This window comes from Salmo trutta, chromosome 3 (genome assembly GCF_901001165.1).
Source record: "Salmo trutta chromosome 3, fSalTru1.1, whole genome shotgun sequence".
NCBI lineage: Eukaryota > Metazoa > Chordata > Actinopteri > Salmoniformes > Salmonidae > Salmo > Salmo trutta.
The window spans coordinates 62,798,521-62,942,699 of NC_042959.1; the positions used below are offsets into that span (position 1 = coordinate 62,798,521).

At 43.3% G+C, this 144,179-nt stretch overlaps 2 protein-coding genes and 2 long non-coding RNA genes across 6 annotated transcripts; 2 read left to right on the forward strand and 2 right to left on the reverse strand.

Moving 5' to 3' along the window:
• Positions 1–10,109: 10,109 nt before the first annotated feature.
• Positions 10,110–49,264, reverse strand: LOC115164224 (suppressor of tumorigenicity 14 protein homolog). Of its 2 annotated transcripts, none has more exons than XM_029716490.1 (19): positions 48,940–49,264; positions 28,292–28,433; positions 27,381–27,541; positions 25,577–25,647; positions 25,102–25,271; positions 24,000–24,035; positions 23,167–23,398; positions 21,159–21,298; positions 20,932–21,035; positions 20,325–20,434; positions 20,025–20,155; positions 19,279–19,383; positions 18,071–18,178; positions 17,621–17,734; positions 17,093–17,212; positions 16,358–16,538; positions 13,845–14,113; positions 11,332–11,468; positions 10,110–11,155 (listed from the first exon to the last, which is right to left on the reverse strand). In XM_029716490.1, exons 1-19 carry the CDS (start codon positions 48,964–48,966, stop codon positions 10,994–10,996), a joined length of 2,520 nt encoding a protein of 839 aa, XP_029572350.1. In that variant the 5' UTR covers positions 48,967–49,264; the 3' UTR covers positions 10,110–10,993. The 2 variants fall into 2 exon arrangements, with proteins under 2 accessions (XP_029572350.1, XP_029572360.1); XM_029716500.1 differs by lacking the exon at positions 48,940–49,264 and adding an exon at positions 28,686–28,973.
• Positions 49,265–50,390: 1,126 nt separating this feature from the next.
• LOC115164235 (amyloid-like protein 1) lies at positions 50,391–101,658 on the forward strand. 2 transcript variants are annotated; one of them, XM_029716509.1, is made up of 17 exons: positions 50,391–50,654; positions 82,798–82,977; positions 86,100–86,229; positions 90,771–90,883; positions 92,013–92,203; positions 92,284–92,642; positions 93,438–93,565; positions 94,096–94,170; positions 94,299–94,457; positions 94,896–95,024; positions 95,348–95,447; positions 95,798–95,965; positions 96,153–96,176; positions 96,283–96,347; positions 96,730–96,795; positions 96,957–97,100; positions 98,170–101,658. In XM_029716509.1, the coding sequence occupies exons 1-17, from the start codon at positions 50,589–50,591 to the stop codon at positions 98,269–98,271; spliced, it is 2,199 nt and encodes a 732-aa protein (XP_029572369.1). In that variant the 5' UTR covers positions 50,391–50,588; the 3' UTR covers positions 98,272–101,658. The 2 variants fall into 2 exon arrangements, with proteins under 2 accessions (XP_029572369.1, XP_029572377.1); XM_029716517.1 differs by having other exon boundaries at positions 98,173–101,658.
• On the forward strand, positions 87,709–88,860 carry LOC115164614 (uncharacterized). Its single transcript, XR_003869957.1, has 2 exons — positions 87,709–88,571; positions 88,613–88,860. It is a non-coding gene; the product is annotated as an uncharacterized LOC115164614 (long non-coding RNA).
• A 4,973-nt stretch (positions 101,659–106,631) lies between the features above and the next one.
• LOC115164594 (uncharacterized) lies at positions 106,632–109,526 on the reverse strand. The gene is made up of 4 exons (XR_003869951.1): positions 109,351–109,526; positions 108,771–109,136; positions 108,598–108,633; positions 106,632–108,107 (listed from the first exon to the last, which is right to left on the reverse strand). It is a non-coding gene; the product is annotated as an uncharacterized LOC115164594 (long non-coding RNA).
• Positions 109,527–144,179: the final 34,653 nt, after the last annotated feature.

A 144,179-nucleotide genomic window follows, 5' to 3' on the forward strand; every position in this document is an offset into this window, starting at 1 on the left:
GTCCAAGGTGTCAAATTTGGTCAACAAACATTTTCTTATTGCTAATTTGCTATGTGCCGCTTATTTGATCAAATATAAGTTTTGTAATAGTTTGGTTATTACGAATGCACTGATATAAGTGGAAGCATGTGGCCTTTCTGCAACTTACCCAAAACAACTTTATATCAGAGTTGTGCCTATTGTCACAGAGGACTCATCATAGATATAACCCATTTATCATGGGCATTGCCATTGAGGTCTTCCACCATTTTAAATTAGTCAACTGGGTGGGGATTCTAGAGTTCATCCAATGAAGAAAATTGACTACTTTAAAATGGAGATAGCTAGGGTTGAGCAGTATACCGTATCCCGGGGTATTTAGAAATACGCTCGGTATGATATTCCAATACAGTTGTTTTTGAATATTTGTACTTCTTAAATAAATATCTGCATTCAACTTATGCACTAGGTAATAGATAAAGCAGATCGTATTCATCATTTCCCCTGTTACATTATTTTTCACTATGACGCTTACATGTACTAGTTTCACAAAACAGCTGTTTGAGCCAGTTACAAACAAGCACAACAAACAAAACAGGAACTTTGTGAGATGATTCACTCCTGCTTCACCATTTCCTGGTCGCTAAAACTAAATGTTTTCCTAATTTCAGTTTATGTGACAAAATAAGCTAGTATGGTGATTCTCTACACTATCTAAACCGCTGTGAAATATACAGCATTTTCCATAACCAAGAATATTGTTACAAAGTCGGAGACGCAAAAACAAAACTTAATAACGAGAAGCATAAAAATAGCCCACATAGAACAGATCTACCGCTTCTTAGACTTGCTTTCAAGCAGAATGATAGATCTATAACTCACATTTATGTGAATTTGATCAGGTACCCCCAAAAAAGTAAATATTTCCATTTTAAGTGAGGTGATCAATTTACAGGAAATATACTGCTTGCCAGCTAGATATCTTATTACTATTAAGTTAAAGACGTGCCAAATACATTATTTCCAGGTTTTGCTAACTTGATAATGTTAGCTAAGTGGCTAACATTAGCTTAACATATCAAGCTTATTGGTAGCAGCAGCAGAGACAATCCCCTCCTGGACTAAGATCCCTGCAGTCTAAAATTAGTTTTGTGGGTGCTGCAAACTGCACTTTGAGATACAGTTGAAGTCAGAAGATTATATACACCTTAGCCAAATACATTTAAAGATTTTTCACAATTCCTGTCATTTAACCCTAGGTCAGTTAGGATCACCACTTTATTTAAAAAAAAATGTGAAATGTAATTTTCTGATTTATTTCAGCTTGTATTTCTTTCATCACATTCCCAGTGGGTCAGAGGCTTACATACACTCAATTAGTATTTGGTAGCATTGCCTTTAAATTGTTGAACTTGGGTCAAACGTTTCAGGTGGCCTTCCACAAGCTTCCCACAATAAGTTGGGTTAATTTTGGCACATTCCTCCTGACAATGCTGGTGAAACTGAGTCAGGTTTGTAGGCCTCCTTGCTCACACACAAATGTTCTAAAGGATTGAGGTCAAGGCTTTGTGATGGCCACTCCAATATCTTGACTTTGTTGTCATTAAGCCATTTTGCCACAACTTTGGAAGTATGCTTGGGGTCATTGTCCAATTGGAAGACTCAGACTTCTCTGGTCTCTGCTCCTCCCGTTGTGGGGTCTGAGACGCCGACGGCTCCCACCATTAGCTCTGACAAATTGAAAACCCTAGTCATTGGCGACTCCATTACCCGCAGTATTAGACTTAAAACTAATCATCCAGCGATCATACACTGTTTACCAGGGGGCAGGGCTACCGACGTTAAGGCTAATCTAAAGACGGTGCTGGCTAAAGCTAAAACTGGCGAGTGTAGAGAGTATAGAGATATTGTTATCCACGTCGGCACCAACGATGTTAGGATGAAACAGTCAGAGGTCACCAAGCGCAATATAGCTTCAGCGTGTAAATCAGCTAGAAAGATGTGTCGGCATCGAGTAATTGTCTCTGGCCCCCTCCCAGTTAGGGGGAGTGATGAGCTCTACAGCAGAGTCTCACAACTCAATCGCTGGATGAAAACTGTTTTCTGCCCCTCCCAAAAGATAGAATTTGTAGATAACTGGCCCTCTTTCTGGGATTCACCCACAAACAGGACCAAGCCTGGCCTGCTGAGGAGTGACGGACTCCATCCTAGCTGGAGGGGTGCTCTCATCTTATCTACAAACATAGACAGGGCTCTAACTCCTCTAGCTCCACAATGAAATAGGGTGCAGGCCAGGCAACAGGCTGTTAGCCAGCCTGCCAGCTTAGTGGAGTCTGCCACTAGCACAGTTAGCGTAGTCAGCTCAGCTTTCCCCATTGAGACCGTGTCTGTGCCTCGATCTTGGTTGGGCAAAATTAAAATGGCGGTGTTCGCTTCAGTAATCTTACTAGTATAAAGACCTCCTCCATTCCTGCCATTATTGAAAGAGATTGTGATACTTCACATCTCAAAATTGGGTTACTTAATGTTAGATCCCTCACTTCCAAGGCAGTTATAGTCAATGAACTAATCACTGATCATAATCTTGATGTGATTGGCCTGACTGAAACATGGCTTAAGCCTGATGAATTTACTGTGTTAAATGAGGCCTCACCCCCTGGTTACACTAGTGACCAAACCCCCCGTGCATCCGGCAAAGGCGGAGGTGTTGCTAACATTTACGATAGCAAATTTCAATTTACAAAAAAAAAACAATGACGTTTTCGTCTTTTGAGCTTCTAGTCATGAAATCTATGCAGCCTACTCAATCACTTTTTATAGCTACTGTTTACAGGCCTCCTGGGCCATATGCAGTGTTCCTTACTGAGTTCCCTGAATTCCTATCGGATCTTGTAGTCATAGCAGATAATATTCTAATTTTTGGTGACTTTAACATTCACATGGAAAAGTCCACAGACCCACTCCAAAAGGCTTTCGGAGCCATCATCGACTCAGTGGGTTTTGTCCAACATGTCTCTGGACCTACTCACTGCCACAGTCATACTCTGGACCTAGTTTTGTCCCATGGAATAAATGTTGTGGATCTTAATGTTTTTCCTCATAATCCTGGATTATCGGACCACCATTTTATTGCATTTACAATTGCAACAAATAATCTGCTCAGACCCCAACCAAGGAAGATTAAAAGTCGTGCTATAAATTCTCAGACAACCCAAAGATTCCTTGATGCCCTTCCAGACTCCCTCTGCCTACCCAAGGACGTCAGAGGACAAGAATCAGTTAACCACCTAACCGAGGAACTCAATTCAACCTTGCGCAATACCCTAGATGCAGTTGCACCCCTAAAAATTAAAAACATCTGTCATAAGAAACTAGCTCCCTGGTATACAGAAAATACACGAGCTCTGAAGCAAGCTTCCAGAAAATTGGAACGGAAATGGCGCCACACTAAACTGGAAGTCTTCCGACTAGCTTGGAAAGACAGTACCGTGCAGTATCGAAGAGCCCTCACTGCTGCACGATCATCCTATTTTTCCAACTTAATTGAGGAAAATAAGAACAATCCGAAATTTCTTTTTGACACTGTCGCAAAGCTAACTAAAAAGCAGCATTCGCAAATGGAGGATGGCTTTCACTTCAGCAGTAATAAATTTATGAACTTTTTTGAGGAAAAGATCATGATCATTAGAAAGCAAATTACGGACTCATCTTTAAATCTGGGTATTCCTCCAGGGCTTCATTGTCCAGAGTCTGCACAACTCTGCCAGGACCCTGGCTCAAGGGAGATACTAAAGTGTTTTAGTACTATATCTCTTGACACAATGATGAAAATAATCATGGCCTCCAAACCCTCAAGCTGCATACTGGACCCTATTCCAACTAAACTACTGAAAGAGCTGCTTCCTGTGCTTGGCCCTCCTATGTTGAACATAATAAACGGCTCTCTATCCACCGGATGTGTACCAAGCTCACTAAAAATGGCAGTAATAAAGCCTCTCTTGAAAAAGCCGAATCTTGACCCAGAAATTATAAAAAACTATCGGCCTATATCGAATCTTCCATTCCTCTCAAAAATTTTAGAAAAAGTTGTTGCGCAGCAACTCACTGCCTTCCTGAAGACAAACAATGTATACGAAACGCTTCAGTCTGGTTTTAGACCCCATCATAGCACTGAGACTGCACTTGTGAAGGTGGTAAATGACCTTTTAATGACGTCAGACCGAGGCTCTGCATCTGTCCTCGTGCTCCTAGATCTTAGTGCCGCTTTTGATACCATCGATCACCACATTCTTTTGGAGAGATTGGAAACCCAAATTGGTCTACATGGACAAGTTCTGGCCTGGTTTAGATCTTATCTGTCGGAAAGATATCAGTTTGTCTCTGTGAATGGTTCGTCCTCTGACAAATCAATTGTAAATTTCGGTGTTCCTCAAGGTTCCGTTCTAGGACCACTATTGTTTTCACTATATATTTTACCTCTTGGGGATGTCATTCGAAAACATAATGTTAAATTTCACTGCTATGCGGACGACACACAGCTGTACATTTCAATGAAACATGGTGAAGCCCCAAAATTGCCCTCGCTAGAAGCCTGTGTTTCAGACATAAGGAAGTGGATGGCTGCAAATTTTCTACTTTTAAACTCAGACAAAACAGAGATGCTTGTCCTAGGTCCCAAGAAACAAAGAGATCTTCTGTTGAATCTGACAATTAATCTGGATGGTTGTACAGTCGTCTCAAATAAAACTGTGAAGGACCTCGGCGTAACTCTGGACCCTGATCTCTCTTTTGAAGAACATATCAAGACTGCTTCAAGGACAGCTTTTTTCCATCTACGTAACATTGCAAAAATCAGAAACTTTCTGTCCAAAAATGACGCAGAAAAATTAATCCATGCTTTTGTTACTTCTAGGCTCGACTACTGCAATGCTCTACTTTCCGGCTACCCGGATAAAGCACTAAACAAACTTCAGTTAGTGCTAAATACGGCTGCTAGAATCCTGACTAGAACCAAAAAATTTGATCATATTACTCCAGTGCTAGCTTCCCTACACTGGCTTCCTGTTAAGGCAAGGGCTGATTTCAAGGTTTTACTGCTAACCTACAAAGCATTACATGGGCTTGCTCCTACCTATCTTTCCGATTTGGTCCTGCCGTACATACCTACACGTACGCTACGGTCACAAGACGCAGGCCTCCTAATTGTCCCTAGAATTTCTAAGCAAACGGCTGGAGGTAGGGCTTTCTCCTATAGAGCTCCATTTTTATGGAATGGTCTGCCTACCCATGTGAGAGACGCAGACTCAGTCTCAACCTTTAAGTCTTTACTGAAGACTTATCTCTTCAGTAGGTCCTATGATTAAGTATAGTCTGGCCCAGGAGTGTGAAGGTGAACGGAAAGGCTGGAGCAACGAACCGCCCTTGCTGTCTCTGCCTTGTCGGTTCCCCTCTTCCCACTGGGATTCTCTGCCTCTAACCCTTTTACAGGGGCTGAGTCACTGACTTACTGGTGTTCTTCCATGCCGTCCATGGGAGGGGTGCGTCACTTGAGTAGGTTGAGCCACTGACGTGGTCTTCCTGTCTGGGTTGGCGCCCCCCCCTTGGGTTGTGCCGTGGCAGACATCTTTGTGGGCTATACTCGGCCTTGTCTTCGGACGGTAAGTTGGTGGTTGTAGATATCCCTCTAGTGGTGTGGGGGCTGTGCTTTGGCAAAGTGGGTGGGGTTATATCCTGCCTGTTTGGCCCTGTCCGGGGGTATCATCGGATGGGGCCACAGTGTCTTCTGATCCCTCCTGTCTCAGCCTCCAGTATTTATGCTGCAGTAGTTTATGTGTCGGGGGGCTAGGGTCAGTCTGTTACATCTGGAGTATTCTCTTGTCTTATCCAGTGTCCTGTGTGAATGTAAATATGCTCTCTCTAATTCTCTCTTTCTTTCTTTCTTTCTCTCGGAGGACCTGAGCCCTAGGACTACCTGGCATGATGACTCCTTGCTGTCCCCAGTCCACCTGGCCATGCTGCTGCTCCAGTTTCAACTGTTCTGCCTGCGGCTACGGAACCCTGACCTGTTCACCGGACGTGCTTGTTGCACCCTCGACAATTACTATGATTATTATTATTTGACCATGCTGGTCATTTACGAACATTTTAACATCTTGACCATGTTCTGTTATAATATCCACCCGGCACAGCCAGAAGAGGACTGGCCACCCCTCATAGCCTGGTTCCTCTCTAGGTTTCTTCCTAGGTTTTTGGCCTTTCTCAGGAGTTTTTCCTAGGGAGTTTTTCCCAGCCACCGTGCTTCTTTCACATGCATTGCTTGCTGTTTGGGGTTTTAGGCTGGGTTTCTGTACAGCACTTTGAGATTTCAGCTGATGTACGAAGGGCTATATAAATAAATTTGATTTGATTTGATTTGTGACCAAGCTTTAACTTCCTGACTGATGTCTTGAGATGTTGCTTCAATATATCTACATAATTTTTTGTGAAGTGCACCAGTCCTTCCTGCAGCAAAGCACCCCCACAACATGATGCTGCCACCCCCGTGCTTCACGGTTGGGATGGTGTTATTCGGCTTGCAAGCCTCCCCCTTTGTCCTCCAAACATAATGATGGTCATTATGGCCAAACAGTATTATTTTTGTTTCATCAGACCAGAGGACATTTCTCCAAAAAGTACAATCTTTGTCCCCATGTGCAGTTGCAAACCATAGTCTGGCTTCTTTATGGTGGTTTTGGAGCAGTGGCTTCTTCCTTGCTGAGCGACCTTTCAGGTTAAGTCACTATAGGACTCGTTTTACTGTGGATATAGATACCTTTGTAACGGTTTCGTCCAGCATCTTCACAAGGTCCTTTGCTGTTGTTCGGAGATTGATTTGGACTTTTCACACCAAAGTACATTCATCTCTAGGAGAGAACGTGTCTCCTTCCTGAGCGGTATAATGGCTGTGTGGTCCCATGGTGTTTATACTTGCGTACTATTGTACGTGGTAACTTCAGGCATTTCGAAATTGCTCCCAAGGATGAACCAGACTTGTGGTCTACAATTGTTTTTCTGAGGTCTTGGCTGATTTCTTTTGATTTTCCCATGGTGTCAAGCAAAGAGTCACTGAGTTTGAAGGTAGGCCTTGAAATACATCCACAGGTACACCTCCAATTGATTCAAATGATGTCAATTAGTCTCTCAGAAGCTTCTAAAGCCATGACATCATTTTATGGAATGTTCCAAGCTGTTTAAAGGCACAGTCAACTTAGTGTATGTAAACTTCTGACCCACTGGAATTATGATACAGTTAATTATAAGTGAAATAATCTGTCTGTAAACAATTTTTGAAAAATGACTTGTCATGCACAAAGTAGATCATAACCAACTTGCCAAAACTATAGTTTGTTAACAAGAAATTTGTGGAGTGGTTGAAAAACCAGTTTTAATGACTATGAGCTGGGTTGTCTGACTTGGTAGTAAATGTTTGCATGCAGTCGTTAGCATTTACCTTGCATTCACTATGGTGTATTCCTTAGTACATGTTAGCATTTTGTCAGCATTCTGGTAAGTTCTGTTTTTTTTTTTTTGGGGGGGGGGGGGGGTTTAACGAAGAAAAATAAAATAAAACGCACCCCTTGTGTGCACTGCTGGTAATACTGTATATCCTGGGATGGCACAGTATGAAGGTACGGAAATCTGGATACCGCCCAACCTTAGAGATAGCATGGGAAGCACCATTGATACGTGTGTGAACAGACACTAGTGGCACAGATACCAAGACGAGTCATACATATATCTCTATGGCCTTTTGTGCTCTCTCACACACGTATCGGCCCTCTCATTGGCTAGAATGGTCCCACCTGATCTCACCTCCTCCTGCCTGCCTTCCATCTTTGCGGACATGTATTTCCATTGTTAGAGCGGTCACTCAAAAATCTTGTCAGTTCCTCCTGAAAGTATTCATAACCCTTGACCTTTTCCACATTTTGTTGTGTTACAATCTCAATTTTAAATTCAGAATGTGTCACTGGCCTAGGCACAATATCCCATAATAAAGTGGAATTATGTTTTTAGAAATGAAAAGGTGAAATGTCTAGAGTCAATAAGTATTCAAACCCTTTGTTATGGTAAACCTCAAAGTTCAGGAATAAATACAAGTTACAAATTGCATGGATTCACTCTGTGTGCAATAATAGTGTTTAACATGATTTTTGAATGACTACCTCATCTGTATAACCCACACATACAGATAATTGTAAGGTCCCGAGCAGTGAATTTCAAACACAAATTCAACCACAAAGACCAGGGAGGATTTCCAATGCCTCGCAGAGGGGCACCTATTGGTAGATGGGTTAAAAAAAAAATTTAAAAGCAGACATTGAATATCCCTTTGGGCATGGTGAAGTTAATAACTACACTTTGGATGGTGTATCAATACACCCAGTCACTACAATGATACAGGCGTCCTTCCAAACTCAGTTGGAAACGGCTCAGGAATTTCACCATGAGGCCAATGGTGACTTTAAAACAGTTACAGAGTTTAATGGCTGTGATAGGAGAAAACTGAGGATGGATCACCAACACTGTAGTTACTCCACAATACTAACCTAAATGACAGACTGAAAAGAAGAAAGCCTGTACAGAATACAAATATTGGAAAACATGCACCCTGTTTGCAATAAGCCACTAAAGTAAAACTGCAAAAAAATATGTCAAAGAAATAAAATGTACACTACCGTTCAAAAGTTTTGGGTCACGAGGAAATGTCCTTGTTTTTGAAAGAAAAGCAATTTTTTTTGTTCATTAAAGTAACATCAAATTGATCCAAAATACAGTGTAGACATCGTTAATGTTGTAAATGACTATGGTAGCTGGAAACAGCAGATTTTTTATGGAATATCTACATAGGCGTACAGAGGCCCATTATCAGCAACCATCACTCCTGTGTTCCAATGGCACGTTGTGTTAGCTAATCCAAGTTGATCATTTTCTAGAAGCTAATTGATCATTATAAAGCCCCTTTGCAATTATGTTAGCACAGCTGAAAACTGTTGTGTTCGTAAAAAAAATAAAATAAAACTGCCGTTCTTCAGACTAGTTGAGTATCTGGAGCATCAACATTTGTGGGTTCGATTACAGGCTCAAAATGGCCAGAAATAACTTTCTTCTGAAACGCAGCAGTCGATTCTCATTCTGGGAAATGAAGGCTATTCCATGCGAGAAATTGACAAGACTCTGAAGATCTCGTACAACTCTGTGTACTACTCACTTCACAGAACAGCACAAACTCGCTCTAACCAGAATAGAAAGAGTGGGAGGCCCCGGTGCACAGATGAGCAAGAGGACAAGTACATTAGAGTCTAGTTTGAGAAACAGACGCCTCACAAGTCCTCAACTGGCAGCTTCATTAAATAGTACCCGCAAAACACCAGTCTAAACGTTAACAGTGAAGAGGCGACTCCGGGATGCTGGCCATAAAAAATCTGCAATTTCCAGCTACAATAGTCATTTACAATATTAACAATGTCTACACTGTATTTCTGATCAATTTGATGCTATTTTAAAATGGACAAAACAAAAATGCTTTTCTTTCAAAAACAAGGACATTTCTAAGTGACCCCAAACTTTAGAACGGTAGTGTATATCCTGAATACAAAAGGTTATGTTTGGGGCAAATCCAACGACACAGAGTAACACTTCATATTTTCAAGCATCGTGGTGGCTGCATCATAGGTATGCTTGTCATTGGCTAGAGCTTGGGAGGTTTTTTGGGGGGGGGACAAAATGGAAGAGAGCTAAGCACAGTCAAAATCCTAGAAGATAACCTGCTTCCGTCTGCTTTCCAACAGACACTGGGAGACAAATTCACCTTTCAGCAGGACAATAACCTGAAACACAAGACCAAATATACACTGGAGTTGCTTACCAAGACGACATTGAATATTCCTGAGTGGCTTCGTGACAGTTTTGAATTAAAATCAACTTCAAACCTATGGCAAGACTTGAAAATGGCTGTCTAGTAATGATCAACAACCAACTTGACAGAGCTTGATGAATTTTGAAAAGAATAATGTGCAAATATTGTACAATCCAGGTGTGGAAAGCTCATAGGGACTTACCAAGAAAGACTCGCAGCTGTAATCTCTGCCGAAGGTGATTATAACATGAATTTACTCAGGGGTGTGAATACATATGTAAATTAGATATTTCTGTACAAACATTTCTAAAAATAGGTTTTCACTTTGTCATTATGGGATATTGTATATAGATGGGTGATTTTAGTTCATATTTAATCCATTTTTAATTCAGGCTAACAAAATGTGGAATAAATCAAGGGGTATGAATAGATTCTGATGGCACTTCAATAGACAATCTTTGTTAGAACTCAAGATTCTATGCATCACGGCATTACTAATATCACTAGTATCACACTGACTTATAAAACATTCCATGTTCTTGTCAAGGCACTAAGTGAAAATTGGCAGGTGAAAACAGCTGGTAAAGAAATGCATTGTAAAAATACAACCAACTATTCTACTTCTGTTCCATTCCTAATTCCCTCAGTTCATTTGGTCTGTCTGTCTGTCTAACAGAAAATATGATCTCACATCATAGCAATGGGGAGATTTGGCAAATACTGTACCACTAAAAACAAAGTGCGTCTTCAAAATATACATCTTCCATTATTTACACTGGGAGAATATTAATCAAACCAGTGGAACATGACATGATTGATGGAGGTGCAGGAGTCTTGCTGCTTCTCAGAGCCTTTGAGAACCAGGGTTGCATCAGTACAGCATAAAAACATTGAAAAATATAATCCCAAACCCATTTGAAATCATTCCTCTGAGCAGTAGCTAGCCCCATGCAGGCCCTCAGTGGGTGTCGGAGGCTGGTTGAGGTTGGCTAGCTCTGGTCATCATGGGGGGGACTCGTCCTCAATCAGACTCAATGTTCCATATTCCTTATTTTTTGTCTTGTCCTGTCAGAGCCCCAAACTGTCTACCCGCTGTCCCTCCCCCATGTCCCCTCATCAAACCCCCGTGTTCTTGCGGATCCAGTCTCTCAGCTTGGTGACGCGCGAGTAGACGCCGGGCTTGTTCCGACGAGCGCAGCCCTCGCCCCAGCTCACGATGCCTGCCTGGAACCACATCCCACTTTCCTCGAAGCACACCAGAGGTCCCCCCGAGTCTCCCTAGTGATGAGAGCAACAGAGGACAGAGACATTACATTGGGCACAAAGGAAACGTGTTTAGGAGTATTTTAAGATGCAGGTGTATGACATATGTTTCTGTTTATAATTGCATGTGTTTGTATTGTGTGTGTAGTATGTAGAGTGATAATGTAGCCTGCCGTGCGTATCCCTCCCACCTGACAGGCGTCGACTCCTCCGGACAGGAAGCCGGAGCAGAGCATCCTGGATGTGACCTGACCCTCGGTGACCACGTTACACACCGTGTCGTTAATGATCTTCACCTCTGCCTTCTGCAGCAGCCGTGATATGGAACCTGACCGCCACGAGAAAGAGAGGACACGTGGTTATAACTAGCAGAAGACAACCTTCATGTCCACCAGCTACTGCCTACAACCCTGGTGCTAATGAGTTGGCTAATGGACAGTTAAGAGACCCTCAAGAGAAAGAGGGAGAGAGAAGGAGGAGGTCTGATATGAAATATGGATGTGGAGGAAGGTGTAATGGAAGAGGGATGATAGAAAAAAGATGTGGGAGAGATGAAGGGAACAAGAGGAGTGACATGATGAGAGAGATGAGGAAAATATTAGGATGAAAGATGAGGGAGAAGGAATGGGAAAGGGGTGACAGAAGACGTCATGAGAGATGAAGGGAGACAGAGCGGGATGTCACCAACGGGAGAGATGAGGGTTGAGAATGAAAATGGGGAGGAGGTGAGGGAAGACGGACGTCAGGAGAGAGGGATGAAGGGAAGAGAAGGATGCCATGGCGATGAAGGGAAAGACGCCATGATGGCAGACAGATGAGAGGGATGAAGAGGGAGAGATGGAGAGAGCGGAGGGAAGAGCAGCACGCCAAGAAGAAAGAGATGTAAAAGATGTGTGTGTGTAATATATATATATATATATATATATATATATATATATATATATATATATATATATATATTGATATATATATATATATATATATCATAGAGGAGTTATATAAACACACCTGACTGAGTCAAATACTATGCCAAATGGTTAGTATGTGTGGTGCGCTGATTCAGCACTTTCTTGGACTATTCCACTGTCTCTTGGCTCCATACCTTTCAAACGAAATCAAGTGCAGCTCGAGCATACGGAAATACTTGACCTAATGCACAGTATTTGACCCAAGTCTGCCATATGAGAACAGTAGTGCTGGTCTAAATGAGAACCTTAATACTAAATCAAGCACAGCTCAACATGTATGACCTAGGGATGGGCATGAGTAATTGAGTACCGAGTACTCGAATGGATGTCAAAAATCAATCTGTAACCAGAGATTGGCGGTAGTGTGCAGCTCTCTCCATGTACACTCTCCCGCCAATTCGCGCTCAATCATTGTTTTCATGGTGTGAATTGTTTGTGAAAGTTTATGAATTCCACGCTATATCTCAAAAGTATCACCAGCAGTAAATGTAGGCTACCGTTCATCATTGCAATTTCCCCATTAATCTAGAATGTTTGGTTACGGTCATTTCTGTTAATTCAATGAATTAATCCGGCATACCATTCTCATTCTTGTAGTGGAGACGTTGTTTTGAGAGCTCACAAACTATGCGGTGATGATGAAGTTGTGGTTTATTAATCATATTTACCAGTTTTATGTCAACATGTCTGGTTTCTCAATCTTGTCAGTATTGCTTGAGTGCGCACAGATGTGGACGACCTAGGCCGAAGGCCGGGATAGGTGGTCGAGTTTAAACCCTTTCACCTGCGTTTTGTGTTGGAAGTCGTGTTTTTTTCTTCAATAGAGTGATCAGGGTTGCGCAACTAAATCCTTCACAGAAAACACATAAGCGCAACACATTCATCAGGAAATAGCTTCATTTTCATCAGATGACATCCGAAGTGCAACGCTATTTGGCTAGCAGCCACACAATTAAATGAGCTTCCAATGAGTAAGGTCATTTTTTGCAAAAGTGATGCATTGCCATCATATATATTTCTGGTGTTGTTTACCAGCTCCATTTCTTAATGTAATGTTTTATTTGAAGTTAATCTTGCATTTTACCAGAGAAAAGGAAGCTACTGAGAAAAGTAGCTACAAATCAGTCAGAGTGCTGTCTGCTGATAGAATGCCAGTTGGTGAATTCTCATCAGAGTGAAGAAGCGCAACTGAAGCAGTCTGATGCCGAGCAGAAATTACTATAAGAATAATTTTAGACAACGCAGTAAGAGTATTTCCTTATGCGTTTTATCTTTTGCCACTGCTAGGCGAAGCCAGAGCCAAGCAGGTAATACAGCTCATTATGGTGTCAATGAATGATTCTAAAATGGCACTTGGTTTTTTATTGACTGAATATACTAGGTTATATAGAACATGTTATCTGTGAAGGTTATGATAAATTAGGCATTTTTGCGCGCTGTTGGCATATAGATAAACGTGCACATATTTTCCTCTAGTGTGTTCTAATATACTTTTTTTTACTTGAGTACTCTAGTACAAAAAAAAAGAATAATGTGAGTACTCTAACAGTAAAAACATTTCAAATGACCATCCCTAGTATGACCCAGTTCCGTAGCATAAAATAGAAGTAAATGTATGTTAACTTTGAACCCATGCACTAAATCAATTGCAACATCAGCATTTCAAATTATTCAACATATGTATTGTATATGACCTAGGTCAATAAGAACAACAGTGTAACTATATGACCCCCCACCTCCTTCGCGGAGCGTGCCCCAGCCTGTAACCCAACAGGACATGCCAGCAGGGAAGAGGTGGGAGCGTGCGGGTAGGCAGATGGGGTGGATGGTGTTGGTGAACTCCAGCGGCTGGCTCAGCTCCAGCAGGGCGATGTCGTAGTCATAGGTCATCGGGTTGTAGTCTGGGTGGGTGATAATGGTCTTCACCGAGCTTCTCTGAACAGTATCCTGCTTATACTGGTCCTGCATGCCACTGTACGTCTGCCAGTTGGAGGCCACGTGGTTTCTAGAGAAGGAGAGAGAGAGAGAGAGAGAGAGGCAGCGAGAGAGAGAGGCACAGACAGAGAGAGAGAGAGAGGCACAGAGAGAGAGAGAGAGAGAGGCACAGAGAGAGAGAGGCAGCGAGAGAGAGAGGCACGACAGAGAGAGAGAGAGGCACAGAGAGAGAGAGAGAGAGAGGCACAGAGAGAGAGAGAGAGAGAGAGAGAGAGGCACAGAGAGAGAGGCACAGAGAGAGAGAGAGGCACAAGGAGAGAGAGAGGAGAGAGCACAGGAGAGAGAGAGAGAGAGAGAGAGAAGAAGGCAAACAGAGAGAGAGGCACATAGAGAGAGAGAGGCAACAGAGAGAGGAGAGGAGAGAGAGAGAGAGAGAGAAGAGAGAGAGAGAGAGAGAGAAGGCCCATAGGAGAGAGAATAGTGCAAACATAGAAGAGAGAGAGGCAACATAGAGAGAGAGAGGCAAACAGAGAGAGGAGAGAGGAGGCATACAGAGAGAGAGAGAGAGGCACAGAGAGAGAGGAGAAGGCCACAGAGAGAGAGAAGGAGAGGCACACGAGAGAGAGAAGAGAGTAGAGAGAGAGAGAGGAGAGGACACACAAGAGAGAGATGAGAGAGAGGCATATCAGAGAGAGAGTAGCAGGAGAGAGAGGCGACAGAGAGAGAGAGAGAGAGAGGCACAGAGAGAGAGAGAGAGACAGAGAGAGAGAGAGAGAGAGAGGCACAGAGAGAGAGAGAGGCACAGAGAGAGAGAGAGGCACAGAGAGAGGCACAGAGAGAGAGGCAGAGAATGGATGTTAACATTATTCAGTTATTCTGCTGGCCTCTCTGCCTTTGAAATTTCACTTGAAAGTGTTTTTTTTACAAAGTACAGGAGTGGAAAGAATTGATTGTGGGCATGTTAACCAGCCTACAGGGCCAAGGGCTGGCAGTCTTATCTGAAAGGGGCCAGTGTGGGGGCAGGCTTTTCCTCCGGCCAAAGCAGCAACACACCTGATTCAAATAATGAACTAATTAGTCTTTAATAAAGACTCAATTGATTGAATCGGCCATGTAAGATAGAGTCTAAGATTGCCTACTGCTGCTGTAGGATATAAGCTTGAGCTACTCCTATAGAGCCTCTCCACAGAATAAGAGAATGCTGTCTGTAAACAGAAAGGAAGCCGTTTCTCTTCCAAGCTGACTGTGTGATTGTGAGAGGAACCAATGCTAGCAGCAGAGCTCTGTAAATCTCTGTACTGTTCATGAAACTGCCGCAGTGCACAGCTACATCATCCCCTACAGTGGCTGGCTCTAAATGGAAAAGACCACATCCATCCCAACACAGCAGTGCTGGATCACATTCTAGTGCAGGGCTAGTGCTCCACCTACTGGCAGCCCAGACAATTACACACAGTATATACACTATAAAGCTGCTTTGATGTAAATGTGGCCCTGAAGCATCTCTTCTAAACAGCATAATCAGGGGGTAATTTCTCAGTCCTTGTGCTGTGGATCAAAACTCCTGTGTTGTGTAAAGCACTGTTTACCCATCATACTCATCTCTCTTAGGGCTCTGTTCAATCCGCATCGAGGAAATTCAGCTTTACAGCGTGATTGAAATGTAAAGGCAATGTTCCCACTTTAGTGGAGAACGCATTCATGGTAAACACTGCACATGTTGGCTCAATACGTTTACATTTCTATTGTGGAACCTGGAACTCTTCAGCTTTACAGATTGAAGAGCCCTTAGTATTAAATGAACGAACAGGATCCCTAAAACGATGTCCTCTGGAATAATGAATAATAATAATAATGAGAATGGGGCGCCAACAAACTAAGTTAACTCAGTGAAGTAGATGAAAGACTACCATAAACTACCCCGGGCATGGGAAAGGTCAAAAAAAGATGTTTGAAAACTGAGTAGAGGGAGGTGGGAGATATCAGTGGCTTCAGAAGCAGAGACGGGACGATCTGTCTGTGAATCAGAAACCAGAAGAGGTGTGAGGGGTGCCATGTACACATGCAGGGCTGGAGATCTTGAAAGAAGAAGTCAAGGAGAGAAGCTTCAGTAGAGTAAAGAAGCCATAAACTACCCACAGGCATGACGGGATAGACAGACCCAAAAAGAGGCATAGAGAACAAAAGCAAAGCAGAGGGAGGACATTTGAAACAATAGAAAGGACAACCAGCAGAGAGGCAGGAGGAGCAGAGAGGAAGGAAGGAGGAGCAGGGAGGAAGGAAGGAGGAGCAGTGTTGTGTATGTGGAACTCACTCAGGGCTGATGGTCTTGAAGCAGTGGGCGGCAGACAGGAGCCAGCGATTGGAGATGATTGACGCGCCACACACATGCCCACGGGTCTGGAAGTGCAGGCTCACCTGCCAGGGCCACTCCCCCAGCTGCGCATTCTCCCCGCCCACAATACGGTTAAGCTTGTATGGCCGGATGCCACAGTCTGTTGGAAGGTATGGCGGAGAGGAAGAGTGAGATGAGCGTTAATGAACAGAGAAAAGAGAAGGAGAAAATAACTTCAACTTGACACCGCAGCCTTGCCGCTGAACCGCACCGCTCGTTGAAATTATAATAAGGTACCGACATTAGCTTATCAAAAAAAACACTGCCAGACCCCGAGGCTTGTAGGAAAGGAAAAACACAAAAATATTCACACAGATGTCAATAGTTCTCCAAAGAACAATCAAATAAATAAAAGTGCTGGATGGAGGCCCTCCGGCTTGTTTGGTGCTGTGTAGACAAGCAGCCAGTCGTACGTTATCTCAACCCCACTACTCTGCTGTCCTGTAGCTCACTGTTAGGAGTGACAATGACGAATTTACATCTGGTTTCATGTGCTAGTCAAGGTTTTTGCATCAAACAGGAGTTCTAAAACTACATGCCAACTCATGGATGTTTTTACAAAGACAGAGAGAGATGCCCAGAGAATAGGAAGCGAGTGAAGACGTAAATGAGAGGACGAATGAGAGAGCTTGCTGCTGGGTTGTCTTGTCTTACCGCAGCCCTCCTCGTCTGATTCGTCGGTGCAGTCTTTGACCCGGTCACACTCAGCGTTCACCTTGTTCACACACGCCTCATTCTTACACTTAAAGCTGAAGTCAGAGCAGATACCAGGAGCTGCACAGAGAGAGAGAGTTGGATAAAAAATAAAAGTCAAAAATAAAAGTCAAAACCTATCAAGAGATCATAAGAAAACACATTTCTGATATTAAAAAACAAACCCATTTTTCATAAACCTATTTCAGTGTTAGGCCAGGTTTGATGAAGGAGACACTCCAATCAGTCAGGCATTAGAATGCAGTGCACCATACACAGTGATGGTGCTGTGGTTTACATTGATTGGCTGTATTGATTGAGACTGTCTAGTCTAACATCCCACTTTATCCACAAAACTGAGATTGAAAAGGAGTGACAACGTTTTCATGTGAGGAGAAGTGTGTGCAGTAGCATAAACATAGCTAATGTATGTCAAAAGAGAGGTGTGTTCTGTCATGTAATGAGTGAGTCTGGTGTGTGTTGACTTACAGAGGGTACAGGAAGCCTCGTCACTCCCGTCTACACAGTCTGTCTTAGTGTCACACACCACATCCTGAGGCAAACAGGTCCCGTCGCCACACCTCCACTCATTCTTAGCACAGCCTGGGAAGGGGGGAGGAGAGAGGAAGAGACATTTTTACTGATGTGGCCAGACTGGATGCTTGTTCTCCCTCCATCTCTCCCCTGCTCTGTGCTTTAAATGGCTGAATGCATTATACATGATTAAGAGTCTAGACGGAGGCTGAGCAAATTGGGCAAGGCTTCCAACAAGCCACATTACTGATAAAGTAATGACCACACACAGCCGAGCTAGGAGCCAGTGTCCACCGATTAGCGCCTTTAATGTTAGCACAATTAGCATGGCATTAGCGGCCCGTTTAGCCCGCAGACTGCCATTACATAGATAGAGAGGGTCTGGCCAACTAGGCGGCTACTCACTGCAGTGCTTCTCATCACTCTCGTCACCGCAGTCGTTGACACGGTCGCACACCCAGTACTTGGGCTTGCACATCCCGTTGTCACAGGCAAACTGGTCCTTTTCACATTCTGAAAATAGCAAGAGGAAATGTCCAGTGTGTCAGAGGCTTCTATCACACAGACATGCACACACACAGGAATGTGAGGGGAGTGGGAAGTATGTGAAGGGAGGGTAAGGGGCGGCGAGGGAGGGAAAGCGAGGAAGGGAGGGAGGGAGGAAGCGAGGGAGGGAGGGGTGAAGGGGAAGCGAGGGAGGAAGCGAGGGAGGGAGGGAGGGGTGAAGGGGAAGCGAGGGAGGAAGCGAGGGAGGGAGGGAGGGAGGGGTGAAGGGGAAGCGAGGGAGGAAGCGAGGGAGGGAGGGAGGGAGGGGTGAAGGGGAAGCGAGGGAGGAGGCGAGGGAGGGAGGGAGTGTTGAAGGGGAAGCGAGGGAGGAAGCGAGGGTTGAAGGGGAAGCGAGGGAGGAAGCGAGGGAGGGAGGGAGGGGTGAAGGGGAAGCGAGGGAGGGAGGGAGGGGTGAAGGGAAGCGAGGGAGGGGTGAAGGGGAAGCGAGGGGAAAAGAGGGAGGGATGAAGGGGAAGCGAAGAGAAAAGAGGGAGGGATGAAGGGGAAGCGAGGGGAAAAGAGGGAGGGATGAAGGGGAAGCGAGGGGAAAAGAGGGAGGGGTGAAGGGGAAGCGAGGGAGGGGTGAAGGGGAAGCGAGGGAGGGATGAAGGGGAAGCGAAGAGAAAAGAGGGAGGGATGAAGGGGAAGCGAGGGGAAAAGAGGGAGGGATGAAGGGGAAGCGAGGGGAAAGAGGGAGGGATGAAGGGGAAGCGAGGGGAAAAGAGGGAGGGATGAAGGGGAAGCGAGGGGAAAAGAGGGAGGGATGAAGGGGAAGCGAAGGGAAAAGAGGGAGGGATGAAGGGGAAGCGAGGGAAAAGAGGGAGGGATGAAGGGGAAGCGAGGGGAAAAGAGGGAGGGATGAAGGGGAAGCGAAGGGAAAAGAGGGAGGGATGAAGGGGAAGCGAGGGGAAAAGAGGGAGGGATGAAGGGGAAGCGAGGGGAAAAGAGGGAGGGATGAAGGGGAAGCGAGGGGAAAAGAGGGAGGGATGAAGGGGAAGCGAGGGGAAAAGAGGGAGGGGAGTGAGGTAGGGGTGAGGTGAGGCCAAGCAAGGCCAGAATCTACTTACTGCAGTTAATTTCATCACTCATGTCCCCACAGTCGTTCCAGCCATCACAATGCAGCTCCTTCTTGATACAGAACCCAGAGCCACAGGCAAACTGGTTGGGGCAAGCTGCACACAGTAACAGAATGGAGGGAATGAGGAAAGAAAGAGGGAGAGAGGGAGATGGGGGGGGAAGAGGTGAATGAGAGTGAGCGATGAGAGAGAGAAAGATGGAGAGAGAGCAAGATGGAGAGAGAGCGAGTGACAGAAGGAGTGTGAGGGAATGACAGTGTATATCCGGCCCATCCGTCTTGTTGCAATCTGCTCGTCCCTATTGATCAAAGCAATTAGAAATCCATTATGGCCCAAACTCTGAAAGAGCAGCAACTACAGAGGGTAGAGGGGACGAGGGGAGTGGAGGGGACTGAGACAGAGACTAGAAGGGCTCCTGACTGATAAAACAGAAAATAAAACACACTCATGGTGATTGGTGGACCTGTAATGTCAGAGCTGCAGTCTGTAAACCTCCATCATTGAACCGTCTCTGGCTGAGTGTCAGTCAGCGTGCCACTTGGTTTGGGGCACTAGTTCAGTTGTTATAGTGACGATTACTCTGTCATATAGCAACTTTCACTTGAATAGCACCACCACTCCCATATCAGTTGCCATGGAGATTAAGAGGGGTTTGAAAACAGTACCATAAAATGGTAACACCTTCATAGGACGTTTCATACAATCCAGAGTCATAACACCAGAGAGAAACCACTCACGGTTGGAAGGATCGTATGCGTTGTACTGAGCCTGGAAGCCTTTGTCTGTGAAGGACTCGTCAGAGTGGAACATCACAACCAGAGAGCTGGTGGTACTGGTAAGGGCCAGAGAAGACAGTTCCCCACAGTACCTGACACAAAGCACACAAAGTTTATTTGAGTGGAAATACTGACATTGTATGTCAATGGAATGTGATGGTTTAAAGCAGAGGACAGTTCCTTTATCCTGTGATAATCAATAAAGTCATTTTTTGTTTCTTTTGTTTCTATAGAGCTCCAGTAAGTAGAGGCAATTCTTACTTGGTGCCCATGACCTCTATGTAGTCTTTGTGACACACCCTGACGTCCACTCTCGGCTCCTTCATACGGAACATGGTGAACTTGACGCGTACCTGCTTCCCTGCAGGGACCTGAGAGACAGGGTTGTGTTCATGTGAGTGTTAAGAGTTGGAAAATGCCACCACTTTTCCCCTCTGCCCTGCTCCTTAGAGGTACGCACTTGTTCCTTCCTCCTCATAGATTCTAAATAAATGGTGTAGGAAATATAGTGGTCCCTCAAGCCTGCTTACACCAATTCAATGATTTGAAATCCACAAGGGGAACGGGACCAAGTGGGAGGTGTAGGGAATTGGAACTCAAGCTACAGTAACTGTGGGAGAACACCTAACCCACCTCCTCCCCCCAGACACAAAACCTTAAGGGCTGCTGCTACAATAGGACAGATGAAGATGGAAGAGGTACTGAACAGCCTGGCTGACATTCTGCAGCCTCAGCATTCACCTCATACAGAGCTATGGATGGTGCAGGAAAGAGGGGACTAGAGAGAGGGACCAGAGAGCGAGGGGGTAAATAGAGAGTTAGCAGAGAGAGGGGGTAACAGAAGGGGCTATGATGCAGGATCACCAACCTCGATGGTCCACTTGCAGTCCAGGGCTGGGGGATAGAAGCTGGGGTAATGGGGAGAGCTGAAGTTCCCCTGAGCATCACTCAGGACTCCTCCACAACTTTTGGCTAAAATGGCAAAAGTGGGGTCATTAGAGTGTTCATCATGTTAATGTAGTGAAATATGGACTGTTTGACTGGCATTGTCGTTGTACATCTTGGTAAGGGGATGACTGTGTGATGTTGGCTTACATGTTGTTAGGGGGATGATTGAGTACTCTGCACTGAAGCCGGGCCTCTGGACAGCGCTGTCGGTGATGAGGTTGATGAGCATGATGTTACTGGACGACACCACCTCCAGGGGATTGCTGGGAGGCCTCTGACCACACTTGCTATAGGAGGAGATTCATATAGGAAATGGAGAGGTCAACCAATGACAGGGCTGGGCAACACTGATCAAGGTGTGGGACTTCAATTCATTCACTGACAGAATGTGGTGCAGGCATGAAAGGCATAAACCATCAGTATACCATCTACACTGTTGTTAGAGTGACATAGTACACTTTTAATAAAACACATGAATCAGAAACCTAAAGAAGCACATGAAATACATTTGAAATGTCTAAATAACCGATGAGCACCCCACACATCAAAAGCATTAAATCAACTATTAAAGGGAAGAAAAATAGCCCTGCCCGCTCAGACACACACGGCATTTCAAAGTCAAACAGGTATTTTAGCGAAACGCTCCTGCATTGTGGGCCGGCAGCCGGAGCCACAGAAGTGTGAATGACGCTGCAAGAGCAGCACTACATCTACCTGCAGCAGGGTAATGCCATTAGAAACTATTGTATTAAGGCTATCATAAACCTGGTGTCACCTTGGACAAAGCTGAAAGGCTGAGCAGCAAAAAAAAAATCTTATGCAGCGCCTGGCTACCCGCATTTGTTTGGTGAAGGGTTTGGAACTTGAAACTGCCTGCAGTGTAGCCCCCACTGATTTGCACTCAGGTTGCCACAGTGGGGGAGAGAGAGACAGACGCCCACAGAGTCCACAGACAACCAACTGCAGTAACACACAGCAGCATGGCTGCTGGGTGGCACCCCTGGTAGATTGGAAAAGAGAGGTCCTTCTGAGCCAACTCAATCTCACTGAAGGTCCCCAATGTTAACAATGAAAGACGACGTGCTGGGCTAAATGCACCAGGATCCCAACAAGTGACTAAAATCACCAATGACGTGACAGGAATGAAGTCCACAGCATTCGCTACACTTCAAAACAACCGTTTTCTCCCATGTTTCACTATTCCCACTGGGGACCTTAGCCAAATACAAAGTGATGTTCCGGTCCCTCTTGGGAATTCTGGAAAACTACGTGACACACTTTTACTTTCTTTCCTCATTAAGTAGGCATATGTTGGTACTGGTAGTATGCATGTCTTGGTTGGACCCTACATTAATAAAAAGGTTGTAAACAAGTGGGATACACTGAGTTTACAAATATTATGAACACTGTCCTAATATTGAGTTGTACCGCCCACTTTTGCCCACAGATGTTGGCCCATGTTGACTGGATGTTCTCTGGGTGGTGGGCCATTCTTGATACACACAAGAAACTGTTGAACGTGAAAAACCCAGCAGCGTTGCCGTTCTTGACACAGTCAAACCCGGTGCGCCTGGCACCAACTACCATACCCCGTTCAAAGGCACTTAAATCTTTTGTCTTGTCCATTCACCCTCAATGGCACACACACAATCCATATTTCACTTGGCTTAAAAATCATTCTTTAACCCGTCTATGTATCTTGGTAGGATGAAGAATATATTTATTGTGCTGAAAGAAAGCAAGTTTGAAGTTGACTTCCTGCTTCCTTTTTCCCCACTGTTAACATAACCTTATCGATTGGAAACAAACCCGCATTCTCGCAGCACAACAACCTATCAATTACACTTAGCCTAGACACCAGGTAACCACCTTCGATTGAACAAAGCCAATATGTCTCACACAAATGTGCAATCTTACAATTGGAATTCACTTGTCTGTGTATCACTGCTGATATTAAGATGGAGTTTGTCACGGATTTCCTTGGGCTGTGGAGAATAGTGGCATTATGACAAACACTGGCCTGATTCAGCCTCTCTCATCACCATCCCTGTACTAGAGTCTTTGGGTCCATGAAATGCACTAATAAAAAAAAATCAATACATTATTCATATTATTTATTTATCATCATCATAGTAGTGGTTGTGAGAGCACTCACTGAGTGATGGCCTGGGACTCATCCGGGCTGAGGGAGTCGTAGATGGACACAAAGTCATCAGAGCAGTCGTCCTCTATGTGAAAGTGGGTGAAGCGGACTGAGATGGCGTTCTGTTCCGGGGCTCTGATCTGCCACTGGCAGCGGGACTGGGCCGGGTACTGATCTGGAAAGCCTGGAGACTGGAAGCTCTGAACTGAAGTGTTAGCCTCCAACCGGAAGAAACACTCGTAATCTGACGGGCAGGAAATGAACAGCATAACAGATTACATTAGTAGATGTACAGACATACAGGTACAGTAGCCCAACAAGGCTGTGGGTTTCCCTGGTCAGCTCACATGCTAAGGAAGAACTTTAGACTCGCTACTCCCAAAAGCGCAAACGCCAAGGCAGATAACATAGTGGAAAAAAGAGCTATGTTGAGCTGTATTGTATGGCATCAATCAAAATGTCATATCATGGTGTGGAAAAATGTACGCATCTTATACCATATCTACTACACTGTTTATCATCCAGTATCATCTGTTGATGCAATGTCAACTATCAACTCTCATCTGAAATTAAATGTAACATGCGCAAAATCGTTTGAGGATTACGCATCAACACAGACGGTAAAAAAAGACGAGTGAAATAGGCCAACATCCATTTTTATTCAGTAGTCCACTCATGTACTATATAGCCAGGGCTCTCAATCTCTTCATGAATGGAGCAGCAGCAGTATTATGTATCAAGCGGGGCAGGCATTCTCACAGACTGGCAGCAGCAGGGTGAACATCTAGCGGGCTGGAAAATTACAGCGGCGTGTGATTGAAACGGGAGACAGTGGGTTTACTCACCGGCTCTGGGGTTCCTGGCCATCCTGGGGTCTGTGCCTGGAGATAAGGGGGGTGGAATGAGAAGGGGGGCGAGGGAGAGAGACAGAAAAGTGGTGGAGAAGAGAGAAAAGGAGAGATGGAGAAGGAGGAGAGAGAATTGAGGAGGAGAGGGAAAGGGGAAATGAGAGATGAGGAGGGAGGGTTAAGAGAGTGCTACCAAACTGAGAGGCTGATCGAGTTTGATGCACGGGCGTTTAATATTTGGGTTGCACTTTTTCTGTTCCAATTCGCCGTACGCACTGCTGTTGAGAGAGTTGCCGATGGACTGTTTTTTTTTAACATCCACCCCCTCAAGGAGCCCAGGGATACATCTCTGTCTAACCGACTGACAGCCACATCAAATCATATAAACAGAAATCATTTTAAAGAGAGCAAAACCACTAAGTCATATAGGGTGACCTTTTTGCAATGCAATGTGAAGTAGACAGAAGCTAGAATAATGATAAATGGCTAGAGCCAGGCAGCTAGAGGGCAGCCTAGGGGCCAACTTCTGTAACGTCATTAAAGGACCCAAACTACATAAAGTGTCCAATCACTGATACAATACAAACAGAGTGGCGTCCCTTATACCGCCACGTTATCTTATTAGGGCATGTCAGAGACATCTAGCTGGCATAGAACAGCCATTAATGGCAGAAATCAGATCAGATATGAATGCTTATGGAAGATGACAGAGAGGGGGCTTGCTTCAGACAATACATTTCTCTTCATTAAACATGACCCTTTAGTTGAGGGGAGGCCAACCCTGCATCTGGAGAGCTACTGGGTGTGCAGGCTTTTGATCCAACTCTGTTACCCCTCATTCAGCTGATCAAGGTCCTGGTAACCAACTCTGTTACCCCTCATTCAGCTGATCAAGGTCCTGGTGAGCAGCCAATTAGTAGAATGATAGATTGTGGATTTGGGTTGATGTGGAAGCTTGCAGGACTCAGGGTAACTCTCCAGGAGGAGGGTTGGTCACTGCTTGCTTAGTTTAAACCCTAAGCCGCTAGATAAACCCCCTGCCCCAGAGACTACACCCCCTGGTTTGGTCTTGACTGGGTTGTACTAACTACTAACTCACGTGAAGCAGTGACTTGGCTGATGTGGAGGCTCTGGCCGGAGCGTTTGCCCTGCTCCCTGATGCCGTTCCACAGCACCTCCAGGACCCGCTCCTCAGAGAACTCTGGCAGCATCTCCAGGTCCGTTGCCGGGATGTCAAACTGGGTCCAGTGGTAGGCCAGCACCCCCTCACTGGAGAGAGAGAGGGACTTGAAGGAAGGAGTAGAAGACCAAACTATGCTGACTGAGGCCTTCATTGATCACACAGTCATGCACTTCAACATTTCTATAGTGCAGGTTTTACCAAACCTCTCCTCAGGTACAGCTGGCGTTTTGAGTTGCTGCAATGGACGTCCCATTGTCCAAATCACACTTATTCAATAAGCATTTTCAAAGATTCATATTATGTAGTAAACAAAGTGATCACATGACTAGCTTTATGGCCAACTGTACATTACCAACATGCAGAAACTCCACATCCCAGAATGCTCTCCTACCTGAAGGCGGTCACCACAGACGTGGTGTAGTACTTGGAGAGGAACTCAACTTGTTTGTAGTTGATCTTAAGCTGGTGAAAAAAGCCAAACATAAAAATGATCATTCACTAGGTTACCTGACAACCCATTTGCTGTTACCATGGCGAAGATAGGGAGCCATGACCTCAGAGTTCAGCCGAATCCTCCATATAAGGTTTAATTGATCAAGGTTACCATGGTGTTGGGAGTGCTCCAGGTATTGGCCAGTTCGATACCAAGAAAGGTTTGTCTGCGAGTCTGCAATAAGGCAGTGTGTATGCTTGCATTCAAACTGCCTGCATGCCATGAATAACTGTGTTTCCATTGGAGATTACATGGAGGACGAGTGCCTTCAGCTACAGTTATGTGAAAGAAATGTAGAAAGAAACTAGATATCGAATCCTAGCATGTGTTGTTACTAATCATGCTGTCTATTCATAGTGTGTGTGTGTGTTAAACTCCAGTTCAGACTGTGAATAAGAACGCATGTAGCGGACATGCAATTATCAGGCTGGTAAATGTTAAATCCAAAAGGCACATTATAAAGACACTGTAGCTAAACTCACCTCAGCTCCCTGAAACAGACTGAAGAGAGTAGTGAACGATCTTCATCTGTATCAACTCTGATAAGACCACATTGAGAACCGAGAAATGGGCTGGAGACTAATGGACCACAATGGAGAAAGCCCATAAACAATTTCAGAGGAGAGCAAAATGAGTGATCCACTGAAGTTGAACCCAGAAGTGTAGAATGTGATCCCATTGCCGTTTGCAGAGCTCAGACGAGAGACACTGTCTCTTAAGTGTGGATTTCCTTATTCAAAGCTGTTTCTAAGCACAAATACCATATTCTACAGCAGGTAACAGCAGACTACCAAGTCAACCACACAGCACCTCCAACATACAGAGAGGTGCATTGTTCCCTCAACAACAACAAAAAGAACTCTGTGTATTCTTTAGTGTTGCCAGTGGAGCCAATAGTGTAGTGTGTTGGTTGCTGATTGAACTAACAAAGCCAGTTGTATATACTGTAGACCCAATCACCAACATATAATGACACTTTGCTCTACTGCATCTGCAATACATGACCAGAGGATGAACTGAATGTACCGAGCAGAGAGAATAATGGTGGGGGTGTGTTCTGTTGTCACATTAATGCTCATTGAACAGTCATCTAGAATTCCATTCAGATCACCTCGGTATTCACACATACCTTACATTGTCACTCATGCAGCCATACATACTAAAGCAATGCCACACTGACTGGGGGTTTAGCAATAGCAGTTTATCATTTCCATGTTCCCAAGTGGCGATACACACATCGCCTTTACTCCAATGAAAGGAAATGTTGTTGGAGGAAATAACAGACTAACTAAATGATGTTCTCTCTTCCAGTCCACCCACACAAATATGCCTTTAGCAATCTCCTTCCACCAGGAGAAAAACATGCTGTGGGAGATAGCTACAACAAACAAGAGAGAGAAACTGAATCTCAGTCAGTTCTGAACTCTGACACCTGACTTAATACCGTACCTGGCCTAAAGGGTATTGTGGGTGGAGGTTAACTTGGTAGAAGGGTATTGGTCCAGTCATCAATCTATCCATCAAAAGTTCAACTAATTTGAACTTTTGACGCAGGCAAGAAAATGATGGGAAATGACGGATGTCTGTCTGTCATCTCATCACTTTTGTCTGTCACCATAGGAAAACAATAAGCTCAATCGTTTTTTTTTAACAGAACATCACCAGGACATGACATCTGAGCCTAAACCTGGGTCAAACTCACTATCTCTTCCAGGTCGTCTGCCAGCTTTTGGAACTCTGTGCTGGTGGGGTCCTCCAGATTCTGGTTGTAGGGCACATTGTCCAGCTTCATGTGCCCGCTATACACCCGCTGAGCTGGGACACGCTTCATACTTATGGTGGCCGCCGACTCCCTGCCTTTGACTGAGGAAAAGGGAGTGGGAGAAAGAGGAAGTCATTTAGAAACATTCTACATGCAACACCAATGACCTCCTCAAACTTCCAGAGATGGTTAATATACGATTCTCTGCTGGAGCAAATAAAAAGAGAACAGGGATTTAGGAGAATTAGGAGTTTGTTTATCTTTTGATTATCTCTGTAAAAGCCTCTTTGATCAGGCTGTAGAGTGAGCGTGTGTGAGACTGTCAGGATGTTCTGTCTACTCTGCACCGCACCACTTCACTCCCCTGAATTATTAACACCAACCAAATTAAGGCCTGTCAAACAGGTTATCAATGGCAAATGAAAACTTCCAAACTTCACACTTATTTCAGATATTTGTATCAAACGTCTAGGCCATCAAAGCAGCAGTCAGGCAGCGCCTGTGAATGTGAAATCTCCCGGGTGTGCCCTGTAGATGGCAGGTTTAGATTGGCCAATTGCAGTTGGCTAGGGCTGCCAACTCAAACCCAAGTCTTTCCGGGTAGATTATAAAAAAGCTGTTTGCCATTATTTACATTTCACGTATCAATTTTATATTCAGACATAAGAAGAAACAAACCTCCCAGAATACTCCAGGCCAAACAGAGGGTTGAAATTAGCAACATTAGTACAGTTGGAGTTATTGAGCGACTTTGGGGCATCCTTTGCATTTTCACTTAGACTGAGTGATAGTACCTAGTCTATGATTATTACATGCATTAATCTCAGACTACATAGTAAAGTTGTACTCACTAACAAAGAGCCAGATGAGGATTCCTGCCACGGCTGCCAAGACAAGCAGAGCGATGAGGACTCCCACTATCACTCCAGTCTTCTTCTTCGATGCCATCTTCTCTTTGTTATCCAGGAAGGTGACCTGCTCATGCCGCCCATTCTGCCCCGAGGTAGACAGAGGCAGACAGAGATAAAGAGGGAGATAAGTTAACTTCTTACCTACATTTATATGATGAGATTACTAATACTCAAGACGTTAGGAGTACAATAACATATCCAGTGTAGTGTGTGAGTCACTTAACTTGCAGGAGGACATGGAGATTGTTAGGAGATCATAGTGTTCAGTCTCTTCCTAAAATCATCCTGAAACTAAGTACAAGTAGGTATAGCAACCTCCAGACTCTCGTCTTACCATTCGAGGTGAAAGTAATGACAGTGGACTTGTAAAAAGCAACAAAAGGAAAAGCCTGTGACATCACTGAAGGCACTAGAAACAAAGTGCCAATTCTACTGATGCTGGCATCAGAAAGTTCCCATCGTCAACATTCGAACAGTAACAAAAAACTAAACGAAAGCTAACATTCTGTGGCTCGGCAACTAAAATCAAGAAGCAACCGCATTATCCCGAAGAGGAACTGATCCAACTCACTGTTCAGGAAGAGTTATGTATCGTTAGTATAACCTATGCCATACTTCTCATTTCACATTGGAGGCTAAAACCTTATTTAAAAAGAGATGAGCGCAGAGAGAGAGGGGAGATGTCCTTGAGGTGTTGCCATGGAAAGTTCAGTGTGTGTGTGTCTATCGGTGTAGTAGTCAGATGTGTGGTGTGTGTAGGTCAGCAGGGGAAAGAGAGACAATTACATTGTTTATGAAACTGACTACCATCTGGATCGTCACCCTGGATTAGACTGACAGTGAATTGCAGAGACAGTTAACGCTGATTCACACCATAACAACGACGTGTCTGTTTTACATTACTTTTCATGTTTTTGTTTAGGGAGAATCACTGACAAGTTTTAACAGGCTCAGAACAAATACTGACGTCAAAACAGGCCCAACCAGTTTAGTGACCTGAGAGCACACACACGTTGCACTGCAGAGAAGACTTCCATGGCGCTCTGTATATGCTTCACCTTCTCTAAGGAACAGCCAACTGTGAGCAAGTACTTGGTGACAACAATACTCCCTAGCCACTGCCTCACCATGTCACTAAACGTCAACAAAACAAAGGAGCTGATTGTGGACATCAGGAAACAGCAGAGGGAGCACGTCCCTATCCACATCGAAGGGACAGCAGGGGAGAAGGTGAAAAGCTTTAAGTTTCTCGGTGTACACATCACTGACAATCTGAAATGGTCCACCCACACAGACACTGTTGCGCCTTCACCACACTAAGACCCAAAGTTTTACAGATGCACAATTGAGAGAATCTTATCAGGCGGAAATTCCTTACTTAAGTATTCAGACCCTTTGCTATGAGACTAAAAATTTTGTTCATGTACATCCTGTTTCCATTGCTCATCCTTGAGATGTTTCTACAACTTGATTAGAGTCCAGCTGTGGTAAATTCTATTGATTAGACAAAATTCGGAAAGACACACACCTGTCTATATAACATCCCAGTTGACAGTGCATGTCAGAGCAAAAACCAAGCCATGAAAAACATTTCTGCAGCATTGAAGGTCCCTAAGAACACAGTGGCCTCCATCATTCTTAAATGGAAGAAGTTAGAAACCACCAAGCCAACAACCAACCACCTTCCTAGAGATGCCCGCCCAGCTAAACTGAGCAATTGGGGGAGAAGGGCTTTGGTCAGGGAGGTGACCAAGAACCCAATGGTCACTGACAGAGCTCCAGAGTGGAGATGGGAGAACATTCCAGAAGGACAACCATCTCTGCAGCACTCCACCAAATCAGGCCTTTATGGTAGAGTGGTCAGAAGGAAGCAACTCCTCAGTAAAAGGCACATGACAGCCCGCTTGGTGTTTGCCAAAAGGCACCTAAAGACTCAACCATGAAAAACAAGATTCTCTGGTCTGATGAAACCAAGATTGAACTCTTTGGCCTGAATGCCAAGCATCACGTCTGCAGGAAACCTAGCACCATCCCTTTGGTGAAGCAAGGTGGTGGCAGCATCATGCTGTGGGGATGTTTAACAGCAGCAGGGACAGAGACTAGTCAGGATCGAGGCAAATATGAAAATGAGCAAAGTACAGAGAGATACTTAATGAAAACCTGTGTATACACTTTATTCTATTCTACTGTATTTTAGTCAATGCCACACCGACATTGCTCGTCCTAATATTTAATGTTTATATATTTGTTAAAATTCCATTATTTTACTTTTAGATTTCTTTGCATTGTTGTGAATTGTTATATATTACTGCACTGTTGGAGTTAGGAACACAAGCATTAACATCTGTTAAATATGTGTATGTGACCATTAAAATTTGAATTGATGTCATATTGACTTATGTGCGTACAGTGACTCCATATCAGCCCTTTCTCTCTCCCTACAGTACTTCAGTATGATGGGTAAGTTCAGGGCAACCTGAGGCATAGGCTAAGATCTATGTGCCCTGCCCTGGGTCCAGGGTGTGTCCGAGTCCTCTTGCGCACACAGACGACAGAGAGCGATTACAGAGCAGATAGTAATCACCGCACACAATTGCCTCTGCGCCTGTGGCCCAGCGTGGAGAAGGACCCGATCCACCATTAGGGACAGGAGAATCGCTTCGGTATTAAATCAATTTGTCAGAAGTGCCGCCCCTTAAGATGGGGGCTCAATTACACTGGTCTTGATGATAACTCATCGCAATTAAAGGCCATTCTTACCACGCTCCGGCTCTCACACATGCCTCCTAATTGGAATTTCTAACAGCAATCATGGTCTGGAATTAAGGGAATCATTAGGGGTGGGGTCAGTGAGCGCTCGGGGGTCGCTCTCTCCATCAGTCACCCTGATCACAGCCTAATAAAACCATTACATGCTTTTTGTCATATCCCGTCTCCATCTCTCTGCCCTCAAACAAAAATACTACTCCCGCCAGTTAGATCCATTTGTGAACTGTGCTGGATGTCTTTCCAACTACAGGCCTCAGTAGTGTCCTATGATTACACAGCAAATGGTGTTGAACGCAGTGGAAACACAAAACAACTTTCACTGACAGTATAAACAGAACAGAAGAAAACAAATCAAAAACACTGCAAAAGCCTATCACAGTATTATGCCTGTAAAAAAAGTGGCTTCAGAAAGTATTCACACCCCCTGACTTATTCCACATTGTTGTATTACAGCCTGAATTTAACATTGATTACATACATTTGTCTCACTCATCTACACACAAGACCCCATAATGACAAAATGTTTTTCAAAATTGTAGCAAATTTATGAAAACGAAAAACAAATTTACATAAGTATTCGAACCCCTGAGTCAATACATATTAGAATCCCCTTTGGCAGCAGTTACAGCTGTGAGTCTTTTTCAAAATTGCTTGTTGAACATTGCTAGACAACCATTTAAGTCTTGCCATAGATTTAAGTTAAAACTAACTCGGCCACTCCCCCATAACACGACGCAACCACCACTATGTTTGAAAATCTGGCGAGTGGTACTCAGTAATGTGTTGTATTGGATTTGCCCCAAACATAGCACTTTGTATTCAGTACAAAAAGTGAATTGCTATGCAAAAAAATGTGCATTCTTACTTTAGTGCTTTGTTGCAAACAGGATGCATGTTTAGGAATTATTTTATTTTGTACAGGCTTCATTCTTTTCACTGTCATTTAGGTTAGTATTGTAGAGTAACTACAATGTTGATCCATCCCCAGTTGTTTCCCATCACAGCAATTAAACTCTGTAACTGTTTTAAAGTCACCATTGGCCTCATGGTGAAATCCCTGAGCGGTTTCCTCCCTCTCTGGCAACTGAGTTAGGAAGGACGCCTGTATATTTGTAGGGAATGGGTGTTTATACACCATTCAAAGTGTAATTAATAACTTCACCATGGTCAAAGGGATATTCAATGTATGCTTTTCTCCCCCCCCCCTGTTTTTTTACACCCATCTACCAATAGGTGCCCTTCTTTGCGAGGCATTGGAAAGCCTTCCTGGTCTTTGTGGTTGAATTTCAAATACACTGCTCGACCTTACAATTATCTGTATGTGTGAGGTACAGAAATTAGGTAGTCATTCAAAAATCATGTAAAACACTATTGCACAGAGCGAATCCATGCAATTTGTGACTTGTTTAGCACACTTGAATTCAAATCAAATGTTATTGGTCACATACACACGGTTAGCAGATGTTATTGCGAGTGTAGTGAAATGCGTGTACTTCTAGTTCTGACAGTGCAGCAATATCTAACAAGTAATATCTAACAATTCCACAACAGATACCTAATACACACAAATCTAAGTAAAGGAATGGAATAATAATATATAAATATAAATATATGGGTGAGCAATGACAGAGCAGCATAGGCTAAGATGCAATAGATAGTATAGAATACAGTATATACATATGAGATGAGTAATGCAAGATATGAAAACATTAAAGTGGCATTATTAAAGTGATTAGTGTTCTATTTATTAAAGTAACTAGTGATTTCAAGTCTGTATGTAGGCAGCAGCCTCTCTGTGCTAGTGATGGCTGTTTAACAGTCTGATGGCCTTGAGATAGAAGCTGTTTTTCAGGATCTCGGTCCCAGCTTTGATGCACCTGTACTGACCTCGCCTTCTGGATGGTAGCGGGGTAAACAGGCAGTGGCTCGGGTGGTTGTTGTCCTTGATGATCTTTTTGGCCTTCCTGTGACATCGGGTTCAGTAGGTGTCATGGAGGGCAGGTAGTTTGCCCCCGGTGATGCGTTGTGCAGACCGCACCACACTCTGGAGAGCCCTGCGGTTGTGGGCGGTGCAGTTGCCGTACCAGGCAGTGATACAGCCCGACAGGATGCTCACAATTGTGCATCTAAAAAATTGTGAGGGTTTTAGGTGGCAAGCCAAATTTCTTCAGCCTCCTGGAGGTTGAAGAGGCTGTTGCGCCTTCTTCACCACACTGTCTGTGTGGGTGGATCATTTCAGTTTGTCCGTGATGTGTACGCGGAGGAACTTAAAACTTTCCACCTTCTCCACTGCTGTCCCGTCGATGTGGTTGGGGGGTGCTCCCTCTGCTGTTTCTTGAAGTCCACGATCATCTCCTTTGTTTTGTTGACGTTGAGTGAGAGGTTATTTTCCTGACACCACAATCCGAGAGCCCTCACCTCCTCCCTGTAGGCTGTCTCGTTGTTGTTGGTAATCAAGTCTACTGTTGTGTCATCTGCAAACTTGATGGAGTTGGAGGCGTGCATAGTCACGCAGTCATGGGTGAACAGGGAGTACAGGAGGGGGCTGAGCACACACCCTTGTGGGACCCAGTGTTGAGGATCAGCAAAGTGGAGATGTTTCCTACCTTCACCACCTGGGGACGGCCCGTCAAAGTCCAGGACCCAATTGCACAGGGCAGGGTTGAGACCCAGGGCCACAAGCTTAATGATGAGCTTGGATGGTACTATGGTGTTGAATGCTGAGCTGTAGTCAATGAACAGAATTCTTACATAGGTATTCCTCTTGCCCTGATGGGATAAGGCAGTGTGCAGTGTGATGGCGATTGCATCGTCTGTGGATCTATTGGGGCGGTAAGAAAATTGAACTGTGTCTAGGGTGACAGGTAAGGTGGAAGTCATATTCCTAAACTTTAGGTTTGCATCAACAAAGGGGTTGAATACTTATTAACTCAGGACACTTCAGCTTTTCATTTCTTATTCATTAGTAAACATTTCTAAAAACATAATTCTACTTATTGTGTATAGGCCAGTGACAAAAACATCTGAGTGTAATCCATTTAAATTGAGACTGTAAAACTATTTTTCTTTTTGAAAAAGTCAAAGGGTGTGAATACTTTCTGAAGGCACGGTATGTGACCACTACAAGCACGAGGGGACATCTGGAGAGCTAATGGTATGAACTAAACAATAAGGCATAGTAGGACTGCTAGGCATACAGTAGGGTAGCAGCATATTAGTCAAACCAGTTAGACTGATGGGTAATGAGGTGTTCTGTACTGAGAGGTGTGGTCCAGAGAAATAGCTAACTGACGAGCTTCTTTTCACACACAACCATTTGATGTTTGTAATGTAAACATACATATGTGCATCCTCTGTGTTTTTCATATTGTACAGAACACATTTCAAGATGTGGCTTTAGAGAGTGGGAATGAAAGTTAAACCAAATCAATGAGTAGTCTGATTCGGCCTACACAATATAACTGAGCAGAGCAACTGCGCTCTAAATAGACAGGCATTCCATCTGTTTAAACATTAACCAGGACTCTCAATGGTTGTTATTTAAACCCTCAATCATTATCTATGTAGCACCTTTCCAATGTCAGCTCCACCAGAACTTTAGAAACCTGCTGGTTGAAATATCTCAGCCTAAAACTACATGACAAATACATTGTGAGAAAGTGAGGAGCGCGAGATCTGAAATGTCTTCAAATTCACAAATTAAGTGATCCATTTATGAAAGTGTAATGCATTTGTGAAAGCATATTTAATATAAATTTCACATCAAACATGACTACACTAACCTTCTCAGGCTAGTAACATTAACTTAATTATAACACTACATTTTCAATTTAAGTCATGATTTGTTTATGACAATGAGCATTCTAATAGTCCATGTTATGTTATGGAACTTTGACCATATAATAACCCATAACATTAGATACAGATAAGTGGTAGAAAATGGTCATGACAAGTGTCACTACCATGGACATTTTAGAGGTTATTTTGTTCCAGTAAAATAGCATCACCCCATTGTGCTGAGTTGGTGTCCAGGGAGAGAGAATTCACACTATGTGGAACTGACCTGATGACGTTACTAGGTGACTGGGTTCATTTAATAACCAACCTGCTCTCCTGGTCATGTGTGAGAGACTGCAGTAGGCAGGGTTAACGGGCTGTTCCAGCAGACTGTCGGAAACTCCCTTGTTGAATTCCTACCTAGGTGTCCCCGTACTGCTCACATCCACTCTGAACCACACCTTTCACTCACTACCAGATAGAGAGCGAGGGAAAGAGGACATTGTGCGCTCTGATCTGACCGAAACAGCCACATTCTTCCATAATCACACTCCACTGCTGACACTGATCCTGTCTGGGAAAGGACCGGTCACAGTGACCTCACCCTCAGCTCAATCTTGGGATCTCTGGAATTCTAAGATCAGAATATTGCTGTTGTGCCCTTACATTTGGGGATCCACCTTGTTTATATATGTAACGCATCGCCACATGTACAAATAGATCTTCTGTGAACAATTACGCCAGTCGGTAGGGGAATATGCATTATTGGCCAGAACAGAGTTGGTGGTGGTTATAATAGTGGAATCACTCATGTTCTCTTGCTTCGTTTCTAGAAAACCTTTCTTGAAGTGCAATTTAAAACGGCCAATCTGCAGTTCAAACAATAACAAAGTGGGTACCCCGCCACTGTTTTTGTAAAAAGCTGAGGTATGAGGCTGGAGAAAAATAACCACTCTCAAATTCATAGAAAGAGCAATGAATGCAAGGACTGACCATCCATTATATCAACATTTTAGATTTAACCATGTAGAGACTATATGTTGAGACTAAAACAAGCTTATATTTGGGGTTCTGATGGGTACGACAGTTGAGCTCATAAGGCATTTTTTATAATATATTCTTCCAGAATCAATGGGTATACACTGAGTACACCTTCCACCACCACCACCCCCCCTGCAATTTAGCTAGCCAAAATAAACAACATCTTTATACAAACTCTGAGTGAAGGAATTTCTCTATTATAAATATTCACTCACTGTTATATGTCACCCATGCATACACCACAAGACATGCCAGAGGTCTCTTCACAGTCCTGAACAGACTATGGAAGGCACACAGTACTACATAGAGCCATGACTACACGGAACTCTATTCCAAATCAAGTAACTAAAGCAAGCTGTAAAATCAGACTTAAAAAAACAGATCAAAATGCACCTTAAGGAACAACGGGGACTGTGAAGACACACGATAACATTCGCACTATACACACACACACACACACACACACACACACACACACACACGTATACACATGGATCTTGTGTTGTAGATATGTGGTAGTAGAGTAGTGGCCTGAGGGCACACACTTAATGTGTATCTGTTGTGAAATGTTATGTCATGTTTTTTAATTGTATAAAACTGCCTTAATTTGGATGGACCCCAGTAAAAGAAGCTGCTAGCATAATAAATACTCAAGAGGATTCACACAGGAAATTCTAAATTGGTAACTGAGGAAATGACAAAGCACAAATCAGGACTATGACATCATTCCCCGATACCAAGGTGGAAAACGTACAGTGCCTTCAGAAAGTATTCATAACCCTTGACTTATTCCAAATTGTGTTGTGTTACAGCCTGAATTCAAAACGGATTACATTTATTCAAAAATGAACTCAACACCCCAGAATGACAAAGTGAGTGTGGTGTCAGGAAAATAACCTCTCACTCAACGTCAACAAAACAATGGCGATGATAGTGGTCTTCAGGAAACAGCAAAGGGAGCACCCCCCCAACCACAGACGGGACAGCAGTGGAGAAAGTGGAAAGTTAAAGTTCCTTGGCGTACACATCACTGACAAACTGAAATGGTCCACCCACACAGACAGCATGGTGAAGGCGGCGCAACAGCTCCTCTTCAACCTCAGGAGGCTGAAGGAATTTGGCTTGTCACCTAAAAACACTCAAACTTTTACAGATGCACAATCAAGAGCATCCTGTCGGGCTGTATCACTGCCTGGTACGGCAACTGCTCCGAGCAGAACCGCGAGGCTCTCCAGAGGGTAGTGAGGTCTGCACAACGCATCACCAGGGGAAAACTACCTGCCCTCCAGGACACCTACAGCACCCGATGTCATAGGAAGGCCAAAAAGATCATCAAGGACAACAACCACCCAAGCCACTGCCTGTTCACCCCGCTATCATCCAGAAGGCAAAGTCAGTACAGGTGCATCAAAGCTGGGACAGAGAGACTGAAAAACAGCTTCCATCTCAAGGCCATCAGACTGTTAAACAGCCATCACCAACATAGAGTGGCTGCTGCCAACAGACTCAAATCTCTGGACACTAATAAATGTAATAAAAAGGTATCACACGTCAGTCACTTAAATAACGCCACTTTAATAATGTCTACATATCCTACATTACTCATCTCATATGTATATACTGTATTCTATACCATCTACTGCATATGCCGGCCATCGCTCATCCATATATTTACAGTAGAAGTGGGAAGTTTACATACACCTTAGCCAAATACATTTAAACTCGGTTTTTCACAATTCCTAACATTTAATCCTAGTAAAGATTCCCTGTCTTAGGTCAGTTAGTATCACCACTTTATTTTAAGAATGTGAAATGTCAGAATAATAGTAGAGAGAAAGATTTATTTCAGCTTTTATTTCTTTCATCATATTCCCAGTGGGTCAGAAGTTTACATATACTCAATTAGTATTTGGTAGTATTGCCTTTCAATTGTGTAACTTGGGTCAAACGTTCCAGGTAGCTTTCCACAAGCTTCCCACAATAAGTATACTGAGTCAGGTTTGTAGGCCTCCTTGCTCACACAAGCTTTTTCCAGGTATGCCCACAAATTTTCTATAGGATTGAGGTCAGGGCTTTGTGATGGCCACTCCAATACCTTGACTTTGTTGTCCTTAAACCAGTTTGCCACACCTTTGGAATTGTGCTTGGGGTCATTGTCATTTGGAAGACCCATTTGCGACCAAGCTTTAACTTCCTCAAGACATCAGTCAGACGTTGCTTCAATAAATCCACATAATTTCTCTCTCATGATGCCATCTATTTTGTGAAGTGCACCAGTCCCTCCTGCAGCAAAGCACCCTTACAACATGATGCTGCCACCCCCGTGCTTCACGGTTGGTATGGTGATCTTCTGCTTGCAAGCCTTCCCCTTTTGTCCTCCAAACATAACAATGGTCATTATGGTCAAACAGTTCTATTTTTGTTTCATCAGACCAGAGGACATTTCTCCAAAAAGTACGATCTTTGTCCCCATGTGCAGTTGCAAACCGTAGTCTGGCTTTTTTATGGCGGTTTTGGAGCAGTAGCTTCTTCCTTGCTGAGTGGCCTTTCAGGTTAAGTCAATATAAGACTCGTTTTACTGTGGATATAGATACCTTTGTACATGTTTCCTCCAGCATCTTCACAAGGTCCTTTCCTGTTGTTCTGGGATTGATTTGCGCATTTCGCACCAAAGTACATTCATCTCTTGGAGACAGAACACGTCTCCTTCCTGAGCGGTATGACAGCTGCGTGGTCCCATGGTGTTTATACTTGCGTACTATTGTTTGTACTGATGAACGTGGTACCTTCAGGCGTTTGGAAATTGCTCCCAAGGATGAACCACACTTGTGGAGGTCTACAAAAAATTATCTGAGATCTTGGTTGATTTCTTTTGATTTCCCCATGATGTCAAGCAAAGAGGCACCGAGTTTGAAGGTAGGCCTTGAAATACATCCACAGGTACACTTCCAATTGACTCAAAGTATGTCAATTAGCTTATTAGAAGCTTCTAAAGCCATGACATAATTTCTGGAATGCACCAAGCTGTTTAAAAGGCACAGTCAACTTAGTGTATGGAAACTTCTGACCCACTGGAATTGTGATACAGTGAATTATAAGTGAAATAATCTGTCTAAACAATTGCACAAAGTGGATGTCCTAACCAACTTGCCAAAACTATAGTTTGTTAACAAGACATTTGTGGAGTGTTTGAAAAAGGAGTTACTGACTCCAACGTAAGTGTATGTAAACTTCCGACTTCAACTGTGTATGTACATATTCTTATTCACCTCTTTACGTGTGTGTATATAAGGTAGTTGAGGTGAATGTTAGATATTACTGCACTGTCGGAACTAGATGCACAAGCATTTCGTTACTCACATTAACATCTGCTAACCATGTGTATGTGACCAATACAACTTGATTTGAAAACATGTTTTTGGATACTTTGCAAATGAATGTCAAATGAAATACAGAAATCTCTCATGTACATAAGTATTCACAACCCTGAGTTAATACATGTTTCAATCACCTTTGGCAGTGATTACAGCTGTGAGTCTTTCTCGGTAAGTCTGTAATGCTGTGTTTATATGATACGAGAGACAGCAAACCGGATGTCATTGTTTTCAATGAGAGCACAACAGTGAATGCCGTTGAGGTTGGCTGTGAAAGCCGTTCGCTGCCACAGTAGACTGAACTTGCCACCAGAGTTCAAATATTTCAACTTTCGCTGTAGCGTTGTTCTGCACTGTTTTTTACCCATCTACCGATAGGTGCCCTTCTTTGCGAGGCATTGGAAAACCTCCCTGGTCTTTGTGGTTGAATCTGTGTTTCAAATTCACTGCTTGACTGAGGGACCTTACACATATTGTGTGTGTGAAGTAGAGATGAGGTAGTCATTAAAAAAAAATCATGATAACCATGCAACTTATTATGCGATTTGTTAAGCAAATTTAGGCTTGTCATAACAGGGTTTGAATAGTTATTGACTCAATATTTATCTTTAATTCATTTGTAAAATGTCTAAAAACGTAATTCCACTTTGACATTATGGGGTATTGTGAGTGGGCCAGTGACAGAAAATCTCAATTTAATAAATTTTAAATTCAGGCTGTAACACAACAAAATGTGGAAAAGTCAAGGGGTGTGAATACTTTCTGAAAGCACTGTATATCCGATTCAGGGGTTAGCTACGGTTATCTATGGTTGACAAACAACAATTCTACAAAGAAAACTTGAGGCTGAGAAAATAGAACACGATAGTGAGGAAACTTTATACAGCTGACAAGTGACAGCACCAGGTGTCTGAGCTTTCACATGATGAGGAACAAAGTAAAAAGAAATATACAGTACCAGTCAAAAGTTGACACACCTACTCATTCAAGGGTTTTTCTTAATTTTTTTGTACTATATTCTACATTTGTAGAATAATAGTGAAGACATATGAAATAGCAACTATAGAATCATGTAAGAACTCAAAAAAAAAAAAAAAAAAGTGTTAAACAAATCAAAATATATTTTATATTTGAGATTCTTCAAAGTAGCCACACTTTGCCTTGATGACAGCTTGGCACACTATTGGCATTCTCTCAACAAGCTGCATGAGGTAGACACCTGGAATGCATTTCAATTAACAGGTGTACCTTGTTAAATTTAATTTGTGGAATTTCTTTCCTTCTTAATGCGTTTGAGCCAATCAGTTGTGCTGTGACATGGTAGAGTTGGTATACAGAAGATAGCCCAATTTGGTAAAACACCAAGTCCATATTATGGCAAGAACAGCTCAAATAAGCAAAGAGAATTAACAGTCATTAATTACTTGAAGGTCAGTCAATACGGAAAATGCCAAGAACTTTGAAAGTTTCTTCAAGTGCAGTGTCAAAAACCATGATGAAACTGGCTCTTATGAGGCACGCCACAGGAAAGGAAGACCCAGAGTAACCTCTGCTGCAGACAATAAGTTCATTAGAGTTTCCAGCCTCAAAAATTGCTGCCCAAATAAATGATTCACAGAGTTCAAGTAACAGACACATCTCAACATCAACTATTCAGATGAGGGTGTATGAATCAGGCCTTTATGGTTGAATTGCTGCAAAGAAACCACTACTAAAAGGACACAAATAAGAAGAGACGTGCTTGGGCCAAGAAACACGAGCAATGGACATTAGACTGGTGGAAATCTGTCCTTTTGGTCTGATGAGTCCAAATTTGAGATATTCTGTTCCAACTGCGTGTCTTTGTGAGACGCAGCGTAAGTGAACGGATGATCTCCACATGTGTGGTTCCCACCGTAAAGCATGGAGGTGGTGGTGTGATGGTACTTTGCTGGTGACACTGTCTGTGATTTATTTAGAATTCAAGGCACACTTAACCAGCATGGCTACCACAGAATTCTACAGCAATACGCCATCCCAACAGGTTTGGGCCTAGTTCGACTATCATTTATTTTTCAACAGGACAATGACCCAACACACCTCCAGGCTGTGTAAAGGCTATTTGTCCAAGAAGGAAAGTGATAGAGTGCTGCATCAGATGACCTGGCCTCCACAATCACCCGACCTCAAACCAATTGAGATGGTTTGGGATGAGTTGGACCGCAGAGTGAAGGAAAAGCAGACAACAAGTGCTCAGCATGTGGGAACTCCTTCAAGCCTGTTGGAAAAGCATTCCAGGTGAAGCTGGTTGAGAGAATGCCAAGAGTGTGCAAAGCTGTCATCAAGGCAAATGGTGACTATTTTGAAGAATCTCAAATATAAAATGATTTTGATTTGTTTAACACTTTTTTGTTACTACATGATTCAATAGTTGTAATTTCATATTTCTGATGCCTTCACTATTATTAGAAAATAGTAAAAATAAAGAAAACTCCTGGAATGAGTAGGCGTGTGCAAACTTTTGACATACATACATACATACAAAAAAAAATAATACAAATACAGGATGTGGCCTTGTATTGCGATTCGATGTTCGGAACATATTGCTCAAACTGTCTGCTGCAGATGGAAAACAGAGTTATGAGAACAAGTCTTGTTCAGTAGAGGAAATAAAAGTTCTGAAAGCAAAATTGGCTATGAAGCTATGAAGGAAAAATACTGGAGTTTTGGAGCACGTAAAGCCAACAAGCGCAAAAGTAATATTGCAATATATATATCGTCAAAAATAACATCCCAATAGGTAACTGTATGGATTTCTTCCCCCATCACTACAGAAAAGGGGATCTGCTTTCCAGCAATCCTGACCAATACAAATGATTACCTACACAAATAAGTTAATTTGTTTGCACAAGCATCAATTTCTTCAACATCTTTCCACAAGTGACACTTTTCTTGAAAATAAAGTACACTGCTCAGAAAAAAAGGGAACACTAAAATAACATCCTAGATCTGAATGAATGAAATAATCGTATTAAATACTTTTTTCTTTACATAGTTGAATGTGCTGACAACAAAACCACACAAAAATAATCAATGGAAATCCAATTTATCAACCCATAGAGGTCTGGATTTGGAGTCGCACCAAAATTAAAGTGGAAAACCACACTACAGGCTGATCCAACTTTGATGTAATGTCCTTAAAACAAGTCAAAATGAGGCTCAGTAGTGTGTGTGGCCTCCATGTGCCTGTATGACCTCCCTACAACGCCTGGGCATGCTCCTGATGAGGTGGCGGATGGTCTCCTGAGGGATCTCCTCCCAGACCTGGACTAAAGCATCCACCAACTCCTGGACAGTCTGTGGTGCAACGTGGCGTTGGTGGATGGAGCGAGACATGATGTCCCAGATGTGCTCAATTGGATTCAGGTCTGGGGAACGGGCGGGCCAGTCCATAGCATTACTGAAGAGCTCAGTGACTTTCAACATGGCACTGTCACAGGATGCCACCTTTCTAACAAGCCAGTTGGTCAAATTTCTGCCTGCTAGAGCTGCCCCGTTCAACTGTAAGTCCTGTTATTGTGAAGTGGAAATGTCTAGGAGCAGAACCGGCTCAGCCGCAAAGTGGTATGACACAAAGTGGTATTCCACGTTCTCTGGAATTTTTTTACATTTTATTTCCCCTTTATTTAACCAGGTAGGCAAGTTGAGAACAATTTCTCATTTACAATTGCGACCTGGCCAAGATAAAGCAAAGCAGTTCGACACATACAACACAGAGTTACACATGGAGTAAAACAAACATACAGTCAATAATCTAGTAGTAAAATAAGTCTATATACAATGTGAGCAAATGAGGTGAGATAAGGGAGGTAAAGGTAAAAAAGGCCATGGTGGCAAAGACACCTAGGTATTTGTAATTGTCCACATATTCTAAGTCAGAACCGTCCAGAGTAGTGATGCTGGACGGGCAGGCAGGTGCGGGCAGCGATCGATTGAAGAGCATGCATTTAGTTTTGCTTGCATTTAAGAGCAGTTGGAGGCCATGGAAGGAGAGTTGTATGGCATTGAAGCTCATCTGGAGGGTTGTTAACAGTGTCCAAAGAAGGGCCAGAAGTATACAGAATGGTATCGTCTGCGTAGAGGTGGATCAGAGACTCACCAGCAGCAAGAGCGACATCATTGATGTATACAGAAAAGAGTTGGCCCAAGAATTGAACCCTGTGGCACCCCCATAGAGACTGCCAGAGGCCCGGACAACTGGCCATCCGATTTGACACATTGAACTCTATCAGAGTAGTAGTTGGAGAACCAGGCGAGGCAATCATTTGAGAAACCAAGGCTACTGAGTCTGCCGATGAGGATGTGGTGATTGACAGAGTCGAAAGCCTTGGCCAGGTCAATGAACACGGCAGCACAGTATTGTTTCTTATCGATGGCGGTTACAATATCGTTTAGGACCTTGAGTGTGACTGAGGTGCACCCATGACCAGCTCTGAAACTAGATTGCATAGCGGAGAAGGTGCGTGGGATTCGAAATGGTCAGTAATCTGTTTGTTGACTTGGCTTTCGAAGACCTTAGAAAGGCAGGGTAGGATAGATATAGGTCTTTAGCAGTTTGGGTCAAGAGTGTCCCCCCCTTTGAAGAGGGGGATGACCGCAGCTGCTTTCCAATCTTTGGGAATCTCAGACGACACAAAAGAGAGGTTGAACAGGCTAGTAATAGGGGTTGCAACAATTTCAGCAGATAATCTTAGAAAGAAAGGGTCCAGATTGTCTAGCCCGGCTGATTTGTAGGGGTCCAGATTTTGCAGCTCTTTCAGAACATCAGCTGACTGGATTTGGGAGAAGGAGAAATGGGGAAGGCTTGGGCGAGTAGCTGTGGGGGGGTGCAGGGCTGTTGACCGCGGTAGGGGTAGCCTGGTGGAAAGCATGGCCAGCCGTAGAAAAATGCTTATTGAAATTCTCAATTATAGTGGATTTATCGGTGGTGAGAGAGTTTCCTATCCTCAGTGCAGTGGGCAGCTGGGAGAAGGTGTTCTTATTCTCCATGGACTTTACAGTGTCCCAGAACTTTTTGAGTTTGTGTTGCAGGAAGCAAATTTCTGCTTGAAAAAGCTAGCCTTGGCTTTTCTAACTGCCTGTGTATATTGATTTCTAACTTCCCTGAAAGGTTGCATATCACAGGGGCTGTTCGATGATAATGCAGAACGCCACAGGATGTTTTTGTGTTGGTTAAGGGCAGTCAGGTCTGGAGAGAACCAAGGGCTATATCTGTTCCTGGTTCTAAATTTCTTGAATGGGGCATGCTTATTTAAGATGAAGACATTTTTTCTTTTAAATAACCAGGCATCCTCTACTGACGGGATGAGGTCAATATCCTTCCAGGATACCCGGGCCAGGTTGATTAGAAAGGCTTGCTCGCTGAAGTGTTTCAGGGAGCGTTTGACAGTGATGAGTGGAGGTCGTTTGACCGCTGACCCATTACGGATGCAGGCAATGATCGCTGAGATCTTGGCTGAAAACAGCCGAGGTGTATTTAGAGGGCAAGTTGGTTAGGATGATATCTATGAGGGTGCCCGTGTTTACGGCTTTGGCGTGGTACCTGATAGGTTCATTGATAATTTGTGTGAGATTGAGGGCATCAAGCTTAGATTGTAGGATGGCTGGGGTGTTAAGCATGTTCCAGTTTAGGTCACCTAGCAACACAAGCTCTGAAGATGGATGGGGGGGCAATCAGTTCACATATGGTGTCCAGAGCACAGCTGGGGGCAGAGGGTGGTCTATAGCAGGTGGCAACGGTGAGAGACTTGTTTTTAGAGAGGTGGATTTTTAAAAGTAGAAGTTCAAAATGTTTGGGTACAGACCTGGATAGTAGTACAGAACTCTGCAGGCTATCTCTGCAGTTGATTGCAACACCGCCCCCTTTGGCCATTCTATCTTGTCTGAAAAGGTTGTAGTTAGGGATGAAGATTTCAGAGTTTTTGGTGGTCTTCCTAAGACAGGATTCAGACACGGCTAGGACATCCGGGTTGGCAGAGTGTGCTAAAGGAGTGAATAAAACAAACTTAGGGAGGAGGCTTCTAATGTTAACATGCATGAAACCAAGGCTATTACGGTTAAAGAAGTCATCAAAAGAGAGCGCTTGGGGAATAGGAGTGGAGCTAGGCACTGCAGGGCCTGGATTCACATCTACATCACCAGAGGAGGTGTAGGATAAGGGTATGGCTAAAAGCTATGAGAATTGGTTGTCTATGACGTCCGGAATGGAGAGTAAAAGGAGCATGTTTCTGGGGGTGATAAAATAGCTTCAAGGTATAATGTACAGACAAAGGTATGATAGGATGTGAATACAGTGGAGGTAAACCTAGGCATTGAGTGATGATGAGAGATATTGTCTCTAGAAACATCATTGAAACCAGGTAATGTCATAGCATGTGTGGGTGGCGTAACTGAAAGGTAGGATTAGGTATAATGAGAATAATGTCCGATAGACCTATTCAGATAGCTGTCTTATCGGCTGCTAACGATTAGCGGGCCGCAGATGGGCGTTCAGGTTACGTCGCGACGGAGGGGCCAGTTGGATAACTCCCTCAGGCAGATAACGTCGGTAGTCCAGTCGTGAAGGCCTGGTGGGGCTCCGCATCGGCAGTAAAATGGGTCCGGATAGGTGATTGTAGCCCAGGAGTGGCTGATGGAACTCTTCAGCTGGCTAGCGCCAAAATAATTGAGGTTTGCTCTGGGACCGACATTAGCCAATAGTCACTCGGATAGCAGCTAGCTAGCTGCAAGATCCAGGTGTAAATGTCCAGAGCTTGCGATAGAAATCCGGGGATATGGGGAGAAAAATAGGTTCGGTATGCTCTGATCTGCTTCGCGTTGTTCAAAACTGCCGATAGCTATTCGAGCTAAGGGATAGCTGATGACCGCCAACCGTGGTTAGCTGAATACTAACACTAGCTTCTGGCTAGCTTCTGTTGTGGATTTCAGATTTGAGGTGAATAATACTTCTTTTTTTTTTTTTCTTTTTTTTAAATTGGTGAGGCGAGTTGCAGGAGAGTGCTTTGAAGTTGAGTTTTTAGGGAAAAAAAATATAAAAGATATGCGAAAGAAAAGAAAAAAAACACACACACACACACACACCCACACACACACACACACGACAAGACGAGGACAAAAGACGTCTGACTGCTATGCCATCTTGGAGAGGACAGGAATGATGAATCACGCTTCACCATCTGGCAGTCCAACAAATTAATCTGGGTTTGGTGGATGCCAGGAAAACACTACCCGCCCCAATTTATAGTGACAACTGTAAAGTTTGGTGGAGGAGGAATAATGGTCTGGGGCTGTTTTTCATGGTTCGGGCTAGGCCCCTTAGTTCCAGTGAAGGGAAATCGTAACGCTACAGCACACAATGACATTCTTGATGATTCTGTGCTTCCAACTTTGTGGCAACAGTTTGGAGAAGGCCCATTCCTGTTTCAGCATAACAATGCCACTGTGCACAAAGCAAGGTCCATACAAAAATGGTTTGTTGAGATCGGTGTGGAAGAACTTGACTGGCCTGCACAGAGCCCTGACCTCAACGAACACTTTTGGGATGAATTGGAACACCGACTGTGAGCCAGGCCTAATGGCCCAACATCCATTCCCAACCTCACTAATGCTCGTGGCTGAATGGAAGCAAGTCCCCGCAGCAATGTTCCAACATCTAGTGGAAAGTCTTCTCAGAAGAGTGGAGGCTGTTATAGCAGCCTCCATATTAATGCCCATGATTTTAGAATGAGATGTTCGACAAGCAGGTGTCCACATACTTTTGGTCATGTAGTGTACGTGTTCATCAGGGAACTTCTCTTAACGACACTTGTGGAAGCAAAGGACAATTTTCCCTTAGACACAACTAATGAAAAGCTACTGCATGTACTAACTTACTGTGTAACCTGGAAACATATCAATGACAACCAGGATATCTGTGTGGTCATCTCCGTGACCCAATTCTACAGACTATACTTAATCCAGCTCTTCTATGTGTAGCTAATATTTAACTAAAGACCTCTGGTGACAGAATTTTTACTATCATTTCTGTATTTGTTACAGGAAACCTAGAGCCAGTCAAAGAACTATGACAATGCATACTCTACAAACCAGGAAAACTATGACTACATTCCTGAGCATGAATGAACTGCACAAGCGCCCATCTCATCAGGACACTCAGGGAAAACGGACCATATTATTCAGTATACCAGCAAGTATTAAGAATTGTTGTTCCTTTCCCTTACAAATATGATATCCATTTCTGGTCCCTAAAAAGTTAATGTTCTTTCAGGATTCCAACCTCCTGTTTGCTTTACTTTTTTGACTGAGCTCAAAACTATGTAGCATTTCACAACCCTGACTTTTTAAATCAACATGACTATGTACGTGTATAAACATCAAAACCAACATTTAGAATAATATCAAAATGTATAGTGTGTGAAAGTGGTATACCATAGAGAAACCTACCCCCCCCCCCTCTCTAAACTCCTCTGTGCAGCGACTAACTTTCTTCTCAGTTGTCTTCCTCTGTGGGTGAGCAGCAGCGAGGCTGGAGGGGGATCAAGTCAGGACAAGTCTGGGATCCATAGGGTATCAGAATACCTGGAAGTTGGGGCAGGGCAGCACAGTCTGGGCTGGGCGCGGGGACTCAATACTATGTACTGTTACCTGGGGGCTGGTGCCTGCCCTTAGTACAGCAGGGACATGTAATTAGTTTGTGATCACTTAACACTGCAGGTATATGAAATCAATATGGCCGCCCTGACCAGTGAGGGAGAGATCGGGTACACAGTGCTGACATATTAATTTGAGTGATGTGACTTATACCATGAATGATTGGTTGATACCTTTACACTTGTCATGTGTGTCTCTTATCAAAGTGTTTACGGTCTTTAAATTAACATGAGGGTGGAGAAATATCCAGACAGTCAAGATGGGGAGGGTCCCTGCTAACAGCTAGGCTACAGGTGTTTCATTCATGCTATCCTGGGCTCATCTGGAAAACAGATGTAATTCTCAATGTGACTTCCCTGGTTAAATAAAGGATATTTTAAAATAACAACCTATCCTGTGTTCCTTCCTTCAACACAATTTTTGCTTAAGTCATCAAAAGACAATCGCATTCAAAACAAATCAAATTTTTATTAAAACATTTATTTAACCTTTATTTAAAATGTAATTATTCCCATCCATCTTCAAATTATATTCCCAGGGTCGTTACAATATGATAATGAATAATTACCCTACATAAAAGTTAACTATACAAGTTTAAAATGAACTGGGATGTCATAAAGGCTAGTGAGAAAGCATCGTACTTCCTTGAAGTGTTTACTTGTGGTATGTTGTCACTGAAAGTCAATTGGAGTAGGTTTGCCTATATGGCTGAGTTTGACAGGTGGGCCTTATAGAAACAATATGGTGACTGGAATTAAACGTTATGCATTTGTCTGTGAAATAGAATTTCAAATGAAGTTTCTAACAACAATACAACTGTGAAAATGCTAACGTGACAGACACGGCGCATGCGCGACTTGGTTACATCGTTGTTCCTACATTTCTAATGTGTTTGGTTTACACGTTTCCTAAAAAAAAAAAAGTTTTTTTTAAACTTACCTCGTATTCAAACCTTGCGGAATTCATTTTCTTCAATTACTTCAGCGTTAAATCCAGTTGGTAGACAATTATATCAAACAAAACGATTTAGACACTTTAAATGCACGGGGTCCAAGAAGTTTCAAATCAACGCGTGAGGGAGATTAATTAAATGTTGATCAAAAGTTGCAACTGTCCTTTTGGTAAATTCCTTCAATGACTCAAATCCTGTGGTTAAAAGGTGTGAAACCTTTGTGGTTGTCGTGGCTGAGGTGTTTGTTTCAGTCAACAATTTTACACCTTGAAACTGACCCTTTCCATCACACCCACGACATTTAGCCACGCCCACACCTGGTGCAGCCTTTGTAAATGGCCAGAACGCCAGGTGAGATCAGGAAGTTGCGATTTTACAGAACATTTAAATTAGAAAGAGTTTGTGTAAACAGATGCGGTTCTGTTTTATCAGCTCTACATGTACTTAGGCTAAATACATATCTTCTCGATAGCAACGTTTTATAACAAATATCCATATCACATCTTCATAACGCTGAGAAAAATATTGTGTCAAGTAGAAAAATCGCCAATACAGTATTGAAGTGATTGAATACACTGATAGCCCTCACGTCGAGAACGAGAGCATTATCTTACCTTGTGTGCCCCCTAGTGACCAAATACAGCATTTGGATTGGCATATTTGCATCGTTCGTATGATGAATGACTTGGTCCATTGCTGAATGCTTGGGCCAGGAAATAGTTTTTTGACTCGACCATACTTACAACGTAAAACACACTGAAATTCAATCAAACACGCACCACGGAGAAAAAACACCAACGTTTCGTGCGTTTTTTAAGTCGGCCTGTGATCAATTACATCATTGTGAATTGGAAGGCCATTGTGTTTTCAGGGTGTGGTCTTCTTATTATTAATATTCTTCTTCTTTGATGACGTTTAACGGCGGTTGCATTCCAATATATATTGCATTACCGCCACCTACTAAACTGGAGTATAACTCCCTTATACGTTGCTAAAAAAATAATAAAATAAAAACAATACCCTACCTAAAAATAAAAGAAATACCATACTCCACTATTTATATCTATTTAGTCCTACTTCAGGCCAACAGCCTGAAAGGATGGGACACCCCCACTTAACACACCATGTAACTCTTCCGACGTCAAATCTCCCAATCCCAAATCGGACATTTCAAAGTTGCCTAGTTCCGACTAGCACATGAACGCAGCCTCTTTCAGCACTGCTGTCACTGAATTCGTGACGCATATTAGGAAAACGCTCAGGCGTTTTCATAGATAGACCAGTTTCTATCCACTGCCTGCACTTCCCATTCATATCCATTGGGTGTCTCCCTCTACCAAATCAAACCGCAGTTAATCTAAAAATGTTGGCGCTTTGAGGAAGTCCACGGTACAATACAAGCTCGTAGATGGGCGTTGAGAAAAAAAAGCTTTTTTTCTGGCCAGGCTGCAGCCACATAATAGTCTGGGCTGCGATTGGAGAGAGCAAGTGCGCACGGACGCAGACGCAGGAGATATCGGAGGCAGGCACCGACCAGAACAGAGCTCATCATAGTATCTGATTTAACTGTATTTGGGAATCACTTCAGATTATAAAGAGAAAACGTTCCAATTGAGAAACGGAAGAAGGAGTGAAAATGGGACATACAGTGTTACCCATTTTGATGGCCGTATTGTCCCATTGCATGTGGGGAAATGTCGAGGTAAGCCCCAATAGTATTATCTTTCATTTCTATGATAAACACATTGTTGCTTTATATTTGTTGTATAAACATGCGTTTTGCTCGAAGTGGTGTTGTAAATGTTCATATCGATATCACTCATGTCATGAATATCAATTCGTATCCTTTTTGCTGACGCGCACCGTTATCTTGGACAGATTTAATTAGCAAATGAATGCGCACACAGACTGTCAGATGATAAATGACATGTCAACAAGAAGGAACGCTCAGTAACCTACCTACGCAGACTAAATGCTATTGTCCAATTAGCAAATTTGTATTATTGAAATGCAGAAAATATCTGTAGACATTTGGTCATGCCAACCAAGTATTCAAGCCAGTACATTTATTTTGTATTAGGCTATTGTATGTCAGCCTCTCCCCCATTGCTTTAGTGAGCAGGAGAGAGAGACCATCTGGGATCTACCCTTGATAAAACAAAGAGATAAATGTACTGAACGTCTTCATAGCCTGGGGTGGGGTCATTGTTTTTTGTTGGTTTTTCTTCTGGTCTAATTGAAAAAAATGAAGAATGCAACGCAACATCTAATTTGTTAGTATCATATCTGTAGGCCATAGACTGGTATATGCTATTATAGCCCTGCAAGTCTATCGAAAGAATGCACAATCAAGTGCTGTTTGAACATCACAGAGCCATGAATGTAATGGTGGCCTTATACCATCAGTATAGAAGGTAGAGGAGCCCCACTGGCTGCCTGCATGCTTTGTCATGATGCCCATGCTAGGAATGCTGAATGAGAGAACACAGTAGGCCTTCCGGCTGCCTACAGAGAGAGAGTAGCATCACACCTGCTATTTTAATGAAAATGTACAGTCTTCTCCAGGCTATGTCTTGAATCTGGGACTTGCATCGGATGCATAAGATTTATCTGCAGTGAAGGCCTGTGCTTGAACCTTTATTGCGCCACTGTGAATCCAGGGGAAAGAGAGAGCAATTCTGTATTGATTGTGAAATGTGGTGCTTTTCGTCTTACATCCTTGTTTCTTTTTTTAATGAGTGCAAATGATCTTTCTGTAAGCCTACACCTTAGCCTCCTGCTTTGATATGGGGTCATCTTTGATCTAAGTTTGATCCGACTACATGTTGTATAGCAGGATGTAGAATGAACTAAGGCTGAGGCCTGAGCCACTACTAAGCTCCATCTTGTCACTGCACTGAATGAAATAAAAAAAAAATGCAAATGGCTGTTCTCAGGTCAGCTCAGCAGGCTCTATCTCATGCTTCATGTGTTGTAGATAAGAGTCTCTGACAGACAGACTGTTCTGGGGCCAGATCAATGTAATGACCAGGCAGCCATCACTCACTCTGCCCTCCCACCATACTGCTATCACTGACAGCAGACTTTAATGAGCTCTACCACAGCATAGCACTGCACTCTCCAGACTATGACTCTTCCATTTCACCCATGGATCACTAGAATAGACCCAATTATTTTAGTTTCCCAACTCAAAATCATGGCATTTGAATTGTTAGTACCTTGCTGTGTTACTTGAATGGGGTAATTTCTTTTTTCTTCTACCGTTTTACCTTTTTATAATAACGGCTCGTGTATCTCAAAGTGCTAACACTTAGACATAACATTTAACCTTGTCCACAGAAGATCAAATCAATCCCTAGGCTAATTGGGAAACCATAGCACATGTGCAGAATTCTCACATCTGGCTATTCTATATAGAACACCTGTGAAGGTCTAGACTCCAGACTGATATGTGCCATCATAGGCCATTTCAGCCTGTGCCACCCACCACCGACCTGTGCCAATGCATCAAGAGGTGACTTCCAGGGACCACTAGACCCAGACGCCTCCCTCACCCAGCCCCCAGAGGCCTTCAGCCCCACAGCTAATGAGGGAGGCCAGGCTCCCTGTGGGGGCTCTGGAGTGGAGGGGAGGTATAAAATGGCAGAGGGGCGTGCTGGGTGGAAAGCAGGGGAGAGTGGGGTGTGAGCAGTGACTCATGGAGCCTCAGCTGGAGTTACAGTGCAGGTCAAGCTCACTTTCCACCTGGAAATAGAAGTGTGAGCTGTTCCCTCTCTTTGTTACTGTTGCATTGTAAGGGCGTAGGTAGACTAGAGGAGAAGCTCTATGTTCCTCTGTAAGAACTAGCTCACATGCATAATCTGTCACTCTATCTATCTACACATCGATCTTTCTGTCTATTTATTGTATTTATTCATATACTGTCGACCAACTGTACATTATGCCCTTGGAAGGTATTAGAAATCCCAATCTCCAGTCAGTAGAAAGCATGTAATCATCATAGTGTGGTGTGTAAGGATTCATTCTGAAGATGTTAAGAGGATTAGCATGTGTATTTATTAACCATCGGCGCTGGTTGCTCACAGTGCATTTTATTAGCCATAAACCTGTTCCTTTCATTGTGGAATTATTCCACTGCTGTAAGAGCATTATTGGGATTAATGCTGTATGCTGAGGAACCATGCTTAGGTTTACACAAGGAGACCTGCAGATGTGTGAAGGTTTACAGTCCAGATTACACTTTGAAGAGGGCTGGCTTGCTGGTTTAACACCCTGGTATTAGCTGTGTTAAAGTTGGTTCTTGAATTTTGTCACCATTTCCTTGGTAAAGGTTGAAATTGGGCAATATTGCGTTGCTACGGCCTGATCTTTTCCACTTAATGCGTTGTTGGTAGATGGCACTAGTCTGTATTTTTATAGTCTAATAATGCCTTTGTAAAGGAGATGGAGGCAAACTGTTGTCTGTATCATGTAATGGCTTTAGGGTGAAGTACAAATGGTGTTTGTTTACAGAGAACGAAATGTAAGAGAACAAAGGCATTAAAGAGTTTCAAAGCACAAGGGCAAAGTCAACATTTACCTATCTGAAACACAACCATTATGCAATGTGTACTTCTGCTCTCTGTCCTTTTTTTCCATTTTGATTGCTATTTACATACTGTGTGTGATGTTCTTAATGTGTATTGTGTTAAAAGCAGGGACCAGTGTGCATTGTAGAATACATTTTTTTACTGTTTGCTTCACATCGGTGTCCATGAAGCTAACACAGTAGCGTGACACTCCTAGCATGATACTTCGACAGTTTATCTATACTGTCCTATGTGTCTTAACCTCAGCCACTTGCAGTGCTGAGATTGTTTAGTTGATTGACAACTTGGCATAGGTCTTGCCTGACGACTCAAACTGAATTCATCATTCGCTAAATACTTCAGTCTGAGACTGCAATCTCAAGTCGTTTGTGATGACATCAAAATGAGGGGTGTTGTACAAAACAAAGCCATCAGTGATTGGATCATCTCTAACCAATCAGAGTATCAAAGACAATGATGAATTTTCAAAACGTTGCCTTACCCACGTGTGTTTTGGCTCTGTCCCAACGCTGGATTGCTGATGCTATGTATTGGCCATTGAAAGGCTTTGAAGTCACCTGTCTACCATATTGGCACTCCCCAGTAGGAGCAGTCCTCCATAAGAATGAATGGAATTCTCCAGTATTTCAATACAATTTTTCAAGGACAAAATTACATGGATTTCAGTATTTTATGTTGTTGTAGTGGGGACAGTAACATAATAAAAAATGTTTTTTAAATACATTTTCATTTGAAATGTTTTATGTTTAGCTCACAATCTAATTTAAAAGTATGCATTAGGGTGTCTGCATCAAGGTGTCTGTAGACATTAATAAATGCATTTCTATATTGTTATAATGGTGGGGGAGTGTCATGATGGAGGCACGGTGGTGTCAACACAGCACCCCCTATCAGTCATATAGTGTGTATATAAATCCTTGGGCCCAACCCATTGGTTTCTGTGACCAATCAGACTGTCTAGAATGACCAATCAGACGGTCTAGAACATGTTTGCATTCTAGAAATCGTAGGGGAGGTACTCAAATCCAGACTCATTGCAGAGAAGAAACTAGTGGGCGTGGCGTAGCGTTTGGCCGGAGCAAGGAGTTTTAGTAGTCAGCCAAGCAGAGGTCACCTTCCCTACAATAACACAGCATGTGTCATGACTCTGAAAGAAAAGAACTGCTATAAAAAGATTGTTGATGATCTTAAACATTGACAGATTCTGTTTATAACAGCACTTCAGCCTCATGCTACTTCCACCTGCCTGAAAATGGAAAGATGATGATGATGATGATGATGATGAAGATGAACCTTTCCTCAAAGACATGTTTTATTTCTAGCTGAAGTGTCAGAGTCAAGTGATGTATTAATGATGAGGAATGAGCAGGTTTTGTTATCTGCCAGTGCATATATTTGAGTACAGCACAGGCCTCCCGAGTGGCGCAGTGGTTTAAGGCACTGAATCGCAGTTGCTAGCTGTGCCACTAGAGATCCTGGTTTGAGTCCAGGCTCTGTCGCAGCCGTCCACGACCAGGAGACCCATGGGGCGGCACACAATTGTCCCAGCGCCATCCGGGTTAGGGGAGGGTTTGGCCGGCAGGGATGTTCTTCTCCCATCGCGCTCTAGCAACACAGTCGCCAGGTGTACAGTGTTTCCTCCGACACATTGGTGTGGCTGGCTTCCGGGTTAAGCGGGCATTGTATCAAGAAGCCGTGCGGCTTGGTTGGGTCGTGTTTCGGAGGACGCATGGCTCTCGACCTTCGCCTCTCCCGATTCCGTATGGGAGTTGCAGCGATGAGACAAGACTGTAACTACCAATTGGATACCACGATATTGGGGAGAAAAAGGGGTAAAAGTAAAAAGTACAGTAATCCACAAGCTTTGGGGGAAATGCACAGCATGTTTATCAAGATAAATTACTGCAGAGAAGGCCACTGGAACCCAGGGAGGCCGGAGAAGCTACCGGCCATTGGTAGAGCCATGAAACGCAGCTTTCCGGGTCTCACATACACTCCAATTTATGAGGGGGGAAGGGGGAGAAAGATAGTGGGGTATGTTTAGAAGAGGAGGAAGAAGATTAAACGGATACAGGGAGTTGCTAAATTGCTGCACATGTTCCCCCCTCAGCATTTTCAGGCCTTGTGTTGGAATACAGAAGCTCACCCCTCCACTCCCCCTGCCTGGGACTGCAGTGCTATGGATATGTAGAAACAGTTACAGGATACTAGCAGCTCTGTCTCTGTCTTTCTCCTTTAATTAATTTCCGTGCCAGGAGATAATCAGGTTTCCTTAATGGTTTCCCTTGTGCTTGCTCTGTCATGTGCTTGTGCCAGAGGACATGTACCATTTTATTGGATCCCATCTTTCCTCTCCTCTCTTTATGGTGCTCTTTCCAAGCGTTTTGAAGGGGAAAGCACATAACAAGGACCTGATCCAAAATCTTGCACAGTCATTGTGAAATTAAACCTGGGTACAATGAAAGGAAAGGCATGAGATAAAATAATTGCTGGAAATGTGCCTCAGCAATCAAGCCATTACCAGAGGTGACAGCTAAATGAAAAGATGTTACGTGTGCCATTTAACAAGCGGCCTGGGTTATTCGTGCCATGACAGACATTCAAGGAAGTGCATGGTATCACGAAGTACAAATGGCCATCGGGAGTCTCATGCAAATCCAACAGCTAGGGAGATTGGGAGGGTGCAGCACAAATGGGAACTAAGATTCTGTCACGTCCTGGCCAGTATAAGGGTTAATTAGTATTGTAGTTTGGTCAGGACGTGACAGAGGGTATTTGTTTTATGTGGTTCAGGGTGGTGTGTTTGGTTAAAGGGTGTTTGATTTAGTATTTCCGGGGTTTTGGTTTATAGTCTATGTTTATGTATTTCTATGTCTAGTCTGGTGAGTGTGTTTCTATGTTGTGTTGATTGGGGTTGGGACTCTCAGTTGAAGGCAGGTGTTGTCTATCTGCCTTTGATTGAGAGTCCCATATATTAGGGTGTGTTTGTGGTTGTTATTTGTGGGTGATTGTTCTGTGTTGCGCCTTAGGCTTTGCCAGACTGTTTTGTTGTTCGTGGTTTCGTTTGTTTGTTATTTTTGTACGTTCATTTGTGGAAGTAAATAAATCTCAAAATGAGCATACACGTACCTGCTGCGTTTTGGTCCTCCTTCACCGACGACAACCGTGACAGATTCCCTAAAACTGTGTGCATGTTTAGGAGTTAGGGGAACGTGTGGAGAGAGAGAGGGAGTGTGAGGCATACAGTACATCCATAGCCACTTCGATCACATCTGGCTCCTGTGCCTGCCTGCATGTCAGAACTTCTGGCACGCTGGAGATATTACTCCAATCCAAGGACCCCCATCCCAAACGCGAGGCATGGTAAGCCTAATTGGCAAAATTTCTGCTGTAAAAAGTTGAAGCGAAAGAGAGCTGTGGGTCTGGCTGGTCCCTGCTGAAGGCAGCAGGAGGTTTCAGTAGAGCCGCCCGCGAGACATCTGCGGCGTAGTGATAACATTTGTCCTCCGTGTTTGGGAGGAGAGAGAGAGAGACAGCGTGTCCTCCATTAGTCAGGGAGAGAGTGGGGGAGGCTAGAGAGAGTAGACAGAGAGGAGACAGATTACTGAGAGAGGGAAAGGAGACAGTTTACTGAGAGAGAGAGAGAGAGGCGATATAGGCTTGGTGGGTAGGAGGGGAGTAGAAGGCACATAGTTGGTGCTAAGAGAAACTCTAAACCCACAGGCTCTCTGGCCCTGGTGTCTTGAAAGGCAGAGATTAATCTCTGTCATGTACTGTATATGTATTCACAGCTGGCCCAGGGAAAGTGGGGGAAGGACACTGCCTGCAAGCCATAGCACTGAGCCTAGTCATTACCCATTCACACACATGTGCTCACACACATGTGCGCACACACACACGCAGAGAGCCAGTGAAGAGGAGGATGAGGCGGGGCTGGACTGCAACAGGACGTTTCCATAATGGCACTGGGACACATGGATAGGTTTGTGGAGGCTGGCCTGGCTGACAGGGAGTGGTGGGGAGGAGGCTGGCCTGGCTGACAGGGAGTGGTGGGGAGGAGGCTGGCCTGGCTGACAGGGAGTGGTGGGGAGGAGGCTGGCCTGGCTGACAGGGAGTGGTGGGGAGGAGGCTGGCCTGGCTGACAGGGAGTGGTGGGGAGGAGGCTGGCCTGACTGACAGGGAGTGGTGGGGAGGAGGCTGGCCTGGCTGACAGGGAGTGGTGGGGAGGAGGCTGGCCTGGCTGACAGGGAGTGGTGGGGAGGAGGCTGGACTGGCTGACAGGGAGTGGTGGGGAGGAGGCTGGACTGGCTGACAGGGAGTGGTGGGGAGGAGGCTGGCCTGGCTGACAGGGAGTGGTGGGGAGGAGGCTGGCCTGGCTGACAGGGAGTGGTGGGGAGGAGGCTGGCCTGGCTGACAGGGAGTGGTGGGGAGGAGGCTGGCCTGGCTGACAGGGAGTGGTGGGGAGGAGGCTGGCCTGGCTGACAGGGAGTGGTGGGGAGGAGGCTGGCCTGGCTGACAGGGAGTGGTGGGGAGGATTTCAGAGGGTCTGGTGAGGCTGATCAGCAGTGCATTAACATTCCACACACCGTTGGATGGGTGGAGTGGATTGACATAGAGGGAGATGTCTGGATCAGTGTCAGTGCCCTGCTCTCTGCCATCTCTAGCAGCAGAGGGATGCAGCATGGCACAGCGGTAGCGAGGGCAAACCCAGCAGCTGGTGGCAGGAAGTGAGGTGGTGTGGTGTGAAGCGGGTGAGCTAGCGACTCATTTCCTCCTTCCTATGCTCACATGAATACTAAAGGGATAGTGGGTACACAATGCACCTCAATGGCACACTCACCTCCATACGCGCTGACAGACAAACAGCCCAGACACACGCAGGGTACTCCAACACACACACATGCACACACACTCACTGCTTTAGAAAGATGGCACGCTGCGGCACCTGCATCAATTATTGACGGCCTTGGAAAGGTTTGGGCTCTTGCTTGTTGGATTGAGCTCTGGAACTCTTGTCACGCACTCACTCCTCCCCAGAACCCAGAACCCAGCCCCATCCCTCCCTCTGTCCTCCCCTCCCAGCCTCAGAGTGGATCCTGACTGTACACCAGCTCTTCTCTAGGTTTTTTTCTACACTTACAATATGTTTGCTCTTGAAATATTCATCCTCCACGCCCACTCTCCGTTCTCTCTCTACCTCTCTCACACACTCTCTCTCCTGTCCTCTCTTTTTCTCTCTCCTCTATGTTCTCTCTCTCAACACACAGACACTCTGTCTCCATCTTCCTTGTCGTCCATCCTCACCCAACCTCATCAGATCTCACTGCTGCTCGTCTGAGTGTACATTTTTCATACCTCCAACGAGACAATATCCTCCACATACAGTAAGTTCTCACAGCAGATATCTCTAACTGCACTCAATTGCCATAGCACATATTTTTACAAAATAGTGAGTTGACAAATAGATATCCTCTTACTGTATTGCCATAAAGTAATGTATGTACCGAGGATACCATGGTTGTAAACATGTTGTAGTGACACATAGCAACCTTGTCAAGAGGTTCAGACCTCTTGGGGTATTGGCTAAGGTGACAGACGTAGGTACCTGTGTTCGATATGGAAGGGAACAGCTAATGAAAAGTCTCAGGTATTTCATCTGTGACAATAGGACTCTGACAGAGACTGAGACGGCTCAATATTTCATTCATCCCCCAGCTCACCATGATAGAGGCCAAGCTCTCAACTGCACACACCAGCCAATATTCATGCTAGCTCCACTGACAAATTGGATATTTTTTGGTCTAGTGTCTGCAAAAAAAATAAGTTCACAAACGACAAGAAGCTCAAATGGAGGTTTCCAGGCCTGGACAAGGAGGGTTCATTTTACAGATCGTCTGAATGAGTAAACCATTATTCTCCCCCATCTGGCAGTCTATAGGGATATGATGGCCTGAGGAAATGAGATAATACTAATGTTTAATCTACTGAGGGACTGGAGCACAGACAGACCAGCAGACTGCACCCTGCAACACATTATCTCACCAGAGTGGCACAGGCTGAAATAACACACACAGAGACAGACCAGCAGACTGCACCCTGCAACACATTATCTCACCAGAGTGGCACAGGGTGAAATAACACACAGAGACAGGACATGCAGTTACACACACAGACCGGGGCAGTACAAGACAGGACATGTCATTTTGGCATTGTTTCATAACACTATTCCTTGCCTGTTATCCGCAGTGCCTATTTTTCCATCTTGCGTCACGACAAGATGCCAGCCCTCAACCCATTTCTTAAACTGTGATTTAAAGAGGGGGAATAGCAGGAAAGCAATAACACAATGCAGTGTTCATATAAAGAGGCCCTGAGCTGTGTCTGGGAGTGACAGGCTCCAGACAGATGACAGATTGAGTGGAGAGATGGTGTCAAGCCTCTCACAGTGATCGTTGTAGCCCTACAGCATGTAACATGGTGATATGTAGCCGTGTCTAAATTGCATAGCCTACTATTTAAGGACTAGTGCATGTAGGGTTGTATGTAGCCTTACCTGAATTGTATAGTGTACTAGATTTTGTATGGTTGACCTTTATGTAAAAAAGTGAAGTGACTGATATTATTGTGCTATTATCGTGTGGTGAAGTGACTGATATTATTGTGCTATTATCGTGTGGTGGAGTGACTGATATTATTGAGCTATTATCGTGTGGTGAAGTGACTGATATTATTGTGTTATTATCGTGTGGTGAAGTGACTGATATTATTGTGCTATTATCGTGTGGTGGAGTGACTGATATTATTGAGCTATTATCGTGTGGTGGAGTGACTGATATTATTGAGCTATTATCGTGTGGTGAAGTGACTGATATTATTGAGCTATTATCGTGTGGTGAAGTGACTGATATTATTTAGCTATTATCGTGTGGTGAAGTGACTGATATTATTGTGTTATTATCGTGTGGTGAAGTGACTGATATTATTGTGTTATTATTGTGTGGTGGAGTGTTACCTCCACTACAGGGTGAGTCACCTGCAGTCAGTTCATACATGGTGATAGGGGTGGCAGTGTGGATTCCATGATAATGACTGTGTCAAGGAAATGTACAGGTGTTGAGTCATACAAGACAAGGTAGGTGTGTGTGTGTGTGTGTGTGTGTGTGTGTGTGTGTGTGTGTGTGTGTGTGTGTGTGGCATATCACAGCAGCTGTCAGTAGAACAGATTCAGACTTGAAGATCGAAGGCGAGGATGATTAAAAAAGAAGGAAAGAGAGGCACAGTCTGCTCTGAAGCAAGATGTGTTGTCATTCCACAGTGCCCTGAGGCAGGGGGAACAGAAGGGATGTTGCCACAAGATAAGGGATTGGGTAATCTAATGGTTCATCAGGAGTGGCTCTGACCAGTGGCTCATGTCTGGGAAGAGCAGGGTGATTAGACCGGGGAGAAGAAATATCTGATTTGAGGCTCAGCAAATCAGACTGTTATGAGTTTGTTTGTTTATCAGTCGTGTTGGTAAAACAGGAGCTCTAAACAGATCTATCCTCCACTCTGTTAGTCTCCTCTAAACAGATCTATCCTCCACTCTGTTAGTCTCCTCTACTACTCATTAGTCTGGACCTGAGGCCTGAATCATTGATGTGATTCCTATTAACATGACTCTCAGGCATGCAGAACTCTGATAGGCTGTTTGGATGGGATTTTTCTGTTTAGAGATTGGTGATACATTTTAGTTAGTCAATTACATTTAATTATTACAATTATTTTGATGTGTCAGGTGTTTCTAGGAATTTGTAAAGGAGGCACTCTTAAGATGGAGGTTGCAGAGAGGAGGCAGACAAGTTGTAGCAGTGCAATGTCCAGGGGGAGGACTTTTATTTAATGTGCAGGAGAGTGGGTGGCAAACTCTACACTGTATATATGAATACAACAAAAAGGACGATGACTAAGACGGGTACCATAAACTGTGGATAACAATGTAAATCAAATAATACATTAAACTCAAATAACTCAGGCCTCAATCATGCCTGAACCAGCAGTATGCCAGCCTTACCCATGTCTGCCAGTTACAGAAATGACAAGGCTTAAATAGTACCTGGGATATCCTCCCACCTGGAACTTATCAATATTGACCAATCAAATATCACTGGCATTAAATAAAGACAGGAAATTACCAAAAAGCATGTGCTGGCCTTTACATGGACATTTTATAAATGCACACTCTCCATTAACAGGTTAGCAAGAAACATAAAGCATACCATAATATATAAAGCAGTCATAATATCATGCACGGACTGACACCAGCTCCGTGACAGTATTCTTGAAAACATTTTGTCCGATGTTGTCTTTCCCAACAAATGCATACTTCCACGTTGACGGGCAATTGAATGGATGTGTAAACTAAACAACAACCAGCTGGCAATGCTAAACATGCCGAACCAACCATTCCTCCAGCCATCAGTGACCTACTGAGCCCATATCACTGAGCAAACATGGAGACACAATTATCAGATACAGTGAGAACAAGCGAAGGAGAGAGACCAAGTGGCGTGTTTTAAAATTCTGCAGGGAGCCAGTTGCTACGGTAACAGGGAATGTAGCCAGATCCGATGGGAGGTGTTTCCACGGCAACGGGTCTCAGTGGCCAAGTGATGCTGCTGAGAGGGAGAGAGTGAGAGGAGAGAAGGGGGGGGGTGGAAAATGTATGCGTAAGTGTGTGATGTGAGCAACAATGTGAGCAAGCGAGTGAAAGAGGGGATGTTAAATGAGATGAGAGGAGGAGAGGAAGCTGATGAAAAACGTGTGAGTGTGTCATTGAGGTGTGCCGTAATGCGTGTTTCATTAATTTGTCCATTTAGCGGAGCCTCCGCTCCTCATGGAAGTTTCTTACAGAAAGAGAGGGTTAAAATAGAGACGGAAAGGGTGAGAGGGACTGTGTGAGAGCTAGGATACCCAGGGGCCTCATTTATAAACCGTGTGTACGTACAAAATATACCTCACAAAGTATGTGCGCCAGTTTTCACACAAAGGTTTGTATATAAATTTACATGAGAATGTGCTCATCTCCCCGCAATCTTTTGACCAGGTCTCTCCAACCCTGTTCCTGGAGAGCTACTGTCATGTAGGTTTTCAGTCCAACCCTAATCTACCACACCTGATTGTAATAATTAGCTGGTTGATAAACTGAGTCGGGTTAGTTATAACTGGGTTTGGAGTGAAAACCTATAGGAGGGTAGCTCTCCAGGAACAGGGTTGGAGGGCCCAGCTTTAGACCATGTGTATGCACATTGGCTAGTGGTTGAAATGTTGTACTGAAAGCTGACAAATATGTATTTTGTGCTAATCGGGGATATGATGAAAAGCTTATTCATAAAAAAACTAACTAAAAACAGGAAAACATATTAACAAGAATTCAACCATTTGCCATTAGTGAAGTTAAAATCTGTTTTATTTTTAGAATCTGAAATAATTAGATATAGGAATCTTATAATTAGACATATGAATCTTTTTCCTATTTATTTTATTTATTTTTTAATAGCAATTGCAGAATATACTGTAATCCTCACCTTTTCTGGCTGTAATGGGTTCATATTCCTGAAGGAGCCATACAACAAATTACCGCGCACATCTCTCATTTAATTGGACCTAGTAGCCTAGTAAATAGATAGAATATATGTATTTAAACTTTGCAATATCGTAGGCAGTGCTGTTTATATTACCAGTATACAGTCGAATTTAACAGCTGATCTTTTACGTTGGAGTAGTAGACCTATGTATCAAGTTCCATGTTTTTATTGTCACGTTGTCACGCTCTGACTTAGGAGAGCTGTGTTTTCTCTGTTTAGTTAGGTCAGGGTGTGATAGGTGGGTGGGCATTCTATGTTTTTGTTTTCTATGTTTTGGCCGGGAAAAACTGTGGAACGAGTAAGTGTCCAAACTTTTGGTACTGTATTTTTTATTTTTGTATTCAAACGTTCTGCTGAGAGGTCCATGACAATTTGCCATTGTTTTCTCATTCAGAAACTGACACAATCCTTTTCCAGATACAGCATAAATTCTGCCAACACCATAAATAGACCAGTAGCTTATGTAAAATCGTTGACAGTATGATAGGCTACAGTATTGCTGTGCAATAGGAGCACAATATCATTGCCTATTCAATCTCAGCGTCTATACCAAGGCAGGGTAAAGAAACCCAATAATCTATTGATAAACTAAATATTGAACAACAATTTGTCTTTTCTATGCCGTGGCCTAATGACAATAGTTCCAAATTATACAGCAAATAAAGGGCGTTATTGTCACCATGAAAGGTGAATGGAGGCGTTTTCCAGGCGTTTTAATGCTCGTTCATGTGCACACAGTTTTACAAACAGTCTGATTTATAACAGGAAACATGCGTATGTATGGCGTGTACCAAGTTTATAAATCTCAATATTTTGTGTGAAATTTACACAACGGTTATAAATGAGTCCCCTAGTCACCTCAGTGGAGCACAGCAGAGACCCCAGCCCCTCCACAGCTCTCTCCACAGCTCTCTCCACAGCTCTCTCCCAGGCAGCCCCAGCTGCTCTGCCTCCTGTCCATTAAAAGCACATTAGCAGCTCCTTTATTATCATGAACAATGTGCCAAACGTGCTGGTGTGGCGGGGACAGGAGAGACATGGGGATAGGGGGACATCCTGTGCACTCACTCACTAGGTGTTGGGGCCAGACCCCACACCTCCCTTCACACTAATGTGTGAGCGTTCAAATGATACAACTCAATGTCAGAATGGACTGGGACAATAGGTCAAACCTGTGAGGTGTGTGGGCTTCACAGCGTGTAATTCCTGTGGGCTTCATGGTGTGTGCATTGACCTTGTGTGTGTCTGTGAGAGAGTGTGGCTGTGCGTGTGTGTTCGTGTGTGTCTTTTTGGAGTGATCTCAGCTTTGTATCTTGTGTTGTCAGCCACAATGGTCGAATAAGCTCTCATTTTAACCGCCTCCGCCATCCCTCAGCCCCCCCCCCCCACACACACACACAAACACTGTCTGAAATATCTAATTTCAAAGTCTTATTTCAATATCATGCATCTGCCATACAGGCACCCTGGAGAACTACAGGGGCATGAATTTGTGTGAGGGAGAGGGGGGGATAAAGGGGGGGGGGGGGGGGAGAAGTGAAGGAGAGCGGGATGAGTCCCACAGGTAAAAATGTGTAGTTGTAGTCTTCAGCTGAATCTCATATAGGATCAAATAATTTGGGTGCATGCACTGCTCATGTTACTACGCTTTCTCCTCCCCCTCTCTCTCCCGCTCTCCTCCCTCTCTGAGACACTCCTCCAATCTTAACTACCTGTGGTGTTGGAGTCAGTCTGTGTGTTTGTGGCAGGGCTGAGAGATCAAGCGGAGGAATATTCCAAAGCCACCGCCATCTATTAAATATGCACACGTACCACGGGACCCCTGTGCCAAATAGCTCTGCTGAGGAAAACCTGCATACAGAGGAGGATGTAGAGAACTACTCAGAAAGCCATTTACAGAGAAAGTATGAGGGTAGTCAAGTAGTGAAGGGGAGAAAATGACACGCATATCCATTTTAAGAGAGACGGAGCAGAACAGAAGACATCTCCTGGGAGAGGGGGGAAGGACTTCAATAAAGATGTCAGCATAGATGGAGAGATGCAGGGACCAACGCCTAGAGCAGGAAAGGAGAGCTGATAGATCGGAGATGCTGCCTGACAGGATACACACATGAATGAGTGCATCAAATGTTTATCCGGATGTTCTAAATCTATTATGACATTGTTTTAATACCTCTTCAAATCTGGCCCCTGTACAGTAGTCTACAATGGCTCTGCCACTCATGCACCTCCTTTTATTTTAAAGAAAGACCAAAAGAAATGAAAGAAAAAGCTTAGGATCGTCTTTACCCCCCCCCCCCCCACAAAAAAAAAAATCAAATCTCACGCATATTCCCTAATCTCCAATAACCTGGGATGAAAAGTGGCTGGTTCCAAAGGAGGATTAACAATTTCACACTGGTAACATACCCAGTTCAAAGCACCGGCTGTCTGTCAGCCAGTTAAACGTAGGGCGGCTGATTCACCACGCTCAAATCGAGGAGGGAAGGAGATGCAGCTGCCGTCCTGTCTTGTACTGGCTGTCCTGTCCTGACTGCTGTCCTTTCCAGCTAGAAAGTTCGCCTGCTTAGCTGAAGCCTACACTGTATTGGTTCACCATGTGACTATTTGGGATTTATATTTTTTATGTTTCATTTCAATAGTGACAGAACATTTAGATTTGATTGTATTAGGCCTATGCTTTATTCATCCCTGTAGGGATATTATTTTGTCACCTTGGCCATGGCATAAAACACACATGCAATAAAATGACAGACAAACCACTGGGCACACACTGGTTAATCAACATTGTTTCCACGTCTTTTCAATGAAATTACGTTGAATTTACGTCTCTGGACAGCTGGAAGCATCTTACATGGTATCATATAACAATGGTTTCATAAGTTAATCGAGCAATTTAAACCATTGATATATTGAGTCAACATATACTCTCTGTTGCAGACCAGCTTTTTAGATGAGCTTTTACAAAGGATAATATTGTCTTTTGAGGCCTGTTGAGGCTGCTTTCCATACTGCCCTTCTTTATCTGAGGCAATCAGCCAGGTGCTGAGTGAAGTCTAGTGCTCAATCTCTGATTGGGTGGCAGTTGAGTTGACAGTTGGGTGTTGCAGTCATAGAGATCTGCAGTGGAGCTCCAACTAGAGCTAAGCCTTTGATTCCTTAAACCCCTGAGGGTACAGATGTAGGATCTTCATTTGACCAGTATTATTATATACAGTCGTGGCCAAAGGTTTTAAGAATGACACAAATATTAATTTTCACAAAGTCTGCTGCCTCAGTTTGTATGATAGCAATTTGCATATACTCCAGAATGTTATGACGAGTGATCAGATGAATTGCAATTAATTGAAAAGTCCCTCTTTGCCATGCAAATTAACTGAATCCCCCCCAAAAAAACATTTCCACTGCATTTCAGCCCTGCCACAAAAGGACCAGCTGACATCATGTCAGTGATTCTCTCGTTATCACAGGTGTGAGTGTTGACGAGGACAAGGCTGGAGATCACTCTGTCATGCTGATTGAGTTCAAATAACAGACTGGAAGCTTCAAAAGGAGATTGGTGCTTGGAATCATTGTTCTTCCTCTGTCAAACATGGTTACCTTCAAGGAAACACATGCTGTCATCATTGCTTTGCACAAAAAAGGCTTCACAGGCAAGGATATTGCTGCCAGTAAGATTGCCCCTAAATCAACCATTTCTCGGATCATCAAGAACTTCAAGGAGAGTGGTTCAATTGTTGTGAAGAAGGCTTTGCCTGCGCCCAAGAAAGTCCAGCAAGAGCCAGGACCGTCTCCTAAAGTTGATTCAGCTGCGGGATTGGGGCACCACCAGTAAAGAGCTTGCTCAGGAATGGCAGGAATGGAAGCTTGTCCGGAGAGTGAGTGCATCTGCATGCACAGTGAGGTGAAGACTTTTGGAGGATGGCCTGGTGTCAAGAAGGGCAGCAAAGAAGCCACTTCTCTCCAGAAAAAACATCAGGGACAGACTGATATTCTGCAAAAGGTACAGGGATTGGACTGCTGAGGATTGGGGTAAAGTCATTTTCTTTGAATCCCCTTTCTGATTGTTTGGGGCATCTGGAAAAAAGCTTGTCTGGAGAAGACAAGATGAGCGCTTGCCAACAGTAAAGCATCCTGAGACCATTCATGTGTGGGTTTGCTTCTCAGCCAAGGGAGTGGGCTCACTCACAATTTTGCCTAAGAACACAGCCATGAATAAAGAATGGTACCAACACATCCTCGTTGAGCAACTTCTCCCAACCATCTAGGAACAGTTTGGTGATGAACAATGCCTTTTCCAGTATGATGGAGCACCTTGCCATAAGGCAAAAGTGATAACTAAGTGGCTCGGGGAACAAAACATCGATATTTTGGGTCCATGGCCAGGTAACTCCCCAGACCTTAATCCCATTGAGAACTTCAAATCAAATTTATTTGTCACATACGCATGGTTAGCAGGTGTTAATGCAAGTGCAGTGAAATGCTTGTGCTTCTAGTTCCGACCATGCAGTAATATCTAACAAGTAATCTACCAATTCCACAACAACTACCTTGTACACACAAGTGTAAAGGAATGAATACGAATATGTACATACAAATATATAAACGAGTGATGGCCGAACGGCATAGGCAAGATGTAGTAGATGGTATGGAGTACAGTTTAAACATATGAGATGAGTATTGTAGGGTATGAAAACATATAAAGCAGCATTGTTTAAGGTGGCTAGTGATACATTACATCAGGATGGCAAGATGCAGTAGATGGTATAGAGTACAGTATATACATATGAGATGAGTAATGAAGGTTATGTAAACATTATCTAATATAAAGTGGCAAGTGATAAATTGATTACATCAATTACATCTTGTGGTCAATCCTCAAGAGGCGGGTGGACAAACAAAACTCCACAAATTCTGACAAACTCCAAGCATTGATTATACAAGAATGGGCTGCCATCAGTCAGGATGTGGCCCAGAAGTTAATTGACAGCATGCCAGGGTGGATTGCAGAGGTCTTGAAAAAGAAGGGTCAACACTGCAAATATTGACTCTTTGCATCAACTTCATGTAATTGTCAATAAAAGCCTTTGACACTTATGAAATGCTTGTAATTATACTTCAGTATTCCATACTAACATCTGACAAAAATATCTAAAGACACTGAAGCAGCGAACTTTGTGGAAATTAATATTTGGGTCATTCTCAACTTTTGGCCACGACCGTATAGTATGTTATACAATTCTCAGCAACAAAAGAGTTAAGATCCTACATCTGTAGTACTTTAGCTGGGAGGCCTTCATCACGTCTGGAAGAGTTACACAACACTTGGCATTAACATGATGACTTTACCAGTGTGATGTTCACTGTCATGGACGACCAGTATGTTACATGGAAATTGCATTTCATGGTTTGTGTCGTTGTACCAGGTTATCTAATGTTAATTTCAGTGGACTTGATGTTGAGCTTCTGATGGGTATTGACTCACTGCTGGACTTGCATGTTCGGAAGTTTCCTTTTGAAGCACAGGAACAGTTTACAGCCTACTAATGCAAAGTTAGACAAGTTCAGTTTTCAAAGTCCAAGGTCCTCCGTGGTGTCAGTGGAGACGTTGGCACAGCAGGACATTCTGGGCAGACCTCCTTATGTTGTTTGAAGATCAGAACAGTTACTGTACGCATGTAGGTTCCCACTTCTAGTGTGACGAAGGTCCATGACTCAGAGATAGAACGCATCTGTCAAGACGTGGGAGTCAGAGAGGGGGAGAGAGTTAGGAGGTGGGGTGGCCTCTCTTTAACCAAACACTACATTTTCTAAAGATAAATCCTGACTACAACAGAACCGTCAATATAACAAGTCTGGGAATGAGTGCCTCTCAATAAGAATCCTTCCAGAGCAGATGAATCATTTTAGTGTCAATGGGAGTTATTGTGTTGATTGAATTGTAAGGGTTTCATTGACTGTTAGGATGACTCTTGCTGTGTCTTCAGTCTCTGTTCTATTGTTTAGTAAATGGAGAGAAAGTATTAGGTAAACAAATGGATAACAACAAAAGCGGTGCACTAGTGCTTGTTAAGTCCATATTTGAAATGACTAAAGCCTTGCCTCTAATGGAAGAAAACAGCTAGATAAAACCCTTAGTGTATGAATGCATAAACAAACCACTGATAAAGGAGTGGAGAGACAGAATATGGACAGAAGATGGATACATTGAATGGAATGATTAAAATGTGCTCCTACACTATAGCATTGATACAAAGTGTGTGTGTGTGTGTGTGTGTGTGTGTGTGTGTGTGTGTGTGTGTGTGTGTGTGTGTTGAGTCACGGCTGTGAACCCATCTGTGTGAATGTGGGAGTTTTGTGGAGGAGATGCCTACAAGTCTGTTGGGTGATATGCCCCTGGACCTGGACTGGTCTGTGGGAGACGGGACTCTGCCAGCCAACCACAGCCTCATGACTTCAGGAGAAGTTTGGGACCTTTGCAGAGGAGAGATGCCTACTGTAAGCCACGACTTACTGTGCTGCTTATTCTCCAAGCCACAGCCTGATAGGTCAGAATGATAAGCAGGCTCTCAGAGAATGGAGCTGTAGGCTAGTAAGGTTTTTTTCTACTAAGTATCTATGATTCTGTGTATGTAGAGACCAGTGCAAATATGACTGAAAAGTTATACACACTGTAGGTTTACTTCTAAGAGATATTGCCACCATAGCAATGGAATCCCCAAAATATGACGATCACCATCATGAACTGGTTTATATAACTGCTGACCAATCTCTCCATCTCTGGACTCTCTGATGTTTGTCAGCTGATAGCCTACGCCCCTTATTTTAAGCCACATCTGAAATTAAATGAAATGTTGCTCTGTGGGTTTTGGCTGGTTTCTGGCAGGTGCTGTGGCCCTATGTGACCTGTGGGATGCCGGGGTGATTATAGACCATCTGCTCCCAGTGGGCCCAGCTGGACGGGGCACTGCTGTAATCTGGTTGGATGAAGTCTGGGTCGCTGAGGGACAATGATGTCACAGCATAACCATAAATAAGACCCTCTACCAGGATGATCTATAGCCATGTTTTATTTGATTTGTTTGTGTAAGGTATCCACTAATTTTTGGGTTGAAGGAAAGACAACAATCCTCCATTACAGGGAGATAATGTGTTTGACTTGATCTCCAGTTAGTTTTGTTTTGTTTTATATACACTATCAGTCAAAAGTTTTAGAACACCTACTCATTCAAGGGATTTTCTTTATTTGTACTATTTTCTTCATTGTAGAATAGTAAAGACATCAAAACTATGAAATAACACATATGGAATCATGTAGTAACCAATTTCTTTTTTTTAACAAATCAAAATATTTTTTATATTTGAGATTCTTCAAATAGCCACCTTTTGCCTTGATGACAGCTTTGCTCTTGGCATTCTCTCAACCAGCTTCACCTGGAATGCTTTTCCGACAGTCTTGAAGGAGTTCCCACAAATGCTGAGCACTTGTTGGCTGCTTTTCCTTCACTCTGCGGTCCGACTCATCCCAAACCATCTCAATTGGTTGAGGTCGGGGGATTGTGGAGGCCAGGTCATCTGATGCAGCAATCCATCACTCTCCTTGCTCAAATAGCCCTTACACAGCCTGGAGGTGTGTTGGGTCATTGTCCTGTTGAAAAACAAATGATAGTCGAACTAAGTCCAAACCAGTTGGGATGGCGTATCGCTGCAGAATTCTGAGGTAGCCATGCTGGTTAAGTGTGCCTTGAATTCTAAATAAATCACAGACAGTGTCACCAGTAAAGCACCCCCACACCATCACACCACCTCCTCCATGCTTCACGGTTGGAAATGCACATGCGGAGATCATCTGTTCACCCACACCGCGTCTCACAAAGACACAGCGGTTGGAACCAAGAATCTCCAATTTAGACTCCAGACAAAAGGACAAATTTCCACCGGTCTAATGTCCATTGCTCGTGTTTCTTGGCCCAAGCAAGTCTCTTCTTATTATTGGTGTCCTTTAGTAGTGGTTTATTACCAGCAATTCGACTTTGACCATGAAGGCCTGATTCACGCAGTCTCCTCTGAACAGTTGATGTGGAGATGTGTCTGTTACTTGAACTCTGTGAAGCATTTATTTGGGTTGCAATTTCTGAGGCTGGTAACTCTAATGAACTTATCCTTAGCTAATGAACTTAGCTAACTCTGGGTCTTCCTTTCCTGTGGCAGTCCTCATGAGAGCCAGTTTTATCATAGCGCTTGATGATTTTTGCGATTGCACTTGACGAAACTTTCAAAGTTCTTGAAATTTTCCGTATTGTCTGACCTTCATGTCTTTAAGTAATGATGGACTGTCTTTTCTCTTTGCTTATTTGAGCTGTTCTTGCCATAATATGAACTCGGTCTTTTACCAAGTAGGGCTATCTTCTGTAGGTAGTCCTGAGGCGTGGTCCTTGGGCTCAGGTTCTCCGGAGGGGAGAGAAAGATGGGCGAATTAGATGGAGCATACTTAAGATCACACAGTACTAGAGTTCGACCCGTTCCGAAATAGACCTTAGGCTTTCCCAACCGGACCTGATATGCATACATGTATTAGTTTAATATAGATTCCGGTTCCGAACGGACCCAAGGACAACTAGAACCATTCTGTATAGACTTGGTCAGACCCAGACCTGATCTGAATGAGGGAAGCAGCAGAAAAGTCATTTTTTAAGCTATTTTATTAACCGGAGCTGATAAAGCGCGAGAGGGAGAAAGTGATGCCGCTCTAGCAGTCTCGGGAGGGGCTGTACTGTGACCAAGTGATACGGGGAAGAGGGAGGGAGAGACCGCTACCTACCAAGCCGACTCGCGCTATAGTAGACTTAAATAACCTAGCTATGGCAACTTTATCATCAATATGATTACGTAGTATCTTTCTTGAATGCATCAAACCGGGAGAAGATCGTTAAGCTAACATTAGCTAGCTAGGCTAATTGAGGCTGCATGCACTTTCTCATCCTACAGTTACAAACAACATCTCATTTCAGAATATTAAGTAGCAGCCTACCTGTTGGTTATTGGTAGCAGCCTACCTGTTGGTTATTGGTAGCAGCCTACCTGTTGGTTATTGGTAGCAGCCTACCTGTTGGTTCTTGGTAGCAGCCTACCTGTTGGCTATTGGTAGCAGCCTACCTGTTGGTTATTGGTAGCAGCCTACCTGTTGGCTATTGGTAGCAGACTACCTGTTGGTTATTGGTAGCAGCCTACCTGTTGGCTATTGGTAGCAGCCTACCTGTTGGTTATTGGTAGCAGACTACCTGTTGGTTATTGGTAGCAGCCTACCTGTTGGTTATTGGTAGCAGCCTACCTGTTGGCTATTGGTAGCAGCCTACCTGTTGGTTATTGGTAGCAGCCTACCTGTTGGTTATTGGTAGAAGCCTACCTGTTGGTTATTGGTAGCAGACTACCTGTTGGTTATTGGTAGCAGCCTACCTGTTGGTTGTAGCCTATCCTTCTCCTTTAACTTTTAATTTAGTAAATGTAATTACATCTTCCATTGATTAAATATCTCCTAACGTTTGCCACAAACTGAGGCTCTATGACTGTAGCTTATTGCAGCTTTGATGACTTATGATTGGCCAACAACAAGCTACACGTGCCACGCTCCACTCTCTTGAAAAGCAAGAGTAGCAGCATAAATTATCTCACTACTGCAGCAGTCACATTCGGATCTGTACGGGCCCTTCCGGACAAGTCAGTTAAAATTACACATACATGAGACAATCATATCAGATCCAACCCAGATCCGTGACATTTAGAATTCTGGATCCACACGCTCCTGGATCGTGTCTCGTGTATTCAGGCACAAGTAGATCTGTGAAGACCTCTACACAGGACACCAGATAAGACAGGACTAGATTCTGAGGCCGGGGGGGTCGGGGGACACTGGCCCAGTCCGACAACACCCACGGATAGGGCCAACCAGGCAGGATATAACCCCACCCACTTTGTCAAAGCACAGCCCCCACACCAGCAGAGGATATCAACAGATCAGGAGCGTACTACCCTGAGACGAGGCTGAGTATAGCCCACGAAGATCATAGTAAACATTGTTCTATTGATTGAATTCATCTGAAGTGCGTTCTTGCAGTGCAATAATCTTTTGTCATCTTAGCCTGGAACCTGACAGCTTTTATTGAACTGTGGCCTCTTAACCATATCCCTGGCATGATGTCTACTTTTTAGCCTGGAACCTGACAGCTTTTATTGAACTGTGGCCTCTTAACCATATCCCTGGCATGATGTCTACTTTTTAGCCTGGAACCTGACAGCTTTTATTGAACTGTGGCCTCTTAACCATATCGCTGGCATGATGTCTACTTTTTAGCCTGGAACCTGACAGCTTTTATTGAACTGTGGCCTCTTAACCATATCCCTGGCATGATGTCTACTTTTTAGCCTGGAACCTGACAGCTTTTATTGAACTGTGGCCTCTTAACCATATCCCTGGCATGATGTCTACTTTTGTCCGCTATTGTGCATGTCAAATTGGATCTCTTTTGTGCATATCAAATTGGCCATTCAGCAAAGGTAGCGTACATTGGTGGTTGAGACCAGCAGGTTAAGGGTCTACCAATCCGCCACTAAGCTGGTGTGTTAGGTACCTAACACAAACTGGAAACCACCACAATTTAGCAGTGGGGTTTTAATTAGTATGGAGCGATGATGGGGGTTGATGTTGATGGCACGCTATTCCCTATATAGTCAAATGTATTTTATATGTATTTATTTTATAAATATAGTTCACTATTTGTGATCAGGGCCCCCATTTGGGACACACACCTTAACTGTCTCCATGCTCCACCAGACCAGACTCTCTGCATCCCTGTGTGTCTGACGCTCCTCTCTCATTATCATGGGCCCAGCCTGCCTGGCAGATGAGGAAGAGACCCTGGCAAAGCCAATGAATAATTAAACACTGTGATTACAATGATGAATACTCCTAAATCTGTTTCACCATTTAGTCTGAGCCCAGCGATGGGATGGAACAACAGCAGAGTGTGGGGCTTTGTGCGGAGGCGGTGAGGGGTTGAGGGGTGGGGTAGGAAGGTGTGGTGATGGAAGGTGTGGTGTGGGTTGGGAAGGTGTGGTTTGGGGAGGGAAGGTGTGGTGGTGGGGGAGGTGTGGTGGTGAGGGATGGGAAGGGGGGGAGGGAGGGAAGGTGTGGTAGTGTGGGGAGCGAAGGGAGTGTGGGTTGGGAAGGTGTGGTTTGGTTTGGGGAGGGAAGGTGTGGTGGTGAGGGAAGGTGTGGTGGTGGGGGAGGTGTGGTGGTGAGGGATGGGAAGGGGGGGGAGGGAGGGAAGGTGTGGTAGTGTGGGGAGCGAAGGGAGTGTGGGTTGGGAAGGTGTGGTTTGGTTTGGGGAGGGAAGGTGTGGTGGTGAGGGAAGGTGTGGTGGTGGGGGAGGTGTGGTGGTGAGGGATGGGAAGGGGGGGAGGGAGGGAAGGTGTGGTAGTGTGGGGAGCGAAGGGAGTGTGGGTTGGGAAGGTGTGGTTTGGTTTGGGGAGAGAAGGTGTGGTGGTGAGGGAAGGGAAGGGGAGGGAGGGAAGGTGTGGTTGGGGTGAGACAGATTGGCTGGAGAGAGCCCAGATCAGAAGTCAAGAGGGGGAGAGAGAGAGAGAGAGAGAGAGAGAGAGAGAGAGTGTCTAAGGAGGGAAGGAGAGGACCGAGATCAAAGGGAATGTGGGAGGGATGGAGGGATATTCTAGGAGGGAAGGAGAGGACAGAGTGGAGGGGGAATTAGGAGGGAGGGAGGGATAGGAGGGAGGGAGAGGACCGAGATCAAAAGGGATGTGTGAGGAATGGAGGGATAGTCTAGGAGGGAAGGATGGTACACAGAGTTGAGGGAGGGGGGGACAGAGATCAAGGGGAATGCGGGAGGGATTGAGAGGGAGGGAGAGAGAGGACAGAGATCAAGGGGAATGTGGGATTGATGGAGGGATAGTCTAGGAGGGAAGGATAGGACAGAGAGTGGAGGGGGGATTGAGATGATAGGAGGGAGGTAGAGTACAGGTATCAAAGGGAATGTGGGAGGGATGGAGGGATAGTCTAGGAGGGAATGATAGTACAGAGAGTGGAGGGAGGGAGGGGACAGAGATCAAGGGGAATGTGGGAGGGATGGAGGGATAGTCTTTGGAGGGAATGATAGTACAGAGAATGGAGGGGGGATTGAGGAGGAGGGAGGGAGAGGACGGAGATCAAAGGGAATGTGGGAGGGATGGAGGGATAGTCTAGAAGGGAAAGATGGGACAGAGAGTGGAGGGGGGATTGAGAGCGAGGGAAGATGGATAGGAGGGAGGGAGGTAGAGGACAGAGATCAAATAAAATGCGGTAGGGATGGAGGGATTGTCTAGGAGGGAAGAACAGGACAGAGTGGAGGGGGGATTGAGAGGGAGGTTACAGAGAGCAGAGGTAAGGTGGGAGGGAAGGAAGAATGAGATAGGAGGGAGAGGACAGAGGGTAGAGGGAAGTTGGGAGGGGCAGCAGGGCCGGGCAGCCACCCACTCTCTGACCATCTGTGCTGCAGAGAACCACAGAGACAGGCACAGCAAGGCTTCAGGCTGTGTGTGTGTTTGTAAGTGTGCGTTTCAGCGTGTGTGTACATGCGTTGTGGTGGTTAATTTCTGCATTACCAAATGAGGAGAGAGATAAACTTCACACACTAGTCAGAGTTATACTTAAACTACATCTTTAATAATAAGAGCTTTGCAATAGCATTTGACTTTCAATGATGCACCATTTCTAATGAACCATTGAAAGTGACAACACAAAAGTACAAAGATCTTTTATAGCCAAGATACACCCCTCTCAACCTACATGTCGAACAACAGATATTAGGAACATTTCACAAAGGGACTTTATAATTGAGAAAGCAGTATCCCGTAGCCAGATAGCATTCGCTATAAATTATCGTTCAGTTTGGTCCCTAAGACGAGGTTCTAATCTCGTTCCTGGTACTTCATAGCACAGAACCATTACCTCATCCAATGGCATAACTCAATTGTCAACTCTAGATACTCCCATCTCAAGTAAAACCCCTTCTTGACCCCTCTCCTGGACAAGCTCACTGAGGGGAGTGAGCCTCTAGGTCATACACTATCCCAGGATAAGTGCAACATCAGAGAGGACATACAATGGTTCCAGACACTGCCATACACTTCCCCCCAATGCCAAAGGAGGGAGTGACTTGTGCACAGACATTGTGGAGACAAGTAATTGGTTCCCCGTTAATCACACCATCCCTTCACATGGTTTAGGAATAGGTAAAGACACATTCACATATGAAGACAATGTTCCATCTTGTCCTCTTCCCTTTCTGATATTCTGCATAGCACCAGAGACATGTAAAAGACAAGTCTGACCTCTCCCCTCTCTGGGCCCCAGTTGACTGAGCCCCAGCTAAGGGAAGAAGTGCAACTGCCAACACCAGAGTCCAAAGAAATACATTCTAATAGCAAGTATATCACATAAGCATATTATGCAGATAAGACATCTTAATTACTTATGTTACCCAACTAATTCTGATTCATCAACCACAGCGTGCATGCATTTCTGTGCATCCGTTCATGTGCATTAATGTGTTTTAATCCGTGTGTGTGTGAGTACATTTGTGTACAGTATTTATCCCAGTGTATGTGCTTATCTGTGTGTGCAGTGTGTGTGCCTCGCCCTTGCGTTGGGTCGTGTGTGTGTGTGTGTGTGTGTGTGTGTGTGTGTGCGCCTCGCCCTTGCGGTGTCACTCGGCTAGCCAGCCCTCAGGGAGAAGGCAGTGGGGATCTGGGTTATTTCACCTGCTAATTTACATCCCAAGGGATTAACCCCTCAGAGGTCCCATGTCTCCGGTTCACCACCCAACCCCACTGAACATCCATCAACATCAGTACAGCAGTCTGAACATAGACTTAACATGGTCCTCTCAACACACAGCCCTTAGCTACAGATCTAAGATCAGCTGACCCTCCGCAAGTCCTAACCTTAACCACTAGATTTAAGAAAACCAAACTGACCTTAGATCAGCCCCCCCCCCACACACACACACAGGAAGTGATGAGCTAGACGAGGCGGTGTCAGACATGCAGCTCAGCTAACATTCATGGCAGGGCCATCTGATGGATTAAAGGGGTTGACAGACGATGGAGTGGCTCCTCCCCCTCCGCTGCCTGGCCTTGCCATGTAGGGCTGGGAGATTGCATCATATCAGAGGATGAAGTCATCCTGCAACAAAAGGCAGGCAGGAGGGAACAGGTGCTGCATATTTAATTACACATGGGGGTGGGCCATGGTGATGCCAGAGGAATATGTACATTTGATGGCGGCCCTGGCCTGGCACGAGCTAAACCCAGCTGACACAGAGATATTTATGGGCAAGATTATGGTTTTCATTTGGTCTCTTTATTTGTCCCCTGTACTCAGTCACACATGCATCTGCATTGCAGCTTAACTACCTCCTATCAGAGGTGTATCTGAGAAATGAGGATGACTGTCTCTCTTTTTCTTCATGCTATGCTAGGATATTCCCAGACCGCTGTGCTTCCCTCTGCCCTTTGTGCTCTTTGTCAGAGTACTCAATACCTCCTTGTGATGTTTTCTTCCTTAGAGAATAGGGAACATGGGGACTAGGGAGTACTGTTCATGAAAGGAGTAGAGTCCATCCTTCCCCAGTTAGTGGATGATGGAGAAAAAGAGGGAAATATCAAGGGAGAATGAGGAGCAAGAGAGAAGGAAGGAACCAGGAAAAGACAAAAAGGCAATCGATGTCTCTGGGCTTGTGTCAACAGGCAATTATTAATGATGAGGTGGGCTCTGGGTCTTTGGCTCTGTGCAGTGGTGGAGTCAGGGAGCTCTCCTCTCCTGTCCACTGTGTTTAGCTCCCTCAGCACTAAGGCGTGATTTGTGGGAGAGAGAGAGGGGGAGGGCCTTGAAGGAGGTGGAGGGAGAGGGGTGGGGGATGGGGCACCACACACCCCCCTCTCTCAAACACACACCTCAGCTCACACTGTACTGTACATCTCTGGGAGACATCCAGGCCTTTACTGTCCAATTAAGGTTGGCCCAGGGGGGAAAAGTACAGAACAGAGCAGCTCTCCAGCCTCTCTCTCTCTCTCTATGGAAGAGCTGGGTAATTGTTAACAGATTGGGAAGTGTTATTGTGAAGCAGTGTGGATCAGGACGTCTCAGCCAGCCGACCAGACAGGTCAGGCAGCCAGCCGGCCGGCCGGGGGTGTCTGTCTGAGAGGCTCACGCCACTGTGGTCACAGCAGAGAGGTCTTAGCGGTCTTAAGCCTAATTGACTAAGAAATAGAATGAAAAGCCCCCGTCCTGGCAGGCAGAGGAACCCAGGCTGGCTTTTCTACTGAGCAGAGAATGAAGAGACTATTAGAGAGATAATTAAAAGGAGTCAAAAACTGACAAAACATACTTTTTATGTGAGACTAATTATCAGTTCCAATTTCATTAGGACTAATATTAAAAGTCTACTGAATATATAGAAAAATAAATTACACCTGGAAATGTGTTTGCTCTAGCGGTCTATTCCTGCTACCCTTTAGCAAAAGCATCTTCTCAGTTGACTGCCTTGGTTAGGTGGAGGCTACACTGATTTACCCTTTAAACAGGATTAGTGACTGGCTGCCAGATTCCCCTAGTGTGCCAAGGCAAACGCCAAGACCACACCAGCACCTTTCATTCAGGCTTTTGGTACTTCCTCCTAAAACTCATTTAGACCAATTAGCAGAGGGCATGCTGTCTTGTCTGACCAACCAATCACAGCCAGATAGAATCCATCTCCTGACAGGGACCTAAACAGTTAGGATTTTGATGTTCAAAATGTTCCAGATAGAGGTGAATTGTATAGAATAGATATGACATTATATTATGTGTAATAAACTGTCATGCCAGGTCTATGCAGTACATTTCTATCTGCAACCCACCAGATTGAACAGGCCCTGGGTGACTGTAGAACAAGCGTGCTAAACAATTGTCATAAGTAAATGACAGAGTGACGGCAGCTAGTTCCTGTTCACACGCATGTAACTGTACCGTTCCTTCTGAAAACAACAGTGTTAGTCAGCCTGTCTGATTCACTGACAACAGAGATACAAGGCTTCTTTAATGAGTCTGTGTGTGGGTGGGAGAGTTTGTCTCTCCTGGGTCTCTGTATTGAAATGGACTGATTTCATGCATTTATGAACGATTTCATGCATTAATGAACACACTGAGAGATACTGTACCTTTTTATGAAGCGATGCAGCCTTGTTGTCAATTCAGAATTTGAATTATGAGTTTCAAAATGACTATAATGCAAATATGCCAGGGCTTTTATTTACTGAACTGAATGCAACGGAACTCTGATTGGAACATTTAAACTTGGACTTTCATGGCCTGCAGTGGTACTTTCATGCCATCAGACCTGTGACTTTTCCCAATTAGCGCCATACTGAGACACTGCGTGGTAGGGTGGCAGTCACACCACGGAGGAGTGGGAGAGAGTGGGAGGGTGTGATGGTTGTCATGGTGGTGGGATGGTGAAATGCAGAGTGATTATTCCCAAAGTGGGTCAAAGACAGCATGTCCATAACTGCTGGCAGGACATGGTAACTTTGAAGAGGAGAGAGATAGAAGAGGAGGAGAAGATGGAACAATATATAAACAAATCCAGGGCACATTGAGGGAACGCAGGCAGAGTGTTTGTGATTAGTACTTGTTATCACGGCAGGCCCATCTAATCTGGTGGTGAATCAGGGAGAGCTGGGATTGGCTGAGGTGCTGCGGAGCCTCCTCTCCACGCTGGAGGTCAGGCCATCTGGCTCCAGATGGGCTCCTATTGAGCGGAGGGCGGAGGGAGCATGGCGATCCAGTTGCAGGCGTACATCATTGATTTTCTGCTGAAGTGCAGGAGTGGAGAGAGCAGGCTGCAGGGTGTGTGTGTGTGTGGGGGGGGGGGCTGGATGAAGGCTGGAGCACAGCAGAGCTGTCAGGTCATCTTCTCAAATATCCAGAAGTATTTTTTTGTGCCGTTGACCTTCCCTGAGTCAGAGACATATCTATTTAGCCACTACCTCAGCAGGCACAGTGGCTTGTCAATGTGGGCTGTGTGTAGCTTAAGCAAGCGTTTTTATTCACACACACACACACTTTCCTTAACACACATCAATAACATGCTCCCAGAAAGCTGCCAGGTCAGCAGAAATCAACATCTCTAAGCACCACTCTTAATAACATGCAAACAGTTTCTATGTCCACTTACTGTATATGGGGAGTTGAGTCTAAAGTCACGTACAGTACCAGCAGTCACTCATAGAGACTTTAATTAACAAAGTACAGAGCTAAGGTTATCACTGAATTCCAAATAAATTGAGTGTCTCTGCACCATTCTGGAGCTTCAAACCTCATTCCTCAAGGCCTCGCTCAGCCACGTTCATACAGCTTTAATTATAATCCAATGAACTCATTATCATGGTTTCCATTCATATCTAAATGCTCAGACTCCTCCGGTCCTATTATATTTATTGTATATTTATTAATGGGTTTTGTATATATTTATTGTATGTTTATTAATGGGTTTTGTATATATTTATTGTATATTTATTAATGGGTTTTGTATATATTTATTGTATATTTATTAATGGGTTTTGTATATATTTATTGTATGTTTATTAATGGGTTTTGTATATATTTATTGTATGTTTATTAATGGGTTTTGTATATATTTATTGTATGTTTATTAATGGGTTTTGTATATATTTATTGTATGTTTATTAATGGGTTTTGTATATATTTATTTCTGATATTATACATTTCAATTAGAACTTCAAACATTTTAGCAGCTTTCGGCTGAGGCAGAGCTTCCTTTGATCAGATGTCACTCGTCCTGCTTTCCTCTCTCTCCCTCTTCTCCTCTCCCCCTCACCCCTGGGCATCTTGATGCTAATAGGCATGAGTGTTGCTCTTCTTGCCTGTCAGTCCGTCTGTCTGTCTATGGAGATTAAAGCAGTTGGGCCAGTCATAAGACGGGTTGAATGGGTTCTGGGTTGCCAATTGTCAGTTTCAGTGTGGATAGGGATATTGTTTGAACTTTCCGTCATATCAGTTTTCATAAGTGGCTCTTGGCTGTTAAGCCAGAAGAATGGCAAGACTGAGCTAAATGATTTGTTAGGTAGATGTTCAAGCATGTCTTTGAAATACTCCCCTACTTTTTCTGCACCCAAGAGGAGTCATATCTCTGTGCTATATATACTGTACGTGTGAACACAACACCTGATAACTCCATCCCTCTGTCCCTTTCTAAAATAATCCTACTGAGGCATTGACGTCATAATACTCAGCTTGTGTTAGAAAACGAGCATGTTTGGTCTCTACGTCTGGGGAGATTATCTCCTGCAGTGTGTACATCATTGTCTCCCCCCCTCTACTCTCCTCCTTTCCTCTCCCTTCCTCTCCTACTCTCTCCCCTCCTCCCTCCCTCTCCTGTGTGTTAATGTACTTGAAGTGGCCCGGCGGTCAATGAGCTTGTATTAACACCTGACTGGGAGCAGTGGGGCCGGGGCCGGCTGGTGTTTGTTCCTCCACGGTGCCTCCCCTGGGCCCGACCCCCAGGCTGCAGGCAGAGGGAACGGATCCCATGATCAATAACAACATCCTAGCAGGCTGCTGAGAGAGGGTAGGAAAGAGAGAGGGGGAGAGGAGGTGGGAGTATGGAGATAGGGGGAGGAAGAGGCAGGCAGAGGGAAAGAGCTAAGGGAGAGAGACAGTAGGGGGGAGAGAGAAAGAGGATAAAAGAGGGGCAGATGGGAGCAGGCTTTACAGTATATAGTTGTTGTACACTTCCTATTTATCCACCCTATCTTTATATTCTCAACTCTTAACATTGCTAACAAAACCATGGCGTAGTTTGTCAGTCGATAAGTCAGACTTTTCATCGGCTTTGGGTGTCACTCAACGCATGATCTGGTATAACTATTTTCTGATCCTTGTTTCTGCCAATATTCTCTATCACTGTAGCTACAGTGTGTGAGACCAAATGGTATATGCATTAGCTTGAAAGTCCATCTATCTCTATATATATATATATATATATACACACACACACACACACACACACACACACACACACACACACACACACACACACACACACACACACACAATGCATACAATGATGTATACACATAGACACACACTCACTCTCTCTCTCTCTGCAGCTAAGCCATTGTCTGTGTTGGGAGATAGATCAAAGAGACTATATCAGCTGGTACATTTAGACTAATTGAAGGTCCTGTCCTTCATTCTCAAACTCGATAATATCCCACCACTTTGTTTGTATTGACTGCTCTTCATCTCTCTCGATCTCTCTATCTATCTATCCAATTGAATTGAAGGGCTTTATTGGCATGGGAAACATATGTTAACATTGCCAAAGCAAGTGAAGTAGATAATAAACAAAAGTGAAATAAACAATAAAAATTAACAGTAAACATTAAACTCACACTCTCTCTCTCAGGACAACCATAACAAAGTATTTCTCTCCCTCCACCTTTCCACCTTCCTCCCTCTCTACTTCCATCTATTACTCTTTCTATTTCTCAACTTGTCTTTTTTCTTCCCTCTCTCTAGGCCTTGGCCATGGCTGAGGTGAATGGACCGGGGCCCCTGGTGTCCGAGCCGCAGATTGCCATGTTCTGTGGGCGTCAGCTGCTGCACATGAACCCTGAGACTGGCCAATGGGAGCCTGACCCTCAGGGCCGCCAGGGCTGCTTTACAGAGCCCAACCAGATCCTGTCCTACTGCCAAGAGGTAGGAGCCAACAACACTGCTATAGTTATGAGATCGACCTCATACTGCACTGTTACTGCACTGTAATGTTCAGCTTATCTCCAATGCTGCTGCAATAGCATAGTAGAGAGCAGATACTTTAGATAGTGGTAGATTCAGTGCCTTCAGAAAGTATTCATACCGCTTGACTTATTCCACATTTTGTTGTGTTACAGAATGAATTCAAAATGGATTAAAAAAAAATTCTATACACAATAATGACAAAGTGAAAACATGTTTTTGCAAACGATGACAAGCATACCCAGAGGAGCAGCCACCACTATGCTTGAAAATAGGGAGAGTGGTACTCAGTAATGTGTTGTGTTGGATTTGCCCCAAACATATTCAGGACAAAAATGTAATTGCTTTGCCACATTTTTTGCAGTTTTACTTTAGTGCCTTGTTGCAAACAGGATGCATGTTTTGGAATATTTTTCTTCTGTACAGACTTCTTTCTCTTCACTCTGTCAATGAGGTTAGTATTGTGGCATACGGTAACTACAATGTTGTGGATCCATCCTCAGTTGTATCCTGTCACAGCCATTAAACTCTAACTGTTTTAGTCACCATTGGCATCATGGTAAAATTCCTGAGCGGTTTCCCTCCTCTCCAGCAACTGAGTTAGCAAGGACACCTGTATCTTTGTAGTGACTAGGTGTATTGATACACCATCCAAAGTGTAATTAATAACTTCACCAAGCTTAAAGGGATATATATATATATATATATTTATTTATTTATTTATATATATATATATATATATATATATATATATATATATATATAATTTACCCATCTACCAATAGGTGCCCTTCTTTGCGAGGCATTCGAAAACATCCCTGGTCTTTGTGGTTAAATCTGTGTTTGAAATTTACTGCTCGACTGAAGGACGTTACAGATAATTGTGGGGTACAGAGATGAGGTAGTCATTCAAAAATAATGTTAGACACTATTGCACACGGAGTGAGTCCATGCAACTTATTATGTGACTTGTTAAGCAGATTTTTACTCCTGAACTTATTTAGAGGGGAAAAGCAATCACTAATTAAGTGAGACAGATTAATTAATTAATTAATTAATTAAATCAAACAACTGAGTTGTAGTACATGTTCAGAATGATAAATATAAGACTTTTGAATAATCTAACTGACGGTATGCCATAACAAAGGGGTTGAATACTTATTGACTCAAGACATTTCAGCTTTTTAATTTTTTATTGATTTGTAAACATTTAAAAACATCATTCCACTTTGACATTATGGGGTGTTGTGTGTAGGCCTGTGACAAAAAAGTAAATGTTATCCATTTTAAATTCAGGCTGTAACAACAGCATTTGGAAAGTCAAGGGGTGTGAATACTTTCTGAATGCACTGTAAATGGGTGGACAGACTGGTATAGATAGATATATACCTCACACAACATTACAAATAGGAGTAGAAGTAACCAAACCTAATCTCCCAATCTGTCTCACTTGGTTTGTCTTGTCCTATCAAATCTATATATTTCTGTATATATAGTGGAGTGATGGTGGTCAGGAGGAAATATTTATTGATATTTCCTGAATATTAATACTACCATCCATCGATCTTCCTCCTGCCACGTTTATCCCCCTAATTCCTGAAAGTCTCCTGCATGCCAAACTTAAGGCATGGCGTAACAGGCCTAGCCACAGCCTTGGTTTGATTAGAGACTCGTCGCTCCCCCTCTGAAACAAGGGCAAGGAGACAGTTTTTATAAAGGAACATCATGCGCCGCCTGGTGGCTAAATGAAGCACGGCGGGTAAAGCAAACAGCAGTCACACAGTTGAAATGGCTGTAATGTGATTACCCAGCTCATTATGCGTCTGTGATTGCTTTTCCACAAAAGCGTTCCTTTTTCCTCAACGTCTGTGAATCCGGCTCTCAGACAGCGTGCCAAATACATTTTCTCAATCCATTAAACCTCATTATAGGGCTGTGCTTATGCCATTTCCCTACATTTTAATTGAAAGTAGTCAGATGTGAAATTGGGATTATTGAAGTAATTGGAAGTGGGATTGTATAGGTCAACTTGTTTTCAGCCTGGAATTTTCCCTACAACTTAAGGAGAATATCAGTGTACGACGTGCATCGTCAGAAAATAGACCCTTAGGGCCAAAGTGTTTCAGACCGTTGCATGAGTCTCTCCTTTTTACCCTTCTCCCTATTGATTGTGCTATCCTTCTACCCTCTCCTCCTCTCTCTCTCTCCCTCTTGCCCTCTCCTCCTCTCTCCCACTGTCTGTACTGTACATCTCCTCTCCCCTCTCCCCTCAACCCTCCTTCTTCCCTCTCTCCCTCTCCTCCTCTCTCCCTCTCCTCCTCTCTCCCTCTTGCCCTCTCCTCCTCTCTCCCACTGTCTGTACTGTACATCTCCTCTCCCCTCTCCCCTCAACCCTTCTTCTTCCCTCTCTCCCTCTCCTCCTTTCTCCCTCTCCTCCTCTCTCCCACTGTCTGTACTGTACATCTCCTCTCCCCTCAACCCTCCTTCTTCCCTCTCTCCCTCTCCTCCTCTCTCCCTCTCCTCCTCTCTCCCACTGTCTGTACTGTACATCTCCTCTCCCCTCTCCCCTCAATCCTCCTTCTACCCTCTCCTCCTCTCTCCCTCTTGCCCTCTCCTCCTCTCTCCCACTGTCTGTACTGTACATCTCCTCTCCCCTCAACCCTCCTTCTTCCCTCTCTCCCTCTCCTCCTTTCTCCCTCTCCTCCTCTCTCCCACTGTCTGTACTGTACATCCCCTCTCCCCTCAAACCTCCTTCTTCCCTCTCTCCTCCTTTCTCCCTCTCCTCCTCTCTCCCACTGTCTGTACTGTACATCTCCTCTCCCCTCAACCCTCCTTCTTCCCTCTCTCCCTCTCCTCCTTTCTCCCTCTCCTCCTCTCCCCCACGGTCTGTACTGTACATCTCCTCTCCCCTCAACCCTCATTTTTCCCTCTCTATTTGTCTGACCCTGTTGTCTCTCTCCTCTCTCTTGTCCTAACTCCTCCCTGATGTCCTGTCTGCCCATATCGTCCATCCATCGTTCCCTCCCTATATCTTTCTGCCTGTCTCTCCCGCCGTCTGTCTGCCTGTCCATCTGTCCAACCAGATGTACCCAGCCCTACAGATCTCCCATGTGGAGGAGTCCTCCAGCCCCGTCACCATCCCAGCCTGGTGTAAGAAGGGCTGGGGCCACTGCCAGACACGCCCCTTCATCGTCATGCCCTACCGCTGCCAGGGTAAGAACCACGTCTGCACCCTCAGCCTCATCATTATCATTCTAATCTTCAGCATATCCCTACACAAACATCACTCAAAACATTGCACAACTTCCCTATGATCGCCCACCCCATATCGGACGATAACTTTATTATATTAATAAGTAACATCATGTCATCATTATGTTTAATACAAAGCATGTAATTTCAGTTATATGGTTAAGTAGCGTTCAAATTCAGCCTCAGGGAAGTAATAATAGAAACGGAAATAGTACGTCTAATAGTTCATTTGAATGGATTCCATTGTCAAAGCTTTGTCAGGTGCACCAAAGAGCTTCACTCCATTAAAATGGTGGAAAGGTCTTTCAGTCTGTGTTGAATATTAACCCACTTATCCCCACATATTTCCAAACATGCCACTATGTACATCTTATACCATTAGTAACCCTAACATGTAATCCAAATTGCTTAAAAAAATTGTAGTAATTGAAAGGTATGTAAAAATAATTGTGACTGATGCGAACATACAGTGCTCTGCCTATAATAAAATGAACAGACATTTGCCCCAATATCTACTGTATATACCTCAGCTCATTTACCCACACACCCCATCACTCTTACCCCCATGCCTTAACCCTAACACCCACATGCCAATACCCTAATATTGATACAATCAAGTACTGATACACCCATATCCTAGCCCTGAATGATACACCCATATCCTAGCCCTGAACGATACACCCATATCCTAGCCCTAAACGACACACCCATATCCTAGCCCTAAATGACACACCCATATCCTAGCCCTAAATGACACCCATATCCTAGCTCTAAATGACACACCCATATCCTAGCTCTAAATGACACACCCATATCCTAGCTCTAAATGACACACCCATATCCTAGCTCTAAATGACACACCCATATCCTAGCTCTAAATGACACACCCATATCCTAGCTCTAAATGACACACCCATATCCTAGCCCTAAATGACACACCCATATCCTAGCCCTAAATGACACACCCATATCCTAGCCCTAAATGACACACCCATATCCTAGCCCTGAATGACACACCCATATCCTAGCTCTAAATGACACACCCATATCCTAGCCCTGAATGCCCTATTTGTTACTCATAGACCCCAGATCCTTTGTCAGTAGACCTCATCCCTGATACTTGCCTATCTCTGCCCTTTTACCCACTTTCCTTAGGCCTGTATTCCAAAAGTCACCAACAGTAACCAATATCCAGCTATTCGCTGCACACCCCAACCCTGTTATTAGCATATCTTAGTCCTGTGACCTCTGACCTGTATATGCTAATAATTTATAGATAAACTCATAGTACAGTGGTATGTTGCCAGAAAGGATTTGAATGGGCAATAGACGTCCATCCAGACCCATTATCTGTATGAGCCTTGTTGATCCCTACATTCTTAGAAAAAAGGGTTCCGAAAGGGTTCTTTGTTCGGCTGTCCCCATAGGAAAACTCTTTTTGGTTCCAGGTAGAATCCTTTTGAGTTCCATGTAGAACGCTCTGTGGAAAAGGTTCTACATGGAACCCAAAATAGTTTGCCTGGAATCAAAATTGTTCTTTCAACCTGGAACCAAAAAGGGTCATTCAAAGGGTTCTGCTATGGGGACAGCTAAATAAACCTTTTAGGTTCTAGATAACACCTTTTTGTCTAAGAGTGTACACCCCTTTCCTCAGATAAAGCAGGGAAAAACAGGTCTACCCCAGTGCCCAAGCCTCAATATTAATACAAACCAGGTTTACACTGGTACTTCAGCCCCAATATTCTTACAGATCAGGTGTACACCTGCACATCTAACCCAATATTGATTAAAACATTTATAAAAAACAGGTCTACTGCTTCATGTCCGCCCCAATTGTCATTAAAAAAATAGGTGTACTTCTGCATTTCAGCCCCAATATTCATATCAACCAGATCTACACCTGTATTTCAGCTCCAATTTACATATCTGTAAAGTATGCACCTGTGTTTGAACCCAATTAGTCAACTAAGCCAGGTCTAAATGTACCGAAGCCTGAATACTCATAAACTGTAAAACAGGTCTACCCCTGCACCTCATCTCCAATACTCCTACAAACTAGGTCTACATCTTTGACTGAGTCCCAATACTAATATAAACCAGATCTACCCCTGCATATCGCAGCCCAATTACCCATACGAACCAGGTTTACACATGACTGTCCCAATACTCTGATAAACCAGGTCTACCCTTGTGACTATTCAGCAAAACTCACATAAACCAGGTCTACCCTTGTGACTATTCAGCAAAACTCACATAAACCAGGTCTACCCTTGTGACTATTCAGCAAAACTCACATAAACCAGGTCTACCCTTGTGACTATTCAGCAAAACTCACATAAACCAGGTCTACCATTGTGCAAGAGACACTACACAAACCTATTAACATTAAATATTTGTTAAGTTATTACACTAATTCAGTTTATGGGTCTATACATGGCCAATTTGCCCTAAAATAACAAAATATGATGTTTTATAGTCAAGATCACTTATGTAAATATATGTTAAGACTAATGAATAATGGTAAAATCATCTGTAAGATCATCTTGATCAAGTATATCCATAACCCAACTCAACTTCAATCTACTGAAAAAATCTGCTATGATTAAATATACATATTATGTTACAGCCATTGGTCGGTCACATGTTTCCACTTAAATATTTTCATATACCACGAGCATCATGAATTCAATGTATTGTGACAATTTTGAGAAGTCATATGAAACACATCTGCCACGCTGATCCTCAACACAGGGGCCCCTCAGGGGTGTGTGCGCAGTCCCCTCCTGTACTCCCTGTTCACTCATGACTCCACGGTCAGGCACGACTCCAACACCATCATTAAGTTTGCCACTGACACAACAGTGGCCTGATCACCGACAATGACAAGACAGCTTATAGGGAGGAGGTCAGAGACCTGGCTGTGTGGTGCCAGGACACAAACCTCTCCCTCAAAGTGATCAAGACAAAGGAGATTATTGTAGACTACAGGGAAAAGAGGACCGAGCACGCCCCCATTCTCATTGACGGGGCTGTAGTGGAGCAGGTTGAGAGCTTCAAGTTCCTTGGTGTCCACATCACCAACAAACTAACATGGTCCAAGCACACCGAGACAGTCGTGAAGAGGGCACGAGAAAACCTATTCCCCCTCAGGAGACTGAAAAGATTTGGCATCGGTCCTCAGATCCTCAAAAGGTTCTACAGCTGCACCATCGAGAGCATCCTGACTGGTTGCATCACTGCCTGGTATGGCAACTGCTTGGCCTCCGACCGCAAGGCACTACAGAGGATAGTGCAAACAGCCCAGTACATCACTGGGGCCAAGCTTCCTGCCATCCAGGACCTCTACACCAGGCGGTGTCAGTGGAAGGCCCTAAAAATTGTCAATGACTCCAGCCACCCTAGTCCTAGACTGTTTTCTCTGCTACCGCACGGCAAGCGGTACCGGAGTGCCAAGTCTAGGTCCAAGAGGCTTCTAAACAGCTTCTATCCCCAAGCCATAAGACTACTGAACACCTAATCAAATGGCTACCCAGAGTATTTGCATTGCCGCCCCCTCTTTTACACCGCTTCTACTCTGTTGTTATTATCTATGCAGTCACTTTAATAACTCTACCTTCATGTACATATTACCTAAACTAACCGGTGCCCCCGCAAATTGACTCCAACTGTATATAGTCTCGCTATTGTTATTTTATTGCTGCTCTTTAATTACTTGTTACTTTTATTTCTTATTCTTATCCATATTTTTTTAAACTGCATTGTCGGTTGGGGGCTAGTAAGTAAGCATTTCACTGTATTCGGCACATGTGACTAATAAAATTTGATTTGGTTTTGAATCATACTAGACACCTGAATAATGCATAATATATGGCTTATTTGTTAATAAATACAACTTTAACTTCTCTAGAGTCTGTAAAGTACAAAAGTAATTTTTTTCACTATTGTGACCGATGGAATCAAATGACTTAAATGAAAATCTGAAATGAAGCATATTTCACATTGTTCTGTCCTTGACTGACTAGCTCCCTGCAGCTATTGAAAGTAGAACTGCAGGAAGCAGCACACCATGGTGTTCTGGATCAATCTCCAATCCCCACCTTGTCCTCAGCTCAGATAGTGCAGAGGCACTGTAATGTTAGCATTATCTTATTATACTGAACCTTTTCTAGTTCAATTCTCTCTTTCTTTCTCTCTCTCTTTCTTTCTCTCTCTCTTTCTTTCTCTCTCTCTCTTTCTCTCTCTCTCTCTCTCTGTCTCTGTGTCTCTCTGTGTCTCTCTGTGTCTCTCTGTGTCTCTCTGTGTCTCTCTGTGTCTCTCTGTGTCTCTCTGTGTCTGTCTGTCTGTCTGTCTGTCTGTCTGTCTGTCTGTCTGTCTGTCTGTCTGTCTGTGTCTCGGGTTTTTGATCATTAAATTTTTTTTTACAACCAAGGCAAGTATTAAAATATTAAATATTCTCCCTGTCATTCCATTTCCCTCCTCTCTCTCTTTCTCTCACTGTGCAGTGGGTGAGTATGTGAGTGAGGCCCTGTTGGTTCCAGACCGATGCCGTTTCCTGCACCAGGAGCAGATGGATGCCTGTGAGAGCTACGTCTACTGGCACAACATAGCCAAGGAGGTGCGGGCGGAGCGACATTATATTAACTAAGATTATATTAGAGTTAATTAAATTATGCCTAAATGATATTACATGTTCATTTTTCAATTCATTTCTTAAGTTTTAATTGGGTTTTAACACAACTAGGACTCTTTATAGAGAGTTAGCATAGACTGCTATGAGACATTAAACTTTGACTTGGACAAATTGAGTCAATAACTAAACTGCAGTGTAGACTGCAGTAGAAGACTGGGGCTGGAAGCTAACTGTACCCAGCTGGGTGTAGTGTAACACAGTACCATACTGCATCAGCAGAGAGAGTAGCTAGAGGAGTTTATTAGAGACGGGGAGGTGAGGCGGTTTATTAGAGGCGGGGAGGTGAGGCGGTTTATTAGAGACGGGGAGGTGAGGCGGTTTATTAGAGGCGGGGAGGTGAGGCGGTTTATTAGAGATCGGGGAGGTGAGGCGGTTTATTAGAGTCCGGGGAGGTGAGGCGGTTTATTAGAGACGGGGAGGTGAGGCGGTTTATTAGAGGCCGGGGAGGTGAGGCGGTTTATTAGAGGCCGGGGAGGTGAGGCGGTTTATTAGAGACGGGGAGGTGAGGCGGTTTATTAGAGACGGGGAGGTGAGGCGGTTTATTAGAGGCCGGGGAGGTGAGGCGGTTTATTAGAGACGGGGAGGTGAGGCGGTTTATTAGAGGCCGGGGAGGTGAGGCGGTTTATTAGAGACGGGGAGGTGAGGCGGTTTATTAGAGGCCGGGGAGGTGAGGCGGTTTATTAGAGACGGGGAGGTGAGGCGGTTTATTAGAGTCCGGGGAGGTGAGGCGGTTTATTAGAGTCCGGGGAGGTGAGGCGGTTTATTAGAGTCCGGGGAGGTGAGGCGGTTTATTAGAGACGGGGAGGTGAGGCGGTTTATTAGAGGCCGGGGAGGTGATGTAGGTTGTAGTTTTTATAATTCACCTTCATCATGCTGAGGAAGAGGTTACCCCCTGTCGTGTTCCATTCCTCCTGCTAGTTAGTTCCCTTTGATCACACTCACATTTCCTCTCTTTTTCTATACACCCCTGATCTCTCTCTCGTTCACCTTGGGTCTTTTCCAATCTTGATTCATGTTTAACATATTTTTCTCATCCTCTCTCTTTCTGTTTCAGGCCTGCACAGCAGACAGTCTAGAGCTGCATAGTTATGGGATGCTGTTGCCGTGCGGCGACCGTTTCCGTGGGGTGGAGTATGTGTGCTGCCCGGGGAGGGGCGGGTCCAGTGGCAGGGGGGAGACCGAGGGAGGGGACGTTCTCCCAGCAGGACCCCAGGCCCTTAACCCTCAGGCCAAAGTCAACACAGGGTGAGTCCCATTACCCCTGCTCTCTGTGGTGATGATAGTGATGATGATCGTAATGTTTGACCTTGTACCCCCATTCCCAGAGTCAAAGTGACAACACCCACCCCAAGCCCCTCTCCTGACACCGATGTGGACGCGGCAGACATGGATGAGGAAGATGATGAAATGGTGGAAGAGGATGAGCAGGTGGTGGAAGAGGATGAGGAAGAGGAGGAGGAGGCAGTAGAGGAGGAGGAGGAGGAGGAGGAGGAAGAGGAGGAGGAGGAGCAGCAGGAGGTTGCAGAAGCAGCAGCAGTGAAAGACCCAGAGGAGTATGAGTACTCCATTGACTCTGGCCCCTACCAGGCTACTGACTACACAGACTCCTTCTACTATGAGAAAGGCCAGGGTCAGGCTGGTCGCAACCCCTCCACATCCCCACCCCAGACCAGGGGAGACAGCCGTGAGTAACCCTCTACCTTCTATCTCACAGTTACATCTTTGCCCTGTCCAGAAACAATCTTTAGCCTCTACTTACCACCTCTCAACTAGATCTGAGAATATGTATTGGGCATAAGCTTTATAGGAATACCGCTTTGCCCTAGATGGAATTCTATCCATATTGTTTATATTCTTACCTACAGAAGTGGGGTATTAAGTAGTGTCTAGGGTTTTGTGTCTAGTCTGGACCTTTCTCTCTAAAGGCCAGTCTCAGTAAGGGAATAGACTGTAGTTGCTACCCTTAGAGTGGTTAACAGGGCAGTAAAAAGACTGGGTAAATGCTGACATCACTCTCCCATCTCCCACTTACTCTTACTTACTGGGGAATGAACTGTACTGCCCAGTTAGCATCTCCAATACTTTCTCTCTCACACTCTATCTCTCTGTAATAGACTAAGGATGATTACACACAATCACTCATGCATTCAAGGGCACACACACACACACTCACCATGCCTATCTGTCTAGCTGGATATAGGACTTAGATAGGAGTGGCTGGCTGATGTATTTACAGCACTACTCGTCTCCAACTCAATAATGCTGACCACTCACCCTACTATCTGGATCAATGGCTCTCTGGGTAATGGCAGTGATTAGGATATCTTTCTGTCTCCCTCATCCTTCCTCTGTCTTTCATTCTGCTGCACTGTCTGTACCTCCATCTCTCTCTCTTCTCTCCTTCTCTGTTTTCCATCCTTTTATTCTCCCTCTCGTTCCCCTCCTCTCCTTATCCCCCTCTCCTCCTTCTCCTCTGCAGTACCCACCCCTCGCCCCACAGATGGCGTGGATGTTTACTTCGAGATGCCAGGGGACGACAGCGAACACGCCAACTTCCTGCGTGCCAAGATGGACCTGGAGGAGCGGCGAATGAAACGCATCAATGAGGTAAGGTGGGTGGAGAGGCGGGTTTGGACAGGCAATGAACCAATAAGATGAAGCCAGGCCTGCTGTGCTGTTTCCATATCTGTGATCTCCTACAGAACCCACTGTTGAGAGTCAGGGGCAAATTGCTCTGGGACCTGAAGTGAGGTTTTAATGCAATATTAATATATTGCGAGAATCTCAATTGAATACTCTTTATGTCCTCTTTTCTCAACTCCTTCTCAAAACCCATTGGAGGAGAAGGTCAGAGGGTGGACCGCTGGCTTTCTCATCCAATGGGTTTTGAGAAGGTTGCGAGGGGAGAGGACGCGAGGAGTATGCAATTGAGATTGTCCCACTGTTTACTTCAAGTAAACCAAGCCAAGTGGATACCTAAGAACAGACAGACTTTTTTATTTTTAGTAGCTGCAGTTTGAGGCAGATATGGAGCATTTTAAACATCAGAATGGTCCTCGGTGGATTCCTGTCTGAGGAAATTAGTACTTGGCTCTGAGTGTGTTTGTGAATGACGTTAACACACCTTGCCTTTTCAGATCATGAAGGAATGGGCTGAGGCTGACAACCAGTCTAAGAACCTGCCCAAGTCTGACCGCCAGGCCCTTAATGAGGTAAGAAGATGGAATAGGAAGAGGGGATGGAAGAAAGGAGAAGGGGATTAAAGAAGGAAGAAAATATGGGAGACGGACACTCATATACCTATTAACACAACAATGATCCCCCTTTCCTCTCCCCCCAGCATTTCCAGTCTGTGTTGCAGACTCTGGAGGAGCAGGTGGCAGGGGAGAGACAGAGGCTGGTGGAGACCCACCTGGCCCGTGTGGTGGCCACCCTTAACAACAACCGCAGACTGGCCTTGGAGAGCTACCTGACCGCTGTGCAGGCCGAGCCCCCTCAGGTCCGCAGACAGCAGGGGCAGCAAGGATATCTACATGTTGTTAGGCAGAGAGCATGACTGTACAGATCTGCAACGCTGCTGGGTTTTTCACACAACAATTTCCTGTGTGTATCAAGAATGGTCCACCACCCAAAGGACATCCAGACAACTTGACACAACTGTGGGAAGCATTGGAGTCAACATGGGGCAGCATCCCTGTGGAATGCTTTCGACACCTTGTAGAGTCCATGCCCTGATGAATTGAGGCTGTTCTGAGGGCAAAGGGAGGGGTGCAACTCAATATTAGGTCAATATTAGGAAGGTGCTCCTTATGTTTGGTATACTCAGTGTATATTTGTTAGGCAGAGAGTATGAGTGGACTGTAGTGTATTGATCATTTCTACCACATCTTTTCCACTCCTCCATTCTCTGACTATAATATCATTCTCCTCTCAACAGCCGGAGCGGGTGCTGCAGGCTCTGAAGCGATACATGGCAGCAGAGCAGAAGGACCGAAGACACACTCTGAGACACTACCAGCACATTGAGGCCGTCGACCCCCAGAAGGCTGAGCAGATGAAGTTCCAGGTGTGAAATGAAAATATACTAGGATGAAAAGATACTGTACCTCTTCCTTATGCAGTGATGCTGTTTCATGAAAAACGGACGCTCATAAAATAACTCTTAAAGGGGCAATCAGCAGTTGAAACAATAAAGAAAAGTGCATGTAGCAACTGCAGATTGCCCCTTTCACAAAATGATCAATACCTGATGTCATAATTATCCTTTACAGCAAAACTAATTTTCACTTGTAAATGTCAATACATTAAACCAGCACATGACTCTTTCAGACTCAGTGGGGGCTTTGTCTTGTAATGAACCTAACCAGCATTGATATATTGGGGTTGCAGGTCTACACACATCTCCATGTGATTGAGGAGAGGATGAACCAGAGCTTGGCTTTACTCTACCAGGTCCCTGCCTTGGCTGAGGAGCTGCACGATGATATCCGTACGCTACACTCCTCTCTACTCTCCTGTTAGCCATGTAGACCAGGATGTGGGGTTACTGCCCCTGTCCTAATATTCATGTTTTACTTCCTTCATAAGACATTTAGAAAGAGATAAGCTAGCATTTATCATGATGTATTTTGTAAGACATTGAAAGTTCCAAATTCACATGATCTAATTAGTAGGTTATTATTATCTTGACATTTCTCTAGGGAACTCTCATTCAGAAAATACAGGATTGGTGTATATAAGGTGTAAATAACACAGTGTTACCGTAAATGCATTATACTTTACTGTATATCAAGCTTTCCTGTTTTTAAAACCTACTTGTTTCTCACTCCCTCCCTGTAGAGGAGCTGGTGAAGGCGGAGCGAGGAGACATCAGTGAGCTCATGACCACTTCCTTCTCTGAGACACGCACCACCGAGGAGCTGCTTCCTGCCGAGAGTGAGGAGGAGAAGGATGACGAGGAGGAGGAGGAGAGAGCCTTCCAGAACAGGCCCTACCCACCCCGCATCGGTACGGACACACACACACACACACACACACACACACACACACACACACACACACACACACACACTCATGAATGCACGCATACACACAAAATGTCTCCTCTTCAAATAGTTCAGGAATTAATTAATTTATTTGAATACAAGCAGTAGGTTAACATTTTATTTATCTCTATTGTTTCTGTCCTGTAAAGACCCACAGCCCAACACTAAGAAAGGTGAGTTAAAGGGAAGGGACATGAAGTCTGATATTTGTCTGCCAAATGTCGTTTTCAAAGAAAGAAAAAGTTGAAGTTCATCTGTGTTTTCTGCCTCTGCGCTCAGCCTCTACAGACGAGTATGACTATGCCACATCTGAGAGAAGCCCCACATATGAATATGAGGAGAAAGTAAGAAAAATATATAATTTTTTTTATTACAAACATACACATCACTTTACAGACATGGCATCCTACTTGCACTTGTGTTTACAACACAGCCAAGAGTTACGCTGACACATTATGTCAATCATCTCATCTCTCCTTCTCTCCCTCCATCCCTACCCATTTTGTATCGCACCCCCTCATGTGTATAATGAAAAATAGCTTTTGTCGCACTGCAGCCTCCACGTGATAAACTGCTACATTTTACTCACTTACTATAACATCCTCCCACAGCAGGAAGTCAACTCCCATAGAGATATAGTTAATGTGTTCTATTTAATTCTGTGGTACTTCCTCTGTAATGACCTATTAAATAACCCCCTCTCTCACTTTTGCTCTCACTCTCTAGATTAACACCTCTCTGGAGCTCAAGCAGGTGGTCTACAAGTCTCCTGAGATCCAGACCGATGAACTGGTGAGTCTGCTACCTAGATAAGTGTCTGGATGGGCTGGGCTGGGCTGGGCGGACCCGTCCTCTCTTGTGGTATTGTAAGTCATTCCCATGATATCAACCTCTCATTTCCTCATCTTCCCCTCTTTGTGCCCTCTCTTCCCCTTTTCTGTTTCTGTCCTTAGCAACCAGACGCCCTGGAGACGTTCAACCGTGGGGCCATGGTGGGGTTGCTGGTGGTTGCTGTGGCCATCGCCATGGTGATGGTGATCAGTCTGTTGCTGGTGCGCAGGAAGCCGTATGGCACCATCAGCCATGGCATTGTGGAGGTAGGAGGCAGGGAAGCAGACAGAACAAACACCTGCTCACTTTGATGCTTCCAAAACTTGTAAACTGGAACAACTTGTCCCGATTTGGTGTTTTTAAATCACTGATGAAGGATTTTGAGGCTGATTCCCTGACCTGTCAATGTTTTTAATTTGCTGCTTTATGATTTTGTTATACTCTTGTGAATTCTATGGTTTTTACTAGATTACTTGTAGTTTCTCATGCTGTCTGTCTGTAATTGTGTAATGACTTGGTGCTGCCTATCTTGGACAGGACACTCTTGAAAAAGAGATTTCAAATCTCAATGAGCCCTTCCTGGTTAAATAAAGGTTCAATCAAATAAATGGCAGTCCAGTAGATCTATTTATTAGTGTGTGGGTTTAAATATTGTTTTGACTTATCTGACCATCAAGGCTTCCTCCGATCTCAATGCCATAAACCTTCTTCCTTGATCATCATCCCTTCCAGTTCCATTACTCACACAATTTGTTGTTTAGTTGATGTTTGTTTGTACAGCTTTTAGCTGTATGCAAAATAAAACTAAACACAATCAATCAATCAAATGTATTTTATAAAGCCATTTTTACATCAGCAGATGTCACAGTGCTTTACAGATGCCTAGCCTAAAACCCCAGAGAGAAAGCAATGCAGATGTAGAAGCACAGAGGCTAGGAAAAACTCCCTAAAAAGCAGGAACCTAGGAAGAAACCTAGAGAGGAATCGGGCTCTGAGGGGTGGTCAGCCCTGTTCTGGCTGTCCAGGGTGGAGATACATGTGGCCATTAAGGCCAGATAATTTTTGAAGAAGTTCATAAATGACAAGCAGGGTCAAATCATAACCATGGTGACTATAGAGGGCGCAGCAGAGCAACACCTCAGGAGTAAATGTCAGTTGGCTTTTCGTAGGCAGGTATTCAAAGTGTCTATCCCTGCAGCGGCAGGTAGGAGAGGCACTTTATGCTTATAGCGCATTAGTGTCCCTTCCTTCCTGCTGATAGTACTTCCTTATAGCGTAGCATTTACTTGTACTGTATCTGTATCAGTATGACCTTTGACCCTCCTTGTCTCACAGCAGGTTGACCCCATGCTGACCCCAGAGGAGCGCCAACTAAACAAGATGCAGAACCACGGCTACGAAAACCCCACCTACAAATTCTTTGAGCAAATGAACTGAGGCGATGGATGTGGCCTCCCGGTCATGCCCAATCACACGAGGCGCTCCCTTTCCTTGTTCCCCTCCTAGGGAGCAGTCCCAGTCACACCGCCTATGATGTATTAAGATGTATCATTACGACCAACACTTTAATGTAACTTGACAAGCAAATAGGGGGTATATTTCCCAATCCTCTGACCAACCATGTCCCCACATCAGTTTTGGAATGTAAACCAGTAACAGAGATGTATTACCAACTGATCCATCCTGTTACTCTTCTGGTCTAGAATAAAGGGGTGGACATTAATGCCACAGTGTAACAATCATCTCATTTAGAGAGATTCACTCCTGTCTACTTGGATTGGAATGCCATTGGAATGGCTTGAGTTGACCCCCTTATTCTTAATGAAATGGATTGATATTTGTCAGAAACTGACTCAATGTTGAACACTGCATTTTGCTTTGTTGTGTATGTCATCTGTTTATTCTTTGTTGGATTGTGTTACAGCTCTGATTCATTATATTCCAATTCAGATAAATGGTGTAAAATGTGAACAACGAATATAGTCTGATTATAGTATAACTGATTTAAATCTCCATACAAACTGGTTCTCGATCTAAAGCTACAATGACTCTGACATGATGACCACCAAGCCAACCCCACATCCATGAGTCAATGTAGGACATCATCTTTCAAAACCAGGCAGAGTTATAATGATTAAGCAGAGATGAGGAGGTTGGGTAGGGAATGTGAGGTATTGAAGCTTGATTAACTTAGTTATTACTTAGTTATTACTTACACCCACATATATTATCAATCCATAGTAAAATGGGTTGGTGGTCTTTTGATATTCAGCGCAACCTCACCTCCTTCAGTCTGTGGCATCTGACACAACCGGCACCCAGTGCCTATTCTATGTGATGTGAACTATTTAATTGAACTAATGTACCAAATGTACCATTAAGTTAAGTGAATGACTGCTACCTAAAAAATTGTAACAAAGTAATGAGAAGTCCATTATTTTAATGAAAGCATGCAGATTTGGTGTATGATGCTACCGTCTTTGTGTTGTTCCTGTTCTTTGCTTTTGATAAGATGGAAATGTGACAGATTCAAATGGACAGTGTAAATATCTTTAGAAAAAAAACATTCAAAATAGACATTTCTAGAATGATTTTGCATCAGTGTAATGGAATAAAAACAAAAAAAGAATACCTTGTGCTGTTCAGAGAGAGAACATTTTCCTAACATGGCTGATTGAAAACGGACTGTTGTAAAAACCAGCACAAGACGACACAGTTAACTTCTGACTGAATGTATTTTAGGTAGACGTTGAGACTCCATTTCCTCTTCGGTAGGGCATCACTCCCCGAGTAGAACCCCAAGGACTAACCTGTAATCAGTAGACAAGCTACATATCCAAAACCTTCCTCATGATCTCACTGTAGTTTAACAATGGATGTCTCTTTTCTCTATTTGCAGGTCTGAATGAGAACAGTGGGATGTCATTTCATTATTGTGGTGAAATGGACTTTAGTATTAGGGAACATAGTGATGTTTGCAACATGGTGATATTGGGTAACAGTTGCATGTAAGGGAGGTACGCCGAGGACTGGACTATTGCTCAGATTGGGTGGGACCACAATATTTGCTCTAGCACACCTTAGTGAGTTATTTTCAGTTTATTGCTTCAAATTCAAGTTTAATCTTTATTAGGGACATAGCCGGTTTCAGGCAGGATGAACATACAATACAGAACATATAGACACTGTGTAAACACCAGTTGAATGTTAGTCTACTAGGGAGATGTGTTGCATCTCACTGAAGTATCTGTCACCGTTATCATGATCAATATCATTCACTGTATATAGATAAGAAGGGATTGTCCACTTTTCAATGGCTGATTGTTGACCTCTTGGATGGGTTTTATGTTGAATTTATTTTCCACTACATGATTTTGGTACCAGAGAGAGTTCTCTGTGTTGGATGGTCACATACACAGTAGGAGGTTTCTTCGTAATCTACGGTGACAACTACTGTTGGCCTACTGTACTACAGAGGATCCTAACCAAAACCAACTCTCAGAATTCTGAAAATAGCACTTTGTAAAACACCACCATTCCGGAAACATCCTAGGAGGTTCATTGTTTATTTATAACTCATGGCTAGGTTGTTCTGCTGTTGTGTACTCCATGAAACCACTGGCGACATGAGGGAGTAAATTATTGATCACATCAGAGGAGAGATGTGGCTGACTCGGCCTCATCACCTCAAACCATTCTGTTTCTTTATTCAAACACTGCTTTGAATATGGGAAGAGGAGTTCAAAGAATTGACCTCAGAAATTTGAATTTTCCATGTATTGCTTTTGGATTGTAGGAATCACGGGTTGTGGTTACTGAACCAAGATAATTATAGAGCTGAGATAGTCTTTGTATAATTTGTACAGCTCCATTTAGTGAATGAAAACATGGAATGTTCACAGTTTAAGTCAGTTGAACCTTGTATCGATACTACTGAAACCATAGAAGAGAATAAGCTTGCCTATGTTTCCCCAAAGGTTTTCATACCAGCATTTAGCAGATGTAGAATGGTGTATACTGTAGTGACTGAACACACATTTGTATGTCCTCTCTTAATTAAGATACTTCTATGTTGGCCTTCCTCCCCTCCCCACCAATGAAAATGTAAACAATTATATGGAGAGTTTAATTGCTGCATTATTGCCTTTTACAATGCTGTGTTTTGGATATAATTATGTATTTTTTATTTAAGTAATTATCAATTGGATTGAGGGTCATGTTTTCTCACTGTATGAAAGATATAGTAGCTTGTTTAAGGCACCCTAAAGAGGTTAAATGTCTAACCTGCAGTTCAGATACAGTAGACCTACACTGTCTAAGTGTATTGTTGGGCCAGTAACCGAAAGGTTGCTGGATCGAATCCCCGAGCTGACAAGGTAAAAATCTGTCGTTCTGCCCATGAACAAGGCAGTTAACCCACTGTTCCCCTGTAGGCCGTCATTGTAAATAAGAATTTGTTCTTAACTGACTTGCCTAGTTAAATAAATGTTCAATTTAAAAATAAAGTCTATAACAAAATTGTCCATGGTGTGGCGCCAAGCACAACTGTGAACAAATTATTGCTCTATGTCAGACAGATACTGACTGTATATAATGTGAACTCCCACCATTTTGACTATACTCTGATTGGAATGAGGGAGCTGATCTTCAAATCCATTCAGAACTTGACCAAAGACATACTCTGCTCTAGAAGAGGTCAGACAGCTGACTAATTTGGCCAATTGTCCTGAGCTATGTAGTGTAATTCATGTGCAAGAAATCTGAGCAATGGAGATCTGATTAAGCTAATTAAAACTGTAATAAAATTAAAAATGACCCACGAAACACTTTTTTGAATCACTGTTCTTCACCTCTGACTACATGATGGGATAGTTGTCTTGATAATATCAGCCAGTATGGGGTCACCTAGAGAGATGCATGTGTTCTGTCACAGCTATAACCAGAGAGGTATTCTCAGAGAGGTATTCTCTGGTTATAATAACACATTAATAAACACACCACCCACATGAAAGTGGAGTGTTCTAAAGTATGGCTTTTATTGTGGCCTGGTGTAGCCTCTTTTATTATCTAGATTGGTGAAGGTATCTATACTGTGTGCAACACTATAAACAGTTTGCTGCCATATTTGGGGTTGGAGGTCTTGATTGAAATCCACCTTCATATTTGTACAAAACATAACCAGCATTGATAGTTAAGGGAATAAAACCTCAAGTGTTCTGCAAATGTGTTTGTGCATTTTATGGATGTCAGAGCAGGGAGTTGTACACAACCACACATCAACCAAACATCTATTTAGTTTCAATAGAACATGAAGCACAATGACATCACGTCCTGTTCTTTCATCTCAATTTCCATTCCAGTTTTTAAATGTTACAGACTGAAACTATGTGCAATGTCAGGAAGTCAACATGGTTATGGTTTTATGGTTTATTCTAGACCAAATGACAACCCTCAGCAGCAATACTGTCTTAAACACCATAGTCAATGGTTTTGCTTGTCTACTAAGTCAAATTCACTTGTTCCAATTGAAACTCATCTGAGTGGATTTATGTGCTGTTTTTATCATTCTAAAAATAAAATAGTGTCAGCAGGCTAAGCACATGTTATTTGGTTGTAACGTTATTAGGCTTCTATTAGGCTAACTATGACTTATTTTTTAGATGACATTTGATACGTAATTATTTATCTAGGCCAGTGGTCACAAACCAGTCAGTAGCGATCTACTGGTCGAGCTCTGAGGAATTCCTATTCGATATATCGAACATTTCTGTAAACAACCCAACTGTAGAAAAAGCCCATGGAGTTGGTGGAATAATCCTTTAATTCATTGCCACTTACTCCGCTGGGCCAGGGGCGCTTTAATTAGGTCAGGTGGAAATGTCCGACAGATCTCCACTCCATAAAAGGAGGAAATCACCATCGCCTGATCGCGCTGCTTTCTCTTCCTTCACTCTGTCTAATCCAGAATTTCTGTGCGTCCATGAATCCACGTAAATCCACCGACTCGGTTCCTTTCATCTGAACTTTCATCTGAACTATCTGTTGCGATCGGGAGAGTGGGCCATCAGTTGTTTGAAGTTATTCAAACATTTTGTCTAATGTGAATGGTCAATGATTCCGGCCCAACGGATCATAATAGGCCAATTATGCAATTGGTATGGTTAATATGTAATGAAATTCCGTGTACACATGAAGACACTTGAAAGGGTGAAATAAGAAAGTAATTGTTTGTTGAACTGATTGGCTCTGATATCCAACTAATGGCGATTATAGATTGAATAACCGATCACTGTTTGTATTATTCTTTCATGATTTATGATAAATAGTTACGAGCCTAAATTACTCACCGATGATTCCTATTGATTTATTAATGAACTGGATTGTTGAATTCCCTAAATTATGTTAATAATTAATGATTGTTATGATTAGATCTTTGTGATGATGGATTTGATTGGATACACGTTATTCTGTTTCCTTTGTTATGCAGCACAGACTACTCAGTAAATATTCCACTTTATGGTTAAAGGAATTCCTGCCTCAGTCTCATCCATTCCTCTGTCACCTGACCCGTGACCACCTGTTCACCCTCACTGTCAGTCATCCTACCTGTCCAGCTACCCACACAGATTCCACTAATCTTTCACCAACAATAAAGCCTTCCGTTCCAGTTTTTTTTATTCGTTTTGCTCTGTTCCCGCTAGGTGCACTTGATTCAGCAGCCATAGCGCCGGGAAGGCGAGGTGGTCCTTTTTTTTAAACAGTTTCATGTGTCTGAGGGAAGAACTCCGCCTTCCCGGCAGTCATAGAGGGGCGGCAGATAGCCTCGTGGTTGGAGCGTTGGACTAGTAAACGAAAGGTTGCAAGATTAAATCCCTGAGCTGACAAGGTAGAAATCTGTTGTTCTGCCCCTGAACAAGGCAGTTAACCCACTGTTCCCCGGTAGGCTATCTATTATCGTAAATAAGAATTTGTTCTAAAACAGACTTGCCGAGTTAAATAAATGTTCAATATAAAAAAGTATATAACTAAATTGTCCATGGTGTGGCGCCAAGCACAACTGTGAACCAATTATTGCTGTTTGTCAGACAGATACTGTCTGTATATAATGTGAACTCCCACCATTTTGACTATACTCTGATTGGAATGAGGGAGCTGATCTTCAAATCCATTCAGAACTTGACCAAAGACATACTCTGCTCTAGAAGAGGTCAGACAACTGACTCATTTGGCCAATTGTCCCTGAGCTATTGTTAGGGTTGAACTGGCTATTTGTATGCATAACCTATGTAATATACAGGGGAAGCTATGCTACAATGATAAGTACATAAACTACGGATAAGTCAACTGCTGAAGACAAGAACTACACCCGGCGACAGGAAGTGCGTCACGAGGCTGGGACCAGCCTGCACGCCGACGATAGGAGGAGCAAGTTTAAACCACGCTCCTCCTCCCTCTGACAGGCCAGCATTGAGCGGGAACTATCCCTGTCAGAGTATAAAAGGAAAAACAATAGGATGAGACGCTCTCTTCTCTGTCTGCCCTGCGTGGTGTCACAGCGAGACTGTATATGAACCACATATTTACCATACACGTGTTTGCATTGATTAAAGAACAAAGAAAACTTGAGTTACTCTTTGCCAAATAGTTTGTTCTAATACCAGATTTGAATTGACGCGACTCTAACACTATGTAGAGTTTAATTCATGTGCAAGAAATCTGAGCAATGGAGATCTGATTAAGCTAATTAAAACTGTAATAAAATTAAAAATGACCCACGAAACACTTTCTTGCATCACTGTTCTTCCCCTCTGACTACATGATGGGATAGTTGTCTTGATTTTATAATATCAGCCAGCGTGGGGTCACCTAGAGAGATGCATGTGTTCTGTCACAGCTATAACCAGAGAGGTATTCTCTGGTTATAATAACACATTAATAAACACACCACCCACATGAAAGTGGAGTGTTCTAAAGTATGGCTTTTATTGTGGCCTGGTGTAGCCTCTTTTATTATCTAGATTGGTGAAGGTATCTATACTGTGTGCAACACTATAAACAGTTTGCTGCCATATTTGGGGTTTGAGGTCTTGATTGAAACCCACCTTCATATTTGTACAAAACATAACCAGCATTGATAGTTAAGGGAATAAAACCTCAAGTGTTCTGCAAATGTGTTTGTGCATTTTATGGATGTCAGAGCAGGGAGTTGTACACAACCACACATCAACCAAACATCTATTTAGTTTCAATAGAACATGAAGCACAATGACATCACGTCCTGTTCTTTCACCTCAATTTCCATTCCAGTTTTTAAACGTCACAGACTGAAACTATCTGCAATGGCAGGAAGTCAACATGGTTATGGTTTTATGGTTTATTCTAGACCAAATGACAACCCTCAGCAGCAATACTGTCTTAAACACCATAGTCAATGGTTTTGCTTGTCTACTAAGTCAAATTCACTTGTTCCAATTGAAACTCATCTGAGTGGAATTATTTTCTAAAAATAAAATGAAGTGTCAGCAGGCTAAGCACATGTTATTTGGTTGGAACGTTATTAGGCTTCTATTAGGCTAATTATGACTTATTTTTTAGATGACATTTGATAAATCATTATTTATCTAGGCCAGTGGTCACAAACCTGTCGGACCCTGGGCATCTTTCTTTTGGTGTTTTTCAGAGTCCGTAGAAAGGCCTCTTTAGTGTCCTAAGTTTTCATAACTGTGACCTTAATTGCCTACTGTCTGTAAGCTGTTAGTGTCTTAACGACCATTCCACAGGTGCATGTTCATTAATTGTTCATGGTTCATTGAATAATCATTTACAATGAAGATCTGTGAATTTATTTGGATTTTTTTCTAATTATCTTTGAAAGACAGGGTCCTGAAAAAGGGATGTTTCTTTTTTTGCTGAGTTTACATCTGCATTGCTTGCTGTTTGGGGTTTTAGGCTGGGTTTCTGTACAGCACTGGCTGATGTAAAAAGGGCTTTATAAATACATTTGATTGATTGATTGATATTGTTGTAAAGGTAACCTCTGTGCCTGTGAACATGTATGCATGTTCAACTTGTCTATCCTAATATTGATGTTATGCTGGCACGGTTCAACAGTTGTTCAAACTGTACAAACGGAGTATCATTTTGTTCGTTTTTTGTCTTACAGACAACCGGGACATCTTTCTGGAGTGGATTCTAGATACAGAAACATAATTCCTTTGCCTGCTTGTGTCATTGTAGGTGAATTGTATCCCTCTCGAAGGATTTGACATTGTGCTCGATTTCAAGCAGATGAATTTCAGGAGCTGAATGGTAGTTTGATCATACAGTAGCACTCCTCCCACAGCTTTACAAGTATTCCCTAAATTTACTGTATGTTTCTTTGGAATGGCAAGCATACCCAGCATACCTCCAGCAGAAGGATTGGCCTGCTAGAGTTGTAATACGTTTGTAGCCTGCATTGTGTCTGCCTTTTATACAACATTTGCTAACATAAGTACACATAAAACCCATGGCATACAAGGATGTAAGTTTCCTCTTTTACCTTTATAAACTCAACTTTCGTTTGTAAATATCTGTATTCATTATACTATTGTTATTATTATTATTTCCGTAGCCTAGGTTACACTAATCGTCACGCTAGTCACTGACCTGTTTTACCTGTCCGTGAAGTGTTCCAAGGCTATATCTGTACAGTGATTTGAATGCTAGTGTGCTGCACTCCAGTACTGTACCAGCACCACGGTAGGAATTGATGTTTTGCACCTCAGATTTAACCAGGATTAAAGTGAATAGTAAACTTGATTATGATAAGTTGTTTATTAATCAATAGCACAGTAGGCCTACAGTAGCTATATAATGAACATTGTAAAGTTGAAAAGATAAAATAAAAACAAGAATAACATTTCACTTTCGATTTTGATCCACAATTCCACATTATATTTGACTGGTTTTTCGAGGCAGAAATGTGAAGCGTCAGCCTTACAGTAGCATAGCCTAGGCCAGGATAGTAGCCTATATATATATAGGTTTTGTGGCATACTGTAGTAAGCCTAATATAAACAGCTAATAATACAAATAAAAAAGATCCCATGTCCTTCTGTAATATTGATAATTTCATGTTAAAGCTACAGTCTGGGATTCGAAAAACAGCAGAGGCCGTTAAAGCTTTCATTTGAATATAGTCTGGGATTTTAAGTGAACAGTCAACTTAAGTATGATAAATTGTGTATTAATCAATAGCATAGTAGCCTACGGTAGCTATATAATGAACAATGTAAAGTTGAAAATAAAATAAAAACGAAAGAAACATTTTACTTTCGATTTTGAAAACCTTGAAGCCACAATATTGTATGTGACCGGTTTTGCAAGGCGACACGTGAACTACAAAAACAGTGCAGCCTGTAGTAGACTAGGCTAACGTTGCATTGGAAGCCTATTTCATTAGCTCGTCTATCAGGTTTCATATCATATACACTCAGTGGCCAGTTTATTTAAAACGGTCGGCCTCGGAGACTTTTCACGCACGACATTGTCTAGGGTAAAATTGGGCAACTTGCGTCCCGCGGCTCCTTTTAAAGGAACTCGAATCAATTAGGAACTCAGACGGGGTCTAAATTTACTGTTATGGGTTAGAATAGTAGAATACACAGGGTGTAATTTCGAAATGTGGTTGTGTTTCAGAAAGGTTTCTCTTGTTTATGTCAGACACAGATAGTCAGTCAATTAGCCCATGTCAGCTAACATTTTTTAGATTGCCAATCCATGTTTTATCATTTACAGAGAATGGTGAGACAAACAAAAAACATCAAGTGAGCGAAAACAGCTCGTTGATGAGAGGTCGAAGGAATCGTTCAAACTAACATGAAGGCCAAAAACAGGCAGATAACGCTGCAGTACACCAGTGGTGTGCAGAACCGCGTATCGGAATGCATAACTCATCAGTCCTTGTCAGCAGGCGACCACACTGGGTTCCACTCCTATCCGCTGAAAACAAGAAGAAGCGGCTCCAACGGGCACGCGATCACCAGCACTGGACACTTACACTAGCCAAAGCCATGTTATAGCAATTTGATACATTCTCATAAAGGTGGCATTTGATCTGGCGCTGGACGAGAGATGCATACAGCAGCAACACGGCCAATTCGTTCTTTAATTCCTTTGCATTTGTTTTCGCATGTAAAACACATAAATAGCTGTTGCTACAAGAAAGATTAGAAGATTACTAGAGAACAGTAGATATCTGATCCAGGGATAAAATGGCTCCTCTTTAAGTTCTGCAAGAAGAAGACAGTCATGTTATCAATACAACCTGTTGTGTAGAGAGAATGCTATCACCTATTATAACATGTTGTTCATCATATTGCCAAGTCCTAGACTCAACTGCACTAGGTGCTTTCCCGGACACAGATTAAACCTTGTCTGGATGAAAAAACACGTTAAATGGAGATTCTCTATTGAGTAATTGTTTTTGTCCAGGACTAGGCTAAATTGACTAGACTTGTTTTAAAAGTGCTTTTTAAAAACAAAAATAAATAAATGAAGGCCTAATCCAGGATTTGGTGGTGATTGTATAAATTATCCTAGTTCTTTAGTAACTTGATTTAGGACATAATGTAAAATAAAATAATAAAGAAATTATATAACTGTTTACATTACAGCAAAACAAATTGAGCTATTACATCTTTATTTAATACATTTCAGTGAAACGGACTCATAATGTACTAAACTAGTATTTAGCATGAATAAAACCTTATAGTGACTTACCACTTGGAGCTACAGTTGTCTTGTCCTGGGTGACCTCTGATGAAAGGAAAAATACGAGGGATATCATTGTCTATCAAATCAACATACAAAATTATATTTACCAATGAGAATTTTCTGAAGAATCCTTACTACATATAGATATACAACATCATAAGATATACAGTAATACATACCCTTTACTTCCATCTCTTCGAAAATCTGAACAGAACCCATCCCAAAATATATTTTATATTGTCCATCAATGTAGCACTCTGCTGTACAGTTTGGCATATCTCTGTCATGTAAGGTCAGGTTTCTTAATGTCATGGAAGTGGTGCTTTCAATTGACTCAATGTTTACACGTTGCTTATACAACTCTGTCTTCAGGACATCTATTGTTCATTTTTTGTTGTTGATATCCATGATTACCCAATGCATTTCACAGTTCTCTATCACCTCCTGATCTGAGGTTATGTTGCAATGCAAAATGGCTGTGTCTCCCAATGTGTAGCGAGTTTCAGACGTCCACTGGTTTACCTTCACACTAGTGTGTGCAGGACCTTGTGGAGAAGAGACAAAGAGTGTGTGGGTAATGAGATACTGTAAGAATAGAATCATCTGTCTAATTGAGGTCTTGTCAGTGTATGCCATCTAAGTGGTCATGTATCAGGTAAAGCTCTGATGCTTCCTCTGAATCTTTCCTCTACATTTTACTGCATATTATCAAACAGTTAAACATAGATATAAAAAAAAAACACGGGAATATTTTCTTACCTGCCAGTAACAGCAATAGAAAAGCGCGGAACATTGGTGATCTAATTGTGTCGTTTCTTTGTTGAATATGGTTCCAACACATGTGAAAATGATTGACTTGTTTCCTGTACCTAAGAAGAAAAGAGCAGTTATAGCCACAGAAACCACATTGACACAGGCATTCAATGTACTGTAACATTGACAGAATTTTCAAGAAACGGGTCAAAGTGTTTCATGGCTGTTCTATACATGTGGCTGCCACTGGTTATAATTTGGTGTCCGAATGCAACATTGTAAGTCAATACAAGTAAAATTCCTACAGCCTATATAGGTAAATGACATTTCTCTTTTATTTATACATTCAATACATTTTGGCATAGTGAATTATATAAATATCAGGTTATCTGAGGTTGAATTCAAACAACAAAATTAACCATGTATATGAATTAAGAAAAACAAATATATACATCAATTAATATATAAATTATATTATATTAATTAATGTATACACTGCATTATTAAATGTGCAGAAAATACTTATACTCACTATGTACATAATATCTCAACATCAGGCGTTTCAGTGTCCACAAGATGGCATCAATAGGCCAACTTTGTGCGTAAGAGAAAGAAAAACGTGTATACAATCAATTCCAAACTTATTTTGTTGCATCCCTTCTATTACGTTATGTGTTTGGTAAGATATCCCCTACTTTTTTGAATGGTCCTGTTTAACAGAAATACATTACCAACATTAAGAAGCCACAGGATTGTTAGGTTCTATGGTTGTGATAAGGGAGGACTATGTATGGCCTTTTGATTCAGCGGAAAGGTTAGCAGGTCTCCCACAAACGTTCACTAATTTTCCATCTCTTCTGTCATGCTAGGCCAGGGGTCAGCTTTCTCTGTTGAGTGGGGTAGCCACAGGAAACATTGCATTGCTTTGAAATATTATATTTACAGTATTGTAATATACTATGGTTCAAATTAGGTAAATGTTACTCAATAGCAGGGATGGGCAACTGGAGGCCCCCTTTTTAGGCCCGGGGATCAATTTCCACAATAAAATTCAAAATTAAGTATTTAGGAACTCAGTCGGGGTCTGAACTTAATGTTGAGAGTTCGAATAATAGAATACAAAAGGTGATATTTCAAAATGCGGTTGTTTATAGGCTGTTTTTCTCTTTTATGTCAGTCACTGACAGTCACTTTATTAGCCCATGTCAACTATTTTTAGATTGGTAAATTAGTCTAGCGGTCAGCTATCTAAACTTGTGGTAATCATGTTCGAATTACTGACCGAGGGGCCCCCATTGATCATCAGATATATTAAAATCTGCAAACATTTTCTCTCCACTCCATGGCAAAATGTGTCGAATTGCAGGAAATAAAACTTGATTTTCTCTTCGCTGTCAAGAAGGGGGCTACTAAAATGTTTTGCTCACAACATTTGGCTAAGGGCCCCTAAATGCTACGATCGGCTCTGACTTCATGTGTGGCGATGGATGTGGGTACACAGGCCTCTGAGCCACTATGATAGGTTCCGATGTTTGTGGCTGTACATGTGGCCCGTTGAAGTCAACAATTTAACATTGAGAGCATACTGAATACATGTCATACAGCTAAATATGGGACATCATAGAACACCTTAACTGATGACCCATAATTGCATGTTCAATACTTTTGCATACAGTATCTACCCTTATTACACACCAGGTCTCCTCAATCTGTGTCTCATTTGTATTTATTTATTACAGTGCTGTAGATGGCATAGAGCCTCAACTTGTGATTTTCTTTTAATAAGCAACTTTTTGCACTGCACCCCCACTTTTTTCTAATCACTGTCATGCATGTATTAAATAACAAAAATATAGTTTCCATCTCAGTCTCCTGCTGGTTTTTCCCGTTTCCTTTGTATTTGTGACGACTGCCATGAGAGAGAGTGGACCAAAACGCAGCGGAGTTAGTGTTCATCATATTTAATATTTAAACGGAACACTATACAACTACAAAACAAGAAACTGACAGCCAAACAGTCCTGTCAGGTGAAACACAATGACAGAAACAATTACCCACAAAACCCCAACGGAAAAACAGGCACTTATGTGTGACTCCCAATCAACAACAACGAACTTCAGCTGTGCCTGATTGGGAGCCACACACGGCCCAAAACAAAGAAATACAAAAACATAGAAAAAGAACATAGAACGCCCACCCAATGTAACACCCTGGCCTAACCAAAATAAAGAACAAAAACCCCTCTCTATGGCCAGGGCGTTACAGTACCCCCCCCCCCCCCCAAGGTGCGGACTCCGGCCGCAAAACCTGACACTGAAGGGGAGGGTCCGGGTGGGCCTTCTTACAGCGGCGACTCAGGTGCGGGACGTGGCCTCTGCCCCACCCTTGGCGTCGCCCTCTTAGGTGCCGCACCTGGCCGCGCCGAAGGTCTGGTGGGCGACCCTGACTTCGCCCGGCTGGCGGGCGACCCTTGTTGCGCCCGGCTGGCGGACGACCCTTGTTGCGCCCGGCTGGCAGACGACCCTTGTTGCGCCCGGCTGGCAGACGACCCTGGCTGCGCCCGGCTGGCGGGTGTCCCTTGCTGCGCCCGGCTGGCGGGCGACCCTTGCTGCGCCCGGCTGGCGGGCGGCGATGTCTGCGCCCGGCTGGCGGGCGGCGATGGCAGATCCGGACAGGCGGGCCACTCTGGCAGATCCGGACAGGCGGGCCAACCTGGCAGCTCCGGACAGGCGGGCCACCCTGGCAGCTCCGGACAGGCGGGCCACCCTGGCAGCTCCGGACAGGCGGGCCACCCTGGCAGCTCCGAACAGGCGGGCCACCCTGGCAGCTCCGAACAGGCGGCCCACCCTGGCAGCTCCGAACAGGCGGCCCACCCTGGCAGCTCCGGACAGGCGGCCCACCCTGGCAGCTCCGAACAGGCGGCTCACCCTGGCAGCTCCGAACAGGCGGCCCACCTTGGCAGCCCCGAACAGGCGGCCCACCCTGGCAGCTCCGAACAGGCGGCCCACCCTGGCAGCTCCGAACAGGCGGCCCACCCTGGCAGCTCCGAACAGGCGGGCCACTCTGGCAGCTCCGAACAGGCGGGCCACTCTGGCAGCTCCGAATAGGCGGGCCGCTCTGGCAGCTCCGAACAGGCGGGCCGCTCTGGCAGCTCCGAACAGGCGGGCCGCTCTGGCAGCTCCGAACAGGCGGGCCGCTCTGGCAGCTCCGAACAGGCGGGCCCCTCTGGAGGCCTAGTCCTGGGAGGTGGCATTGGACGGACCAGGATGGGGAGACCCACTGGTGGCCTGGTCCTAGGAGGAGGCACAGGACTGACCAGGATGGGGAGATCCACTGGAGGCCTGGTCCGAGGAGGAGGCACAGGACTGACCAGGATGGGGGAAACCCACTGGAGGCCTGGTCCGAGGAGGAGGCACAGGATTGACCAGGATGGGGAGACCCACTGGAGGCCTGGTCCGAGGAGGGGGCACAGGCTTAACCAAGATGGGGAAACCCACTGGAGGCCTGGTCCGTGAAGCAGGCACAGGACAGACCAGGATGGGGAGATCCACTGGAGGCCTGGTCCGAGGAGGAGGCACGGGCTTGACCAGGATGGGAAGACATGCAGGAGGCCTGGTTCTGGGCGTAGGCACAGGACGTGCAGGGCTGGGAAGACATGCAGGAGGCCTGTTTCTGGGCGCAGGCACAGTCTTCAACAGACAGGACAAGTATGAAGAACTGACTCAGGTGACATCAATTCACTGACACGCTCTGTAGGGCGAATGCCGTGCCTTATGCACCAAACCAGCAGGTCTCTCATCTCTCTCTCCTCCAATCTCCCCATCAACTCCTTCACTGTCTCTGCTTTCCACCCTTCGCTCACTTCCAACGTCAACCCGACTGGCTCTGGTTCCGACCTCGGCACCGCCGACTGTCCCGTGTGCCCCCCCCCCAAAAAAAATCTTGGGGCTGTCTCTCGTGCCTGTTGCGCTCTCTCTCTCCTCATACCATCGCCTCTCCGCTCTCGCCGCTTCGATCTCCCACTGCGGGAGGCGATACTCCCCAGCCTGAGTCCATGGTCCCTCTCCGTCCAGTATTTGTTCGCACGTCCATGAGTCCATCATGCTGCTCTCCTGGTGCTGCTCCTTCCTCCGCTGCTTGGTCCTTTTGTGGTGGGTAATTCTGTGACGACTGCCATGAGAGAGAGTGGACCAAAACGCAGCGGAGTTAGTGTTCATCATATTTAATATTTAACCTGTTAGGGCTAAGGGGCAGTATTTACACGGCCGGATAAAAAACGTACCCGATTTAATCTGGTTACTACTCCTGCCCAGTACCTAGAATATGCATATAATTATTGGCTTTGGATAGAAAACACCCTAAAGTTTCTAAAACTGTTTGAATGGTGTCTGTGAGTATAACAGAACTCATATGGCAGGCAAAAACCTGAGGAGATTTCATGCAGGAAGTGGCCTGTCTGACAAGGTGTTGTTGTTCTTGCCTCTGTTTATTGAAGACTGAGGATCTTAGCTGTAATGTGACACTTCCTACGGCTCCCATAGGCTCTCAGAGTCCGGGAAAAAGCTGAACGATATTGAGGCAGCCTCTGGCTGAAACACATTATCGCCTTTGACAAGTGGCCGATCAGAGGACAAAGGGCTTAGGCGCGTGCCCGAGTCGACCCCATGCTTTATTTTCTTTCGTCTGTTTACCTAATTGCAGATTCCCGGTCGGAATATTATCGCTTTTTTACGAGAAAAATGGCATAAAAATTGATTTTAAACAGCGGTTGACATGCTTCGAAGTACGGTAATGAAATATTTAGAAATCTTTTGTCACGAAATTCGCCGTGCGCATGACCCTTATTTACCATTCGGATAGTGTCTTGAACGCACGAACAAAACGCCGCTGTTTGAACATAACTATGGATTATTTGGGACCAAACCAACATTTGTTATTGAAGTAGAAGTCCTGGGAGTGCATTCTGACGAAGAACACCAAAGGTAATCAAACTTTTCTAATAGTAAATCGGAGTTTGGTGAAAGCTAAACTTGCTGGGTGTCTAAATAGCTAGCCCTGTGATGCCGGGCTATCTACTTAGAATATTGCAAAATGTGCTTTCACCAAAAAGCTATTTTAAAATCGGACATATCGAGTGCATAGAGGAGTTCTGTATCTATAATTCTTAAAATAATTGTTATGCTTTTTGTGAACGTTTATCGTGAGTAATTTAGTAAATTGTTAGTAAATTCACCGGAAGTTTGCGGGGGGTATGCTAGTTCTGAACGTCACATGCTAATGTAAAAAGCTGGTTTTTGATATAAATATGAACTTGATTGAACAAAACATGCATGTATTGTATAACATAATGTCCTATGTGTGTCATCTGATGAAGATCATCAAAGGTTAGTGCTGCATTTAGCTGTCTTCTGGGTTTTTGTGACATTATATGCTAGCTTGAAAAATGGGTGTCTGATTATTTCTGGCTGGGTACTCTGCTAACATAATCTAATGTTTTGCTTTCGTTGTAAAGCCTTTTTGAAATCGGACAGTGTGGTTAGATTAACGAGAGTCTTGTCTTTAAAATGCTGTAAAATAGTCATATGTTTGAGAAATTGAAGTAATAGCATTTCTAAGGTATTTGAATAACGCGCCACAGGATTCCACTGGCTGTTACGTAGGTGAGACGATTTGGTGCCACCTACCCTAGAGAGGTTAAGTTTCCTGATGACACAACAGTGGTAGGCCTGATCACCGACAACGATGAGACAGCTTATAGGGAGGAGGTCAGAGACCTGACCGTGTGGTGCAAAGACAACAACATCTCCCTCAACGTGATCAAGACAAAGGAGATGATTGTAGACTACAGGAAAAGGAGGACCGAGCATGCCCCCATTCTCATCGACGGGGCTGTAGTGGAGCAGGTTGAGAGCTTCGAGTTCCTTGGTGTCCACATCACCAACAAACTAACATGATCCAAGCGCACCAAGGCAGTCGTGAAGAGGGCACGACAAAACCTATTCCCCCTCAGGAGACTGAAAAGATTTGGCATGTGTCCTCAGATCCTCAAAAGGTTCTACAGCTGTACCATTGAGAACATCCTGACTGGTTGCATCACTGCCTGGTGTGGAAAGTGTTCGGCCTCCGACCGCAAGGCACTACAGAGGGTAGTGCGTTTGGCCCAGTACATTACTGGTGCCAAGCTTCCTGCCATCCAGAACCTCTATACCAGGCTGTGTCAGAGGAAGGCCCTAAAAATTGTCAAAGACTCCAGCCACCCTAGTCATAGACTGTTCTCTCTGCTACCGCATGGCAAGCGGTATCGGAACGCCAAGTCTAGGTCCAAGAGGCTTCTAAACAGCTTCTACCCTCAAGCCATAAGACTCCTGAATATCTAATCAAATGGCTACCCAGACTATTTGCATTGCCCCCCCCCCCCTTTACACCGCTTCTACTCTCTGTTGTTATGATCTATGTGTAGTCACTTTAATAACACAACCTACATGCACATATTACCTCAATTGCCTCGAGTAACCGGTGCCCCCGCACATTGACTCTGTACCGGTACCCCAGTATATAGCCTCTTTATTGTTATTTTTTACTGCTGCTCTTTAATTACTTGTTACTTTTATTTCTATTCTTCTTCATTTTTTTTAACTGCATTGTTGGTTAGGGGCTCGTAAGTAACCATTTCACTGTAAGGTCTACTACACCTGTTGTATTTGGCGCATGTGAGTAATACAATTTGATTTGATTTGAAGTTACAGCCTGAAGCCAATTTTATTTTGTTATTTTTTTAAATTTCACCTTCATTTAACCAGGTAGGCCAGTTGAGAACAAGTTTTCATTTACAACTGCGACCTGGCCAAGATAAAGCAAAGCAGTGTGACAGAAACAACAACACAGAGTTACACATGGAATAAACAAGCGTAGTCAATAACACAATAGAAAAAAAGAAAGTCTATATACAGTGTCGGCAAATGGCATGAGGAGGTAGGCAATAAATAGACCATAGTAGCAAAGTAATTACAATTTAGCAGATTAACACTGGAGTGATAGATGAGCAGATGATGGTGAGCAGATGATGGCGAGCAGATGATGGTGAGCAGATGATGATGAGCAGATGATGGTGAGCAGATGATGATGAGCAGATGATGATGGGCAGATGATGATGAGCAGATGATGATGAGCAGATGATGATGAGCAGATGATGGTGAGCAGATGATGGCGAGCAGATGATGATGAGCAGATGATGAGCAGATGATGATGGGCAGATGATGATGAGCAGATGATGATGAGCAGATGATGGTGAGCAGATGATGGCGAGCAGATGATGATGGGCAGATGATGATGAGCAGATGATGAGCAGATGATGATGGGCAGATGATGATGAGCAGATGATGATGAGCAGATGATGAGCAGATGATGATGATGAGCAGATGATGGTGTGTAAGTAGTGATACTATGCTCTAACACCTTTAGTAAACTGTAAACTGTGATTTGAAATGTTTTCGGAACTATAGCTTTCTTTATGCACTGCATTTTTATTGTGTTTTTAGGCCTATTTATATTTGATCACTCTTTAATGTAAAGAATGTAGCCCTACTGATATATATTTGTTTTATAGTCATGTATTATTATCTGAACACAATCAAGTAAGGTAAAGGTGAAACGTGACCAGCATCTGGTAAATGCATTCCAGACTAGAGTGGGCAAAAGTCCATATTTGATTAACTTTAATTTATTAGCTGTGTGAACTTTTGACTACAGTTGGCGTATATTTCATTCATCGTGTAGCCTAATCATAATCATTGCTATTGATAGAGTATAGATTAAAGTTAATAAAGTGTAGACAATTTCTAAAAATAGGCAGTGGCCTACTCCAAAACATTCTGGGATGAAAACAAGAAGATTTTTCAGTCTGTTCAACTGTAGGCTACCGATAACTGCAGCTGCACACCTATGCTAGGCTGCCTAGAGCTTTTCAAACCTGCCGTGGCTTCACTCGTGTTACTGCCATTACAACAAAGTTCATGGATTACAAAAGTCTCTGATGGTTTTAGCTCTAAAGGTGAACAGCTGCAATGGAACATTTGAGGTGTAAGAACAGGATGTGATGACTTTGTGCTTCATGTTCAGTTTAATCTAAATAAAGGTTTGGTTGATGTGTGGTTGTGTTCAACCCCCCCTTTCTGACATCCATAAAACAGCATAAACATCTGGAGAACATTTGAGGTTTTATACCCTTAACTATGCTGGTTATGTTTCTCACAAATATGAAGGTGGGTTTAAATCTCAAGACCTCAAACCCCAAATATGGCAGCAAACTGTTTGTGTTGCACGCAGTATAGATTCTCTAATTTAGATCATACAATACACCAAGCCACACAATATAAGCCATAAGCTATACTTCAGTACACTCCAAATTCCTGTTGGTGGTGTGTTTATTCATGTGTTATTATAACCACCTCTATAGTTAACTGTGACAGAACATATTAATTTCTTGGTGACTCCATGCAGGCTCATATTACATATACAGGACAACTATCCCATCCTGTGCTCAGAGGTGAAGAACAAGAACAGTGATTCAAGAAAACAGTGTGTTGTGTCGCCAGTGTGTTGTGGTTCATTTGTCATTTTATTACAGTTGTAATTAGCTTGATCAGATCTCCATTGCTCAGACTTCTTGCACATGAATTATAGAGAAGTTCCCCAAATACAGGTGTGCCAAGCTTCTAGTGTCATACCCAAGAAGACTCTAGGCTTTAATCGCTGCCAAAGGTGCTTCAGAAAAGTACTGAGTAAAGGGTCTGAACACTTATGTAAATGTACGTTTTTTTTTCAAATAAATTTGGCGGTCGTCATGTCAGAGTTATTGTAGCTTTAGAAAGAGTTTGTGTGGAGTTTTAGATCAGTTGTACAATAATCCGACTATATTGTTCATTCACATTTTACACCATTTATCTGAACTGGAATATAATGAATCAGAGCTGTAACACAATCCAACAAAGAATAAACAGATGACATACACAACAAAGCAAAATGCAGTGTTCAACATTGAGTCAGTTTCTGACAAATATCAATCCATTTCATTAAGAATAAGGGGGTCAACTCAAGCCATTCCAATGGCATTCCAATCCAAGTAGACAGGAGTGAATCTCTCCAAATGAGATGATTGTTACACTGTGGCATTAATGTCCACCCCTTTATTCTAGACCAGAAGAGTAACAGGATGGATCAGTTGGTAATACATCTCTGTTACTGGTTTACATTCCAAAACTGATGTGGGGACATGGTTGGTCAGAGGATTGGGAAATATACCCCCTATTTTCTTGTCAAGTTACATTAAAGTGTTGGTCGTGATGATACATCTTAATACATCATAGGCGGTGTGACTGGGACTGCTCCCTAGGAGGGGAACAAGGAAAGGGAGCGCCTCGTGTGATTGGGCATGATCGGGAGGACACACTCACCGCCATTTGCTCAAATAATTTTTCGGTGGGGTTTTCATAGCTGTTGTTCTGCATCCTGTTGAGTTGGCACTCCTCTGGGGTCAGTATGGGGTCAACCTGCTGTGAGACATGGAAGGTTAAAGGTCATACTGATACAGTACAAGTAAGTGCTACAGTATAAGGAAGTACTATCAGCAGAAAAAGTCTATCCTACCTGTCGCTGCAGGAAGAGACACTTAGAAACTTTGAATACCTGCCTATGAAAAGCCAACTGACATTTACTCCTGAGGTGTTTTACTGCTGCGCCCTCTCATGGTTATGATTTGACCCTGCTGGTCATCTATGAACATCTTGAAAAACGATCTAACCTTAATAGTCACATGTATCCCCACCCGGTACAGCCAGAAGATGGCTGGCCACCAAGCATTGAGATCAGAGGAAGTCTTGATGGTCTGAGGATCAGACGGCATGCGTCTCTGTGTGTGGAGTAAGGTGCTCCATAGTTTTTTCCCTCTGATTGCACATCTAACATGCTGATAGAAAATGTACGTTTCCCTACATTAAAGTCCCCGGCCACTAGGAGCACCACCTCTGGGTGAGTGTTTTCATGTTTGCCTATGGCGGAATACAGCTCATTGAGTGCGGTCTTAGTTCCAGCATCAGTCTGTGGTGGTATGTAGACAGCTACGAAAATACAGATGAAAACTCTCTAGGTAGATAGTGTGGTCTACAGCTTATCATGAGATACTCTGTCTCAGGCGAGCAAAACCTTGAGACTTCCTTAGATATCATGCACCAGCTGTTATTTACAAAGATACATAGTCTGCCGTCCCATAGTCTGCCGCCCCAAGCCGACCGCCACCTCAATGAGACTCCCGTGTTCCCTCCTTTGAATCGTGTCTGGCTCTCTACCAGAAACCTCCCACTCTGCCTTCCCTGCAAGAAGCTGAGCCCCCGGTTTGTGGGCCCGTTCAAGGTTCTCCGGAGGGTCAACGAGGTGACGTATAGGTTACAGCTTCCCAGTGACTACCGTGTCTCACCTTCTTTTCATGTCTCCCTTCTCAAGCTGGTGGTTCTTGCACTCCTGGCTGATGCTGTCCCCCACGACACCTCTCCACCCCCCCTAGATGTCGAGGGAGGTCCTGCCTATGCCGTCAGATCCCTACTGGACTCCCGACATCGTGGGGGTCAGCTCCAGTACCTGGTGGACTGGGAGGATTATGGCCCAGAGGAGCGGTGTCGGGTTCCAGTGGAGGACATTCTGGATCCCAACATCATCCGTGATTTCCATCTTCACAGCCTGGACCGGCCTGCTCCTCATCCTCGGGGCCGTCTCTCTGGCTGGCATTGTCCTGCAGCTGGAGCCGCGCGTCCAGGGGGTGGGGGGTGCTGTCATGTCTAGAAATATATGGATGAGCAATGACAGAGCGGCATAGGCTAAGATGCAATATATAGTATAGAATACAGTATATACATATGAGATGAGTAATGCAAGATATGTAAACATTATTAAAGTGGCATTATTAAAGTGACTAGTGTTCCATTTATTAAAGTGGCCAATGATTTCAAGTCTGTATGTAGGCAGCAGCCTCTCTGTGCTAGTGATGGCTGTTTAACTGTCTGATGGCCTTGAGGTAGAAGCTGTTTTAAAGTCTCTCGGTCCCAGCTTTGATGCACCTGTACTGACCTCGCCTTCTGGATGATAGAGGGGTGAACAGGCAGTGGCTCGGGTGGTTGTTGTCCTTGATTATCTTTTTGGCCTTCCTGTGACATCGGGTGCTGTAGGTGTCCTGGAGATCAGGTAGTTTGCCCCCGGTGATGCATTGTGCTGACCCTCTGGCGTTCGAAGTCGCCGGTTTACTAACCACCGGTCCTGGCAACCATCAATATGCGCACCTGGCATCAATCATTACGCGCACCTGCGATTCATTATGAAGCACATCTGGACTCACTCATTACCTCCCCTTTATCTGGCACTCCCTTAGCTTCATTCATCAGCAGGATTGTTTCTGTGTCTCTTGTCAAGACGCTGCTCCTATGTTGTATCGTTCCATGTTCTTTGTTGTATTAAACCTGCACCTGCTTCTCGACACCCAGCGTCTATGTTACAGGTGGTTAATAGACCGGCGACATCGAGCGCCGGAGACTGGGAACTGGGAGTAGGCGTGACATTCCCAACCTTTTTTCAGTTACTCTACCACAAACTGAATTTGGCTCTACCCGGAGTACCCCTGAAGTACCCCCTCATTTGCATTTTAACAGTAGGCCTATGGTCTCATGAGTAATCAAAGTACCCCCTGTTGACAGGCCAAGTACTCCTAGTACCCCTGGTTGGGAACCACTGAGCTAGATTATGCTACAGTCGCCTCATCTGATATCTGAAGATAGTTGATGATGGCAGATAATTGGATTAAATTGGTGTTGAAGCACATAATCCCAACATCTTCACATAGGCGTACTGCAAGTAAAGTGCTAATAGCATGATGTCAAATTTTATTTCTCAGATTCCCAAGCAATCTCTGCATATTTTCACAGTTTTTATTGATATATAAAATAACTTATATGAAACTGAATAGACTATCTTCTGAAGATTTTGTTTTGGTTTAAGATTTATCTTGGTTTGTCCAAATGTAATAACACATTTTGGAGTTAACTCACATTGCCTTGAAAGTAGCACACTAGCAAGCTACCATGCGATTGTGGGTAATTGTGGGTCCCTTGAGTTCTCGTTCCTGTGTTTGTGTCTAGAGGTGGTTGTGTGTTTGTCTCTAGCCAGATTATTTAAATGGCATAGTTCTTATATTAAATTGTTACCTTTTGCTAACTTATCAAACACTGCAACATAAACTCATGAACCTATTACCTACTGTAGGACGTCAGATTTTGACTTTGCGGGAAACATTTAATTATAACTTCCTCCAAAATGAGAACATTTGCTTGGCTTAGCCTTTTATATTTTAAATATTATACATATTCATACTGGTCAAGTTCTCTTGAAGGGATGTTGAAAAATATAGTTTCTCCTACTGATGCCATACTGAGATTACGTACAGTTGAAGTTGGAAGTTTACATACACTTAGGTTGAAGTCATTAAAACTCGTTTTCAACCACTAAAACACATTTCTTGTTAACAAACTATAGTTTTGGCAAGTCGGTTAGTACATCTACTTTGTGCATGACACAAGTAATTTTTCCAACAATTGTTTATAAACAGATTATTTCACTTCTAACTCACTGTATCACAATTCCATTGGGTCACTGGGGTCACACTAAATTGACTGTGCCTTTAAATAGCTTGGAAAATTCCAGAAAATGATGCCATGGCTTTAGAAGCTTCTGATAGGCTAATTGACATTATTTGAGTCAATTGGAGGTGTACCTGTGGATGTATTTCAAAGCCTACCTTCAAACTCAAGCCTCTTTGCTTGACATTATGGAAAAATCAAAATAAATCAGCCTAGACCTCAGAAAAACAATTGTAGACCTCTACAAGTCTGGTTCATCCTTGGGAGCAATTTACAAACGCCTGAAGGTACCACGTTCACCTGTACAAACAATAGTACTGTCATGACATTGGCCTGTGGGTAAGGTTTATGACCCCCCATAAATACCTTTCTCCCTTTCCTCTCTTGACTCTACTGAGGGACTCTTGAAAAGCCTTTGTTAAACATAGAGAGTCGGGGAACATCAAAAGGTGGGGGGAAAGGAACCATATTTTGGTAATCCAACCAGTTGAAAATATGCATGGGTACTTAATGAATATGATGTCAGTTCAGTTGTCATCTGAGACATTCATATTAATGATAGGATGACATAAACTGTGTCCTGGAAAGTCTACACATTATAGTTATCAGATTCACATGTAATTGTTGTGCAATTTAAATGTTTAAATATGAAACTATTTGTGAAAAGATTAAATGGAATTTTAGCTTCCAAATGAGAGAATTGGATTTTCATAAGGTTAATCAGTGGCCCGCCCATGTGAAGAGACATTGGTTGTAAACTATGAAACATGCTCTCTCTCCTACCACTATATAAAGCCCTTGGCGAAAATGTAACCTCCTGTTCTGAGGACGTGAGGACGATGGTCCCACGTTAAAAGGACTAACAGAACTACGCCAACCTCAGTGTGAGCTTTGGTTGCGAATGGTATGAACTTTGAACTCTTATTCACTACAGAAGTGATACCTCCTAGCCGTTGAGTTAGCAGCGGCCGCTGTAAACATGGGCTAGGAAAGGACGGACAACGGATCCAGTCTAACACACAACGACGATACTTCAACGTATCCAGTTTACCACCAAAGATATTCTTCCGAGGACAGGAAGATCTCTGTTGGGCAACACGGCCAGCATCTACGACCAACCTACCGAAGCGCAGCTCAGAGTAAATATTTATTGCATTCTCCTTTTTCAAATGGGCGGTAATTTAGAATGCATAAGATACTGTATTTACGATAGCATAGCTTCTCCCTTTCTTACTCAGTCTTCCCGCTCTTTCACTCAAACCCAACCCCCTTCCTTTGTGTAACCAGCCGCCATGTCAGCTCCATCCACCAGGGACGTTTTCTGTATGACATAATTTGCATGTAATTCTGTGTGATTATTTAGGTATTTAGTAAATAAATAATTAAACCAAAGTTTGTATTGCTGATTCAACTTGTTAGCCAGGGTTCGTGAAGATAACCAAGAATTTACAACTTTCAGATGAGACTGAAATAAGGTGACAATTAATATTGACTGCTATTGATGTAAAATATTACTAGGTCTTTAAGACTTTATTCGGAGGATAACAGCTCGATGAACATTCTTTCGTGGTGCCCGACATTCTAGTTAATTATCTACCTGGTTAGCTTAATCAGGTAATATTAATTAAAGAGAAATTATTTTTATAGAATAGCATGTCATATCACTTAATCCGGCATAGCCAAAGACACGACAGTACGCAAGTATAAATACCATGGGACCACGCAGCCATCATACCACTCAGGAAGGAGACGCGTTCTGTCTCCTAGAGATGAACGTACTTTGATGCGAAAAGTGCAAATCAATCACAGAACAACAGCAAAGGACCTTGTGAAGATGCTGGAGGAAACAGGTACAAAAGTATCTATATCCACAATAAAACGAGTCCTATTGCGACATAACCTGAAAGGCCGCTCAACAAGGAAGAAGACACTGCTCCAAAACCGCCATAAAAAAGCCAGACTATGGTTTGCAACTGCACATGGGGACAAAAATCGTACTTTTTGGAGAAATGTCCTCTGGTCTGATGAAACAAAAATAGAACTGTTTGGCCATAATGACCATCGTTATGTTTGGAGGAAAAAGGGGGGAGGCTTGCAAGCTGAAGTACACCATCCCAACCGTGAAGCACGGGGGTGGCAGCATCATGTTGTTTGGGTGCTTTGCTGCAGGAGGGACTGGTGCACTTCACAAAATAGATGGCATCATGATCACGAGGAAGGAAAATTATGTGGATATATTGAAGCAACATGTCAAGACATCAGGAAGTTAAAGCTTGGTCGCAAATGGGTCTTCCAAATGGACAATGACCCCAAGCATGCTTCCAAAGTTGTGGCAAAATGGCTTAATTAAGGACAACAAAGTCAAGGTATTGGAGTGGCCATCACAAAGCCCTGACCTCAATCCTATAGAACATTTGTGGGCAGAACTGAAAATGCGTGTTAGAGCAAGGAGGCCTACAGACCTGACTCAGTTACACCAGCTCTGTCAGGAGGAATGGGCCAAAATGGACCCAACTTATTGTGGGAAGCTTGTGGAAGGCTACCTGAAACATTTGACCCAAGTTAAATTCTACCAAATACTAATTGAGTGTATGTAAACTTCTGACCCACTGGGAATGTGATGAAAGAAATAAAAGGTGAAATAAATAATTCTCTCTACTATAACACTGCTCAAAAAAATTAAGGGAACACTAAAATAACATCCTAAATCTGAATGAATGAAATAATCTTATTAATTACTTTTTTCTTTACATAGTTGAATGTGCTGACAACAAAATCACACAAAAATAATCAATGATATCCAATTTATCAACCCATGGAGGTCTGGATTTGGAGTCACACTCAAAATTAAAGTGGAAAACCACACTACAGGCTGATCCAACTTTGATGTAATGTCCTTAAAACAAGTCAAAATGAGGCTCAGTAGTGTGTGTGGCCTCCACGTGCCTGTATGACCTCCCTACAATGCCTGGGCATGCTCCTGATGAGGTGGCGGATGGTCTCCTGAGGGATCTCCTCCCAGACCTGGACTAAAGCATCTGCCAACTCCTGGACAGTCTGTGGTGCAACGTGTCGTTGGTGGATGAAGCGAGACATGATGTTCCAGATGTGCTCAATTGGATTCAGGTCTGGGGAACGGGCAGGCCAGTCCATAGCATCAATGCCTTCCTCTTGCAGGAACTGCTGACACACTCCAGCCACATGAGGTCTAGCATTGTCTTGCATTAGGAGGAACCCAGGGCCAACCGCACCAGCATATGGTCTCACAAGGGGTCTGAGGATCTCATCTCGGTACCTAATGGCAGTCAGGCTACCTCTGGCGAGCACATGGAGGGCTGTGCGGCCCCCCAAAGAAATGCCACCCCACACCATGACTGACCCACCGCCAAACCGGTCATGCTGGAGGATGTTGCAGGCAGCAGAACGTTCTCCACGGCGTCTCCAGACTCTGTCACGTCTGTCACATGTGCTCAGTGTGAACCTGCTTTCATCTGTGAAGAGCACAGGGCGCCAGTGGCGAATTTGCCAATCTTGGTGTTCTCTGGCAAATGCCAAACGTCCTGCACAGTGTTGGGATGTAAACACAACCCCCACCTGTGGACGTCGGGCCCTCATACCACCCTCATGGAGTCTATTTCTGACCGTTTGAGCAGACACATGCACATTTGTGGCCTGCTGGAGGTCATTTTGCAGGGCTCTGGCAGTGCTCCTTCTGCTCCTCCTTGCACAAAGGCGGAGGTAGCGGTCCTGCTGCTGGGTTGTTGCCCTCCTACGGCCTCCTCCACGTCTCCTGATGTACTGGCCTGTCTCCTGGTAGCGCCTCCATGCTCTGGACACTACGCTGACAGACACAGCAAACCTTCTTGCCACAGCTTGCATTGATGTGCCATCCTGGATGAGCTGCACTACCTGAGCCACTTGTGTGGGTTGTAGACTCTGTCTCATGCTACCACTAGAGTGAAAGCACCGCCAGCATTCACAAGTGACCAAAACATCAGCCAGGAAGCACAGGAACTGAGAAGTGGTCTGTGGTCACCACCTGCAGAACCACTCCTTTATTGGGGGTGTCTTGCTAATTGCCTATAATTTCCACCTGTTGTCTATTCCATTTGCACAACAGCATGTGAAATATATTGTCAATCAGTGTTGCTTCCTAAGTGGACAGTTTGATTTCACAGAAGTGTGATTGACTTGGAGTTACATTGTGTTGTTTAAGTGTTCCCTTTATTTTTTGAGCAGTGTATTATGACATTTCACATTCTTAAAATGAAGTGGTGATCCTAACTGACCTAAGATAGGGAATTGTTACTAGGATTAAATTTCAGGAATTGTGAAAAACTGAGTTCAAATGTGTTTGGCTAAGGTGTATGTAAACTTCCAACTTCAACTGTATATGGTTACGTGATGGTTAAATTCAAATGAAGTACCTTGACAGCCAGAAAAATATTATTGAGAATATATTCATATGTTTTGTTTCTTTCAGAATATGACATCAGTTTTCCTCTATATAACCATTATATTTTGTACGCTTCTTCAGCGTACCTCTAATAGTAAGGCACCTAACCTATTTTGATGACTATTTGAATTATCTTGTCCTTGGGAAATGTTAACCTGCAGTAATTTATTAAACTGAATTATCTCAAGTGGCGCATCGCAGTGATAGAGGCATCACCACAGACCTGGGTTCGATCCCAGGCTGTATCACAACCAGCCGTGATCGGGAGTCCCATAAGGTGGTGCACACATGTACTAACATCACCGAATGTGAATGGACTGGTTTATTTAAAGAAGTTGTATTTGATTGCCCGCTTGATGGTGGTAAATTCAGTGATTAGCATTTTTAAACTTAAAATGTTTTACTGTATCTGTCAACATTCTAAAAGGATTTACTGTATCTGTCAATGTGAATGAATCCCAATTAAATGTTCACTTTTTTTATGTAATACAGACAAGTGAAAACATTGTTCACATACAATTTGATTCATTTTTCACAAAACTAGCCTACCACAATTCTATCAGTCGAGCTAAATGACTTCTTTGTGTGCTTCAAGGCAAGCAACACTGAAGCATGCATGAGAACACCAGCAGTTCTGGATGACTGTGTGATCACACTCTCCGCAGCCGTGATGAGTAAGACCTTTAAACAGGTCAACATTCACAAGGCCGCAGGGCCAGATGGATTACCAGGACGTGTACTAAGAGCATGCACTGACGAACTGGCAAGTGTCTTCACTGACATTTTCAACCTGTCCCTGACTGAGTCTGCAATAACAACATGTTTCAAGCAGATCACCATTATCCCTGTGCCCATGAAAATCAAAGTAACCTGCCTAAATGACTACCGACCCATAGCACTCACGTCTGTAGCCATGAAGCGCTTTGAAAGCCACGTCATGGCTCACATTAACACTGTTATCCTAGAAACCCTAGGCCCACTCCAATTCGCATACCGCCCCAACAGATCCTCAGATGACGCAATCTCTATTGCACTCCACACTGCCCTTTCCCACCTGGACAAAAGGAACACTCACATGAGAATGCTATTCATTGACTACAGCTCAGCGTTCAACACCTTAGTGCCCTCAAAGCTCATCACTAAGCTCAGGACCCTGGGACTAAACACCTCCCTACCTACATGTACATATCACCTCAATTACCTCGACTAACCTGTACCTCCGCACATTGACTCGGTACCTGTACCCCCTGTATAAAAATATATATATTGTTATTTTATTATTACTCTTTAATTGTTTTACTTACATTTTTTTAGTAAATATTTTATCAACTCTTATTTTTCTTAAAACAAAATAGTTGGTTAAGGGAAGCATTTCATGGTAAGGTTTACACAAGTTGTACTCGGCGCATGTGACAAATAAAATTTGATTTGATTTGCTCACAATGACAATTTCGTAGTTCCCCAGAACAAGAGAAAACTTTGAGTTGGAAGATGTGGTTGTATTAAAACCAGATGTACAGAGATACATTGCAAAATTAAGAGTCTACTGGTAAGAGGTTTATCTGCAGTATGTATCTGTATAGGTTAATTTGAGGATCCGTCGTGTATTGTTCCTTGGGAGTTCCATGTCAAAATTATACTGTTTTTCAGAGCCAAAACCCACTGTACCCTTGTGGATATGGTAAATAATTGCTTTTGTTGTTGGCATTGGTGTTGGCATAAATGTTGGCATTCAGATTGAACGATGTCAGGTAAGTTATCTACAGTAAAATACAGTGCATTCGGAAAATATTCAGACCCCTTGAATTTTTTCACATTTTGTTACGTTACAGCCTTATTCTGAAATTGATTACACAAAATACCCCATAATAATAAAGCAAAACATGGTTTTTAGGCACTGTTGCAAATTTATTTAAAAACAAACTGAAATATCACATGTAAATAAGTATACAGACCCTTTACTCAGTACTTTGTTGAAGCACCTTTGGCATCGATTACAGCCTCGAGTCTTCTTGGATATAGCTCTACAAGCTTGGCCACCTGTATTTGGAGAGTTTCTCCCATTCTTCTCTGCAGATCATCTCAAGTTCTGTCAGGTTGGATGTGGAGCATCACTGCACAGCTATTTTCAGGTCTCTCCGGAGAGTCCGGGCTCTGGCTGGGCCACTCAAGGACATTCAGAGACTTGTCTCGAAGCAACTCCTGCATTGTCTTGGCTGTGTGCTTAGGGTTGTTGTCCTGTTGAAAGGTGAACCTTCATCCCAATCTGAGGTCCTGAGCGCTCTGGAGCAGATTTTTATCAAAGATCTCTGTACTTTGCGCCATTCTTTCCCTCAACCCTGACTAATCTCCCAGACCCTGCTGCTGAAAAACATCCCCACAGCATGATGCTGCCACCACCACACTTCAACGTAAGGATGGTGCCAGGTTTCCTCCAGACGTGACGCTTGGCATTCAGGCCAAATAATTCAACCTTTGTTTCATCAGACCAGAGAATCTTGTTTTTAGGTGCCTTTTGGCAAACTCCAAGCAGGCTGTCATGTGCCTTTTACTGAGGAGTGGCTTCCGTTCGGCCACTCTACCATAAAGACCTGATTGGTGGAGTGCTGCAGAGATGGTTGTCCTTCTGGAAGGTTCTCCCATTGCCACAGAGGAACTCTGGAGCTCTGTCACAGTGACCATCTGGTTCTTGGTCACCTCGCTGACCAAGGCCCTTCTCCTTTGATTGTTCAGTTTGGCCGGGCGGCCAGCTCTAGGAAGAGTCTTGGTGGTTCCAAACTTCTTCCATTTAAGAATGATGGAGGCAACTGCGTTCTTGGGGACCTTCAATGCTGCAGACATTTTTTGGTACCCTTCCCCAGATCTGTACCTCCACACAATCCTGTCTCTGAGCTCTACAGACAATTCCTTGAACCTCTTGGCTTGGTTTTTGCTCTGACATGCACTGTCAATGGTGGGACCTTATATAGATTTGTGTTTACCTTTCCAAATCATGTTCAATCAATTGAATTTACCATAGGTGGTCTTGAGTCAAGTTGTAGAATCATCTCAAGGATGGTCAATGGAAACAGGATGCATCTGAGCTCAATTTCGAGTCTCATAGCAAAGGGTCTGAATACTTATGTAAATAACGTATTTCTGTTTTGTTTATTTTATAAATTTGCAAAACTTTCCAAAAACCTGTTTTCACTTTGTCATTATGGGTTATTGTGTGTAGATTGATTTATTTCATCAATTTTAGATTAAGTATGTCGTAACAAAATGTGGAAAAGGGGAAGGGGTCTGAATACTTTCTGAATGCGCTGTAAGTGTGCTTTGTTAGAGATATTTTTATTCATAATGATTTATTCATAATAGGAGTACGAATAAGTGTTGATAAACTGTAACTCATTGCTGTAATTTTCCAATAATTGCTATGATTTTGGAGCACCAACAAAAATAAATGTGCAATCCAACCATTGTTTTATTCTCAGAAGAAAGAGGATTCAATTCAGAAACATGATGAAGCAGATATAGAGCCAAGTGAAGCAGATATAGAGCCAAGTGACGCAGATATAGAACCAGGTGAAGCGGATACAGTGGTTTAAAAAAACGAATGAGGAGGTATTATTGTTAACCTATGGGTGCACTAGTATGAGCCATCATCACCCCACAGCCAGTAGGCTATTTAAATACTCATCTCAACGGGATAAATGGATTAAAAAAATTAAATAAATAAATATATATAATATCTGCATGGATTAGTGTTTGCCATCCTGTATGATGCAATGATAAACACCTGAAGGAATGCATACATTAACATACCTTAGCAGACAGTTTGAAAATGGTTTAGAGTAGTTACTACAAATGTTATTATAAGGAGTAATTAATATGACAGCCACAAAATGACATACAATCAAGGGCTTCTCCCTATTCTCTTATTAGTTTAATAATGTGATTATATGTGGAGCATGACTCAGGTGGAACGTGGGAGCCTTATTAGTTTAATAATGTGATTATATGTGGAGCATGACTCAGGTGGAACGTGGGAGCCTTATTAGTTTAATAATGTGATTATATGTGGAGCATGACTCAGGTGGAACGTGGGAGGTTTTCTAACACCCAATCGACCCACCATGACTCAACCTTACTGTTCACTGCTGGGGTTCAAACTGGATTTAACTGTTTTAAGGTTTGCGACACTACTAACTACACTGGAGAGATTAATCATCAACTGATATGAGTATTTTTACTTCCTCCTAACCCCAATTACAATTATTTTTTCAAGATACCAAACAAATAACAACATTTTGTTAAGACATGATACGCTACTCATTTTAGAAGAAAGCAAAGGACTCTTTATTGTCCATGTCACTGGAATGGTAGAATTACTGTCCATACTGTCCTGTCCGTATAGTGTAGTTACTGTTTTGCCTTACCGTCCCCTACCTATGACATATTGTTTACTACTGTTAAATACTAATTATGGTTGTGCACTTACTCATTTGCTTGAGTGCCTGCTTTTTTAAGGCTAACAATGTATTTTTTCTGTATTTGTTTTTACTTTGTAAGGATTTTATAATTGTGGGGATTTCTTCCACTGTGCTTTTTAGATTTACAGTACCTACGGTGTATTTTGTGCTTGCTTAATTATTCCACTCATTGCTTGATCGTCAGCTAAATTATTGAATTGTTCATTGTAATTTTAGATGTTGCATTTTAGATGTTCAAGCAACTTTAAATAATGTGAAGATTTCCTTTCTCAATGACCATGAGTGTACCTGACCCTCTGACCCATCACATTGTATTATGGAATGTAATCGGAAAATGTGAAATAAGAAAAATAACATTTGTAATTACTGGAAATATGTGAAAACTGTCGAAAAAAAACAAGCTACAGTCTAATATGCATATGGAATTATATTGGTGCAGGCACATGAATTTAACTTGTACCTAGCAACGCCCTTAAACTGTGACTATGTTCATGATGTAACAGGACCTCATGTGCCATAATGCTCAAGGAGATTAACAAACACTAAACCAAGTAAATAAGGCTGGGTTTCAATCACTACAGATTTTCTGCTACTTCTCTCTGGTTGTTTATGCTGTATCAGAGGTGCCGGAGGTTCCTGATTATTATGGCTGATAAACTTGTCTGCTTCCTGTCACAAACTGTGCACTCAAATAATGACATGTTATTGACATTGTCATTGGATATTGATATAGTATGAAGCCACTCCCATCCTAGCCTTCCTTTGTATTTCCAATGATATTGTTTGTTATTTTGTGGACTTTGGTGCATTATCCACAATGATTGAATTCTGCCTAAATGAGCTCTGTTGATATACTTACAGTAACTCCACCTTTTTGTCACTAGAGGGCAGTGTCTTGCTTTAGAGAGAGACAAGACAGGGGGAGAGGCAGGATCAACATCCCACACTTCATCTCCCAGCTTCTTATATTGGCTTTTAAAAAAATATATTTTATTGTATTGTGTTTACTTGATTTGAGTGAATGTGCATCTTGTCAAATGTCTTCAGTTCCAATACGTCTAAATATTCAACTAATTAAGTATCATTAAATGGCATGAACATTATATTTGCACAAGTCTTTATAGTTGAAAGTTGAATGGTTCTGTGTAATACAGTGTGAAAGGGGAACTGATAAGCAATACCCTGTATGAAGGACCAGATTTGGTGTACATATACTGGGTTCCCCCTCTTTAACATTGGGGAAGACCCCACCCACACTCTACTCCATACACTGTTCTCTATCCCTACACAGCACGGTACAGGTTGAATCACACACCCTTTCATATAGTATATATTAAGATACTACTGTATAGTGCATAGCAGGGAGCTACTGGCTTAATAGTTAAGGGCACGATTCAATCCATAGCCTGCGCTACATTGCAATCAATATACATTTAAAAGCAATATTTTGTGTTCGTGGAGACAGCATTCAAGGTAAACGCTGCATATGTTGGCTCAGTCGGAAATGACCTGATCTTCAGTGCCACGGATTGAGTCGACCCCTAAGAACCTTGAACTGAACAGAAACACTAACTTAACTACTCAGGACTATAATGTTTTATATTCCCTTTGTTTTGAACTTTTCTACCATGAATTATGTTCACTGTGTCTGGTGTATGTACAGGTTATGCAAGTATAAAGATTTATATTAATGTGTAACTTTGTCGCTGTAATAATCTGAAATAAATCAATTTCCTAACAGCTTCGGTTGGTATGACAATAAAGTGTTGAATCTTGAATGTTCCCTTCCTTCCTTGGAGATGTTGCAATACATAATAAGCATCTGTAGGCTATGTATAGAAGGGGGAAGTAATTGGAGCTGTTATTATGCTACCTGTGTAGTGTATAAGTTGTCATTGAATGGTTCATGTTGGGTAGGGGGAAGGCCCTCTGACTCAAACCAGTGCACATTCAAGTTGGAAAAATTGCTTTTCTTAGGAAATAGAAACTTACACAAGAGTTTATACAGAAAATAGTAATGTACATGTGCACACAACCAACCAACCAACAACCAACATTTAAGGCTTCATTCATTTGAATCCAGATTTTTTTGAGTGAATCAGTCTATGTCATACTGTATGATCTTCCAGGGGAGATATGGCTTTAAATAGATAGTTTGAGATTTTGGCAATGAAGCCCTTTATCTACAGTGCCCTCCGTATTTATTGGGACAGTTCTTTTGGCTCTATACTCCAAAAGTTTGGATTTGAAATCAAACTATGAGGTTAAAGTATAAATTCTCAGCTTGTATTTAAGTGTATTTGTGTACATATTGATTGTACCATTTAGAAATGACAATACTTTTTACACATAGTCCCCCTATTTCACAGCACCGAAAGTATTGGGACAATTGGCTTGACAGGTGTTTCTGGTTAGTCAGGAGTGTTCCGTCACATGATTTGTGCAGGCATAAGAAAGCTGTCAATGTGTAGTCTTGATTCTAGGCTTTGCAGTTGCCTTTGAAGTCTGCTATTGGTGTCAGTCAACATGAAGACCAAAGAGGTGTCAAAGAAAGTCAGGGAAGCCATTATGAGGCTGAACAATACAGGGGGAAAAATCTATCAGAAACATAACCATAACTTCAGGCTTACCAAAAACAACAGTTTGGAACATCATTAAAAAGGAAGAAGGCACTGGTGGGCTCAGCAATCGAAAATGGCCTGGTGGGCCAAGGAAGACCTCTAAAGTCAATGACCTGGAAAAGGGTCTCATAGACAGATGAGACAAAGATTGTACCAGAGTGATGGCAAGAGGAAAGTGTGGGGGGAAAAAGGAACTTCCCAAGATCCAAAGCATACCACCTCATCTGTGAAATATGGTGGAGGGGATGTTATGGCTTGGGCATGTATGGTTGCCACTGGAACTGGCTCACTTGTCTTCATTGATGATGTAACTGCTGACGGCAGCAGCAGAATGAATTCTGAAGTGTGCAGAAACATCTTGTCTGCTAAAGCAGTGGTTCCCAAACTGTGGGTTGGGACCCACTGGTGGGTCGCGGGAGCACATAGAAAAAGGTTTTCAGTGTAAACTTAAATGTCTAAAACCAAAATAGAAAGTGCGTAAAAAAAGATAATGAACCTATACATTTTTCAATAATAGCCTCGAATCTTTAAGAATTTACAATCAACAAAATAAAAGCTAGACACCAGCCATGGCAAAATGCATAGAATTGCAGGAAATTTGCTTGAAAATGGCTAAATGTTCTTCCAGCTCCATGTCAGATGTGTAGAATTTCAGGAGATTAGCTTTGAAACTGCATAATGTTCTGTCTACTGCCAAGATAATATATGTGCCTTATTCTTTGGTCTGTGTATGTTTTTCTTTACCTCTCAACCCTTACGGTGGGTTGTGACTCAAAAGACACCTCAATTGCTGCAGTACAGGCCTGGCAGAGCATCACCAGAGAAGATACCCAGCGTCTGGTGGGTCGAAGTGTTGCAGCCTTCAGGCAGTTAATTACAAAAATAAGGGGTTAAATACATTAAAATAAATATGTAAAAATCCTGATCTTTCTTATTTTTTTGTGGGTGGTCTATCTGTTGTTCCATGTGGTGAATCTGTTATTCAGTGCGTTTGTATGGGCTAATAGCACTAAGGGCCAAAATAAGTTTTCATTAAATAATTTTTGTATACATTTTTGGGATACTTCCTTGGGGTCTTACAATTCTAAATCAAATAGCAAAATTATCCTTGGTATGACCTTAAAACAATTCCACATAGCTTAGTATTTTATTTGTCACGTCCGCCGAATACAACAGGTGTAGTAGACCTTATAGTGAAATGCTTACTTACAAGCCCTTAACCAACAATGCAGTTAAGAAAAATAAGTGTTAAGAAAGTATTTAATAAATAAATTGAAGTAAAAAATAAATAAATACAAAAATAGAAGCTAAGAATGCTAGTACCATGCCAAAATCTTGAACTATCCCTTTAAGATTGTAAGCAGACGAGTTTAGCTGAAGGTAGATATTATCATCTGTTCTCTTGTACCATAAGGACTACTAACTCAGACTGGCTGCCTGTTATCTCAAGGATTCCACACTTACTCAAACGTTGACTACAGCAACAAGCTAGGGTTCCACTGTAAAGATTTTCACTAAACACCAGATTTGACCAAAGGCTGGAGATCTCTGGCCTATTGGTTTAAGACAGCTAGACTGAAAAAAATAGGTGTCATGGAAAATGTGTTTGCTGTATTCAGGCTTGTGTCATGAATTGTGGTTATAGTACATGCACATTAGCCAGCTACATCCTGAAATGTTCTCTACCTCCTTGTCAGGAGCCACACTACATCTTGGTTCCATTGAAACCTTTGCACATGATGCTATTGTCCCCATCTGAACCCACACCTAATGTGGTGTTTGTTACACCCAGACCTACAGTATTTCCACCCAGTCTGTCTTGGTTGAGATTCTCATTAAGCATACATGCATATCCAGACTTATAGAGCAATTGGGGTTAAGGGCCTTGCTCAAGGGCACATTAACAGATGTTTCACTTAGTCAGCTTGGGAATTCAAACCAGCGACCTTTCAGTTACTGGCCCAATGCTCTTAACCACTAGGCTACCTGCTGCCGCGGCTGAACACTGGCTTTATGTGTCTGCTGGACCAAGAGAGGGTCTAGTTTGCAAAAATTGTAGAAGACTCCAGCCACCCAAGTCATAGACTGTTCTCCCTGCTACCGCACGGCAAGCGGTACTGATGCACCAAGTCTGGAACCAACAGGACCCTGAACAGCTTCTACATCCAAGCCATAAGACTGCTAAATAGTTAGTTACCGTAATTTCCGGACTATTGAGTGCACCTGAATTTTTACTATTGAGCACCACTGAATTTTTTAAAAATTATTATTTTGAACATAAATAAGCCGCACATGTCTATAAGCCGCAGGTGCCTACCGGTACATTGAAACAAATTAACTTTACACAGGCTTTAACGAAACACGGCTTGTAACAAAAATAAATAGGCTTTAACGAAACACGGCTTGTAACAAAAATAAATAGGCTTTAACGAAACACGGCTTGTAACAAAAAATTTAAAATTAGCAGTAAACAGTAGCCTACCAAGAAAGTCATTGCTCCAGACCAAGCTCCCGTGCAGCAGCTCTATTTCCTTTTCCAACAGCCAGATCAATCGCCTTCAACTTGAAAGCTGCATCATATGCATTTCTCTGTGTCTTTGCCATGATGAGGGTGACAAAATGACTACCGTAATCAGAATGATGGGAAGTTTGAGAGCGCTTGATTTAATCTAAACAGTAAACAAAAAAGTGGGAAAAAAGTAGCAGCTTATAGTCTGGAAATTACGGTAAATAATTAACCAAATTGCTACCTGGACTATCTGCATTGACTCTTTTTGCACTAACTTTTTTCACTCATCACATATGCTGTTGCTATTGTTTACCATCTGTCACTTTATTCCTAGTTATATGTAGATATCTACCTCAATTACCTTGTACCCCTGCACATCAACTCTGTACTGGTACCTCTGGTATATAGGCAAGTTATTGTTACTCATTGTCTATCTTTTATTACTACGTGTTTTACTTCTCTATTATTTCTCTATTTTCTTTCTCTCTGCATTGTTGGGAAGGGCCCATAAGTAAGCACTTCACTTTAAGTCCACACCGGTTTTTTTATGAAGCATTTGGCGAATAACATTTTATTTTAGTTGAACCAGTGGTATTATGGACAAGAGTTTGTTGACCAGGGCTATACAAGGTATGGTCCATATACAAATTATCCTGTGCAAATGGATCAATCAATGACATTGGCACAACACACAATGCTTTATCTGTCTGTACCACCTTTCCCTGCCCAATGATCAATACAGAACTACAGTTACAATTTTTTCTTTTTTTTCAAACATCTACAGTGCATTTGGAAAGTATTCAGACCCTTTGACTTTTTCCACATTTTGGTACGTTACAGCCTTATTCTAAAATCAATGAAATTGTTAGTTTTTTCTTCATCAATCTACACACAATACCCCATAATGACAAAGCAAAAACAGGTATATTTTTATTTGAAAATAAAAACTGAAATATTACATTTGCATAAGTATTCAGACCCTTTACACAGTACTTTGTTGAAGCACCTTTGGCAGCGATTACAGCCTCGAGGCTTCTTGGGTATGACCCTACAAGCTTCGCACACCTGTTTTTGGGTAGTTTCTCCCATTCTTCTCTGCAGATCCTCTCAAGCTCTGTCAGGTTGGATGGGGAGCATTGCTGCACAGCTATTTCTGGTCTCTCCAGAGATGTTCGATCGGGTTCAAGTCCGGGCTCTGGCTGGGCCACTCAAGGACATTCAGAGACTTGTCCTGAAGCCACTCCTGCGTTGTTTTGGCTGTGTGCTTAGGGTCGTTGTCCTGTTGGAAGATAAACCTTCGACCCAGTCTGAGGTCCTGAGCGCTCTGGAGCAGGTTTTCATCAAGGATCTCTCTGTACTTTGCTCTGTTCATCTTTCCACTCTACCATAAAGGCCTGATTGGTGGAGTGCTGCAGAGATGGTTGTCCTTCTGGAAGGTTCTCCCATCTCCACAAAGGAACTCTGGAGCTTTGTCAGGGTGACCATCGGGTTCTTGGTTACCTCCCTGACCAAGGCCTTTCTCCCCCGATTGCTCAGTTTGGCCGAGCGGCGAGCTCTAGGAAGAATTTTGGTGGTTCCAAACTTCTTCCATTTAAGAATGATGGAGGCCACTGTGTTCATGGGGACCTTCAATGCTGCATGATTATTTTGGTACCCTTCCCCAGATCTGTGCCTCAACACAATCCTGTCTCAGAGCTCTACAGACAATTTATTTGACCTCATGGCTTGGTTTTTGCTCTGACATGCACTGTCAACTGTGGGATCTTATATAGACAGGTGTGTGCCTTTCCAAATCATTTCTAATCAATTGAATTTACCACAGGTGGACTCCAATCAAGTTGGAGAAACATCTCAAGGATGATCAATGGAAACAGGATGCACCTGAGCTCAATTTCGAGTCTCGTTGCAAAGGGTCTGAATACCTAAGTTTTATTTATTTATTTAATGTTTTATATTTTTTTTATAAATTTGCACCAAAAAAATGTACTCTGTCATTATGGAGTATTATGTGTAGATTTATGAGGGGAATAAATTATGCAATATATTTTGAATAAGGCTGTAGCGTAACAAAATGTGGAAAAAGTGAAGGAGTCTGAATACTTTCCGAATGCACTGTAATTGCAGTAGTAGCATTAGCATATAATAGACACAAGACCAAATACCTTCAGCAGTGTCTGACACAGTTCCCAGGCTATGATCCACCTGATAGTCAATGTGTACAGGCTCTCGTTGTCATCTCCACCATCACCCACAAATTAGAGAGAATTTCACAGACCTGTCCCCTTTATTTCTCACTGCAGCTTCATCTCTACCACACCACAACTTTTATGCGTCTCTGCTCTACTGACTGTAAGACCCGTATACACAGATTACTCTGCGGCCGTACAGTGACGGTTTGCCATTCATGCATTTTGTGTAAGTCACAGTCATCTTGGTAGTGATTCCTCTGAAGTACTCAGACTCAGGCGTTTACGTGTTGTAGTGTACTGTAACAACGCAGCATTGTAGCATCACATTCAGACCTTATCACTTCTGTTAACATCTCACCTGCTGCTCCTGCTTTTCATTCATGGACTCTGATTCATTCAGAGACAATATAAAACTGTTTCTAACAGAAACAAAGATGTGTGTCAAGAGACTCAGATCAAAGCAGGGAGAATTAACAGTAAGTTTGTCTCATCTGAATGATGACTGAAATATAGGTGTTGTCATCCAGGTCACCTGGGACTAGGAGAACTGGAATAAACATCTGTAGCAAAGTGACAGATGTGCTGAATGGACGACCATGTCAGCAACCATACAGACATTCCACTTACATTGGTTTGGTTGATAAAGACTAGACACACACGCACACACACACACACACACACACACACACACACACACACACACACACACACACACACACACACTCCAGTGACACATACCAGTGAGTCAGCATAGACGCGGGGCAGGGTGAGTGTAGTGAACATTAAACTGGCAGTAGAGGACTAGCAGGTGTTAGGGGGTGGGATGTGGTGGAGAGGTACTCTTGCTATTACTGTATAAGAGACAGTAAAGAACAGCCTCATACACCATCTCTCGCTGTCTCTGCCCGGTATCTGAAAGGATGACATTTCTGTGTTTGGTTAGAGGGACCACTCATAATCACTTACAGCCACATAGAGTAGAGTAGACCAGACAGTCCGGTGGTTTGAGTTTAAGTCATTTCAACACCAAACAGTGAAGTAGTCTCAGAGCATGACACAGAAGCTCTAACGCTAACTCTCTCTCTCAACTAAATTAATTGCCAAAGCAAGTGAAATAGATAATAAACAAAAGTGAAATAAACAATATAAAATGAACAGTAAACATTACACTCACAAAAGTTCCAAAGGAATAGAGACATTTCAGATTTCATATTATGGCTATATACAGTGTTGCAACGATGTGCAAATAGTTAAAGTAGAAAAGGGAAAATAAATAAACATAAATATGGGTTGTATTTACGATGGTGTTTGTTCTTCACTGGTTGCCCTTTTCTTGTGGCAACAGATCACAAATCTTGCTGCTGTGATGGCACACTGTGATATTTTACCCAATAGATATGTGAGTTTATCAAAATTTGATTTGTTTTCGAATTCTTTGTGGGTCTGTGTAATCTGAGGGAAATATGTGTCTCTAATATGGTCATAAATTTGGCAGGAGGTGCAGCTCAGTGTCCACCTCATTTTGTGGACAGTGTGCATATAGCCTGTCTTCTCTTGAGAGCCAGGTCTGCCTATGGCGACCTTTCTCAATAGCAAGGCTATGCTCACTGAGTCTGTACAAAGTCAAAGCTTTCCTTAAGTTTGGGTCAGTCACAGCGGTCAGATATTCTGCCACTGTGTGCTCTCTGTTCAGGGCCAAATAGCATTCTAGTTTGCTCTGTTTTATTGTTAATTATTTTCAATGTGTCAAGTCATTATCTTTCTCTCTATCTCTCTCTCTCTCTCTCTCTTTCTCTCACTCACTCACTCTCTTTCTCACTCTCGCATAATGTGAATAGTTTTCTTGTGAAAGGTTTTTATTTCCTGTGAGAAAGATGTGTAGGTGTGTTTCTTGACAACACTTTGTATTATCTGTGATCTAAATAATGAGATGAAGAGACCACCTTGTGGTTAACCCCAACAACAGGAGTGCTTGATGATGACTAACTAAGGGAGGTGGCAAGTTCGCCATCAACACCTCTATCATTTCAAATGGAATGCCTACTGCACTTGATCATGGTATTTGTGTTACTTCTGTTTCAAACAGGCAACATGCACATCCAGAGTCAAAGTGTTATGAACATTATAAGGATGAAAGACTTTTCAGAAAGTTACATTTTGGATCAATCAAATCACATGATCAGTTATCTTCTCTGCTGAAAAAAACAAAATGTCTAAATGCAGCGTATATTTGTACGGACCTATAAAGGGGAAGATTAAGCAGGGAACCCCACATAAGGGTTTGACATTAAAGTTGACATGGTTTCCCCTCGCGTGTGTCATCGTTGCTCTTTCTGTCTCGGAAAGCCGTTGGGCAGATATGCAAAAACAGGCGTTAGGGGTGAAGGAGTAGCGGTGAAAGGGAAAACACTCGACCATTCAGATGGTTGAGTGTCCCTCTCACCCACCCACTCTCTTAGTAAAATTGAAAAAACATCAGGTATAGTGCAGAACGAATTATTGGTCAAGACTCTCCATACTACAGTACAGTATGTCTTCTCAACACAATGGAGGTTCATTTAAAAGGTCAATGCAGGCGTTTTTATGTCAAAATCAAATCATTTCTGGGTAACCATTAAGAACCTTACTGTAATAGTTCTCAATTAAAATGGTCAAAAGAATATAAAAGATTTCTCAAACAAGAATTTAGCTAGGACTGTCTGGGAGTGGTCTGAGTGCGGAGGGGGAAAAAACTGTTATTGGCAGAGAAGTTTGGAACTCTCATTGTGATTGATCTATTAACCCTTGTCCTAACATTCTATATACTCCCCTTGTCCTAAGGGTAAAAAAGGATCCGCCTTCACTAAACCCCTAAAATAAAGCCGCTTCATTTAATTTTAAAACCCAAATCTATTTTGCATGAAGAAACAACCTGTCATTCATCACAAACTTTGTGAATTTCGGGGTTTTCGCTCTTCACAATGCAGAAAGACGGCATTTCATCAGGGGACACCACTCATTTTTATTACAACACACCTGTCATAATTGTTTTCTTTACTAAAGTAGAGGTTTATTATTATTATTATTGCTAAAGGTACTGTAAAGGTGTCAATATCAAATCAAATCAAATGTTATTGGTCACATACAAATGGTTAGCAGATATTAATGTGAGTGTAGCGAAATGCTTGTGCTTCTAGTTCTGACCATGCAGTAATATCTAACAAGTAATCTAACAATTTCACAACAACTACCTTATACACACAAGTGTAAAGGAATGATTAAGAATATGTACATATAAATATATGGATGAGCGATGGCCGAACGGCATAGGCAAGATGCAGTAGATGGTATAAAGTACAGTATATACATATGAGATGAGTAATGTAGGATATGTATACATTATTAAAGTGGCATTGTTGAAGTGATAGGTGATACATTTATTACATCCAATTATTAATTATTAAAGTGGCTAGAGATTGAGTCCGTATGTTGGCACCAGCCACTCAATGTTAGTGATGGCTGTTTAACAGTCTGATGGCCTTGAGATAGAAGCTGTTTTTCAGTCTCTCGGTCCCAGCTTTGATGCACCTGTACTGACCTCGCCTTCTGGATGATAGCAGGGTGAACAGGCAGTGGCTCGGGTGGTTGTTGTCCTTGAGGATCTTTTTGGCCTTCCTGTGACATCGGTGGTGTAGGTGTCCTGGAGGGAAGCTAGTTTGCCCCCGGTGATGCGTTGTGCAGACCTCACTACCCTCTGGAGAGCCTTACGGTTGTGGGCGGATCAGTTGCCATACCAGGCGGTGATACAGCCCGACAAGATCCTCTCAATTGTGCATCTAAAAGTTTGTGAGTGTTTTTGGTGACAATCCAAATTTCTTCAGCCTCCACTGTTGCGCCTTCTTCACCACGCTGTCTGTTTGGGTGGACCATTTCAGTTTGTCCGTGATGTGTACGCGGAGGAACTTAAAACTTTCCACCTTCTCCACTACTGACCCGTCGATGTGGATAGGGGGGTGCTCCCTCTGCTGTTTCCTGAAGTCCACTATCATCTCCTTTATTTTGTTGACGTTGAGTGTGAGGTTATTTTCCTGACACCACACTCCGAAGGCCCTCACCTCCTCCCTGTAGGCCATCTCGTTGTTGTTGGTAATCAAGCCTATCGCTGTAGTGTCATCTGCAAAATTGATGATTGAGTTGGAGGCATGCATGGCCACGCAGTCATGGGTGAACAGGGAGTACAGGAGAGGGCTGAGAACGCACCCTTGCTAGGCGCCAGTGTTGAGGATCAGCGGGGTGGAGATGTTGTTTCCTACCCTCACCACCTGGGGGCGGCCCATCAGAAAGTCCAGGACCCAGTTGCACAGGGTAGGGTCGAGACCCAGGGTCTCGAGCTTAATGACGCGTTTGGAGGGTACTATGGTGTTAAATGCTGAGCTGTAATCGATGAATAGCATTCTTACATAGGTATTCCTCTTGTCTAGATGGGTAGGGGCAGTGTGCAGTGTGATTGTGATTGCGTCATCTGTGGACCTATTGGGGCGGTAAGCAAATTGGAGTGGGTCTAGGGTGTCAGGTAGGGTGGAGGTGATATGATCCTTGACTAGTCTCTCAAAGCACTTCATGATGATGGAAGTGAGTGCTACGGGGCGATAGTCATTTAGCTCAGTTACCCTAGCTTTCTTGGGAACAGGAACAATTGTGCCCTCTTGAAGCATGTGGGAACAGCAGACTGGGATAGGGATTGATTAAATATGTCCGTAAACACACCAGCCAGCTGGTCTGCGCATGCTCTGAGGACGGGGCTAGGGATGCCGTCTGGACCAGCAGCCTTGCGAGGGTTAACACGTTTAAATGTTTTACTCACGTTGGCTGCGGTGAAGGAGAGCCCGCAGGTTTTGGTAGCGGGCCATGTCTGTGGTACTGTATTGTCCTCAAAGCGAGCAAAGAAGTTGTTTAGTTTGTCTGGGAGCAAGACATCGGTGTCCGCGACGGGGCTAGTTTTCTTTTTGTAGTCCGTGATTGACTGTAGACCCTGCCTTTTACATTTTTTAGCAAGAGATATCACTTGTATAGCCTAAGAAAATAGCAGAAATGTGCAGAAAGTAGTTTTGAATGCATTTTATTGAAGGGAAACAACAATAGTCTTGAACTTTTTTGTCAACAAAAAGAAACATTCTTGTTCTCTTTGGGAGGTAAGAAACTAGAGTGGTGGTGGGGGTGAAGGAAAACTTTGATGAGAAGGCCTCTCTCCCCCTTGATGCGAGGAGTGCAGGGGGGAGCTCAGGCTTGTTCTTTCTAACTGTGCCAACCATGTTAATCTTCCTCTTCAGGAGCTGCTGGCTGAGTTCATAAGAGGTGAAGAAATTGTCACATGTGATATTGTGCCCCCTCAGTCCATCTGTCACATCAAGCACAACCCGCATGCCCTGGTTCTTCTCCGGGCCTCCACTGGTCATCTTCCCTGTGTAGACTTGCATCTTCCAAGCGTAGCTGGATTGTGCGTCACAGGCCACCCATATCTTGATGCCATACTTTGCTGGCTTGCTGGGCATATACTGCCGGAAAGGTCAGCGACTTTTTGACAAAAGAGATTATGATCAGTAATTAGTATCAGTATCACAGAAAACAATCACATACATCAATGATATTACAGCAATACATAATAAAATTAACAGTGAAAATCACTTATATCACAGATATGAAAATAAAACTTATCTCTGAATGGAACCAGTTGCTCATCCACTGTTACTTCAGGCCCAGGGTTGTAGAGCTATGGCAGACGCTCCACCCACTTCTCCCAGACCTCTCTTATGGCCGCCAGTTTGTTTCTCACACGTCTTGCCTCATGGTTATCAAATCGTAGCATTCTTGAGAAAGTGTGAAAGACTTCCAGTGGCATCGTGGCATGGAAAATTGCCCTTCCACTCTCTGC

Bases quoted from the DNA above. Each gene is read 5' to 3' on its own strand.
- LOC115164235 (XM_029716509.1), top strand. From the start codon at position 50,589: ATGGGACATACAGTGTTACCCATTTTGATGGCCGTATTGTCCCATTGC. The intron at 82,978-86,099 runs GTAGGAGCCAAC...CTGTCCAACCAG, and splicing joins TCCTGTCCTACTGCCAAGAG to ATGTACCCAGCCCTACAGAT. The intron at 86,230-90,770 runs GTAAGAACCACG...CTCACTGTGCAG, and splicing joins CATGCCCTACCGCTGCCAGG to TGGGTGAGTATGTGAGTGAG.
- LOC115164224 (XM_029716490.1), bottom strand. From the start codon at position 48,966: ATGAATTCCGCAAGGTTTGAATACGAG. The intron at 27,542-28,291 runs GTGAGTACAACT...CCTTTTCCTCAG, and splicing joins CCTCATCTGGCTCTTTGTTA to TCAAAGGCAGGGAGTCGGCG. The intron at 25,272-25,576 runs GTAGGAGAGCAT...CTCTCTCTCCAG, and splicing joins TCTGTGGTGACCGCCTTCAG to TGAGGGGGTGCTGGCCTACC.